The sequence below is a fragment of the Carassius auratus genome, chromosome 50 (genome assembly GCF_003368295.1).
Source record: "Carassius auratus strain Wakin chromosome 50, ASM336829v1, whole genome shotgun sequence".
NCBI classification, from domain to species: domain Eukaryota; kingdom Metazoa; phylum Chordata; class Actinopteri; order Cypriniformes; family Cyprinidae; genus Carassius; species Carassius auratus.
In genome coordinates, this window is record NC_039292.1 from 11,314,723 (window position 1) to 11,458,901 (window position 144,179).

General features: G+C 37.6%; 4 protein-coding genes and 1 pseudogene across 4 annotated transcripts; 4 read left to right on the forward strand and 1 right to left on the reverse strand.

The window, feature by feature from the left end:
• Positions 1-6,490: 6,490 nt before the first annotated feature.
• LOC113067014 (OTU domain-containing protein 7A) lies at positions 6,491-71,567 on the reverse strand. Its single transcript, XM_026239190.1, has 13 exons — positions 71,366-71,567; positions 42,485-42,620; positions 37,152-37,282; positions 28,796-28,978; positions 28,351-28,569; positions 27,148-27,249; positions 26,848-26,975; positions 24,065-24,177; positions 20,291-20,418; positions 19,961-20,110; positions 11,347-11,461; positions 10,543-10,627; positions 6,491-10,243 (listed from the first exon to the last, which is right to left on the reverse strand). The coding sequence occupies exons 3-13, from the start codon at positions 37,234-37,236 to the stop codon at positions 8,726-8,728; spliced, it is 2,826 nt and encodes a 941-aa protein (XP_026094975.1). The 5' UTR covers positions 37,237-37,282; positions 42,485-42,620; positions 71,366-71,567; the 3' UTR covers positions 6,491-8,725.
• Positions 71,568-72,596: 1,029 nt separating this feature from the next.
• LOC113067015 (proprotein convertase subtilisin/kexin type 5-like) lies at positions 72,597-98,271 on the forward strand. The gene is made up of 16 exons (XM_026239191.1): positions 72,597-72,898; positions 76,726-76,929; positions 78,036-78,104; positions 78,294-78,336; positions 82,388-82,533; positions 83,636-83,830; positions 84,089-84,175; positions 84,331-84,526; positions 87,040-87,263; positions 87,503-87,745; positions 88,988-89,233; positions 89,448-89,646; positions 89,972-90,177; positions 90,614-90,714; positions 90,901-91,072; positions 97,499-98,271. The coding sequence occupies exons 1-16, from the start codon at positions 72,724-72,726 to the stop codon at positions 97,897-97,899; spliced, it is 2,907 nt and encodes a 968-aa protein (XP_026094976.1). The 5' UTR covers positions 72,597-72,723; the 3' UTR covers positions 97,900-98,271.
• A 7,854-nt stretch (positions 98,272-106,125) lies between these two features.
• Positions 106,126-108,717, forward strand: LOC113066457 (beta-1,3-galactosyl-O-glycosyl-glycoprotein beta-1,6-N-acetylglucosaminyltransferase 3-like). The gene is made up of 2 exons (XM_026238343.1): positions 106,126-106,827; positions 107,094-108,717. Exon 2 carries the CDS (start codon positions 107,153-107,155, stop codon positions 108,443-108,445), a length of 1,293 nt encoding a protein of 430 aa, XP_026094128.1. The 5' UTR covers positions 106,126-106,827; positions 107,094-107,152; the 3' UTR covers positions 108,446-108,717.
• An 11,184-nt stretch (positions 108,718-119,901) lies between these two features.
• LOC113066458 (beta-1,3-galactosyl-O-glycosyl-glycoprotein beta-1,6-N-acetylglucosaminyltransferase 3-like) lies at positions 119,902-121,716 on the forward strand. Its single transcript, XM_026238344.1, has one exon. The coding sequence runs from the start codon at positions 120,221-120,223 to the stop codon at positions 121,523-121,525; it is 1,305 nt and encodes a 434-aa protein (XP_026094129.1). The 5' UTR covers positions 119,902-120,220; the 3' UTR covers positions 121,526-121,716.
• A 19,958-nt stretch (positions 121,717-141,674) lies between these two features.
• LOC113067017 (beta-1,3-galactosyl-O-glycosyl-glycoprotein beta-1,6-N-acetylglucosaminyltransferase 3-like) lies at positions 141,675-143,042 on the forward strand (annotated as a pseudogene).
• Positions 143,043-144,179: the final 1,137 nt, after the last annotated feature.

The following is a 144,179-nucleotide window of genomic DNA, read 5'->3' on the forward strand; positions in this document are numbered from 1 at the left end:
ATAATAACTGGGAACTGAAAGAACAGTATGGGGAGTATTTATACAAACTAGGTCGAACAGGGCAGACAGAAAACAGACAGACAAAGCATACATATCACACCTTGATGATGTGAGCCAAACTAAGTGGAGCAACTAATTTATATTTAATAATATTTTTTTTTTTTACATATTTGATTGCACATTTTTAAGAAGAAAAAAAAAGTATATATTATGGCATATATATGGTATATATATATATATGCAGGGGTCTTCAAACTCGGTCCTGGAGGGCCAGTATCCTGCAGAGTTTCACTTCAACTTGCCTCAACACACCTGCCTGGGAGTTTCCCCTGACTTTAAGCGGCTGTAAATCCCCTGACAGTCTTCATTTGTGTTCCAAAGATAAACAAAGGTCTTACGAGTTCGGAACAACGTGAGGGTGAAAGAGTTTCATTTTTGAGTGAACTATCCCTTTAAGTCTTTGAATGACACTCCCCCCCCCCCCCCCCCATTATGATATGAGTACAGTTATATCACCTTGACATTTCTGAAGTTTTTCACCACTTGTCCCTTGAATGTTCTGGGTCCAGTAGTCAATCATTCAGACAGACAGACAGACAGACAGACAGACAGACAGGTAAATGCATCTTTCATTTCTCTCCCCCTCAGTGAGAGATCATGCTGCAGTGGGAGCCAGTGAGTAAGAAAGAGACCATGTGAGCAGAGAACGAACTGTTCCTCTGTTGAATATGTGTGTGTGTGAGTGTGTGTGTGTGTGTACAATGACTGCTGGAGGGTGGAGGGCTAAGGGGAAAGATTAGAAAGACTTTCTTTCTCGCTTTCTCACTTTCTGTATCTGCTTTTGGCTTTCTCCAGCTGGGATGCTAAATAATAGCCAACGGTCAACTGATGTGAGGCCGGCAATCATCTGACAAGCATTTCATTCAGTTTTGTGGCATGGAGGCTTTAGAGCATCAGTGATACTTTTTAAATTGAAACAGGGTGTATAAACTGCAAAAAAAAAAAAAAAGAAAGAAGGTGTGTGTGGGAGAGAGAGAGCGAGAGAGAGTGTGTGAAGCTGTGTGGTTGTACTGGGTGATCAGGACTTGAGCTTCAGAAGCTCAGACTGTGAGTGGGCGTCTCTGTGGGGGCTGTCATAGTGTGAATGTCCTCTGTCCTTCACGTACTCCAGCATGGCAAGGGGGCGGGTGGCACTGGTGCGAACTCTGCGCCCGTCCAGGAAATATTACTTCAAGTGTGGGCCTGATCCTAATCCCATTCTTACCCACTTCCTGTCTGGACTATGATATGATGCTATAGTCTGTTCTACAGACAACAACGTTTCTGACACTGAAATATAACACTGCAGATTTCACAGAATATAATATATCTGCTTATTTGGAAACATTAAAACATAAAAAAGTCAAACACATGACAATGTCAGTAGTTTTACAATGTGCATTAGTGTTACTGACCATTGAAATAAAGCTCATATTTAATTAAGCGAAAATAAATATTAGATTTAACTTTCAAAAACTTCTAAAGAAATTAGAAGCGTTTCTTTTGCAAATAACTTTAACTTTTAACTTTAACTCTTGCAAATTAATAATTTGAAAAACGAATGCATGCATTTTATATACTAAATTGAATTAAAATTTAAACTTAAAAATAATGAAAGCTAATTTATAATATGAATAAATAGTACAAAAGTAAATAATATTAAAATAACACTAGTGCATTAGACTTTAATTTATTATTATTAGTTTTAGTATGTTAAAGAGAAACATATATCTCTCATTTTTTATTTTTCTTGTTATTTAAGACTTCTTTTCATAGAATATATCCTGAATAATTTTTCTTATACAAACCAAATTGACCGAAAGGCACGACTATCTTTCTGTCAACAGAAAACTTTTTGTCTCTTTGTAGGGCTGAGATTAAGCCTTCCTGGATGAGTTACAGTGAGCAGGGAACATCTTTCTCTGGGGACACATAGATCACAGACACACCTCATCTAGCATCTATAAGCTGAACAGGATTGTGTATAGTGTATGAGCCGACTGAACAGGTTTATGGGAGCAAAAAGTTCCATAAACGAAATAACACTTCAAACTTCTGAATCAAAGCAGATTTAAATGCAAAATAATTTAACTTAAGAAGTTGTAAACTATTTTTTATGCATTCAAATTCAATGCTTAATGTTAGCAAGGTGGCTAAATCCTGATGCACGGTGTCCTAAAATTACTATTTTATAATTTTGCCCAGCAAAAAAGACCAGAATTAAGTTCATTGAGTGTCATTATGACCAGAATCAAGTTCATTAAGTGTCATTATGAACAGGGTCATTGCTCTGCTTAAAAATCTTTCATCTCTTATCTACACGTAGATTTAAAATTGCCTAGACTTATCTGATTATTTTGTCTATTAAAAATCACACCTAATAAGTGAAAAACTGCAGCTTTGTTCAAGACCTTAAGGTACTGTAAAAGGATTGCTAGAACAGCAGCAATACAATTTCCATGCTGTTACAGTCAGTCCTCTTGTTTCAATTTGAATGCTCACTGATCTTGGCAGAAAATAAGCACGAATATTTATTAGAAGCTTCATTTCCTCTTGTTGGTCTCATTATGTCAGAGCCAAAACAGACACTGAAAGTAAAGATGATTACCAGCGTTTCTGATAAGGGTTTTGTTGGAAAATTGCTTACATACAAGTGGCAACACAGATCACAAGGTGTGTCTCCATCTTGGGGCTTCTCAGGTCTCTGCCAAAAGAGCAAAGCTGTTGATGGTTTCAGTAGCAACTATAAATCTGGTGGGCACAAAAAAAGGAAAAAGAAAATACACTTCTGGTTCTTTTTATTTGACGTGTTTCAGTGTCTCTTTCGGAAAAAAAAGAACCCTCCCACCAGTGAGTATTTTGGTTGTTTCCTTTCTTTGTTCATTTACAGTACATCGCCTCCACAGGGTGGGCTGGTTCACCTGTACAAAGACCTCTATGTTCTCCTTCACTCTTTCTAGCATTGTGATCTTTTATGTTTGATTAGCTACACATATAGACAACTAGTGTGCACAAAAGGATGGCAGTGCAGAAAGATACTAATAAGAATGTTATATCATCATGTAACAGGACTAGTGGAGTCATGCTAACCTGCTAATCCTTGTCCAGCAGAAAAAAAAAGAAAGAAAGAAAAAAGAAATAGCATGCGAACATGATTAGGACAAAAACAGGTTCACATGAAAGAGATTCATGTTAATACTAACAAGGCTAATGTAACCAGCTAACCTTATAATCTTTGTTTTATACAGCCTAGATAAGAAAAAATACAATAAAATGCTTAGGAGCATGGTTAGAACAAAATTATAAGGTTCGCATGAAAGAGATACTAACTGCTAACATGGCATGCTAACAGGGCTAATGCAGCCATGCTAACCTGATATACCTAGACCCCTTGCTGTAAATATCTTACCGAAAATAAAAACAAGAAAATGCTTGAACATGGTTAGAACAAAAGTAAATGTTTTCATGGAAGAGACAGGCCTACTTTAGGTTGTACCGAGCTAACTGCATAGGCTAATGTAGCAATGCTAACCTGATGAACCTTGATCTCCTGCTGCAAAAATATGCAAGAAAGTTCTTTGGTGAAAATGGTTAGGACTAAAAAAAAATAGGTTTCCATGGAATATATATTTCAGCTTTTAGTTCACTAACTAGGTTAATGTAGCTATGCTAACATGGTAAATCATGACCCCTTGCTGTAAAACGTTTAACTACAAAAACAAATCAAGCAAACAAACAAAAATGCTTGTGAAAATGGTTAATGCCTGAGAAAACCTCCGTGCACATAGAAATAGTGTGGCTTAATGCTTTAATAGCATGAAATATGTTTGTAGTATCAACAATCGGGAGAGTCAAGATGGTAAAGTGTGGACTGTGTACAATGGTACACTATCACTGCCTTGTGCTGTTATATACTGTAAGGCACAATAAAGCATTGACTGCTGTATCACAAGACCTCTTAACATTCAATCTTATAAATGCATGACAGCATGCCATGCCCCAGCTAAGCACAATGCACTTTCTCCGTCCTCTCCACCAATGCAGGAAAGACATGGATCACAAACAACACTGTAGCAAAGCACTGTGTGACCTTATACTGTCTCTCTCTCCGCTTTTATTTTTCTTCTCACATTTTTCACATTCTTTTCAGAAACTGTAAGCCGGCAAACAGAAAGTCGGATTATTGATGAGAGACTTCTGGGAAAAAATATGTGTGAAGTTTTGGAGAGGGCTGCACACAAACACAAACTAGGTCATGGGAGAGCCGTACAGGGGCCGCTCTGCTGATTGATAGATAGCAATGCGTCTTTCTCTCTCTGTGCATGCTGTCTTGAAAGGAGATGAGTTCACATGACTCTTGAAAAGAAAAACATCTTTCTCCTTCTACTTACCCCTCGAGAGGTCAAAGCACTACACGTATATCAGTAGTATGTTGGTTTTCACGTTCAGAACATAGAATTAGCAAAGTACTAGAAATCTCGATGTGTTCTCGAAAGTTTCAGAAGACATCTCAAATTATGCTTGGGTCTGCCAAGTTTCCATTCAGATGCCAGAGATTTTAATATGAGCTCAAATACTTCTCCTGGTTTTACGTGGCAAGTTCTAACAGCTGGGAGGTGGGGGCAAGTTCCAACGATCGGGTGGTTTTGATAATCATAACAGAAAGCAGTGCTACACTACACAACTGTATGACCTGGCGAATTCCGACAGCAATCCCTTGAACTGTAATGGTTGTCATGACAGGCCAGGAAAAACATTACAATTACTGAACAAAAGATCGAAAGCTCATGGATTGGTTTTCACTATCTTCAACAACTGACAGACTGGAAGTCATCCATTCGCAATGGAGGTACATGGACTTCCGATCATACTGTAAGCGTGAGTGGAAATTTCGGATCTGCTTTAGACGCATTGCAATGTTTTATATTTTCTGGCTTGACCATACGAGACTTCAAGACCGGCTGTGATTCCAGTTGTTGGAGATGGAGTGTAAATGCGGCTTTAGGGTATGCGATAGCAGTCAGTGTTGGTGTTGTATGCCAATGCTTCTGTATGATTAATGTAAAATAAGGGCAAAGAATCGCACTATTGAAACTTCCACAGTGCCAGTCCACCCTAAGACCACCATGCCTAAATAAAACATAAATTAGATCACCATTTTTACTTAAAGCTGCGGTAGGGAACTTTTGACGCTCTAGCGGTTAATAAACAGAACTGCTTGCGTCTTGCGGAAGAACATCGTAGCCGGAACTACTTCTCTCTGTTTATGTCTATGAAGAATCACAAAGGTACTGGGTTACTCCGCCGCGGTACCCCCGAAGCAATCTAAAATAGTCCGAATATAAACACTTATTATAGGTGCACCCTAGTGATTCAGGACAAGCTAAAAACATGGTTTGGAAAATGGATTCATGGTGTACTCGCTTATTATATAAATTTTTCTACATTTTGAACACAAAGTTACGGACCGCAGCTCTGATTGGTTATTTTTTACCGGGAGCGATGGAGTTTCTGCAAATGGCAATAGGACCACTGGGAGGAGCCAGAGGAGCTTGATTTTTTTCACAGATTATCTGTCTCATATTCTACTGTCAGGACATAATGACAGGTTTAAAAAAATGTAAAAAATATATTTTGACAAAAGTTACCTACTGCAGCTTTAATTTAAATAAGTGTAATACTTGATACAGTTAAGTATCTCTTTGCACTTATTATACTATAGTGAAGAGATCCTGTGATCCTTTTGCAAAATAATTGAGAGTATCCTGTTTCATCTCACACATGATGCAAATGACATTTGTCGAAAACGGATAAGCCACCGTCATGTTTTCCAATTCAATATATTTTGCAGTCTCAAAGGGAGAGGGTCTTAAAATATGCATGACTAAAATTTTAAGGGTGACCCAAATCATAATTATTTACCTCCCATTTTTTAAAGTGACCCGATTTGTGTTTTAACTCTCAGGCCTCTATAAAAATCTTTTGTGTGCAGTATGCAAAGAATGTCTGTCTTAAGTGAACATACTGTACAACACAACAGAGAGTTCATTGTTAGGACGAGACTTTTCTGGCAGATGTTAAGCAGGTGACCTGTGGGGCAGCTGTTTGGTGCTGTTTTTCATGCTAATGCCATGGTCCACGACTGACAGCGACTACTGCAGGGATATAGAAGCCGAAAAGCACTAGATGCAAAGTTATACACCTAAAACTACACCTAGATGCAAAGTTTTATGACTCTATTCCAATTTTGCGGGCTCAATCATATGAGAAGCCAGACATTCTAATGTGGGTGTTTTATACTGTAGACTGAAACAACAGCCTGGGGCCCTGCTCAAATTACAGAACTTTGAGGGAAAACACACACACACAGACACGCAAGTCTGCTACCACACAGGCACACACCTTTCTTCCGCAGAAACAATTTAAAGAACCACACAGACACCATAGTTAACAATAAACTAATCTTATTTTGTCTCTTTTTCTCCTGCTATTTACATTGGTAACTAATGTGAAAATTAATAATTTAAAGTAGTGTAAAACTCTCAAATGAATACAAAATCATATTTTACAATTCTAAAACGGTGAGAGTCCATGAGCTTGTCGAATATAAAGGAGGGCGAGGAAAAGCAGGAAGTTGGGAAGTGAGGCGTGGGAAGAGAACAAAGCAGTGGACATCCTTGGCCAGGAAAGACAAAACACTTATAGAGACACACAGTTTGTTACCTGGACACCACCACACAACAAAACACAACAAGCGCTGCTCTTATGGTAATTTTGTCCATGTAGAAGAAAAGCACTTGATTTGGCCTTTGCTTAGCAGAGGCACACAAAGTAGCTAACATGCTAGTCACACTAGTTGAATTGATTGGTGCAGTCATCTGTAACATTCAGATTTTCTAAGCACATAATGAGAATTAGCGCTTCAAACAGTTGAACAGGTGTATGTTTAACCAGTTAATCAGTTAGCAGATTAGCATGTTGTTGTCTGTGATGGTTTTTGCACTGCTGTGATCAATATATATATATAAAAAATATTAAATTAAAAAAACAAGTAGGGTTGTACCACAAAATGTCAATTTTTACATTTAGAGATTTGGTTTGGTAATGTGTCCTAACCAGTCATGAAACAAACTGACACAGAATAAATTAATGAGAGATTTGGTGCAAACTAAAAACTTTTGACATTTATGTCCATCGCTTGGTTTCACTGCATTGCTTCACCCACCGTACAATCTCACAGGTCTATTAAACATAAAATATTCTGATTGGCAGTGATTTTTTTGTCACCGAATTTTCGTTTTCATTATACACATGAACATTTCAGCTACTAACATTCCACATTGCATCTAGTTAGGACATTTTATTTGCACTGCTATGTAATCTATGAGTCAAAAACGTAAAATGCTTTCAAGAGGTAGATTTGTAGCTTTTAAATATCCAATTTTACATTTATAGATTTAGATGCTTCTACAGTATGTATATGATCATCACAAATGGGGGGTTAAGAGTAAAATTCCTGAGGACATACGAAATGGAGGTGAAGGACCATTTTTGGTACATTAGAGGCTAGCATGGCAGTGAGTGTTAAAGAATGTTGATGAGCAGTTGCCAATTTCTTATAGCCAAGCTGTGCCATCAGTGAAAGTATAAAACAGTTGACAAACACAGTTTCATAAGCTTTCCAACTTTAGTCCACCGCTGAAGCATATAAGGGTTTGCATTTCATACACACATCCTAAGGTAAGGTGGTTCTTGTATTTTAGCATTCGCTAGCATGACTGTGTTATATATTGCAAATACAGAAAGCAATGAATGGAAGTCAAATGCTTACTGTATCGGATGTCAAGTTTAAGTAGCACACAACAGTGAGGTTTCATTTGATATCATGATGAAATGCAAACCCTCCTATGAAGAGGCTTTATATTACAATATAGTACATGATAGAAAGTCAGTGTTTACACTGTATATACACACTCTGATATTCCACAAATTGAATACTTTCCACTATTATAATCCCTATACAGCAGACCTCTTACAATCTTATCTATATCCCGTAGAATCATATGGGGAAAAGTAGAATATGGCTGACGTCATGAATGCATAGATAAAAGGGGGAGGGTTGGTGGTTGTTACCAAACTTATTGCTTTCAAAAAAATAACAAATAAAATCAGAGTGCTGAACAGTGCATCTCCCTCCCATTTAAATTATTTGCAATGCACAGCAAAATCAATGTTATTGGATATTAAGATTCCAAAGAGCTATGCTGCGAAGTATTGCATTATAATGACCTCTAAACAGAGTTTTCTCTTACATGATTTGGGAAGCTTTTCATCTCTTTCTGCAGGTACAAGGAGCTTTACGACACAGACTGAGCAAAATGCACAGACAAGAGCTTTTACTCTAAAACAAGTAAAAGTATGAATTAAAGTGGACATAGGACAAACAATAACACAATCTCTGGCCAAAGCTGTAAACTGATTCTGGTTGCACTTCCTGTCATTGTCAAGCAGTGTTTGTTCACTATTAAGAGTAAAATAACAAGAATGCAAGGAGGCTGATCTTAAATATAGTAGGAAAATGTTATGCTAGTTCTTTGTATAGCTTGCGAAGTGCAAAAAGGTGGTGTTGTTGCTGTTGGTTTCACACACATTGGGGGTGGCTATATATGTGTGCGCATTTGCAGGTCTATCCTGGTCGGTGCACCTTTATCTCTCGTTCCCTGCGTTTCAGCTCCTCTCTATAACAGTATGAGCAAAAGTTCTCTGTCTCGGGTCGGCCATAGAAGGTGCAGTTGTCCCTCCTGCAACGTTTCTGCTGAAAACAGTACATTGGGCAAACACCACTTTGCCCTTTGGTTTTGTCCTGCCCCAGCCAGGCATGGGGTGCTGGGTCCTCATCTGCAAACTCCAGACAGTCCCGGATATCACCAGTGTTGAAGCCATTGGTATAAGTGTGGGACTTATGTTCCCCAGGCATGTTGTACGGGAGGCTGTCTATGGTATTAATTGTACGGATGCCAGACATGCGGGCTGGGCTGTAGCTCTGAGAGGACAATGAGCGGTTTTGCTGGGGGTAGGTAGCACAAGTTTTGAGAGTGCTGACCATTGGCTTGTAGGACTCCTCTTGGTAGCTGGATGACTGCACATTGACATCCCTGAGATGGATGACACTGTGCCTCTGGATAGGTGGCGTATGGCTATAGTGAGCTGAAACAGGGACTGGTCCAGGTTTCTTAGCACCGTTACTAGGGGAGGAGAAAGGGACAGGGGACATGGAGGATCCTGGGATGGAGGCTGGGATGGGTATCGGGATAGGGGAAGCAGCAATCTTTGGGCTTCCCCTTTCTTGGACCTTCACACCCTGGGAAGAGTTATGGCTAGTTTGCAATAGCGGTGAGCAGCTCTCGGGTGGAGAGCTATCTGAATGCTCCCTTTGGAAAGCACTCTCCTGTTCAGGCTTCTTTAGTGCCACCCCATTGGCCTGAGGCTTCTTCTCAGTCTCAGATTTTCTCTTCTGTTCCTGCTCAGAACTGAAGCGTTCTTGGGCACTGCTCAGGTAGAAGCTGATCATCTCTTCATGGAACTGGTGTCGGTGGCTGGTGAGCAGCAACCCAGCAAAGATGAATTTGCGCTCACCCTGCATGGCTGCCCGAAGTATGTTAAGGCTGAGTTTAACATCTGTGCTGTACTTCCAGTTGTCCAGTGTCCGATCACCCGAGTTTTTGCCTGATTCTGGCAGTCTCTCAACAGGTGAGCTACCAGAAGCACGGTCTGTAGGAGAGGGACTAGTTGTCTTTTCTGAGGATGATGTGCTGGCCGACTGGCCTGACTCCTCTTTGCTCCCTTTTCGTGTTTTTGAGTCCTTTTTCTTGGATTTCTGCTCTCCGTTCTCTACCGTTCTACCATTTGTTAAAGTGGACTTGCTGATCTTCCCATGAACAAGTCCTCCAAGGCCACCCATATTCTTCTTAAGTTTGATACCCAGAGTCTTGCTGAAGCTGCCCAGTTTGTTGGCTACTGAGTCTGCTCTTGTTTTGTCTTTGTCCTTTCGCTGCTTGTCCTTGTCCTTCTCTTTACTCGACTTGCTGTTATTGATGTTGGAGTTACTGCAAACAGACTCCCGGTCTGAATCCATGGATTCTGCCAGAGACTGTACATCCTCACCTGCAGAGGCAGTGGGCGACTCGGGCTGAGCCAAGGGAGCCTGTAATACAAAGATCAGCCATGAGGACTCAGAACTGTAGTCACCTTTAGCTAATGCTGTTCTCAAAAAACAAACAAAAGGGAAACAACCATGCTCCTGGAGGGCTACCATATTACAGAGTTTAGTGCCAACCTTAATTAAACAAACCTAAACCAGCTAGTTAATGTCTTCAGTATTACTTGATATAATACTTGACATAGCCAGGTGTGTTGGAACAGAGTTGGAAATTAAGTCTGCAGGAAAGACCCCAGGAGTAGGGTTTGCAACCCCTGTCAACCAATAAATGGACAACCACTTACCCTTGTTTCAGAAGGAATTCTAATCCATGTTACATTCATGTAGTTGTGCAGAAGGTTTAGTTTAGCTTCCAGTGATAAAATAAGACTAGTGAGAGAGGAGAATATAGTCAAAAATCTCTTCTAAAACCAAATTTGTAGCTCAAAAGGTTTATCAGCTCGAATGAGGCATTGAATATTCTTGTCCCGTCTTATGTGCCAGTGAAGGAATGGAAGAAATTACAAACCATTTGAAGCATGCAACTAGGAACTCAAATCAGTGCATAAATCTAGTCACCAGAGAATGACAGCTTGTAGTCATCAGTCCATAATGAAGCCAATGAACTGGGGGCCAAATCATTACTGTTACTTCAGTGCAGATGTTTGTTTTGGGTCTCTGTTCTTATTTATTTATATGCTTCAAATGCCTGACCTCTGCAAAGTTACTCAGATTTGAAAACGTTCTGCACAAGTCATCTTAACCATAAGACTAAATGCAAGAATATGCAACTGATAAAAGTTCAGAATATGTACAGGCTTTAATGACCGAATGAGTCTTAAAGATATGTCAGTCAAGAGCCGATCGACCTTTGTGAGGATAATGCAGCCTGGTGCCATGTGCTGAGTCCTTCTGGAAAGATTTAGCCCATCTAAATCCCTCATATGGTAAAGATAACTTATAGATAGAGGCTCTTGTTTGGCCTCAATTGACCTTTGTTTTAATTACCCCTCATTTAGACTAGTGCCTGCTTACATGTTATTAATTTAATTTAGCTAAGCTTGCTGTGGGGTAGATGGAGGATGAGAGAGAGACAAAAAAGGTCTTACTTTGCCAGCTTAGCATTGTCATTGTCATCCCTCCCCCACTCCCAGTCCCTCCCAGGGTCCACCGCGAAGTGCAGCGCTAGCAGCTTGTGCTCGGAGTCGGTCAGTGGGATGACGGCTGAAAGGGAGGGACAAAAAGACGAGAAGAATGATTTTGTGGATCTGTTCAAAACCAGGTTGCAACCAGTTTCCAAACAGATTGAAGCAAACAGTGGGTATAGTTTTAACTGGATACTAAGACTAGGTAAGAGGTGTTCTTGTTTAAATTAAAGTACTTTAATTATTAATTTAATTTAAATACTTTTAAAGGAATAGTATACCCAAAAATTAAGAGTATGACATTGTTTGATTTTACTCATTGGTCTATTTCTTTTAAAGTTTCTCTTTCACTACAAGGAATGACAAAACTGCAAAAATTAAGAGGAACATCAATTGTACTTCCATGATTCCAACACCCATTTGACAGGAAAAACATTTCAACATTAATCAAGTGGTATGTTAACCATAAGTTAAAAGGCCTGGTTTCCTAAAAAGAAAATATCACAGCTACTTCTCTTTTCCCATCACTGTACCTGTTTGTCATTGTACCTGATTAGACTTTTCAAAGTACAAGCACCGGACAGAATGGTAGGGAAAATAGAAAGTGGGCGATTCAGTTCTAGTGACTGTTGGAAAATATAGCATGTTTGAACAGAGGACTTTTCAATCCCTTCTGTCACAACCATACACTCATAAACCTGCACACACTGATAGAACAAACTGTCTTCTCTCCTCTCCTCATGAACAGCCTGCCATTTGCCAGGTGACTGCTGGGTAGAACTCACGGTGTACCAATGATGAACATACTGCTCTTCGATGACTCATTTAAATGACACTACACAGAGTAGGAGTGAGAGACATCGAGTCACAGTAATGAATAAATGTGTGTGTGAAAGAAAGAAAAGGTCAAGGGGAGATGAAGTGTTTGTAGTAGGGCTGATAAAAAGTAGACAGGGAAAATCTAATCATAATATGGTTATATAAGATTATTATACCACAAAATTTACAGATACAAATTTTTTTACATGATTAAATACTTTACACATTTTAAAAATGACATGATCACACACACACAAAAAGCAAATGATACCAGATATATGGATTGAGGAACATTTTTCAAACCTATTATTTACAAAGAAAATACATAGCAGTTCAAATCACAATATGTCAAAAATAATCACTTTTTTATTATTATGCAACCATAGTGTGTAGAAAAGTGTACCATTTAGCCATTTTCCACAGTAAGGCATGAGCATTCTTGAAGCATACTTCCTCCCTGTTGAATTTTCAATCAACACATGACTTTGCATCCCACCCGTGTCTTTTAATTCACAATTCTGGCAACAAGAAGCGTCAAAAATGTCCAGCTGCTCTACTGAACATTCATACAATCCAGTCCACGCTCTAAGATTTTCCAACTTTAATTAACTTCAAGCACATTTCGTCTTAAATACGTACCTTTCATTCAGTTTGTGAAAGTAAAAAAAAACAAAAAAAAAAAACCAAAGGAATTATCATCAACAATGGAACAACCAATTACAGCCATGGAATTACAATCTGTATTGTATCATGGTACCAGCACAGAACATTTCTGCAAGGATTTGGTGAGGATGACAATAGTCGACAACTACGAACAATGGGTCTCATTCACTAAATATGCGTAGGCACAGATTTTTGCATGAAATGTGTGTACAGACATTTTCACGAATAAATCATGATTCATCAAAAACTTTCGTACTAAAATATATTCTAAATGTATGAAAAGATTCAAGAACAACTTATACCACACGTACACAATAATCATGTACAAACGGGGGCCTTAAGCATGTGTTAAGAACCCTATATAATTAGATGTTATTAATAAATTATAATTACAGTTCCAATTATATATATATATATATATATATATAATATTAGAGTTCCAAACAATAATCACCTGATCTATCCTTATATAAACGGTGATTAATGTGTCTCATCTTGTGCTTAGAGGCATGGCACACTTGGTACTGCTTGAAGACATCGCGGCGCGTGCTCTAAGGAGAGAGCGTGTCTTTAGAGAGCGCACAGATATGTTCGCTGAGAGTGACGAATGGCTGTTCGGTAGCTTTAGGTTGCCCAGAGAAGTCCTCATTGATTTATGCAACTCACTGGAACCACACCTGAGCCACATCACTAACCGGTCTCGCCCTATACCACCTTATCTCCAAACCTGTGTAATAACCCATGCTTCTTTTTTACCTGTGTCCATTATGCCAGTGCATACACTTTTAAATAACAAATAATTTTTCCTGGCTTCCACCTCCGACAGCAAAACCTCACGTTCATTATCGTTAAAGTTATTTTTCTTTGTCTTTTGTTTCGGTGCCATAATTGTCTTTCTCTGTACAAGTGCCTCATTGTGGAAAGCCCTTATATGGAGCTGGTTTGGGCATGAATTATGCTAATTACTGACCTCGTGCACGCGGGCACTCATTTAGAAGACTCCAAATTCACTAACAGAAGAACGAGTTTAAGAACAAGCTCATGTGCGTACGCACGTGTTGTGAATTAGGCGGAAAGTTCTCGTGAGAAGTTCAAATGTGCATATAAATAAGAAAATTGTACGCAAAAATTTGTGAATGAGACCCAATTTCTCCAATAGAGCTCTGGGAGTCGAATCAACCAGCACAAGGATGAATCATCACAATTCAAACTTTGATTTGAAGAAACAAATTGAAAATGGTGAGGTACAAAAAGGACAAATGAAAGATTTCGATGTAACCTTCAAAGGCAGAATGCATTTACTGCAAACAAGGTTGTAACTGCTTTCAAATCAGAATGAAGCAAACAGATGCTTAGATCAGACAATTTTAGGCTTGGTACTAATGCTGTTTACACACCTGGCTCATTTGCCATATTTGTTTTGGAACCTGGCACGTTTTCTTCCTTAGTACAATTGCTTTAGGCATATATGAACATATATGAATATATGGCATATAGTCTGTCCTCAGGATTATGGGTAGTGTAGTTCTACAATAGGAATTTGGCAAATAAAAATAAAGCCAATATAACTCTAACCAAAAAAAATATATCATTGCTTTGCAATCTCAAATCTCAAATACACTATTTTTCTTTAATGGGAATTTTGTTCCAAGACCAACAAAAGTTGATCCAAGAAAACATCTAAGCTGCCAGAATCATTCACTCCAATCATGACGTTCTTTTCACTGTTACTGAAACATAAACTGCTGGCACAATTGAAGCTATGAGGGGTTTTTTTCCAGCATTTTGTGGGTCAAATTCTTGGGGAGTCACACCAGGACAAGAAAGAGCATCCAAAGTCCAAACTGAAAGAAATGAAGGTGGAATTCCCAAAGCAGAGCACATACTGTACTGTTCAGAATAACACACAAAATCGTACACGTGGGCATGCACTCATACATAAACTTAACCAACAAGTACCCCATTGTGTTCGCCATCACACACAGATACAGTTTCCCACCAGAGCGGGGTCAGACGGTGAACGCCGGAGCTATGTGGGGTTGTGTCCCAACTCCTACATGCAGCTGTCCTCCCTTCTTTGGCCCAGCATACACACTCACATGCTTCAGCTAGCACTGTTGTTTCTATTTGGGCCAGTTCCAGGTCCAAACACCACCACTGCCAGTTCTACCCCGAGGGTCTAAAGCATAACGTATTTTGTATCCCTTCTGGCAGGTGTGCAGATCTGTCCTTGACTGACCTGCCTCAACCACATATGTTCAAAACCGTGAAGTCGAGGCCCCTCTCTCAAGGAACAAGGGGTGTCGATTCCTAGAGTATTTGTTGGTATTTGGTACCCCTGCATTGTCTGTCTGTTGTTTTATCCGAAATACTTTGACTGGATAAACATGCAAGTGATAATGGAGGAGTAATCAGGAAATAACGAGACTGTAAATAAGGTCTTTCGCTGAGTGCTGCGGTGATAATTCAAACAGAAGTTGTTGACAGACAACATTGCTCATGGAGTCTGACATGCTACATTACAAGAGCATTACATGCAGAGCTTATTCCATTGGCATGAGGGGGAGGTTGATGTATGCCGAGTGGGTTCCTGCACGGCATGGCACCGCCTCAGGAAAGTTAGCCAATGAGCGGGAATAACTGTCATGTGAGGGATGTGTGATATAATCCTTTTGAGAGTGACTCCCAAGGCATTATTTCCCGGGATCGTTGTGGTTTTCTTGACTCTCCCCCCTCTGGTGGGTGATATCAATCACTGCAGTTGCGCCCACTGAGGAAAACAATTAGTCCGCTTTAGTCACGCAAACCGTGCTTGTGCTTGATGAGGTGTGAATTCAGGAGTTATCATTCCCAGTTGTGTTTTTTACAGCTACTGTGAACAATAATCACGCAGATAAACAAAGCTTCGTCGTGGATCTCCATAACATGCGTGGGAATGTGATTGCCTACACATTTTCCAGAGCCACATAAAACATGCAAACTGTATACGGAAAGATCCGTAGGCCTCCTGATGCTTACGGCTGATTACGATGCGAAGAATCTGGATGTTTTTAACCCAAGCTTGGCGTGAGAGTTGGTCATGGCGCAAGAAGGTTTTTCATGCTTTCAAAATGAAAATGTAAAAGCTGGCTGCTGAATGCCAAAGAAAACAGAAGTATTCGTAAAGCTGGGCAGGCGTGTCTTAAAATAGCAACACACGTTTCCTATTGGTTGACTGCTGTCATAATAAGTGAACCACAGAAAAATGAAGGTGCATTAAAGCAACACTAGAATGGCACGTCACAGGGAAACCATTCAGTATGTCTGCAATGTGCAGGAAAATCTTGTGGAAAAAAACTTCAAAAGGGCCTTAAATCACCAAAAGAGTTTAAAATCAGTGACATATTACAATTACCCTGTGGTTAAAGAAAGATTACAAGTGGAAAAAGAGAAAAGTTGATGAAAGATATTTGACCACATTTTGTTCTCCTTCACAAATACTTTTAGCTAATCTTAAAAAACAGGGAAAGGTTTTGCTATCTGTATAGTGACCAACTGATGATTTCATGAAAGGGGCTAAATGACATTTTATTTACAAAAAAGGCAAAAATGTTCCTGTAAGCTGTAGAGTCACAGTGTAGCAACTGCAATTAGCATAAAATCAATGTGAAGTCCCTACAATTATATAATACTAAATGTGTGTGCAAGCGTGAATAAAAGTCTGAAGATTCATTCTTTTTTTAAGAATGACAAGAATAATGAGAGCCCAACGTAATGTAAACTCATGTAAAGATACCATGAATTTTCTCCTGTGTTGGCACATTTCCTATTTTAACAGGAAGTTTGAGCTAGATATACTGAAAGGCTTGTCCCTTTTATTTTTATTTTTAAAAAGTTTGAATTCATGTCAAAGCTGTTACTGATACTATTTATTTATAAAATATTTATTGCTAGTCAGAAGAATGTGGTATTAAGGTGTGGGGCATTTTCATTCTAAAGGACGAGAAAAAAGAAAAAAAAAAAAGCAAAAGAAAAAAGAGACCCGCCCACAAGTGCAATATGAGTCACCAATATTTTTGGAGACAAAAGAGAATGTGCATATATGCTAAAAACAACTTATTTTAATAACTTTCCTAAATACACTAATATATAGATGTTTGCTTCAAAGCTAGCATACAACGAAAGCCACAAGAGAAACATTTCACAGGTCTTTTGACACGACTCTCTCTCTCCCAAACACACACACAAGAGTCTCAGTGTTCTCGGGAAACCGCTGACACCTGAACACACACTGGGCAGACGGGCACTCCCTGGCAGACCCCAGCGGAAGATCCGGGGAGGAGGGGTATCACCCACCAAGACAGCCACACAGAGACAGACTCTCCGTCGGGAAGTGGAAGAAGGGAGCTAAGGGTTTAGGAGGAGCAGATTAGGGTCTAAACCACATGTAGTGGGTGGCTTGGACTGATCTGCACTAAATGGCAGAGGCCAAGCGGTTCTTTAGGAATAGAGAGGGAGAGAAAGAGAGAGCGAGAGAGAGGGGGTAAGTATAGAATCAGGGGAAATGATTCAGACGGAGATGCCCTGTTGTGTGAGTGTGTGCATTTGTGTAAAGGAGTGGCACATGTGTATTTGAGGCCTCATGGCGCTAACCGTCTCCAGACACGCAGCTACAAATGACCTCATCTGGCTCTGAAGAAACTAAGGCAAGCGCTCCTTCATCTCAGTGTAGCATGAGCATTGAAACAGAAATATAGGTACTTTTGGAAGATTTAAATTTTGGGTCCTGACTTAATAAAAAAATGGACCTATACAACTTGTGTGTGATTTTCATACTTGTTAGACTTCAATGATAGTTTAATTTTACCATACAAAACTGCAATTACTTTTATAAATTAATTTGCCATTAGGTCATTCTAAAGGAAAGTTTCTAACCTGTCAAAACTTTATCAGACAAAGTAGCTCAGGTCGCCGGTTGGTGTCTTTAGTTTAAAATGTACTAAATGTAATTTACTTTTATGTCACTTTTATACTGTATTATATATAAATGACACACTTCAAAAAAAAAAGATTGTAATCGCCCAGTTTCCTGTATAGATAAATTACACACTTCACAAAAAGGTGGAGGTATTCCAGACGGGAGTGTGCAAGGTGTTTTTCTTTTATTTTCCGAGTAGCCAATCATTCATATCCTGGAGAAATATGACTACAGTCAAGGCCTCTAATCTGTCAACAACCCACTGCTTTAAACCGACCACATGCTTTTGGGGTCAATGGGTACGTGAGGGTATGCGAGGAGGAACCTGTGGCTAACAGAGGAACAGCGCGCCATCTAGCGGGATAAACACTCAACCAATGGTTCTCTATGTCACCCAGACATGTTATTTACATAAACTACAGACAATGCTGTCTATATTTATTTTATAGTACAAAATATGGCAGGTCGATTAAGTTCTTTAGGGGGTTATTTATTGTCAAACTACCATGCAACTGAGGCTAGTTGTCAAACTTGTTCCCTTTTTTCAAATGAATAAAAAAAAAAAAAAAAAAAAAAGAAAGAAATTAACATTTTCCACTGTTATTACAGAGCATGTTTTCATAATATATGCGGCAAGTTGTAATAATGGAACCTGCCAAAATAAAAAAATCACAACACTGCAAAAATATATATATGAAAAAAAAAAAAAAAAAAAATCAAATTATATCAATTTATATCAAATTACTCAATATGACAACTAGCCCCAGTGTCCCCTGCAATATTCATTTGATTTTTTGTGGTGTCTAAAGCCACAGACAAGGTTTTGCCCATCCTTGGCAGTTGGTGTGTGTTTGTTCCTGGCAAATGGCCTGACTGTGAGACAATTGAAGTGTGTGTGTGTGTGTGTGTGTGTGTGTGAAAAGAACAGCTTGTACTGTACTAACAGCTTCAGTGAGTCAGTGAACCGGGGCTTGGAGAGAGAAAGAGAGAGAAATACACATGCATGGATCTCTGCCTGCATTCCCATTCAGCCCTAGACAACATCAGCATGTTGTGTGTTGTTTTACGCTCAAACTGGCACCACTAAAGACTTCTAAGAGGGATAAGCACATTATAGTGCACATAACACTATACTGTACGGATTCACAAGATAGACCATAATGGACTAATTCAGACAGACAGCTAGTAATGTCCTTAACTGGGAGCCAGGCTCCCTGGGAGAGTCTGAAACAGTATATTAAACAGCATAATTGCTTATTTTTTTCTTCCTGTCTCAATCTCTGATCGACTGGAGTCTACGAAGTGTGCTTTTAATAATTGATCAAAGGTAATTAGATCAGATGCAGGTCTGCATTATTCATTTAGCACGAAATGTTTTCAAGTCCATTCTTTGCCTTAAATTTCTAGCTAATTTTAATGGAATGATTGAATCCGCAAACAAAATAATTACACTTCAGGGTTATACACTTAGCTTACATTCACAACTGCATACCAATATGATTTTCATACTAATTCTACAGTATACAAAATGTGCATATTATGCAAATTTTCAGCTTTTATGGATTTTAAGAGTGACGAATGAACCTGAAGTAATACTATGTGGGAATTTCAACATTACATTTTTTTAACAAAGACATTTTATTATTAAATGTAAAAAATTGTCACTTTAATCTAATCAAATATATTAAATGCTACAGATTATCACAACATTATAATGTACATTATAAAAATGGTTATTCTTTTTTTTTTTAAGTTTCTAAGGTTTACATTTAACAGTGTTATTATTCATGAGTATTAAAGGTAATCAAAATGTACAAATATGTGAAAATAAGCATGCACAATTAAATATCCATTATCAATACTGATACAGTTTCTCCAGATGTGTCCATTTTATTGCCTCAGACTTGACTAAGTGGCTTGTATTTACTTCTCAACAATATCTACAACAAATTTTAAATTAGTTATGTTCACTAAATGATTGACTGTAAAACAACATCTACTTAGTATTCCAGCCCTAAAGCATCCGACTGGAATTAGCTGTAAAACCATTCGAGTCTAGATTGGATTTTATATCAGTTAGACCCTGGCTGTATCATCTCATTATGTCATTGTTTGATTCAGTCTGCTGTGATTGTCTACCTTGCTCTCTCTGCTGGTCTCTCTGCTCCATGGACACCAGGGCGGAGAAGTGGGCCTGGTCATAGGCCAGGACCAGCGGTGAACAATGACAGCGGTTGGGAGGCACCTCCAACGGCAGGTACAGCCCTCCAAAGGGAATGGGTGCAAAAGCTGCAAGGTAAGCACAACAACAACAACAAAAAAGGTTAATTTGTCTGTACGACACTTCACTTTATCATTTTTAAATAGAAAACACTATAAGGCCCCCTAGTGGTATGGATAAAAACCTACACATATTCTAGCTGGAAAAGCTAATGTGGTTGAAGAGAGCTGTTGGATTGGGAGTCTTACCTTCGCCTCCAGAGTCTCTGAGCATGGTGTCAGCGATCACCACGATAGGTCTTCTCAGAACATGGGCCAGTACAAACACATGGAACTCCTCCAAGCTCTCGTAAACCGGGTCTTCTGAGTTATCCACACTACAGGAGACACATACACATGCAGTGACATATTTGACAAAAAACAATAGAATTCTTTGTTTATCGGTGCAAGTAAGAAAATTAAACCAAGGTACAGCAGCTTCCAATTCACCATAATTTTACCTCTAATGGTTCACAATGAATATAAGTAAGCTTTAGACTTCACCTAGCAGACTACATACAACTACATTAGATACTGAAGGCAAACATTTGGATAATCATATTTTCTAAATCCTTTATAATGAACTACGCCTGCATTCAGAATCGACTACAAACACAAGAATTTGAAAGAGAAATAAAAAAATATTTGAGCACTTATCAGTACTAACCTCCAAACCACACACACACACACGAAACAGCTATGCTGCTTTCAGAAAACAACCAACAAAGTCACACACACACACACACACACACACACACACACACACACACACGCACACACACACATATATATATAAAACAATATAAAATATTGCACCTAATTATGTCACGAAAACATTTTAAAAGTATCAAATTAAAATATATCAAATAAAGTATTGATATAAGTTAAAAAGAAAGCATCTGTTCTAAACATTCTTGTCATATTGTGAGAGTCCGACATAATAAAAACCTTTCTTTTTCTATTGTGCATTCCAAAGCTTTTAACAGGCAAATCTCTCCAACTAATATCCTTCATGCACAGTACCATCACTAACTGGATTATTTATCATCAAGAAGGGTTATTTATTAATGCATCCCTTAAGTTACACTGTCTTTTGAAACTGTACTAGACTTTAAAATACTGCATCAGACTTACTAAACATTGCATATTACATTTATTACCTGAATAAACTGACAGTTCAATCTTTCGGTTCTTTTACACAAGTCAAAAAGGAGCCAGTTCATATATAGCTCATTATTGTGAGAGCACACAAAACAGGAAGAAAAACAGGAAGCTATATTTTCCAGAAGACTCTGTCTGAGGCATGACCTGAGACCTGGCGGTTAATGCTTTCACTTCCAGTCAGTGTGACTTCAGAAGGCAGATTAAAGGTAAGGGGTAAGTTTCCTCCTGAAGCAAGATTTGGTCGAAACTCTTTCAACCGCAGTGCTTCAGTTGACACTAGTGAGAGGAGAAACCAAACCAAACTGCTGTCTGCCAGCGCAGAGTTTCCACTACGCTGATCTATGACCTGAGATAAACTGATACACGCTCAGTTAAAGATTAAATAACTTCTGCAGCACCAGCATCACCAAATGGAACTGCAAAAATATGGACTGTTTTCAAACAGGTTACCCGAACACTTGTGTTGTCTGCCATTGGTCGAGCAAACACTCCAAATGATTGCTATTGGCTGAGCCAGTGTTGCTATGCTGGGCTGGTCGGAATACTCAAACAACAAAGAAATGTTTTGAAAACATTTCCCTTTGAGAGGAATCAGCCTACAAGTGATTTATATACCGTATTTTCGGGACTATAAGTCGCACTTTTTTTCATAGTTTGGCTGGTCCTGCGACTTATAGTCAGGTGCAACTTATTTATCAAAATTAATTTGGCATGAACCGAGAGAAATGAACCAAGAGATATGAACCAATAGAAAACATTGCTGTGTCCAGCCGCGGGAGGGCGCTCTATACTGCTCAGTACTCCTGTAGTCTACACTGAAAACATAGAGCGCCCTCTCGCGGCTGTAGACTGTAATGTTTTCTCTTGGTTCTTGGTTCTAAATAAATGCGACTTATATATGTTTTTTTTCTTCATCATGACGTATCTTTGGACTGATGCGACTTATACTCAGGTGCGACTTATAGTCCGAAAAATACGGTATGTGTCTCTGCATGTAAAGTTGAGAAAGAAAAAAAAATTAACAGTGAAAAAATACACATTTCATATTTAAGGTGAGTGTTTCTAGTTCAATGGCTATAGAAATACAGGACAAAAAAACTTAAACAAAATGTGAATTGTATTCTCTAAATTCACTACAAATCTTACAGAATTAGTGCTGTTTAGAATGGAACTAGCATAATATTTCTACACTACATTACACAGTATATACTGGATATTACTTTAGAAATAAAAACATTATACAATAACAAGAAGGATAAATTCTTCAAACATTAGCATGCTACTTTGTTGTTATCATTTTGGAAAAGAAATGGATAGTTCCAAAATTTTCCTCACTCTCAAGTTGTTCAAAACCTCTATGAGTTTCTTTCTTCTGTTGAACACAAAGGAAGATATTCTGAAGAGTGTTGAGGTGCAAATACATTAGGGCAATGCTGCTATCATTGACTAAAACAAAATATGATTGTTAATTGAAGTAAAGCTAATGTTGGATTAAAAAATAAATAATAATAATAATAATAATAGAAATGTTGCCTGGAATAGGCTGAAGTACTTAAAAAAATAAAAAATAAAAAATAAAGCTCAAATAAAAATACAAAACAAAAACTAATAAAAATCACTATAGCATATAATATTTTTTTTAACATGAATTAAACCTCCTCGGTGTTACATATATATAAACTATAATAGTATATAGATAATATTAAAGCAGAATTGTGATGGACACAGATTTTCATTGTACCGGCAAAAAACATTTTTCTAAATATATTTGTTTGTTTGTGTTCTTTAAAGTCACACAGGTTTGGAAAGAAATGATGATAATAATAATAATAATAATATTATTACATTTTATTTTTATGTCTTTAATAATTTAGAATTTTAAACAATTATTATTAAAATAAATTCCCCCCCAAAATCCAAATAGTGTAAAATATTTTTTGCAGCCCGATTACAAAAATAAATTAATTAATTAATAATAATAATAATAATTACCCCACTGGAAATGGGAGGTCATGTCAAGCACATTGCATACAGTGTTTCACACAGTTGCTTCATAAAACACAATTTGGCCACTCGTTCGGACACAGAATTCAGAAATTGTGCATACTGTGCACAGTACACGTAGTACACAGTAGACTGCAGAAAGAGTAGCAGTGTGGCAGTTTGCTATTCTGAATAAAGACAAATATAAAGTAACACTAGGTGGCAGTGTCACACTTTTAAATGAACCCCAAGCGATTTTTCAACTATAAAATGAGCTCAACTTCACTGCATTCTTCTCCATGCATTATACAATTCCTGCGTATTAAAATGGGTTCTTGATGGGTTCTTTGTGTGTTAGTTAATGGCGTAGTGTCCATCTAAAGATCATGTGCTAAGTGAGGATACTGGATGGAGTTGATCTCTAGTAGACTCTAATGGCAGTCTGAATGCAGTGTGAGTGGGTCTTTGCTGGGAACAGCTGGGACATCCCATAGTTTGCTATTAATCTGATTGCATTTTTTTCTTTTCTTTTTTTTTTACTTTGAATTTGGAAGTGGAAATTATTTCACATCACCTATGACATACTGCCTTGCAAAATTTATATACATAGTAACGTGTATATGCGTGTGTTATGATGGGTTAACGTGCGTAGGAAGCTGATATGAAGAGTTTTTTATTATTCTGTAGCATAGCATTCGATGTATACATGCTTACACAATTTGCATAGGTTGAAGTGTTTGTTAAACGTCTATACAGTAGGTGGGAATGGAAAGATGTGACATAACAAGATGTAACTGTTTGTTTGTGAGTGTGTGTGTGTGTGTGGGTGAGCATTACCCTCCACTGGAGTTGCCGTTCTTGCTAAAGTGTGTGCGCGGCTCACTGGAGGCCAGCTTCAGCAATTCGTTCCACTCTCTCTCCCATTCCTCCTCAGTGTACACCAGCCCCGACTAAAGAGAGAGAGAGAAAATATCGCTGATTTACAGCGTTTCCCACAACATTACTTGCAACATTTTCACTTGATATTACACCACAGATGTCCTATTTTATATCCATCACACCCATCTAAAACCGCCAGAGCTCTTATTATAAATAAATACTTCTTGTTTATTGAAAACCCATTAAGCTCAAGAAATAACAAAAAATGAACAATAACAATAACAAATAATAATAATAATAATTGAATACAAATATAATTAATACACTTTTAATATTTTTTGTATGCATATTATATAGAGATATTTGTATTTATACTGTGTCTTAGATAGAAAGACAGATTACTGCTATGTATTAAACGTTCTTTTAAAAAAATAGGCAATTTATTTACAATTTTATAATTTTATAATCTTAATTAAATTGTGTACATATAAGTATTGTTTTATTTTAATATATAATTCATATTTATTTAGTAATTTAAATTATGGAAACTATTTTGAAAATATTTTTAAAACATATTGGGAATTTTAGATGTGATTTTTAAATTTAATATCCTATTTTACATAGTTTCTATTAGTAACACTAGACTAAATGACTACTTCATACAATAAATGTGTGATTAAATCAAATACAGGTATCGGTATTTGTTAGTAAATAGAAAAGCAGGAGGTTACATAAACGTAAGTGAAAACCTCTTAACGTATTGAACAAATTTACATTTTTTCCTCTACACAAGCTCTTTTTTTCAGTTGTATAGACGGTTTTATATCAATATGCACAAGTTCTTTAGGAAACATACCCACTCGCTCACTCTCCTCCACCTCTCACACAAACATTTCCACCACATCCACACCCACTTGGTTTATACGACTTTAAACATTGATACTTTGTTCAGCAGAAGCTGATTCAAGAGCTTCAGGCCTTCAGGACAATGAATACAGTGCAGCTAATAAAGAATTCAAGGATTTGCTATCGATCACAATGCTGATTTCCTGTCCTCCAATATGCTGTTACAGAAAAAAGCTCTTACGCTAAAAGCTGTGGAGGAAATACACAAGCTACAGTAATCTGCAGAGGTGTTTATGGGGAGAGCCATAATGAACCGCAGGTTAATGTTTACGGATTCTTACCAAACTGCTTAAAAGAAGTGCATGTATTGTGCTTGTAATATCTAAGTAGGCACCTAAAGAAAGAAATGGAGGACTTAAAAGAAATATGCCTTTGTAAACATGTGCCTACATGTTTACACAGGCAAATGTACAGTAGCAATACATTTTTGCATGGTTTATAAGGACAGTTTGCGATTTATTTACATATTTAATAAATCAAAACAGCATGTTTGAGAACCTGTGTAAAAGATGCTAACACGGTAGCAAAAAGTTAGCAGGCAAGTTACAAAATTGAAAAACAACAACAATAATAAAATAAAAAGTCGCTCAAACCTTATTAATTACGTTTAAGTGGGCAGCTAAGAAAACAAAACATTGACTAAACATGCATAAACGTGAACCAATAAATACAGTATTAGCATAACATGCATTGCTGCTATTCAGTACAGTGAGGAAATAGGCAGTTTATCTATGGAAAAAAAAACTTAGTGGTAAGTTTATGTTTTGAAGTTTAAATATATCATAACAGTATTTTTGGTCATGTTTGAGTAGTTGTGTAACAGATGCTAAAATACTGACCCCCGCACATGACATGCAAGAAAAAATAAATAAATTGTGTGCACGATTTACTAATTCGTTCCCTCAATGTACTAAAATGTGCACACGATTACTATATCGTTCCGTCGATTTGCTAAATTGTGTGCACAATCTACTAATTCATTGTCTCGATTTATAAATCGTGTGCATGATTTAGCAAATTGAGAGAACGAAATAGTAAATTGTACGCACAATTTATAAATCGAGGGAACGAAGTAATAAATCGTGCACACGATTTTGCCTCAAAAATTTTTCCTGCATGCCATGTGCGAGGCTCTGTACTAACATGCTAAAAAAACAGATGCTAAAACTTAGTAGGGTAGATACAAAATGTAAAAAATAAAATATGTCAGGGAAGTTGATTAAACTCTCATCTTCTGATCATAACAGAAATGTAAGCGATTTAGAACAGAAGAAAATTATAATAGTAATAGTAAAAAATGATTAGTATACGACATGGATTTTTACTATTTTTAAGTCCAAAGTGTATATTAGGTTCTATGTAAAGTGTGTGTGACATAAATGTAATCATCAGCATAGTTTATACGTACTGTACATGGCAACCCAGATTTTTCTCTCACATGCCACTTGATTTTTTTTTTCTCGCACCATAACCGTAGTTTGTCCACAAGGTGGCGACACTGAGTTGTTGTTTTACAAAAAAAATATAGAACGAATGAGACAAAGCAACAACAAACTACTTGAGAAGCAACAACAATTGACGCCAATGTTATGTACTTGCGTGAGTGGGTTAAGACATGCACACAACTCCAGTTCAATACAGTACAAAGATTCTTTTATCGCTCATAACTTCTGAAGAGAAATAGCTCAAACAGTGGACCAAGATCGAACATTTTAATGCACACGGATGTCATTGCACGCTATCAAGTGGAGTACACATTGAATGGTGAAGCATTTGGATACATTCAGTAGAAATTCACACCAAAACTGAGTATGATTTGCATGTTAGCTGCCAACCTCTTTGTTCTGTTGAGTCTGTTGCCACCTCCACCTCCTCTTCAGAGCTTCTCTCTCCGCTCCGCTCTTCATCATGGCATATAAACTCTTCCTCAGCACCAGATCCCGATCATGGAAGCCCCACATTCCTGGAAAACACGGATAGCAAGACACATGACACCATATTAGAGAGAAACAAACAACAGTGAAGTGATTCTATTTAAAGGAACATCACATGAAACCTGAGAATGAATGCTTCTCTCTTGTCCAGATATTGCAGGTGTTCGTGTAATACATGAAAGTGAATTCTGAAAGTCTCACCTAAAGAAGCTGCATGCAGAAGACAGTTGCCGTCTCCTGTTGTTGCTAACGGTAGTAGCTTCTTACAGCTGGTGCACATGGTGGACCACCAGTTTAATCGACCTACAGTTTAAACACACTGACATTACTCAGACATGGACTAATTAACTCCATCCAACATCCCATCGCACTCTTGAAAACTAAAATCAATCTTAAACCTTAAGATGTTTACTAGTCAAACTGTCAATTATCTTTATTTGATCGTCTCAGACACTGTTTGATGGTTTGTGATTGTCCTAGCATTGGTCAATTGTGATTATTCTGTTCATTTTGGGACCTGAATCCAAAATACGTATTTGTTTAGCTTAGTTATGATGCATAGCTCACTAAGCAAAGCTTTTTTCCTAGCATGCACTGGAAGAATAAGCAGTCCTCTGCAGCTCTCAGCCCTGAGGCAGTTTGAACTGGGCATTGACCATTCGCCCACTCTTTTCTCTGGAGCTGGCGAAGCTCATCCCGGGTGAACATCAGAGCCTCAACCCTCAGCCCCTCTTCCCTCTCTTGGGATAGGGTCTTCCTCCCACAATCCAAAAGCATTTCCAAATCCCTGAGGCCATGTCCAACCTGCTAGCATTTCGCTAAAGTATTTAGATTGCACAGACTGGAAATGTGTCCTTGCAATACTTGATCTTTTGATAATTATCAATCTAGTATAAATGTAGTTTAAACACATGTGCCAATGTCTTAGAAGCTTTGAATTCATGTTGGTTTCATGATTTTATATCACTTTCAGCAAACTAACCTAACCATAACGAACCTTTTCTAACCTATGACAGCCTTTGTGAATGGGGCTACATGGATATTTACTGTTTTTATTTATTTATCTTTTGATTGTACTCCACGACTTAAATTTGGAGGACAAAAAATATTTTATTATTACTTTATTATAATAAATATTTGACTAAATATTGATGAGCAATGATGGAGCATAACTGAATGAACAGATAGATCTGTTTTCGGTTCGCTTGGCTTTGCTGTTGATTCCAGATGAGGGATTAGTTTAATTCTGTTACTGCTGTATTGTGTTGACTCTAGCAATCGAGTTTTATGCAATCTAAGCTGACATTAGTACTGATCATAAATCTGTGTTTGCCATCACTGCAGTGAAGGGCTAGGCCTCGGATCCACTCCACCACTGATCTGAGAGCAGCGTTTGGCGCTCACCGGCCTGCTCCAGGGCCACCATGGTGGATTGTTCAATGAGGTCACGCTCAATGAAGCTGCGGAAGTCCTCGCTGTACACGCTCAGGTCGGGCAGCTGGAACGTGTAGATGGGCATCTCCAGGGGGAACTGCTCCCTGGCACAATCCCCTGTCACCTGCAGCCGCGCCAGAGACATGATGGCAGAGCTGGCATGGGAAATGCCCCGGGACAGACGCTTCTCTGGAAGAGAGAGAGAGAGAGAGAGAGAGAAGAAAAATCTAATTATTTATAAATATTCAACCATTTTTCCTTTCTTAATAAATGTTCCAGGTCTTGTTAATTATTTGTTAATCACTACTGCAGAAAATAGAAAAACAAGAAAATATAGGACATGAATTATGAGAAAATATTGTGAAAACACAACAATAAATCTCGACAGGAGGAGTTGTTAGAGAGCTTCGCTCACCCTGAGTGTTGTCCTCTTGTTTCTGGGGGCATTGCTCATGCTTGCTGATGTGCTGCGGGGTGCTGCTACGCTCCGGCTGCTTGTAGTAACGGCCCTCGTTGAAGACGTGGGGCAGGTTGGCAGTGTGAACCTGTCGGAGCTGCTCATAGTCATTGAGAGCGGCGCTCAGGTCCCAGTTTTTGCCTGGTCCACCAAAAACAACACAATTCAAGATACTTGGTGAGATTATGCTAATGCTTTAGCGTCAACTGTCATGGCAGAGGCGGAGAGAAAACAATCTTGCTGGAAAAGTTAAAGTGAATTAAACTGTCGGCATGTTTGTAACTATGTAACTTTACAACAGCACATGCTACAAACTCTATCACCCCCCTCAGGATCATAGTTTGTTAAAAATGATAAGGTATTCACACACATGCTCTCAAAACAATGATATGCACCAAATATACAATCCTTATTTCTTTGTTAACACTGATAACTTTTTAACCCTTTAACTGTCACCCTGTCCCGTATACAGGATGCCTATATTTACTTCACTATATTACAATTAAATCTAATCTTATCTTGACAAACTATTAGGGGTGTAACGATACGCGTATTCGTATTGAACTGTTCGGTACGCGGTACGCATTATGTATACTGAACGGTTCGTTGGACTAATTAATTATATAAAAAAAAAGAGTGAGAAATATAATTATATGCATTCAACAAGGTAGCCCAATAACCCAAACGACGTAACAGGCAACGCCCCTGATACTCCCGAAGAAGAAAAAAACACCAACTTATAGTTATATGTTTATGTTAGGCTACTCAGCAGGCGGTCGCTCACTCAGTACGCGCTGAAGGCTCGTTGCAAAATAGCCAATGCGTTTAACAGACCAGAAAAAGAAGATCCTCCAATAACCAACAGGTCTGGTGTTTGGGTGCACTTTGGATTCCCTTTAAGCTATAATGGTATAATATAATAAAGCTTACAGGGAATCCAAAGTGCACCCAAACACCAGACCTGTTGGTTATTGGAGGATCTTCTATTTCTGGTCTGTTAAATGCATTAGACATTTTGCAACGAGATTTCAGCGCGTGCTGAGTGAGCGAGCGCCTTAGGGGCCGTTTACATATCGTGCTTACAAACGCGTGGAAAACGCTAGTCGCGCCGCTTTCTCCTCCTTTCCAAAGCGCTCGGGCAGAAGCGCTCATGAGGCGTCTGTCTTTGCTAAGCAACAATGACGTGCTCTCTCCACGAGACGCGGAAATTTCAGCAAAGGATAAATGGATTTGCAGCTCTAAAAATCGCTTGCAGTAGCTCTGCTACTAAATTTATTTCAAAATTGCAATCCATATACAAATATGATCAGCTGTTCCTTCATCTTGGCTGAGCTTTCAACGTTGTTACGGGAAAGGATGAAGCTGATTGGTTAGTTCTTGTCACATGACCCGCGGTGCGCTTGCGGGATTCTGAAAAGTTGAGATGTTTTTACATTTTGCTGTATCTAAAACGTACCGAACCAAACCGTGACATCAGTGTATCGTATCGAACCGAACCGTGAATTTTGTGAACCTTTACACCCCTACAAACTATATATCGTTGGAAAGGTCTAAAACTCCCAAATATATATTTTACCAATGTTTTTTGTAAAAAAATATGTAGGAAAAGTAATAGATTATTTCATGACAAGAGTGCCCCCTCAAAAATCTACATTATAACAGGAGTTTTTAATCTTTGTTAAAAAAAAAACTTCTTCATTGCCTTTTTCTCAATCACATTTTAGAAATTATCAGAAATTATATATCAACTGAAAACATAAAATCTCAAAATTCTTCCTTTAAAACCCATTTTAGAATCAGACATTGCATTACCATGTAAATGGTACATAAATATCATGTTACAAAATGTTTTCATTCATGAATTATAAAAATGTAAGTTTGGAATCATGATCTATAAAGTCTATGTTCAAAACTGTGAGTGACAGTTTATGCAATTTTCAAGGAAACAGGATGCAAAATCAGACTATAATAATATAATACACAATATGTATCTTGCTTAGGCCAAAAATTAAGTTTAAACAATGTTTCCATGCCCACTAAATACGAGGTCATTGTTAGTGAACATATCCCGGGCATCCTCTTTCATTTCACCGAGCTACTCTTTGAGTGCACATGCCAACTCCCATAAGGCTTTTCAATCGAATCCCAACCACACCACCTGCCAACACGAGTGCCACAAAACACTAACAGTTCACATCAAACCCTAAACAATGGAATCCTACTTCACATCGAGCCCGATAGCAAAGAGGGACAAAGCGCTTGTGCTCTTTTGAGAATTTGATTAAAAAAACGAGGATTTGTTTTTGGCTCAGTTCATTCTGTCTACAGATAGAGAGAAAGTTCATACCAAGCAAAATGGGAGAAAATTCACAGGAACGACAAAGAAGCCAAACCCTCTAATGTGAAATGACAGTCACCTCAAGACTCGTACACACACACACACACAGCTGCTTCTATGTCCTCCAGCGACTGTCTTATCTCTGTAACCTAAAGGCCTTGCAGGGATCAAAGAAGCAGGTCTGTCTAATCATCTACAGAGAGTTGTGTGTGTGTGTGTTGCCTATGCCGTGGAAGACAAATGTCTCTGCAAGGATACAAGAACCTGAAATCATCAACATAATGTACAATTTATTTTAGAACATACTAAATAATGTACCATGTCCCTAGATTTTAATACCTAGAATTTAATGCCTGGAGATGCAATTTTTGGTAACACTTTAGAATAGCTACAACATTTCTCTCAATTAAATTAATTAGCTGCTTATTAATAGTTAGTAAGGCACAGGTATTGGTAATATAATTGGTTATATATTAGAGATGTAGAATAAGGCCAAGTAGAATAAAGCATTAATATGTTCTTAATTAGCACTAATACATGGCTAATATTCTAGTAGTGCGCATGCTAATAAGCAACTAATAGGTCTTACCTATTCTATAGTGTTACCCAACTTTAAAATAAATTTTTCATGTAATTTTTTTTTTAATACATCATATTTAAAGAATAAATCTGAACCAATTTTAAGGAATGTAGCATTACATCACTTTCTCAGCAAAGGATCCTCTGTAGTGAATGGGTGCCGTCAGAAAGAGAGTCCAAACAATGATTCTCTAATCATTTGAAATCTAGCATCCATTTTATTTCTAACAGTCTGGACGGAGTTATTACATTCTTCCTGTAGCCTATGTAGTACCAGAACCCACATCAATCAATACAAATCTCATTGTAGTCTATGGATTTGGCATCTTTTGACCAGTCAGAAATTTTAAAAGACATTTTAAAGCTTAATCGAATGACCGCTCAGCACCTCTGATACATGCGTTTCACAGATTGCTAAGCATTATGGGTCTCAATCAATGTGCTGAAGGCAGCTTCCTGTTGATGTCCCCTCCTCTGTCTGTCCTTTACATATACAATGGGATTTTGCAGACATTATCACATATTGTGGATACATTCAGACCACATAAATATAAAAAAGTTAAATCATTGCTGAAATTGAAATTCTTTTCATCTTAGGTCAGTGTTTTTAAATTCCAGACACCTAATTTAAAAACCTAATTTAATTAAACAAGTACCCATGGGAGTTTTGATGGCAAATGGTTAGCTGAAGAAAGAAAAAAAAATCAGCAATATTCCATAAAGACATCGAAACTGATTCCAGATATTCAGATATACTGAATTTATATTTTATTCATATTATACAAAGGTATTTATACTGTATACTTCATTTTTTTTTTATATATATTTGTACAATTTATCTCTAGTATATATATATATATATCATTATTATATTATATTATATTATATTATATTATATTATATTATATTATATTATATTATATTATATTATATTATATTATATTATATTATATTATATTATACTTATTCATTTATCATCTTTTTGGATAAAAGTTAGCCCACTGCAACAAATTTCTTGCATGTTGTTAAAATAACAAATTGAGCAGGGCGAAGAATGAAACTGGACAACTCCAATTTGGTGCTTTTCTATGTCTTTGCTAATGAACGGAGACATTCGCGGTTCTTCTGCAAGATGTTCTTTCAGTAATTAAACTTCTTTTCCCATTAATCAGCTGCTCTGCTTTATTTACGTTGAGAAGAGTGACATTGTATTCAATCAGCCCTGAGATGTGAAGGGACAACATGTTAAATATCTCACAGTGACAATAGCCATTTTTGTTTCTGAAATTAAAAGCTTACTTTAGGCTGACCACACACTGAATACTGTACACTATAGATTGTATTCCACTAGTACAGTATGTGAAACAACATATTATTCAACAACAAATGTATCGAACAGTAGAGTTTAGTTTTATCTTTTTGTAATGGGTTTTTAATCATAAAAGAGGAATCACCAGCATGACATGTCATCTCTCAATCACAACAGTGACTGAATAGAGCACAAGGCTCATACCACAATGTCTGCCTGTGTCAGCTGACTAATTTTTCCCAGAACACCTGGGAAACCACACAAAGCCTGTGCCTGATATGAAACGCTAAGGCCCTTTCCACTCGGCTTTCCACAACAGCTTCTGTGACGGTGGATCCACAGGGAGCCGATGGGGGCTTGAGACAGACAACAGCAAGGTGGGATGGCGTGTTAATGATGAGTGGCACTGACAACCGGGGACACATCCTTCCCCTGCCACCGTCTATCAGTCAATCAGACCTAAACACACAGCTGCAGATCATTTGAGTCTTGTGGCAGATCTTTGATCTGATCTGAGAGCAGTTTTGTGTGGTTTGGTGGGTGAAACGATCAGTGAGAAGCTTAGTTCTCAAAGAGCTCCAGCTGTTGGTCTTGTCAAAGTGAAAGAGTAAGATATTTGTTGTGAATTTATACTAGTTTTCTAGCATAAGACAAGCAACACACCTTTGAATCTCCTAGCATGCTAAAAACTCTTTGAAAACTGTAGCAACCGCATAGCAATGTTTTTGTCAACCATCCACACCAACAGGTGTCAGTACAAAATCCAAGACCGCTGTATTAATAAGTACACTTTTACAGTAGTTAAAGGGAAGCTTCACTCAAAAAATTTTTTATTTTGCCATCATTTACGCACCCTCAAGTTTTTCCAAACCTGTAGGAACACAAAGGAAACCAATAAGTTGCTGGTATCCATCGACTTTCATAATAAGGAATAAATACTGTGGATTTCAATGGGTTCCCGCAGCTGTTTGGTTACCAGCATTCTTAAAAATACCTTGTCATGTTTAGTTTAAAATAGTTAAAATAGTTAGTTTTTGGAATATGAGAGGGAGTAAATGATAAGAGAATTTCCAGTTTGGGTTGCCATGCTCTTATTTTGAAGTTTGGTAAGCTTGTAAACTGGAACTTTAAACCCTCACTTGGGCATAATAAATGTGACAGAAAATACACTTCTGATTGTTTTGGAGAAAAATCTGGCTTATTACTGGAAAAACCATGTTATTAAAAAAAAAAAAAAAAACTTCTTAAAAAATGTAGCTAGCATCACTGCTTTTATGCTAGTTACTCTCAGTCAGTAGTTCATAAAGCCGTTTTACCTAGAACTCTCCACAGGCATCATGAGGCATCTAACACCAGGATCTTATGTACACTACAGAGAAATACTCCAGCCATGGTAAATATGAGGCTAGATCAGCCTTTAATTTCTTCTGATGTACTGTACTGTATCATCTTACAGACTTCAGTCAGAGAGCCACCATTTTTAATATGACAAAATGAGTCTGTGAGGACCAGTAATACAGTCTTCAGTTCAAATGAAATGAAAGCTTGTCTCTCTTTTCTTTTTAAATCATTGATTTCAGCTAGAGTACTTTGTACATAATATCCCTTTCTCCAGTGAAAAAGGTGTCTCGGCCGAATCAGGAGAGAAATTAGCAGAGTTCAAGCACTGTTTACAAGCAAAAACAGTTCAAATTAGCTCTAAACAAATATGTTGGTGGATTCTGGTGAGAAGACGACATCAAGACAACCTCTGAATTGAGGTCGTACTTTTCCACTGGAGGAAGGGATATTATGAATTACGGACTTCACAAGACATTAACTTTTGGACTATTGAATTGTTCATAGCTTTTGAACATCTGATCACAAATGATTTGGAAATGCCCACAACCTATAGAGTGCAATAGCTGTGTTTATTTCCAGACCTAATAAACCATAAACATTTTTTTTTTTGATACAGAGTACTGTATGTTGTGCTGGACTGCAGCGGGGCCATTTATTTGGGATCTAGGGGGAGGCCTGAATGCACTTCATACCCTTTTCATTCATAACTACGGCTTGTTAGAGGCAGGGTTGTTTTCACTGGAGTGAAATGTCAGCAGTGGGGCCATTTAAAGAGCATTAACAAATTGCTAATTCTGAATAACAAGCTTCAGCGTTTTTACAACAGCCCCTCAGGGAATAGCAGCTAGTACTTATCTGAGAACAGCCTTGTGGGTTTTTTAGGACAGGCTGGGAGAGGGAGGTGTTGATCCTAAATCTTTTTCTGAGGAACATGCTTGCTAATAGAATTTAATAGATATATATATATATATATTAATGCAGAGTCCTCAGAGAAAGGTTTCAATGTAAAGTACATTAGCACAGAGATAGTAGGGCTGCTTATGAAACATGTAAAATAGCTGGTTCAGTACATTCACTCTAAAGCACGACATGATTTATGGAGAATAAATGCTGGATCAGACAAAACACTCAGCAAACTGCTTAACCTGTGGAAATATATATGAAGTACTTGTATCACATATGTGTGTGTGTGTGATACAACTATACAAATAATAGTATCATTTATTTATAAATAAGTAATATCATAGTACAACAATGTTATTAATAATAGTAAAATACAATTTAGGGTTAACATGAGAGGAGATGAAATTTTTCTTTGTACATACACATTCTTCTTTGTACATCTTTTCTCAAAAGGGTGCACCTCTTTTCTTCTGCTGGCTCTATTCTTCATGAGGGAATATTTCTGTCCCCTCGCCCTTGACTTTTTGTTTGTGGATATGTCTCTTTCTCTCTCTCTCTCTTTGGCCTGTCTCCTCAGGACAAACTGCACTTGTGGCCCTTTTCTCCTTCATGAGTTCCACTCAATGGGCACAAAGGCCTTCTGGGGGAGCCTGGTCGTAAAGCCATCAAATGGGCCCTAAATCCGCCCCACCGCCCAACATGCCATGCCCTTCCTGCTGCCAATCAGAGCAGGATGTAGACCAGCAAAAACCCTTACCACAGCAAAATCCAAATGCCTTAAGACCTTCAAGTGAGTCTGGAATGAGTCGTAAGTGCCATCAACAAGCCAAAAGGGACTATAGTTAAAGAACAGGTCTAAGCAAACTGCGCTCGGACAATAGACATCATGAATAGCTGTATATCGATTCTTTATACTAGAGAAAACGACCTATAGCTTGAATTAAATCTCAAGCACAGAGCCACTGTATATTTGACAGTGCATTTTGCACTTGACTGAACCATAAACCTGATGTAAGCACACATGGGACAAAAATCAAGCCTAGACACACAGACAAAGAAAAGCAGAGATGCACATCCCACACAACTGTCCCAGCAGCACCTTAAATCTAGAAAAGCTCAGCAGATTACCTTACTATAACACCAACAAAACTACTTTGGAAGCGGTCATATCATATGAAATCAAACTCAAATTACTCTTTTAATTTATATAGATTTCAAGTGTTTATATACCGTACTATTATAAATACTGTATATATCCATACATCATTTTAAGTTTGTACTTCGGGGTCAGTAATGTTTTATTTTTTTTCTCTATGCATCAAGGACGACATTTATAGACATTTATAATGTTGCAAATGATTTCTATTTCAAATAAATGCTATTCTTTTAACCACTGCATATAATATAGCTGACATACTATTACACATTTACTGCCGTTAATATAGCCGTATATAGTGTGTATACATGGCACATTGAGAATTACATTCTCAGGAAAACAAGATTATATACAGTATATACAACTTACAATTAAACAACTGCAGAAACATCTACAAATAACTAATAAAATAACATAGCATACTAAATATAGTTCAAACACATGACACAATAAACATACTGTTACAAAACAAAAGTATTTGGAGTGGCATTAGTGGATCATGTTCATAGAGACCGACACGAATACTTTAGGGGCCCTTAAATGAAGTATCCTCACCCTTAAATGCAACATTGGGTGTCTACAAGAAATGATAACCAGCAATACACAAAACCAGACATCTGAACAAAATTAACCTCCAGGGCACCTTATTAAAAAAGAGGGGGGGGGGAGTGCAGATCAGGTCTCATACCTTCCAGCAGGTCACGTGCCAGACCCGGTTCTGCCCCTGTGGACCGAACAAAGTCTGACAGGACTGCATCCATGTCCAGAGTCATGGGATCATGTGGCTGCGCTGCCTGCCCTGCAGCTTCACGCTCTCATCTACACAGAATAAAACACAGGAATTATCATGTAAATCAATGTAGGACATCAAAAATAGGAGATTGAGTACAAAATGCAGCATTACCAGTACATCTAACTATTATTTACAGTTTGATCATATTCAGATTAATCAGAGATGAATGCAGCCTGAGGAATGAGTGATATGATTGAGGAGTGACTGCACTGAAAAAAAAAAATGGTGTAGAATTTACCAACCCAATCTCACGGCAATTCGTATATAATTTACGAGGTGGCTAATTCGTATGACCACACTCGTACAAATTCATATGATTTTTGCCAAATAATACGTATTTTACGAGTCGCACAATTCGTATGAAATTGTTCGAATGACCTACACCTAACCCTGCCCCTTAACCTAATCGACACTGGTGTTTAGACAAATCTTATAAAATCGTACGAGCGAGGTCGCACAAATTCGTATGAATTAGCCACCTCGTAAAATACATACGAATTGGTCATGAGATATCGTTGGATTTACTTTGAAACAATTTAAACTCAGAAAATGATCGTAAATTGCATAAATAGTTGCAACGAAATAGCAACCTACTTAACAAAAAATATGTTTCTAAGAACGTTCACTTTAAGATATGAAAACATGATTTTTAAATGTTCTGCAAACTTTCAAAAAAAATTATAATTTGGTTATATGAACATTCCATTTTATAATTGTGAAAACATTACGGAAATGCCATTTGTTTGATGTTCTCAAACAAGTACACTGTAAAGAAGTAACTACATTATTTTCCAGTTTATAAAACCCTTTGAGTCTCAAATACTAATGTTTCACGCTAACATTTTGAGAACATTATTAAACTCCAGATAACTTTGAATTTACATTCTATTAACGTTACGTTTGTTCATAACTTTGCGAGAACAGTGCCACAACATTAGCCAAAGTTCTGAGAGCATTCCCTGTTCGCCTCGGAAGCAACTATAGTATATATCAAAAAAACAAACAAAAGACCAAAAGTATTTGGAGTGGTGGTCAATCTTTAAATTAGAGTGAATTAAAATGTATTTGTAAAACATACTGCAATAATCTCTGTTTAATTTACTTAATATATTTTTTCTTACTATTTTAATTTTTATTTTTTTGAGTGTGTGGAGACTGATCTCACAACAGCCGACAGTGAGACACCTGGATATGATTACACTGCTAGAAAAATACTGACAAACTCCGAAAGAGAACAGATAATGTAACGCCAGTGCTTTGCTGTGGGACACAGCTGTTTGGCATAATCTGCTTTAATTTGAGAAAATAAATTGATCAGATTTATCATATTGTACTTGGGACAGTTCACCTAAAAAATGAAAAAGTCTGTCATCATTTTATCACCTTCATGCTGTTTCTTTCTTCTTCTCAACACAAAAAAAGGAGATAGAGTTACCATTTTGGCTTCTGGACCCCGCTGACTTCCACAGTGTTTTTTTTTCTCTCTGTCTCCATGGAAGTCAATGGCTGCTGTCAACTATTTGTTTACCCAGATTCTTCAAAATACCTTTATTCTTCTACTGAACATGAAATTATTATTATTTTTTTTGTGTGAAAAACGTTCATAACCAAACAGTTTTTTCGGACCCCATTGACTCCCATAGTATTTTTTCCATACTATGGAAGTCAACGGCTACCAGCAACTGTTTGGTTACCAACACTATTCAGTGTATCTTCTTTTGTATTCAACAGAAGAAAGAAACTCAGGTTTGCCACAACATGAGGGTGAGTAAATAATGGCAGGATTTGGATTTTGGGTGAACTGTCCCTTTAAGTGGTGGTGTGTCAGTAACCTGTGGCTTGCATGTTTTTTGGGTGTGTTTTGTCACAGGGCCGTGTGAATGAGTCACTGCGCTGGACAGAGGACAGACTGGTGTGATGTTTCAACACTGTGCTGACAGTATGCGGGCTGCGTGTGGGGTTTTTCAGCTGGAACACATTGGCTGTGACATTCTGCTGAAGGCCTTTTTGTCATTGCCTTATGAAATGCGCTGTTGTTTGATTCTGGTGGTTCAGACTGAACCCAGCTATGCTGGCTGGAGGTAGGAACACCTACGGGTTAACAGCAATAACAGGACTGTTTATCCGTGCGTGTGTGCCGTGTGTCAGACAGCCCGACCGGCGGCCAGCAGCTTCCGCATCATTTACGAAGCGTGACACAAAAATGAGAGGAATGTGAAGCTGCCCACAGTGGAGAAAAAGTGTAACTGGCCACTACTGAGTGCAACTCACAGACCTGAAAACGATGCATTCTGAATATGGATGGGTCACGATTGTTAAATATAAGACAAAAATTTTATTATATGTGACCCTGGACCACACAACCAGCCTTAAGTGTCAATTTGAAATTGTGATGTATACAGAATCTAAAAGCTAAATGAATAAGCTTTCCATTCTTGCATGGTTTATTAGGATCAGACAGTATTTGGCCGAGAAACAACTATTTGAAAATCTGGAATCTGAGGGTGCAAAAAAATCGAAATACTGAGAAAATCAGCTTTGAAGTTGTCCAGATGAATTCTGAGCAATGCATATTACTACAATTAAATATATATATATATATATATATATATATATATATATATATATATATATACATATATATATATATATATATATATATATATACATATATATATATATATATATATATATATTTTTTTTTTTTTTTTTTTTTTTTTTTTAAGGTAGGAAATTTAGAAAATATCTTTATGGAACATGATCTCTACTTAATATCCTAATTGTTTTGGCATAAATTAAAAATCCATAATTTTGACCCATTCAATGTTTTTTTGGCTATTGCTACAAATATACCCCAACGACTTAAGACTGTATTTGTGCTACAGGGTCACAAATAAAGATTATATAAATTACTTAAGAAAAGAATATAAGAAAACTACTAATATACACGTGTATTATATTAAACTGTCAAAGAATGTAATACATCATATAATTAATAACTGTATTAGAGGTTTGGTAATGTTAATAATGCTTTAAGTTTTAGGTAGATTACTTTTTGTAGTCCGTTACTGATTACAATTTACATGATGGATGTTTTTGTCAGTAATCCTACTTTTGGATTACTTTTATATTACTTTTAAATGAATTTGCTTATAGATTGAAATGGGATTACTGTTATATAAAATCATGATATAAAATTTTATTAACACTAGGAATTACACTACAAAAAAAAAAAAAAAAAACTGGGGACAGGAATAGAATACACGCCGACATAAATGAGAAATGAAATGACAAACACTGAGGGAGAACAAATAATTATTACAAGCACAACACACACATATATATGTATAATTATACAGCCTCCTTAAAACGATTAATCAACTAGTAGTACAGGTTTTTACAACCAAAGCAACACAGCAGTGCACGTTAAATATGTTGAATGGGATTTCATGGTGATGATGCACTGCTCAAACATTTACGCCTGTGTTTACGTACTTGCTGAAGTATTTGTTCGCCCACTAATCTAAACCGAAGAGCCGGGAATGAGCTTCCAAACAATACAGAGTAATCCACTGCACTTTGAGTAAGATTACAAACCCTAGAATTACATTCTGCTATAGTCATTAGAGAAGCCTGACTAACCCGCAGAATTAAACATCAGATTAGACCATTCACTCTCTAAGAGACACAGCACATGAACAATACCAACTCTGTGCTTTTTGATAGGTCACCTTTGTGCTGTCATATGTTTTCAGGTTTAAATAGATGATAGAATGATATAATCCTAAAGTCTGATGACCTTAAAACAGCCTGTTATTAATATATAATGTGTAAAATTACAAATATATATATATAACATACAGTATATACATACAAATTAGTGTTATTTTAGTATCATTATTATTATAGTTTTTATTAATATTTAATTCAGTTTTTTAGTAATCTCCATATTGATTTTCATTTTAGTTAATGTTTTTGTAATTTTTCTCTCTCTTTTTAAAATGACTAAATGTTTATTATTATTATTATTATTATTATTATTGTTATTATTTTTCAGTTTATCTCAGAAGTTAAACTAAATTAAACTGAATGAACCCTGATACAAATATGTATTTTATTATAATGGTGCATTTGCAAAGTTTTTCTAATTTATAATAATATTGTATATAATTAATTATTAATAGTTTCATATATGATTGATGTTTATAATCATTAACATCATTAATACGCTAAATTTTAAAGTAAAAATAAAAATGTTATCATTATTTTATATGGCCTGTAATTTTTGATAAAATTTTACATTTTAAATAATTGCATATTAATATAATTTCAAATCAATATAATTATAAGTTACTTAATTAAATACTTAAATAAGAAACTTTGTAAATAACCATTTATATAAAAGTAAAAAAGTTACATTATTATTATTTATGTTATTATATGTAATGCATATATTTCATATTAATTAATCATAATATAATATAATATATTACTTTATATATAACAGTAAAAATGTAAATGTTATATTATTATTATTATCATCTCTATTTTATATTTCATAATAATTATAATGTTTTTGTTGTAACATAACGTATTCAAATATGACATGATCATTGAACACTGATTTTAAATAATTAATAATAAAATGTATAAATATCTGAGATAAAGAGCAATTACTAGCAGCTGAAATAAGTATATAAAAGGTATAGATGGTTTCAACGACAACAACGTAAACAAACCTAACTGCGCATGCATGCTTTTGTGGCCCAAACTTAACATCCGGTAAACTTCTGCAAAGAATCAATGACAACAGAGTCCTTCTAGAATGGATAATTTCTGATAACAAGCAAAATAAATAAGTAAATTACATTAGCTAGAAATAGCGATTTCAACGTCTGTACACAAAGCAGTACACAAACGCTGCTTTATACAGGCAAGACGAAATGAAAATGACTTCTACAATCTTCTGAAGACAGTTGATTTCCTTCAGAGACATAGTGATATAAAAACTTGATTTTGAAATGTGCAGTGCTCATGTTTATTCAACAAAGTCTTTTGGAAAATATATTTTTGACGGACAGTTTTGATATTGTGGAGTTTTGTTAAAGACGTTTGGTAAAACTACACGGAAATTTGTCAGATGTGACGACAGGTTCTGTGTGGGCTTTGTGAAGTTCCTGTGAAACCATCTGAATAAACGCTGATCGCATGAATAAAGGCATTCTTACTTTCTGTGTTCTCAATGGGAGTTGAGCAGCCACCTCACCACCATGCTTATGTCTGCGGTCACACACTCTCTAACACACACTCCTCTCGTCTAGTCCATGGCTGGCAGGTGCGGAAGACTCAGTCACAGATGCAAACCTAGAAACAGAGAGCAAGATAGAAAACGATTAGTTAAAAAAAAAAAAAATCTCACATAAACTCTAGTGCCTTATAAACCACAGTAATGCTGTCTGACTTTAGCCACATTATGCAAGCGTGACCCAAAATCCCAGTGACCCTCTTGAAACACCCCTACAATCTCTTTTTTTTAACTTAATGGTTATATACAAGTTTAATTATATATTATATTATATTATATTATATTATATTATATTATATTATATTATATTATATACACACATTGATTGTGTGTGTGTACTGTGAGCGATGAGGTCATTCTACAGACTGTGTGAATCTATGCGGCACAAAAAATAATATGCATACACAAAACAACGCTATATTTGATGCATCAGCAGGCCCAAAGTCTCCCACGGCAGCAGTTTTTACAGCAAGATCCCTTTGAGCTGCTGTTACAAGAAGCAAGAATCACAATACATAATTCACAGCTATGCATGCTGTACATTTCGCTCTCCTCCCCTCGGAACAGCGGCTCGCAGCTCTGACAGGCCATTAATAGACCGGCTGAGTCTCATTTCACAGCATTAGACTGGAGAAGAGTGACAGGCAAAGAGATGGACAACTACATTAGTGTAAGGGTCAAAGGTCAGGGCTTTTAGGGAAAGAGGTTGGTAAAAGAAGAAAGGGAACTTCTATTCAATTAAAATCTGACAAGACTATTTTATTCATTTTAAATTCATTTGAACATTTTAACCAGCTTTGCTGCTTCTTTCTTCTTATTGTTCGTTATTAAAATCTAATTTCAGACTTTTAAGACTCTTTCTGAGATCAAATCTATTAAATCTGTTAAATGATGTTCTTAGTCTTTCCTTCCTGTGACCGGCAGCCTAGAGAGAACCCGCTTAAGTTCATGATGAATTAAAAGCTAAATACAGTTTAATGTGTAGCCAAAATACAAATAATTAGCACAAAATATATATATATAATTATGCACAATAGTGTACATTTAAAACTAAACAAGCTGAAATACGACAGCACTGTTGTTCTGAAATGCCTTAGTACTATCAGCTACTTATTCAAAAGGATGAGACAAAACATGCACTCTTACAGCTGTCTATAACATAAAATTATTTCAATAATAAAAAAAAATACAATACAATAAACCATAATGTAAAAACTGTCATAATTCATCAACCGCAGAAGATTCACAATCACTTGGCATAAATGCACAGTAATCATCGATTGAAGTCAAACCATATCATGATCTGTATTTTTCCATTCCCAAATTTAAGACATCAAAAAATAATTTAATATTTTTTTTCTTATGGCTTCTTTAATCATATATATATATATACACACACACACATATATATATATATATATATATATATATATATATATGTATATATATATATATATATATATATATATATATATATATATATATATATATATATATATATATATAAATTGAGATAAATAATAATAAAAAAATTTAATAATCACATATATCTTTATCATGATTCATATTTTTTCTGCCCTCAGATTGCAGATATTAATATTATATTTTTTAAAGACTTTTGCAATGGCATTTAAGACATTTTAAGACTTTAAAAGGCAACTGGCCCTTTTAATTATTAAATAAAGAAAGCCTTTAAATGTCTAAATGAAGAAAATTAGGAAAAACTTGCGTAGCAGATCAGACTTCCGTCCTTCGGATGAGACGTTAAACCGAGGTCCTGACTCTCTGTGGTCATTAAAAATCCCTCGATGTCTTTCGAAAAGAGTAGAGGTGTGACCTCGGCATCCTGGCTCAATTCGCCCATTGGCCTCTGACCATCATGGCCTCCTAACAATCCCCAGATCTGCTGATTGGCTTCATCACTCTGTCTCCTCTCCACCAGTAAACTGGTGTGTGGTGAGTGTTCTGGCGCACTATGGCTGCCGTCGCATCATCCAGGTGGATGCTGCACACCGGTGGTGGATGAGGAGATACCCCCTGACTGTGTAAGCGCTTTGAGTGCCTAGAAAAGTGCTATATAAATGTATTGAATTATTATTATTATTATTATTATTATTATTATACTTTGTTTATCAAATATAATCTCGCACCACACGTGTATTCATAGAAGCATGCATATTCACCGAAAACAGGAAACAGTTTGTGTGCACATCACGCTCCGTTAACCTAACTGCACAAGGACCTGCAGACTTCTAGTTTTCATGAGCCCATGTCAACAAGCTCGAAAAACATCCACAGTGAAATAATGAGTGAGAAACAGAAAGACCCTCGCTCTCACCTCCACCTACGGTCTGAGCTGCTGTAAAACACTTTCCACAGCCTCACCTCTGCCACAGTGCTCACAGTCAACAGAGAAGCCCTTGTCACCGTCAACAACAGCCACGCACTCATTCATCACATCTCCCTGTTCTCCCGCTGATCATCAACGTTTCCACAGCTATATTTAACACTGTAACCTTCATAATTGTGCTCAGAGGCTGCAAGGTTTATTTTCGGAGCGTCAGACGTCTGGCAGTGGTGGAAAATGTGCCATCACACCCAACTGATATGCAAAGCAAGTGTAAGAATTATGGGAAGCAATTACTCAGAATTGCTCCACAATATGTACTAGGGGTGTGCAGCGAAGACCGTATTTGTATCTGTATCAATCACAAAATTATTCGCATCTGTATCTGTACTCGGATAAAACCGGAAGTAGGCGGAGCTTGAACCAGAACTTCGTACAGTATTTGATTTATGGTTTTACAGCCTATCTTTTTTTTCATCGTTATCACTGAACAAATATGCAGTGTTTAACTAAAATATTATTATTATTATTATTTTTTTTTTCGTGCTTCGAGATGTACTGCGGTTGTGGTTCGCGCAACGTGAGTTCGAGTCCCAGCTTGGGGACCTTTCGTGATCCTATAAATAGATATTTAAGTATCTAAATTAAAACAGTAAGGGTTCCTACGCAATTTAGAAATATGGAAATTGAATTAAGAAATTTCCAGGAAATGCATGGTAAAAAGGCAACTGCAACACTGCTATTTTATTTGAGCTTATTTCATTCATAAACTCATTTAGCTACTTTGCCCACTTGTTACTGCGTTGTAATTTTTGAGGATTATGTAAAACAACATGAATTCCTTTGGCTCACCAGTTCCTACAGAGTTAAAAAAGTATTTCACTTAAGTATTTTGCAGGTCTGGAAATACTATGAGGAAAATAAGAGAACACCGTGTGGAAAACTATTTTGACTATTTGCCCTATTCAGTTTTCTAAAATATAAAATTAAAAATGTTTAAAAATACATTTATCATACAAGTAGAAAGATTTAATGACTAACATTTAGTGAATCAATTAATTCAAGACTAACATTTCAATATGTATTATTCATTAACTATTTAAACGAGTCGTTTTTGAACTTCGCTAAACAAATGTGCATATGCCACACAAACCAGCAAAAGTTAAGGAAGCAAACATGTAGGCCTAGTAAAAAATGTATCTGTATTTAAGTTGATTATCAGCCTATACTCGTTTAGTTTTTGAGAGACAGAGACGCGCAGAGATGGCATCATACCATCATACTCAGGTATTATTTCGTGTATCAAACCGTAGCCTATAAGGTTTAAATAGTAGAACAAATAGTAGAACATGTATGATGTAATATTTTAGGTAATATCAGCCCTACTCTTGCCAAGCTCTGTTCTGAGAGATGTACGGCGTGGCAACAGCAATGCGGTGTTTGATTTGTTGAAAAACTAAAGTAAAATTTTACGTTTGGATCACGCACTTTCAAGTCTATGTTAAAACATGCAGAAACTAAGCATTTTTTTTTTATTTAGATATTTATTTTGTTAAGTAAAATGAATAGTCTGGTTTCTACAACTTTCACTTTGGAGCAAAAATCGGGCTTTAAACTTTAAAGAAATACAAATGTTGCATTTATCATGATAATTATCGATATACATCGATATATCGAATTATCGATATTTTTTTTCTTTTTTCTTTTTTTTTTTGGTCATATCGCCCAGCACTAACACTATATATACATTTACACAGTATGTAAAATATATAAAACCATGCAATGTAAAATGTACTCCTATATATATGTGTGTGTGTGTGTGTAAATTAATATGAATATTGTAGCATTATAATTGAATAATGAATATAACATTATTTAATATTAATAAAATTTTGATTACAGAAATTATGCTATTTCTCCAGTCCTAGCATATTATATTATATTATATTATATTATATTATATTATATTATATTATATTATATTATATTATATTATATTATATTATATTATATTATATTATATTTGATCTGAATATATGATTCTATTTTGTGTAGAGAACCAACACTGCTGTCTTGTCTATAAAACTTGATGAATGCACATACTCAAACGTATCCATTGCTGATCTATGAAGCTTTGCTAAAAACAGGTTAAAGAGGACTGCTGACACTCATGGACATAATGAGCCCCATCCATCACGCCTGCAGACACAGCATCTACACAACAACATCTGTGTGTGTGTGTGTGTGTGTGTGTGTGAGCTGCATTATGCAAGCGTTCCTCACCAGCGCTGCCACAGGTGCTCTTAAGGTACATACACATCTCTCTCTCTCTCTCACACACACACACACACACACACACACCTGGCTGTGTTCCCTCACACTGAGCCTTCAACATGCAGCCGATTACCTCATAGACCTGCAAAGCCAAAGACACACAGCTGCAGGTCTAGCAACCCCAAGGAATTCTGGGATACACGCCCAGTGATGAAAATGAGACTCAGGACGTGTCACGCAGTGCTCATTCATCCATGTGTGCTTTAACAAGGCCAGACTCGGGCTTTACAAAACTCTGCTTTCTATAAGAGCCTCTCTAAGAGTTGCACACTTACTGCAAACAAGGATGCTTTCAAACCTTCTCATGACTTACCATCTACTTCACTCAAAGTTGATTTTATCAAAGTTAATTTATTAAAGCTGCGGTAGTTAACTTTTGACGCTCTAGCGGTTAATAAACAGAACTGCTTGCGTCTTCCTAGTGATTCAGGAAAAGCTGAAAACACGGTTTGGAAAATGGATTCATGATGTACTCGCTTATTATATACATTTTTCTACATTTTGAACACAAACAAAGTTACGGACCGCAGCTCTGATTGGTTATTTTTTACCGGGAGCGATGTATTTCTGCAAATGGCAATAGGACCACTGGGAGGAGCCAGAGGAGCTTGATTTTTTCACAGATTATCTGTCTCATATTCTACTGTCAGGACACAATGACAGGTTTAACAAATATGTAAAAAATATATTTTTACAAAAGTTACCTACTGCAGCTTTAAATGAGTCCCAACTAATCATTAAAGGGATATTGCAAGTTCAAGTTAAGTTCTATTGACAGAATTTGTGGCATAATGTTGACTACCACAGAAAATTATTTGGATTTATCCCACATTTTTTATTTTAGTAAGAAATGTGTTCTTGTAACATTAGGCCATTTCCAACTATACTAGCAAAAGTATGAAAAAGAACCATGTTTTTTGGACATTTAATGAGTCACAGTTGTGTTTTTGGGCATGGACCTAATCCCATGAAATACAGTGGAGTAACGTAAAAAATAATTGGTTAAAAAAATATACCATGGAATTACCATGTGTTACCATTATAAGTTCTTAAAAATGTTTAACTTTTTAAATTAAAGTCAACATGAAACAAAATAAACATTTATTTATGCTTTATTCACGCTCAATTCAGTTAATTGTTCCTGGTATTACTGTGAATGATCCATCTGTATATATATATCTATATATATCTATATATATCTATATATATATATATATATATATATATATATATATATATATATATATATATATATATCACACACAAAAAAAATACAATTATATTTGGCTGTAATTTTTTTTTTTACATAAATTACAAATTATCTAATATTTTTCACCCCAATTGAAATGATGTCACCAATAACCAGTCATAAAGAGACAGAAACAGTAATAATAATAATAATAATAATATGATGTATAGTAATAATGATAATTAAAAAAATATATTTTACTTAAAAAATAATAATAATTAGCTAAGACTCTGAAATGGTCACTTTTTAAACCCTGTTTGCATTTGCTAAAATGAGTTAAGAAAAAAAAACACCATTAAAATCGAATGAAATACAGTACATTGGCAGTCGATCTACGACTATTCATGCGTATCATGTGCAGGGGAAATACATTATACTTCTCAATAAAGCTCTTCACACACTATTTCTTGACCAAAAGCAAATTGAAATTGGCACATTGTTCCCATGTGCCCTGTACACGATTGGACACACATAACACAACACTGAAAGAGCGACTCAAATAACAGATAGATTGTCAGGATGGGCACTTTTGATTTGGGCCAGTATGTAACCACTCAAAACATCCTAGCAAGACTTAGGCAATGTTCAATCAACATTTTACATTACAGCTATTCAGTCTCAGAAGGGTTGTATAACATTTTAATTGCTGCAGTTAGACATAACTGAAAACAAAGACAAAAAAAGAAAATAAATTTGTGACCACTGAGATCACAAAAAAAGATTTTTGCATTATTGACACACTGTTTTCCTAATGAATGTTGCTCAGTTGCTTTGACACAATGCATTTTGTTTAAAGCGCTAAATAAATAAAGATGACTTGCCTTGACTTGACAAAGCAATACTGACATATCATAATTATTTATTTACAATAATAATAGTAATGATAAACTATTATTATTATTATTATTATTATTAACACATACACTATTTAATTAGATTTTACTTCAAATTTTTAACACAATAATATTAAACAATTATTATTAATACTATTATTCCTACTAGTACTATTATTATAGAATATTAAAATTCCATTGTGTTAAAAAGCAGAAATAAAATAATTATAAATAACTAAACAATTGCAAAATATAGATTAAATATAATAATAATACTGTATTATTATTATTGTTGTTATAACTAATAATAATAGATTAATTTTAATTAAATAAATTGTGCTATACTAATAAATAATTTATTATTAAATATGATAAAATAAATGTATATATGAGGCAAATGTTTGTTTAATGTTGTGTGAAAAGTTTTATTGACAAGATTTTTTAGTATATTTCCTATATTTCCTATTATTATGTTGAAATTATTTAATTTCTATAGTGTTAAAAAGCAAAATAAACACCAGTAGCTAAAAATTACTCCGAAGACTAGCAACCATATAGCAACACCCCAGTAACCATCCAGAAAAACTCGAGCACAGGCATTTTGTCTCATTTTCTTTCGAAAACTTAAAAATCTTGACCTGTTGGAATGAAACTGTTGCTAATTGCAAGCCATTAATTGCAGCTAAACTGCAATTCTGAAGTTGAATCCCTGTTGACACGCGTATCGGCTGTTAGGTTCTGGCTGCACATTGTTTGCAGCAGTGCTGGGTTTGTTTGCACTGCTGATATGTGAGAATTTAACTGAGACTAGGCGCAAACACAGCACTATTTCCATCAAACATTATCCATTAGCACTGATTTCCCATCTGCTGCCTCCTATATATGAATATTCATGAAGTGGGCTTTGCCTGATAATGAACCTGGTCAGTTCTAGAATGTGTTTGAGGATAGAAGCTAATATCAATCAGCTGATGACTGATGATTAAAGTATGAAGTCATAATATACTAGAACAGATTCTCGCAGAGACACATGAAGGGGCACGGCCTGAAGTGTTACTCCGGAGGACAAGGAGACGTGTCAGCAAAAACTGTGCTAGTTATCCTCTGCTGCTGGTCAAAACAGATGGCTTTTAACTAATCCATTCAAATCAAAACATGGCATAGACCTAAATCTCAACATATCTAATCCAAAACTGCCACACTACGGTGTGGATAATTTGCTAATTCAGCCTCAGAATCTGTTGCTCGTCGTGTTAGCATGCTAACATCCAGAAGCCTGTTGCCATCACTGTTAGACTGCATCCCAAATGACAGCTAATTACAGGCACCTAATTTACCCATGTTCATTGAGACAAATCAGGAAACACTAAAGTGTAGAGGGATTTGAAAGAAGAATCAGCACCTTCCCGTGAAACTATGCCTCCTTTATATTTAGCAACAAGCCCGAAAAGATTCAGTCTCTCAGACCTAGTTAGAGAGAAACACTCCCCTGTTCAAAAGAATCTATCAGTGTATATCAATACATTATGTATTTATTTTTATATTAGATATACAGACAGATAGAAGTGTGTATCCATCCATCCATCTAGCTAGCTAGCTAGCTTTCATATAGTTAAATAATGTGGATAAGACATGCCAACACTGAAAAAACTGGCTAATAAAAAATCTGCTATGTTTGAGTTTGTACAGTTAATTTGAACTAGAGCTAAACTATAACTCCCATGCATATCTAACATGCAAACTGGTCTTAGCCACATGCACATTGTGTCTTGTTAAAGGATTAACAATCTTAAAGGGTTAACAATGCTTTAAAGCACAGCTTGTCTCAGATGTGAATGAGTTTCTATAGGCCGCACGGCCCCATGGGTTCACCTCGCCCCTGTGTGTTTTGTTTTGCTGACTAATATCGGTCGAAAACCCAGCTGCTTGACGCATCTCATTGTGTCTACTAGCCCAAAACAAGCACTACAGCACATACTCAGTATTTTCCTCACTATACAGATGGTCTTATATGATTCTGTAAGCAGTTTGTCCATTTCCAGTAAATGTTGAGAACAACACATTCTATTCCAATTGTCTGATTTGGACTCCGCACTGTTCTCCACCATCACACCGTCTCAACCTGTCAAGACATCAAAGCCTGAAACAACTTTAGGTCCTGCAGAAGCACGTGTTGTGTGTTTCTGTGAGTTGAGATAGGTGAGGCGGTGCAGTTTTACGGCCAGTGGCCCACCGGACGCCAGGCACACCAGATGGAGTCTCCACACCCCTCTTCTGGGCTCAGTTTGGTGCCAGCTTTTCAAATCGGACTCTAATGTGCAATCTAATAAGGGTGATGACATAATATTTTCATCAGTTTCCGCCACTCTCGGTTTCAGAAAACAAATTCAAAACAAGACAATTAAGTATGACATCATACTGTTCTCAGAGTTAGCACTAAAACATTTCCAAGTGTAACAAAACCAGAAACCACTTTGCTTTATAGGATTAAGATGGTAAAAAAAGTAATAATGTATATTTATATGAATTCTGGCTCTAATCTTCTTTATAGTTATATATGCATTATTAATGACAATACAATCTTACAGTTACATGTTCTGAGTTAGTATTGTGAATGAATGCATATATTCATTAATTCATTCATTCATTAATAAAGAACGCTTGTCAAGTCACGGTCTTCAACACCAAACTTTTCCAGGCAAATGAAATAAAACAAAATCTGTTTGTCACTGCAACAAAATCAAATGTGTCAGGAAATGAGAAGCCACGCAACATCGAACACAGTTATGAATAAGCCATGTTTTCTCCATGACAGTGTTTGGCGTGTCCTTGCATTTTCAGGAACAGATTCTTCACCGAGATCTTCACAGATATCAGACTTCTGTTCTTCTGTTTACACATCTGTCATGTGGTTTATCACATCATTGCATGTGTCATAAGAAAATAGGGAGCTATTTTCGTGGACTCAATTCGTCAATACAAATATAAACTATTGAAAGAACACTTGATTTCTAAGTTACAGTTTTGTGGCCTTAAGTTCATGTGCATTAGGTTTGAGGCTGACATATACACTGAAAGTGATTTCTGAATGATAATGTGACATGGATGTGACTTAAGACTGGAATAACAGCTGCTGAAACCAAAGGAATAAATTATTATTTTATTTTGGGCCACATTCATTCTGACAATTTTTTTTTATAAAAAATAAATTAACATTTTTAGAATAAAACAAAATCAATACAATACTATAGGCTACATAATTATTTAATGACATTGTAATATATATTAACTACAGTAGATCATTCAATATATACATTTTTTATTTATATATCTAATTATATATTTATATTTCCAGTTGCACTCTGGAAAAGTATTTTATAATTTACAATTATTCACTTTTTTTAAATAATATATTTAACAAATTTATTTATATTACGTTATGACAATATTATGATAATATAATCTAACAGTGCCATTTTCAGTTTGTATTGAAAATTGTAGCTGAAAAGAAATAACGTTTCTCAAGTATCAACATGGTAAACAAAAACAATGGTATTTACAAAAACAATCTGGATTGTAGAATTCAAATATTTATTAAAAAAAATACTATAGTTCAATAGTTAAATATAACAAAAGCTGTTTATTAAAATACAAAAGTTATTTTAAATTGTAATATTATTTCACAACATTACTGTTTTTACTGTATTTTTGATCAAATAAACGCAGCATTGGTGAGCATTATTACATTTTTAATTGTTACACACTTTTGTCTGGCAGTGTATATAATGCATGCTGACAAAATTAACTCTTACCAGATACATGCACAAATAAATAAATAAATAGAACTTATTTAAATTAAATCAGTTTAATTATTTGTCTTCCTGGGAAAAATGATAAATCTATTTATGAGTCAATCTTGCACTACACCAATTTTTATCCAATCAAATGCTTCCCAGAATGATAATGTCCCATCCCCTAAAACCTCCTGTGATTAGCCAGTTGTGTTTGTTTTTAAAGTTTCGACAGGAAATACCCCAACACGGGGAATCAAGTCATTTTAATGGGGTTTTTAAAATAAATAATTGCTAACACAACACACACGCTCCCTGTCTCGCACACACACAAAAAACAGTACTTTCAAGACATTACAATTTTGTACTAAGAAGAGCCACTACAGAGATTCAACCAAAACATGCTGGTAGCACAAGTTCTGGTTCTTAATGAAAGATGAATTCAACCATTATCTGTGTGTGGGCTGCGAATCAAGTCCTGGATAAACAGTGCATCAGATGTGACATTTTGTTCCAGCCTGATGTCATGATGTCTGGTCTTAACACTTGTTCTCTACACATGACTGATGAGGTATAAGAGGCTTATTCAGTACACTGAGTCTGCGGTACATTTGCCAAACCAGATATATTATGATAATTTGCTCAGCTGTAAACTGAAAACCTCTTTTGAATTTCCTTTACAAGATAATGTTGCCACACAAACTGTGAGTCTAAATGGCTGAAAGGTCAATGAAAGCCCCATCTCACAATAAAATAGATTTTAAAAAATGAATCACAGCCGTAAACACTCTCAGATCACTTAGACTGTGCTGATGGCTCAGCTGTGCATGAAAAATATTATTATAGTCTGTTATTATAGATATAATAATATCATCATTTTCATGGATATAATACTTGCAATATGAACATATGAAAGTATAGCATGCTAAACTATTCTAATAACTGTAGGCCACATGTTCTGAGTGGTATTCAGTTATCCTCTCAGAAATATGTGTATATTTTGTAGTTTTTGTATCATTTATGAGTAAATGTGTTATTATTATGAATAATAATAGTAATTTATTTAAAATATTTTAATTCATTTATTATATTTCAGATAACAGCAACTGAGCTGAGAACCAGAACGGTCTGATTTATGAATGAATCGTTCTGGTAGGCTTTGTAAACTGACTCAATTGATTAATTGAAAAGTTCTTTTTGACTGATTTTGTGAACTGGATCAACTGATTCGTTGAAATATTATGACTCAAAAGCTTAATTCATTTACAAATCGGACAACACAACTCCTCTAATAAACTCAATTTTCAAGATTTTCAGTGAATATATTCTGTTATATGTGTAAAATCGTATAAAATGCACTGTTTTCTGACTATACCGAACTGTTCAAGTATTAGTTCCCTAATTTCTGCGAAACTAAATTATTAAAGAGATGAAATGGATATAGACCACAAACACATCTTATTATTATAAGCATATGTTCCAGAATGTTATACACACCGTGGAGTTTGTAAAGGGATACGGTAACATTGGACACTGATCCGCAGTCACGGGACGCGCTTCTGCTGTCGGAACCCGCTCGAAAGCAGCAGATTCAATGACTGAATTTCAATGCAGGGTAGAAAAGGCTATTCAGCCTCTGAATCAATCACTCACTTCCCATCTCTCCTCCTCCAGCCACAATGCTAAGCTTGTATGTGTGTGTTGGTATGGATGCAAAAGCCGGACGTAAGTAAAAAGAATACATGCCGGATCTGCTGAAGGCTCAAACCTTTTTTTTCCTCTATGATTTGTTTATTAAAAGTTCATTATTTTAGTGTAATTATAATATACTTTAATAAAAAAAAATATATATATATATTTAATTTTATAATGTCAGTGTTCATTTCAATTTCATTTAAAATGTAGTTATTTAGTTATTATTTTAGTTACTTTAGTTTTTTTTATTAATTAAAATGTTATTCAGAACAAATGTATTTTTATTTTTACCTATTTACAATTCGGGGGTTGTGACAGCGTATAGATTTTGGTCTGTTTCTCACAGAAAGCTATCACATTATATCATATATCCCATCATGTCAAAAGATGTAGCATATTGTGCATAAGTAGTCAAATGGACTACTTTTACAGTATTTGTTTTTTTTTGTGTGTGTAATTTTCAAGCTTGACAGCTCTATCTTCATTCACTTCCATTATACTGAAAACAGAATATTCCTCAAAAAAATAATCTTTTGTGTTCCAGAAGAAATATCTGGAACAACGAGTACGATGACCGAATTGTATTTCATAGTTCTTTATTAAAGGGGAACTGAGCATTTTGGCTGACGATTCTGGCAGAATGATGAAGAGCTGCTCTGAAATGACTGATTAGCCTTTACTAGCTGAAAAAACATCTATCTGCATACTTGATTCATTTTCACAACTGTGGCATTTGAGGAAATGGTTTCATTAATTTTAAATGGGTTTATTAATCCAAGTTCATCCGACACATTAGCTTCAATGCACAAATATTCCCAAAGATCAATGAGGTCGGCTGCGGTGGATCCATCTCGTCTCTCGCGTGAGGCATTAGATGCCTGATTTTGGCGGGTTTAGAGTGGGGTTAAGTGTCATGAGGAAAAAAGTACTTTTCGTCACCCCCCTCCTTCCATTACCAACTCTGTCTCTGTCTCTGACTTGTGAGGCACGTGACGGCATCCCGGTATGTCTGCAGCCACCAGTCAGACCCTTCTGGGTGTGTAAGTGTTTATTCCACCAGCTGACAGAAAGCTCAAAAATACAGTTCTCACTGCAGCAGCAGATGCTGCAGCCAGCATCAGGCATCTCAACAAACCTGATGGAAAAAAAACTGACATTAAAGGTATAACCATGAATTTGGAGGCCAGCAAAGCGAGCTTAGTGTAATACAGCAACACTGGCTTACACTTCAGCTTGAGTAGACTTTACATTTATTCATTTAGCTGATGCTTTTATCCAAAGTGACTTACAATTGCTTCATGTCAGATGTCAGACTATATGTCAGAGGTCGCACACCTCTGGAGCAACTAGGGGTTAAGGGTCTTGCTCAGGGACACATTGGTGTCTCACAGTGGATTTAAATCCGGGTCTCTCACACCAAAGGCATGTGTCTTATCCACTGCACCAACACCACCCCACTTTAGCATGCCTATATTATTCACTTTTTAATTATTATGAAGTAGATGTTAAGAATAGTTTTCCACTGTAAAGAACCTCTTGTCCAGTGGAAAGATTCCATGCATAAAGTTCCTCCATGATCCCACTGATAATATATATATATATATATATATATATATATATATATATATATGTATATGTATATATATATATATGTATATATGTATATATATATATATATATATATATATATATATATATATATATATATATATATATATATATATATATAGTTTGATTTTAATGGGAAATTACATAAATATCAGCAAACATCAGCAAAGATAAACATAATTAGTATTACTATTAGCATCGACATATTAGCAAGGTGTTAGTAGGATTGTCTCATTCTAAATCGTTATCATGACATCAGTAATCTAAAAAATTGATTCAAAATCTTCTTCACCACATAAAGTCAGTTACAAGCAGTATTTTCAGATGAGCAACTGAACCATTCACTCTGATATTTCCTATTTTAATCATATTAGATAATTAGCGCAATTAGAATATTTACATTTATGCATTTAGCAGATGCTTTTATCCAAAGCGACTTAAAAAAAAAAAATGTGTATGCAGTAGGCTGGCGAATTTGAATTGTCCCAATACTTTCTTCATTTTACAATGACTTGGGCATATCAGGGATGTGAAAAGGAGATATACTCATAGGCGGAGGGTGCACCAACTCCAGGGTCAGGCTAAAAGCAGTCATAAACACGTAAACAAAATAGACACATTTTTTTAGGCAAGAACCAGACAGATTCCAATTTAATAATAACGTCAGAAATTTATATTTATATAATGTTTCCTTTCCAAAGTGAATATAATATTGCGAATTTTAGCACTCTCAAAAAAAAAAAAAAGAATTTATCATTATAATCACTGAAACTGAATAAATTGTTTAATTAATCTCTTACATTGTACATACATCTGCATTTTGTTTGGCGTTATTTTACTGACAAATGTCGAGAGCGAATTATTGTAGCGCGAAAGCACATTAATATAATGCTTGAATATGTTTGTCTTCAAAATACAAACATAAAAGAGATATAGTAAAACAAAGTAGTTACAATAACCAGTTTATGTTAAAACAAAAATGAAACAATAAAAAAAAAATCAAGGAAATGTCCAGCACAAATCTGTTTTGAGACTACTTTTTAAAAGTGCATAATGATAACCTTTGACAACGTTAACTTTTGGTGCAAAAATAATTATATCTATAGCGCATGAGCACAGAGAGATTTGTGAATGCACAGGAAACAGTTTGAGTGAGAGGAGACATACGTTTTAAGTGCGCACTCTCTCTCCGGGCGAGAGCAGCGTATATCTGAGAACGCGCGTCCAGTTTTGTGCGAGAGCAAAGCTAATATGCGCGCGAGCGGAGAGATTCGCGTTTGTGCATTGTATTAATGTGCTTTCACGCTACAATAATGTGCTCTCGACATTTGTCAGTAAAATTATGTCATACCTTTGTTGTTTATGATTCGCAAGAGTCCAGAATTAATTCAGCGAACGCGCATGCGTTCAACAAAACTGAGTTTCAAAGAGGACTCATCTGAAAGTTTCTGTTTTGTCATTGCATTCCTAAACTCAATTATCAAACAGAATTATGTGTGACTGGTTAAAATGCGCAACACTGTAAAAACACCTAAGATGAAATATGTGCAACATGAGTAGATTTTAATTTAATGCAGCAATCGACTGTCTATTCATGTTCACTTTGTTAGCAACAGACGTAATAGATTATATTTGTTTGTGCAAAGGCATTTTTGTCCAATTAAGTGTCATTCTTTCCCCATGTCCCCGTGGCCAGAGGAAGGCTAAGCCTACCCCAGCCTTACTCATGATCCGTCTATGGATATACTCATATACTTATGGTTCAGCTGGCTTTTAATGGATGATGTCATTCATTGTATCCACACATGAACTCTTGCTATTTCTTTTTGCTCTTTCCCTGGGAATATTATTTTGTTCATGTAGTTCAAATCAATTACCATGCATAACAGTTAACTCTAGGCAACTAAAAGTGTCCCAAATCGTTTCCAAATTAAATGCTCCAGTAAGCACAAAGATGCTGATTTGCATGAAAATTCAATGACCAATTATCACATTTGTCAAAAATCAGTAATTGAGCTCAGTTTGTTGTTTGGTTTGTAATGAATGGAAAAACACATCATCAATTCTGATTCATTCCAAAATAAAATCCCTAGCTAATGCCTGTAAATGGTGATATTTTCCCACATACTGTAAAACAATTACTGTCCAAAAAGATGTAAAGTAAGAAAATGGACATAGCATTTTAGTTTAAGCTTTTTCATATGCATGGCTACAATCCAATCCTGTTCTAGCAAGGATTCTGTGTTTGGGCCTGGACTCTCCACGGATTGGCAAGGGAACAGACAGAACCAACATGGCTTTGAACGCAGCGGTAGGGTGGGACGGCTGCGCCAGAACCAGGCCTCTTCTTTTCGTTCGTTGCATCTCTCTCTTGTTTCTGTCCTACTTTTCAGGAACAAGAGCTCATCTAATACAACATCATTTGACCCAAATCGAGGGGTCTATCAGGTCATATACATGTCATAGACAATTCCAAAGATTTCCCCAAGTGGAACGTAGTTTGTTATAGAGCGACATATGGAGCCAAGTGCAATTTCACAGCTGGATGTCAACACAGAGGTGTCAGAAGAGCAAGTGAGGTTTCAACAAAACATTTTACTCCAGCATGTAACAAGTTTAATGATTATGGTTAGAAATGGATGTTTTATATTTCTTATTTAGGGCCCTATGTTTTCCAGAAAATGCGGACAAAACTTTAGAATTCAGTCATAAAAATGCAATTTACAATTTAACACAGAATGCCACTAACTTTTGGATTATTAAATCAAAAGTAGGGCTGTACAATGTTATATGGACTAGTGTCTGTGAATATTAAAGTGCAAAAAGAGTGCTATTTAAATGTGAATCTCTTCTGCATGTATCTGTGAATGAGCTGAATCAAGCACAGATGACGCTCCTGAGAACACAAACACATGAACTTCAGTCACAGCTGCTCTGCGAGTCATTTCACCAGCGCCATTTCATTTGGTAACACTATTATATCATGTACACACAGAAGCTGTAAGGTCTTCATAACAACCTGTCAAAATAACCGTTTAACTTAAATCATGACAAAAAATATATAAAAAATAAGAAATATTTAAGAATATATTACTGTTGCATGGAGGAACATACTTCTCAAAAAAAAAAATAATAATAATAATAATGATGATGATGATTTTTTTAAGAAGTATAATTTTTCCAACAGAAAAGCCCTTTTGTGCCGCACTTTGTTTGTTTGGGCCCTATATACATACACACACACACACACACACACACACACACACACATACACACACACACACACACACACACATATATATATACACTGTGTATATATATATATATATATATATATATATATATATATATGTATATATATATATATATATATATATATATATATATATATATATATATATATAACAAATTATTAAAATGTTCAAGTTTTATTAGTTTAATTGATTAGACATGTTTTTCATTATTAAAATTCAGGGGAAATTATGATTTCTTAGGGCTCAAAAAATTTATTTTATCTTAAACATGAATAAATTGTTGTGAAATTGTAATCAATTAGCCATGCCTTTTTATTCCTTTTGAATCTAGAAAAATCACCAAAAAATAAATTAAATGGAAAGGATTTGGGAAGGAAAAAAGGATTTCTAAATAATAATACGCGTTTGAGGGATGACAAATCAATACTAGCTTGGTCGATATTGCTAATGTATGTTAGCAAATACACAAGCTAACATGATCTAAAGACATTAAAGACATTTAAAGAGATCTTACAGCATCTGACTGATGACATTACCCTGTGTTTACAGACAGTGTGGGTGAGGGTTTATCAGTTCTACACTTTGCTGGTTCTCCATTGCCTGAAGAGTCGACTTCAAAAAGATGTAGTTAGTTTTGGTGCACAACAACTCGCTGTTATCTCCTGAGAGAGTGCTGATGGAAAACAAAGGCTCAGTGGGACATTGGGTGGAGATGACGTGTCTGTTAAGCTCGCTTTGCCTGCTGCGTGTCAGTTAGTGTCTGGGCTGTCATTTTCTTGCACCCATCCCCCATGACAGAATAAAAACCACAGTACGAATGTCACCGCTGGCCACCAGCCCGTCGTGTGCGTGTGTTTATCCAACGAGGGTGTGCTTGTGCCAAAACTCCCTGCGTCCCCTTTTGATTTAATTTTCAGTGTCACTTTTGTGTCTCAGCGTGGCTTTCTTCCAGATACAATTGACATTGTCTCACTCTTCCTTTAGAGAAGAGCCCAAACATCCTTATCCTTCACCCATCCTTCATCCTCCTCTTTTTCGCCCTTCCGTTCTCTTATGCTATTGAGAGATGCTTTTAGTCTCATCGGATTGTTTTAAATCATGTCCTACTTCTGCCTAGTTGAAGAAATCCTCCAAATGTAGTGGAATGGCCTACTTCCAGTGAATATAATATAGAAAGAATATGAAGTTCACCCAACTGCTCCTCGCTCATTAGATCTGAATGCAGTTTTGCAGTAGGCTATATTGATCTGTACTCTAGGCTGGATTCATTGAGAAATAAAGCTTGTCACCCTTGTATAACTGCATTTTGAGGATATTCACAAAAATGCATTAATTTATAAAATAAATGCAACAAAAAATGCAATATATGATATATTGCACTACTGTTAAAAAGTTTATGTATCTTAAAAAAAAAAGAAAACAGTAATATTGTGCTTTTTTTTTTCATTACTCTTTATCAATTTCTTCTAGCCAATAACTCCAACCTTCAGTCTCACACAATCCTTCATAAATCATTCTAATATGCTAGGATGTGATGTAAGCCGGTCGACAGAGATATCATTTGTGCGCACCATTCAACAACGTTAACAAAGAAAATAATATTAACAACAGGAGCATGGAGGACGCTGTGATCGGAGCTGTGTTTTTGTTGTGTCTCGCGGGTTTCATAATAATGGACATGGAATGTCAACGTATACTTAAAGTGATTGAAAGAACATAAAAGGGGGACTAAGAATCTACAATGACAACTGGTAAAAGTGTGCAGAGCGAGCTGTCGCCATCTTGGCTGCGAGTCATTGCGCGACTCTCCCGGACATAGACAGTAAAAGAAATGGACACAGCGACCCCATTGGAACTCAATTGAGACGAATGAAGCCCAGTTTTAGCGTTTTTTAGCACTTCCGTTTCTGACGCGCAGACTCAAACGAAGCTTGACGACGTCAGCAACCTGTCTGACAGATGTAAATCTTCTAGTGGCTGTGCGTGCAAACTGCCATCGTTAATCTTGCAGAGACGGCGAGCTTGAGCGGGGAGTTCTTTGTCGTGAGTGAGCAGGAGTAAAGTATTCTGATTAATTATTTTGTATAGTATTTTAAAATGTAACGCCAGTACGCCATATTAAGTTAATTGCCTGCGAGCTTCTCCTCCTGTCTGTACGGTAATGCGACAGAGAGCCGAGTGGTTATGACGCAATCGTTAGCCTATTTTTTACAAAAACTGTTTATACGGGGCCATAATGTAACATAGAAGGTAATGGAGCCCTTTATATATTGTCGTGTATCTTTAGAAATAAATAATGGACAAACAGAGTCTTTAAACGCCTCAGATGTAAAGTTATTCGCTGTCAAAGTGACGCCAAAATGAATGGGAGTCAATGGGAATGCTAACGCAAGTGAAGTTCTGCTAAAAGATGGCAGCCCCCTCCCGACTTCAACTTCCGGTCGAGTTCCTTGCCCCTTGCTCCCGGACAATCGAAAATGGGCAAAAATGTGGGTGCTGGTTGCTGAAGCCACACCCACCTAGCTCGACGGCATGTCGCCGCAGGTGTGCATACACTCGTAGAAAGCAATGTGTATGAATTTTAAAGACGTAGTGCTGTGCTTCTCGTCCGGTGTGCGACCCACTTAAAATAGATATGAATCCAGCTTTCAGGTTGGCTGTCAGTTGTCCGTCCTCATTCGATGGGGCCAATGTGTCGTCTTTAATGAGACGCAGCACAGGGAGAAGAGATGATGCAGTTGTGCTGATCTGTGATGTGACTCTTGTCATGCAGCACTGTAGCTGCATTTAGTTTTTAATTATTGTGTATGCTCTCTTTTAAACTAAATTATTTATAATTATTATTTTTACTTCATTCAAATAAATATTTTAAGAAAAAGACGAATACTTAAAAAAATCTAAATGACGGTGAAGACGGTGTCACAGTGGGAAAGTGATGTAACCGGTGTTGCGGCTTTAAACCGGTAACACCATCAACACCGTCTATCGCGGCAAGCCTACTCCGGAGTAGGAGCTAATTTGGTTCTCGAAAAAGGCAGTCCGGTACTAAAATCGCACCTAGTTACTGCGGTTCGAACACGCCCAGAAGTGGGTAGTTCCACAATTAGTTCTGGTACTATGAAAACGTTCCTGCAGTGCAAAAGGCCATAATGTATTAAAGCTATGGAGCCTCAGCCTTTGTTGTCTAAACTTTGCCATATGGACTGTTGGGTAATAGTACACAAGCATTCCAAAAAGACAAAATATGCATTGTCCAACTAGGGGGTGCTGTTGAGCTGATCAGGCACAGAACTGCAGGATTACATCAAAAGATGTCCTATGACAAATTGATATGTTAACATTTATGAGTATTGCTAAGCACTTCAAAACTGAATGAAAATTTAAAAATCACACATTCCATCCAACATGGCTGACTTCCTGTTGGGCGGAGTCAGATAAAACCTAATGAATTTTTCCTACATGAGGTCACCAATACCAATACTAAATTTTGTCTGCATCGGAGAAACTTCATCCCAACCACAGCCTGCATTTGGTGGCTCTATAGAGCCCCTTGACCAAGCCCAAGCATAAGCACTACATAATTTTCACATTTTTCACAGATCTGATGTGTCAGTTTCATGAGTTTTCAAGTATGACAAAGGCCTCAAAAATGGGTGAAAATGAGAAAGATAATAAAGAGAATAATAATAATAGTGAAAAAAACATGCCAAAAGAATTGGGCTTTAGTAGAGGCCTGCACTGAAGCATTGAGTGTGCATTGAGCAAGCATAGTATGCATAGATGCCATAAAGGGGTCACTCATGAGAATCCTTCTGCAACAGAAAATGACAAATAGGACACGCCATGGTCTTCTGAAAGCCTTTAGATAGCCATTAGCTAGTAAAAGTCAAGATAAATGATGTTCACAACTCATTTCCTTTCCAAAAATGTAGGAAAATGGCCATTACAAACTAGGATAGAGGTAAAATAAGGTGACCTCAACTGAAAGGGAAAGAGTTATTACATTTTGCTGGAATTTACATTGCAATAACTTGCAACAATGACTCTTTCCCAAAATTACACATTCATTTACCACAAAGGGCACATTTTAGCTGTCCTTTCAAAGCTAATCTCACACCACCCCTTCGCAAACTTCAGCTATTATTCATAAAACAGATGAGCTGATGTCATAAAGACAAAAGTAAAAAACAGCCTCTTACAAAGTGCCTTTACTCCTCCACAATTAGGAGACACACATAGAGTTGTTGATAATATAAGCACTGTTAATGCTAGCATGTGTGGCCATCACTTAAAGCAAATGGAATCGTAGCGCAAGATGCTTACTACATCGTAAAGTCAACTAAAGCTGGAGACAACAATCTAATATGAATGACTAGTAGCAAAATGGATGAAATTGAAGGTTCAACTTCTCAATTTTACGTTGGTAACTCTCAAACAGCTAACACAACCCACTATTAGCATGCTAACCGTAAGTGTATTTTATCGTTGAGACAAAGCAGCATGAAGACTAACTAACAAATACTAAACCTCTTTGGCAACATAACAAAGAATTATTTAGTTCTGAAATCATTGGGAGTGAATGAAATAGCCTACTCCTTAACATTCATGCTGATGTGATGACATATGCTAACAACATTAATATTGCAACATCATGTAAAACACAGGGTCCACTTGTGACATCAAGTATTCAAAGTGCATTAATGGTAAGTTAAAAATCATTAAAGCCCCATTCATATTTTACTCCTGCAGCTCTTCCTGAAGTACAATGAAATCAATGCTAATTTCGTTTCCACATCCTACACAAATGAAAACATCTTGTAGATTCCTGTAAATGCTTCAGTGTTTGAGTCACATGAGTCAAATGAGAGTAACCTGTTGAACTGCAAAACCATCAGCAAGTTCATTTTCCAGACCCACACAGAATGTAACATTTTCACATTTTCTGGGGAAAAATCTGTTAATTAGATTTACAAAAAAAAATCATAAATTCTAAGAATTGCATTGTGCATTGTGTTACATTTAATTAAAATTAAAAAAATATATATTATAAAATATATTCAAACCATTATTTAAAACCATTTACCAAAACCCTTTCAAAATGCAATTATATGGAGGAAACGCACACACAAATTATAAATGATGTTTAATTCTGTGTAAATTTTCATACCTTTGCATTTTTTTTCTTCTTTTTTTTTTACAAATCTAAATATTTTAATATATCAAAATATTATTTAAAGGGCATGTGAAAATTAACCCTTTCTAAATGGAATTATAATGAGGAAGTACACAATATAAATTGTAAATGAGAATTCAATTCTGATATTAAATTCTCAATTTCTTCATTTAATTTTAGGTCAATCACATTAAATGTATGAAGGCTTTACGTGGGATAAAAAAATAATAAAATCTAACAATCCAAACCTTTTTACTCACAATTTCTGAGTTTAAAAAAGGTAATAGCTACTTTTTTATCTCACAATTCTGAGTTTATATCTCGCAATTCTGACTTCAGAATTTGCGAGATATAAACTCAGAATTGTGAGATAAAAAAGTAGCAATTACCTTTTTTAAAGGTAATTTACCTTTAGTTCCTCAAAATAAACCAAAACAAAAGTCAGAACTGCAAGATTGAATAAATTCTGCAAGAACGTTAGAAATAAGCGAAGAATTGTGAGAAAAAAAAAGTCAGTTTATATCTTGTTATTTTACTTTTTTTTTCTCAGAATTGGTTAGTTAAAAGGTTATATCAATTCATTTTTTTTCTCTCAGAATTGTGAAATTGTGAATTGTGAAAAATTTTACAGCAGAAACTGGCTTCCATAAAAATGAGTGCCAATTTTTTAGATCCATCAAAAAGCATCTACATCATCACAAGACACCAAACAAATTCATAACCTCAACCTTCAAAGGTCAAAGCACAGATCTGGTCTCAGAACCGTGACCTTCAGTAACCCTGTCCTCATACCTCCATCATAAGAACTTCTCACCCTGTCCATCTCCAGCATGTTCTTCAGCCTCACGCCAGCCCGTCCTGACCTGACCCAGCTTCTTTAGGACTGAGGGGCATATTTAACTTGTCAGGTTCTCCATCTGATAGCTGCTGTTCCTGGTCCAGTCTCTGAGCTGTCAGCCAGATTCCTCACCACACTTTGAGCTGCTCCACAGACTGTCACATCTGAAGGTTGACTCTCCCTTCGGCTTATGAGAACAAGCTGATCTTTCTTAAGGACATCTATAATTGTATATATAATTTGTTTTTAGATTCTATTTTTTTCATAGTGCATTACTTGCATTTTACTTTTGAATCATTGTCTGTGAATATTAGAAAGATATGCAAGTATTTCCATTTTGCACAAAGGCTTTTCCTAATCACAAATGAGTCTTAGTTATACTTCACCGACTCTTTTTATCGTATTAGTGTTTTTTTTTTTTTTTTTTTTTTTTTTTTTTTTAATAGAAATAGGATAATTTCTAAAGAATATGTTCACCAGTCTTTTTGATACAGTGAAAGTGAATGAGGACTGGGGTCATCAAGCTCCAAAATGACATGCAATTTTCATTTTTGGTTGAACAATTCCTTTCACGAGATTTGCGTGTACTTGCTGATTTCCCCTGGGATGACGTGGGATTAAAAACACTGATGGAGCCCCTGCTTAGTGACCTCACAGAGCCTCTCCATTTCAGAGATCCCCCCGTGACAGTTCAAATCCCACATCCTCACGCAACCCCCTCTCAGAATTACCTCATTCAGGACATCCCATCGAAAGCTTTAGCTTCAGTAACAAATACATACACAAACAGATCAGTCTCAGATAAGTTAGACTCTAAATTGTTGCCTCCGATTATTTCCATAAATAGGAGTGAAAAACAAGAATTTCTCGCAATTAAGAACTATATAATCATAATTCAAGGTCCAATATTAACACTAAGCAGGTCCCAAATGAGTGTAAAATAAGCTTTATGATGAAGTTTCTGTGTTGCTTGTGGCCATTAAAATTACACTGGCACGCATTTTCTCGATTTGTCTGGAGTATCTGCATGGCCTGACTATCAGAATGAACGTTAACACCCGAGATTAGAGTCAGAGGATGTGAACGAGACAGATCCCAGGAAATTAAAGTCATCGCAGACTGACCCGTCCCATCTAGAAAAGCACTCTCTGACCTGCATAACCTTTTCTGATGTTCTCCCTCCTCCCGCTGTCTTTTCAATCCCTTCATTCCCTACTGGACCACAATCCCTTTCGCCCTCTGGGTGACCTCTTCTCTGCCTGTGGACAGACCCCTTAACATCGCTTCCCCACCTGTGGAGCGGCAGAGGGAGCGGGGAACACTTCAAAGCACCGTTCAGTGATAGAGCACTGATTGCTATGGGCCACTCATTTCATCTCATCTCAAGGACTAAAACTTCTGGAGAATGAATGAGATGGAATGCTGTGTAAAAACAGGCAGCTTCTACCTTTGATGGGATGAGCTTCCTTTGTAAGCCTATTTGAGCAACGCTGAAATGGTCGTCCTGACAACATTTACATATGCCGTGTTTCCACCACAGGAACTTTACCCAGGAACTAGGGACTTTGGCCTGGTACTTGGTGTGTTTCCACCGCAGGAACTAAATAAAGTTCCGGTTAAAAAACTGCCCCTCAAAAATTCCCTTCCGGCGAGGTGGTACTTTTTCAAAGTTCCGCAACTTTCGGGGGTGGGGCTTGGGTGCTAAACATCATGATTGGTTGAGTTCACGCAGCATTGGTTGAACCACCATTTATTCTGATCATTTTCCAAATATTACTGTTATTGTGTCATGAAATGTAATTCTAAAAGTATTTCAGGTGAGAATGTAGTTGTTTAAAATTCAAATATGTGGTTTATTTATAAAGACAGTGCCTATTTAAATATGTGTTTCGCCGATCTCGGAGATGGTGGCCTCCACGCAATCAGCGAGAGCTCAGTCCTCATCTATCCGCCGAGAGCAGCCTCACCTCGGCTAAACTATCTGATATGTGCCGCTGGCTCTGATGTCTCTTTAGTGGTTAAACTAAATATAATTCGTTCTGGGTAAATCTAACAGGTTATCTGTGGTCTGTATTAAATTTATCTATATGTTAAAATGAAAATAAAAAATGTAAATTTATATAATATTTTGTTTCATTGTAATGGCTCTATATATACACATATCCCTGAACTAACATTCCTGCAGCTGTTATTATGCTTAAATGAAATGAAAGGAGGCAGTGGTATCTGATATCCTTTTTCATTTTATTGTAAATATACAGAGAGGAAAATTGCAGTAGCCATGGTCAGCTGACTGATCTTATCGAATACGCTGCTATTTGCAGATTTACCGGACTTGCGTCGTCGAGGACATCACACTCCCGAGTCGAATGCACAAAGTCTGAACTACTGAGGATGCACGTCCAAAATCAGCGTAGTTTGTATTGAGAAACGCGCGCAGATCTACGTCACCAGTCTATTTGCCTAATCTTCCCAGTACTTTACACCGCGGTGGAAACGCAGAAAGCAACAGGTCTGGGGGGAAAAAAAAGTTCCTGGGGAAAAAAATTCCTAGTACAAATGTTCCGGGTCATTTCGGTGGAAACGCGGCAATAGCCAAACAATCAAAGAAAGAGGACAATATTTTGCAGGGCCTTTTCTACTAAAGTGCACAATCTGTTTATGCCAATTAGTGGTTCACCGAAAATGAAATTTGTCTTGATTCGCCAAGTTTGACTATTTAAATGCAGGGAGAAATTATGGAAAATTTATCCACCAGACCAGTTTAAATGAAATCAAACCCCTCAGAAGACTTATGAGAGGTTATAGAATATAGCAGACAAATATGTATGGACCAACGGTACACTTATGGTTCCTTTTGGGACATAAAATCGACTACTATATGTTCAGTGTATGGAAAAGTGCAGCTGGAACAGTCTTCAAAACATCTCCAGTAATGAGTTCTACCAAAATATCAAAGTATATATCAGTTTTTACATTTTTACATTACATTGGGGTGTGTGTATACAGCGCACAATGTACATTTCAGCATAATATGCGTGTACTATACATGTGTCACCCAGTTTTTCTAACCACACTTAAGGCATGTTCACACCAAGGATGATAAATATAACAATAAATATGTAATCTTAAAAAAAATTTCTACACATTAAAGAGTCCACTCCACAACTATAACAATAACGAACAACACAGAGGAACAATATCATTGGAACTACTTTCAAAATTTCTGTTTTTCCAGCTAAAAGTCGTGGCCTAATGGTTAGAGAGTCGGACTCCCAATCGAAAGGTTGTGAGTTCTAGTCTCGGGCCGGCAGGAATTGTGGGAGGGGGGAGTGCATGTACAGTTCTCTCTCCACCTTCAATACCATGACTTAGATCCCTTTGAGCAAGGCATTGAACCCCCAACTGCTCCCCGGGCGCTGCAGCGCTGCACCACTGCTCCGGGTGTGTGTTCACAGTGTGTGTGTGTTCACTGCTCTGTGTGTGTGCATTTCGGATGGTTTAAATACTCACAAATGGGTTAAATACTCACAAATTCTGAGTATGGGTCACCATACTTGGCTGAATGTCACGTCACTTAACGAAAAGATAAAAAAAATAACAGCAAGAAAATAACAGCCAATCAGAACTCCCTGGACTCTAAATTCACACTAAAGAAAATCGGTTCTTTTAAGAACTGATCACTGAAAGATTCATTGTCCTTTCAAGACATGTTTGCTAAAAGGTTCACCTCTGTCCACGTCCCACTAGATGTGACCCACCAGCCTTAAAAACTTCAAAAATCATACAAAATTGTATCCAAGTCTGTGATCTCTTTTAAAATAATACTGAATTTTATCTCAGATCTCAGCAACCTCAGCTCTGCTCATAAAAGTGCTTACAACATGGTCAGAATTCCATGTAGCAACCGATCATCACCACTGATAAGCTATTTCTAAGTATTGCAGAAACTTAATTTTCTGTAAAGTTGCTTTGCAATGATTTGTATCGTAAAAAGCGCTATACAAATAAACTTATTTATCGGTTGCAAAATGTTGTCCCCTGATGCCCCGTCGCACATAGGCCCTCAATGGCTTCACCGGCCCGAGGTCTCTGCTTTGTTGCCTTGCCCTGATCATCCTAACCCATCTGTCTTTAAATCATCCACCTTTTTTCTTGCAGACTGAGTCAATAGGTGCATGTAACATTGTATGACAGCAGCTGAAGCTATCAAGTCAAGGTCATACGTGTTCTTGTGTAACATTTAATAAGATGAAACGACCAAAAAGAGAGGCAGTCTGCCTGAAAGAGTTTGACTTTGTATTATGTGAATGTGGAAAGCTGTCGCATTTCTTGTGTTTCGGAGGGACCTGTTTGGCCTTTTCATAAATTTCTCCTCAGGGATCAATAAAATATCTCTCTGTCTATTAGCTATTTGAGTTACTCATGCTTTGAGTTTAACCTTAAGTACCTAGTGGGATTTATCTTGTGGGTGCCGTTTGATGCTAAAACAACTGGACAAGTGATAGCCTCAACTGACTGATGACCACAAGCACAAAGTATAAGTTACACAAATCAGGTGTCAAATGTCAAAAATCAAAGATACACTGATCAGATTTTACAAACATGATCTTTTAGCCTACTACAGACATGACCAAGCCATAATATCCCATAAGTGGCTTATTGTTATTAGTATTATAAGTAGTAGTAGTAGTATAGCCCTGGTTATGTGATCTCAAATGGCCCGCACTGTGTTGATAAAATCAAGAGTTTTACTTGGAAATGGATCTAAATAGAGCGGTGTTTCTCATCCTTAAACGATTAAACAATATTTTAAACAATTCAGAAATAGTTATACACACAGCCTATATTTCCTATCTCAGGAATGAAAACAAAGTAGATCGGTTTAAATTTTAGGAGTACAATTCTGGAATTACATTGTGAAAGCGAAATGATCTCTCTGAGATAATAAAAAATGAAAAAAAAAAATGAAAAAAAAAAAAAAATCCCTGAATATTTATTTATTTGGTAAATACTAAATAGCCACTATGTGACCTGAAACTAACTAAACATACATTATTCTTTATCTACCTTAATTTACTTTAAATCATGTCTATAAAGTAGGCTACATATTAAAAGCATCTATAGACTGATTACCCAAAGAGCATCTCTGACACACATACAGTAAACCAAGGCATGCTGATTTCTGCTGGGGACTTGTGCATATAGAGGCAATGAACACGAAAGCATCCACCATCATCCTTCTCTCACATCAAATATTACATATTTGAACATTATTTTGTAATCCATAAACGGATTTTTCTGTTCAGCCTGTTACGCAACAGTGCCAGCCCATACTGATTTATAGGCATATAATGTGTCTACAGACAAAGAAAAATTAAATCCTCAATCATATCGCAATGCATTGGATGGTTATGCGCCGACAAGACGCCCTTACCTCAAATCCACCAAAAGAATCGGCCATTTATTATCCCACCCAAGATCCTTTGTTCAAACTGGACTCGACTGGGAAAATAAATATATAAATAAAAACACTGTATACCCGCAAGATGCGTCTTATAGCGGTCCGGACACGTACAGAAGACAGGTGCACCTGCCCCGGGTGCGCAGCTATTCCTACAGCTTCTTATTGCACACTGATGCTCCTTATGCAAGCAGGCTATCATTCAAGATGCGTCTTACCGTTTCTCAGTCAGCCCTTAGTGTATTCCTCATCGTCCATATAGCAGTCCGTTCGAGAATGGCTTTAAAATCATATGCCCAGCCCGCTGTGTTCTTTCACATCCTCATGTCATTCACTGATGCAGCAGTGACAGCGAAGACACGCCCACCTCATATCTTACCCCCTCATGAATGACGTAAAGGAGCAACAGACTCCGCCCACAGCCCGCTCTCACGCCTACTGAATGACGTTATAAATGAGCTACAGACTCCGCCCACGGTTGGAAATCAGACAGTCTGTTGGTGTCACACACTTTTTTTTGTTTTGTTTTATATGCATGTCTATTATACGACATTGTTTTAGATGAAAACAAAAGGCTATCATAACATACTGTTATTAATATTTGTTACCTAACATAAATAATATCGATAAACTGTTTTTTATAAATGATTTTTATTTATTTATTTATTGAATGTCAATCAACAGATTAGCATAGATTGGTTAATCATTTACATTGCTATAAGTCAGTTGTGTCATTCTGATTAAAAATGTTCAATAATAAGTACCTGGTGGATAGTTTTATTATTATTATTATTATTATTATTATTATTATATGTTTTATTGTATCATTACATGTATTACTTAAATAGCCTATTATTATAATTATTATTATTAGACATTCAGACTATAGTAAGTCATTTAAAAAAAAAAAACAATATGGAATTTTTTCATTATGCCACGACGCTCTAACCGGAACATACGGTATTTTTCCGAAGAACAGAAAATGTTATTTCTTCTAAAACAACGGAGAGCCTGTTGTTCGGACTGATATATAAGCAATAGCGCACACTCTGCCTCCCTCTGCTGCTCATTTTGTCTTCAAAGGTTTGCACAGAGCTCGCGAGAGACTGTCAATAGGGATCCTTCAAAACATAGTTTTCTGTGAAATCCAGAGAATTGTTGTTATTATTAACAACAACACCATAATAATATCATAATTATATTTTACAACTGTATATTACGATGCACACATTATGAAATACTTTGTATTGATTATTGCTGTTCTCTGATAAATTATAGATATGCTTGATCAAAATGTTAGGAGGTAGAATACATCACCAGATAACTTTTTAGCGTTTGTGCATAACAGTATCCTTCTCTTTTGTATCACAAAGGAGCAGAGCAATAGGTGGACCCCGAGGGCCTGTTGACCAATCCCCTTATTGAAAGCAACTTGTTGGGCAAGTTTTGTTCTTTAGACGCTCGTTATCATTGGCAGCGCAGGACTGACCCACACTGAATGAACTGTATGTGTGTGAGAGTGTGAGTGTGTGCATGCATTGCGAATAGATGCACTGGATCTACAACATCGCGAACGATGTACTCTTTATTTGATTTGATTTTTATTGTCGGTGTTATTCAAGCCGGATCGCCGGTGGTGTCCTCCTGTCCCAGCGGACAGTTCTTACTAAAAAATCAGTGCGTTTCCTGTCATCCCACCTGCACGGAGTGTAGGGGTCACGAGCTATTCGAGTGCACCGCTTGTGGTTTAGGTGAGTGGTAGTTCATTATCATAAACTGTAGTTTAACACTTTAAGTATCTATTGGATCAAACAGGTGCCTCCATTGGAACAAATCTTATCCCGCTGTCAGTGCGCATGCGCAGTAGAACAACTTTATAGCGATGTGATGTTCTCAGAAGGTTACGGAAATTATGAAATTCAAACTATAGCATGGTATATATCAATAAAAAAAATAAGCTCATGTGTGGAGTTGTTTGTAAGTCTGCATTGACGCTAAGAATGCTGTGAGTAAACAGGGACACTGCAAAAGAACCATTCAATCAGCTATGAGTTATTACGGCCTGGAATTTCAATATTTAATTAAAAGTTAAAATACATCAAGCGTTTTCGCCTGTTTTGGTCATTGGATGGTACGATTCTGTAGCAGCATTGTGCAGGATCACAAAGGGGTTTTCCGAGAGACAATTGGGAAGGCAAACCTCCCAGTCCTCCGTGCACAGCTGCCGCGGTGAAACAATGAAGCCGCTCACCCTATTCATCAACGTGACAAAGAGTGCTTCACCTCGAAAGAGAGTTTGTTTAGTGACCTCAAACATGAAAGTGTCTTGCGCACTTTTAATTAGAGGAAGAGTTGAAATTAAGGTCCACTCCATAAATGAATCTGTTATGATTTTGAACAGTAATCGATGTCACTGAAGAAGTTGTAACAGTAGGCTAGACTTTGCCAAACATGCCAGTGGGAAAAGGTGAGACCACATTTAGAGACGGTTATTAAAGACGACATTTAGAAATAACGTTTTTAAACCTTAATGGGAACGTTAGCAAAACGTTCTTAGAACATCTTTTCTGTTGCTAACAAAAATATGTTCTAAGAACGTTTTGCTAACGTTCCCATTAAGGTTTAAAAACGTTATTTCTAAATGTCGTCTTTAAGTGCTTTTCTAGGCTATTTCGAATTTTTGAGAATTTGACATTATGGGAGAGCTCCATTTGATCGTTTTGCTAACTTTATGGAAATGTTACTTTTAAAAGTTTTCTGAAAGTTCTAAAACAAGTAGCCTCTGCAAGCATCTGCTGTGTACAAACATCTGATAAACGTCTGCATTTACAGGTACATCTGCAAGACATATTTTTTTAGAGTGTTATCTGCAATAGTCTATAGGATGATTCCTATCAGATGTCAAAGAAACGTCTAAATAAACTATCAAAGAAAAAGTGCTAAATGAATGAAGTTTAGATTTTTTGAGAACATTAAAGACTTGACAACTTCCCACAAATTCTCTATTAAGGTTACGTGAAGAACAATTGTTTATTACTAAACCTTTTCAAACTTTGAAAGAACATCAGCCAAACATGTTATAAGGTCATTTTTTGTCATACAGCATCGCAGTCCGATAACTTCTCCCCTTAACACTTGATGGTAGCCATTGACTTCCATAGTATGAAAAAATACTATGGAAGTCAATGGCTACCGCCAACTGTTTGTTTACCAACATTCTTTTAAATATATATATATATTTTTGTGTGTGTGTCGAAACAGATTTAGAACAACTTGAGTGTGAGTAAGTGATGACAACATTTTGGGGATGAACTGTCCCTTTAAAGCCGTGACCGTGAAGTGCAGGAAGTTTTCCTTCTTTGTTCCATCAGATAAATCAGTGCATCATCAGAGGATTTGAAAAGCACTTCCTATTATTGGAATTTGTTTAGTGTGAATCACACTCCTACTTTTACACACTGCTACTTTATACTACAAAATGATATAGGAAAGTGAAAAAAAAAAAGTGAATTGGGATACATCTTGTCTGTATTTTTATTTTATTTTTTGTGGAATTCTGGGAAGTTAAAGGGACAGTTCAACCAGAAATTAAAATCCTTTTCATACAATGATGGTTCCAATTAACCTCATCTGTCAAGCTTCAAAGTACAATGAATGAAACACTATAAAAATATCATTACAAGGCTTTGGAACAGATCGTAATTTTAATTATTCACCAAACTAACATTCCACTGTCGCATATAAATAACAGCGTGCAGGTTTGGACTGGCATCAGAACCATTACTTCAGTAGAACAGAATAAGCAAACTCTGGTCTTCAGCAAACCAAGCCACTCTTTTGAATTCTGTTTAGTAGGCGTGTGTGGTTGCCATCCCTCCTTTTCAACCATCTCAAAGAAGAGAGCTGTAAATCTTAATCTCTCTCTCCGCGGCCCGAGGTGGTTGAACGGAGAGGCCTTGCATCCACCAGTGTGCGACAACTACAACACTGCCAAAAGTGCCTCTTCACTCTACTTAGCCCTTGTTTATGGGTCCCAGTCTTGGCAAAACCTGTCAGCCAGATCCCTGTTACTGTTTCTATTTAAAGAAGATCTCATGATAGACACAAGCAGATGTTGATACCCAAGTTTCAGATTTAGTGATTGTTTGCGGAAAGAGTAATGTGGCTTCTAGTCTTTCAGTGCATTCAGCAAAACTCGCCAAGAGCAAGTCCTGGTTTTATTTCATGCCAAAATCATTTTCTTCAGTCAGAGCTTGTTTGGCTGCTGCAATGAAAAAGTAGTTTGGATTTATTTATTTATTTATTTAAAGAAAATGTCTTATGTTCACAGAGGCTGCATTAATTTGATCTAAAAATACACTATAACTGCAATATTGTGAAAAAGTATTACAATTTAAAGTAAAAGTTTATATATATATATATATATATATATATATATATATATATATATATATATATATATATATATATATATTACAATGCAGTTTCTTCCTGTGACGCATAGGTAAATTTTCAACAGCTATTCTCCAGTCTTCAGTGTCACATGATCCTTCAGAAATCATTCTTAAATGCTGATTCTGCTGAAGAAACATTTGTTATTAATGCATTATTTATTATTAATCATTTATTAAATCAGTACTGAAAAAGTTGTGGTGCTTAATATTTTTTTTTTTCAGGATTCTTTGATGATAGAAAAGGCAATAGCAATTTCCAAAAGAACAGAATTTATTTGAAACATTTATTTATCAAACTGTAATGCCCCGTTGGTGAATGAAAACATTAATTTCATAAAATAAACAAATAAATAAATGATTTATAAATACAGTATAGGTATGTGACCCTGGACCACAAGTTTTTGGAAATTGACAATATTTGGCAATATGACAATATTTGGCCGAGATGCAACTATTTGAATATCTGGAATCTGGTGGTGCAAAAAAGTCTAAATATTGAGAAAATCACCTCTAAAATTGTCTAAATGAAGTTCTTAGCAATGCATATTACTAATCAAAATTATGTTTTAATATATTTACAGTATTACTAAATATCTTCATGGATAAAGATCTTTATCCTAATGATTTTTGGCATAAAACAAAAAATCTATAATTTTGACCCATACAATGTATTTTTTGGCTATTGCTGTGACTTAAGATTGGTTTTGTGATCCAGTGTTACACACACACACAAACACACACACACATATATGTATATTACAGTAGTGACAACTGGAATTTATTGTCATGAAAATAATTTCTAAATAAACATGCTTATGCTTTCATGACATTCTCCCTTGGTTGCTATTGATGGAATAACTCCAATGTCATAATATTACCTGCTTTGAAAACATGCTGTGATTTATTAAAAGAAAGCGAGTGATACATATAACCTGCAAGTTACAAAAGACATATAAATAAATTCCTCACAAACTGAACATTTTAGTACTCCTGGTTTGGTTTCTATATGTAGAAGTGATCTCCTCTGTATATATGTATCTCCTCTGATCAGTGGAAAATTATTGAAATAAAGGTGATTTGGATCGTGAGTCCCCATGCTAAATGTATTTTGTGTGTGATTTCAGATGAGGAGGGGAAGGAGCGTTTCCTGTATCAGGGTCACTGCAGACTACACTGCCCTCGAGAGTTTTACGCGGACCGAGAGCAATACACCTGCGTCCCATGTTTGCCTAACTGTGAGATCTGTGCTGATGCCAAAGTTTGTGCCAAGTGCAGAGAAGGCTACAATCTTCTGAGCGGCGTCTGTCTGACAGCCTTGTGTGGCCTTGGTGAGTTTATCTTTCTATAAATTGATCGACAGGCTGGTTTATCTTAAAGAATAAAGCGCTGCAGTGATGCCATTTTTGTAGGCCGACCTGCTGCTGTCATCACCCTGGTTCCCTTTTAACAGGATTTTTCCATAACCTGTGAAACATGAACTCTTCCACCCACAAAAGTTTATGATTCTTATAGATTTCAGTCATAAATGAACACATCTTTTCTGAACGTTGAAGCACTAAAAAAGGATATAAATGAACTTCATCAAGGTCGCATAACTTTAACATCTCTACCTTTAAGCCTCCATCAATGCTTTCAGTCTCTTTTAATAAATAAATGAATTAATAAGTCCCAAATACTTTTTCTGAGAGTTTCTTGGTTTCGGCCTGTAAAAATATATGATCCCTGCACCACTCCATGCATGTATCTATTTGAAAGAGCAGTCCGTGTTTTTAAGATGCAATTTAATGACGTGGTAGTCTGTCTCTTCTACTCACTCAAAACTATTTACTCCTTCTTCACAAAAAAAAGGACATACTTTTAGGGGTTAGTATAATAGGCGAATTGAGATGCATCACAAGTGCAAGATGTAAAATTAAACTACCATGATTACAGTTAAATTAAATAAAAGACACATTTAATATAACCAAATTCTTTGTGTATCTACATATACATTAATGCAATGCACTGCAAAACCATTGTTTTTTTCATGAACTATTCAGTCTTGAGATTTTGAGCTATTTGTACTTGTAGAGTAGTGAAAAAAAAACCATCCAAAATATACATTTAAGTGTTCATATTAACATCAAACTTGATTTGAGTATGTAAGTTTAATTAATGGACATTTTCGCAAAAGAAATAAAAAATCTCCACTTAGATTTAAAACTCCACTTTTAGATTTAGCGCTTACATATACTGTACCAAACGTTCCAGTTTTTTCCTGTGTATATTTCAAACATTTTTATATTGTTGTTTGCTCACCAATCATTTGCCTTATTCATGCAACACATTTATTAATAAATAAAAATATGGTAGTTATGAATGTATGTGTGTAACTATTGTATAACACACACACACACACTCATATGATACTCACAGACATTTTCTTGAACCACAGGTCAGGTTCAGGATCTGGATACGCGAGAATGTATAGACTGCGGTGTTGGCTGTAAAACATGCTCTGCAGGTAAATAACAGATTCTATGTTTCATTATTTTAGCAGTGCCATTTATTTATGTAATATTATGGTTGTTCTTTACTGTTTATTAATACTTGCAGTCAATTTTTTTCCAGCTGTTTGTTATGTACTTGTTTTATGCTTAGCAGTGACAAAAAAATGTTTTTATAGTCATTACCTGGTTTGTGTCCTCGACAGATGATCCAGAGGTTTGCCACAGCTGCACAGACGGCTACTTCTTGTAAGTCTTTACTGTATTTGAGAAATCTGTTCATTCCGATTGCTATAAAATTTAATTTGCTGAAAATGTACTCACTCTCAGGCCATCCAAGACCAAGAGGAGTTTCTTCATAGGAACAGATTGGAATAAATGTAGCATTACATCACTTGTTCACCAATGGATCCTCTTCAGTGAATGGGTGCCGTCAGAATAAGAGTCCAAACAGCTGCTAAAAACACTGGGGAAAGCAATATTATGAACAGATGACTTGTATTTCAAGTTAAAAACTTCAGTGATGAATACAGCTTTTCAATTCACAAGATGTTAATTGATGGAGTGGATTATTGTGATGTTTTTATCAGCTGACTGGACTCTCATTTTGACGGCACCCATCCACCCCAGAGGATCCTTTGGTGAGCAAGTGATGTAATGCTAAATTCTTCCAAATCTGTTCCTATGAAGAAACAAACTCATCTACATATTGGATGGCCTGAATGGGAGTACATTTTCAGCAAACTTTCATTTTTAGCTGAACTATTCCTTTAAGGCTGTCTTTTGGCGCATATTGCAGAGATACTATGAAGAGAACAGAGGTTTGATTGTGTGTTGTGGCCTCCAGCTATTGTGTGCATCAGATTTCACTTTTAGTTAAGTCTCACAGCCGGTTACCTGAGATCCAAGCTGCTCTACATAGAGGCACCTCTTATGAGTTTTTCCCTCAACTCACTCAATCTGTCTTCTTGCTCTCTCTCCTCACTAATTTGAGCCTATCTCCTCTTCGCTCGGTTGAAACTGAAGGACTTTCTTTGCTCAGAGGGTTGGAGTGTCTTGTACGAGAGTCCTGACTAATGAAAGTCCACTCAGAGAGGAAAAGAGCAATGTTAATCCCCCCAAACATTCCTCATGCTTTCATTGTGCCTGCGCTATTGCCATGGCAGCTGTTGTCCTCCGTCTCACTCAAACATCTTGCTTAAGTGTTGAGTTCCAAAGTGAGGCACCTCTGTGTCTCAGACGGAGCACTTGATCAGCCATGCTTATCCACTGCTTAACTACAACAAGATATGTGTTGACCATAGTGAAAACCTGTGATTTATGTAGTTTTATTCAATTTATCTTCACATTAAAATTGATTTATTTAGATTGTATTTATTATGACTTACGTTAAGATTGATTAACACCTGCAGTACTAGGTTAGACATTTCAAGACACCTAGTTACTATTTTGATACTATTTTCCACATTTTAGCATCATAATAAAGTCATCAAAACTATGAAATACAAAAAAAAAAAAAAAAAAAAATCCTATCTCAAAATCTGTGCTAGTTGTCCAGATTACAACTCAGCACATTCATCCTAAAAAAAAAAAAAAAAAAAAAAAAAAAAAATATCTAAATAAAGTTAAAATACATTACAATTTCAGTTTTGTACAGAAATTAATTCATAAGTTTTACTAATTTCAATGAGCAAAGTTTTATTTTAATGAGTTTTTTTTTTTATTACAAGGCTAGAGTGTAAAAGGTGACATTGAAATTATTTGAAAAATAATATATGCGCTACCAGTCAAATGTTTTGGGGTAAGAATTTTTTTTTAAATGGTTTTAAAAGAACTCACAAAATGTATTGTTTATGTTATTTATTTATTTTACACATTCATTTAACAAAAACATTTTTCATAAAAAAAAAAGTTACATTGTAAAATATTGTTAAGATTTAACATAACTGTTTCTTTACACACACACACATATATATATATTTAATTCCGTAATTTTCAGCATCATTACTCCAGTCTTCAGTGACACGTGATTTTTCATAAATCATTATAATATGCTGATTTGATCAAGAATCATTTTATATATATATATATATATATATATATATATATATATATATATATATATATATATATATATATATATATATATATATATATATATTTTTTTTAAATAGATGTTTTGTAACATTATAAATGTCTTTACTGTCATTTTAGATCCAATTGATGTGTGCTTGCTGAGTAAAAGTCTTAAAAATCTTATTCTAATACACAGTATTTACTAAAAGTTTTTTTTGTATTAAATGTAAACAGACTTGGCAGTGAGTTAATTAATTTTGGCCTAAATACAGGACCAAACACTTTAGTCCAGTCTGAGTTTCTAACTATTTTTGATGGAAGGGAAAAATAAAGAAAATATTTGTCCATATTATGCCAGAAATATCAGTTCGTCAGTTTTTATAACTTCTTCTCAAGCAGCTTTGATAGTGTTCTAATGCTTATGCTGTCATTCCTGCAGTTGTTTAGCAACACAGCAGGAGTTTCTTCTTTTTAATAAGGAGAGACCATCGTCCAATTATATTATCTCTACAATTGTTCCTCATTTTCTCTCTTCCTTTAATATAAAAGCTCTCTTAAAACTTTACTGTATAACTGTTAGTCAGTCCTCATAAACACTGCAGTCAATCAGAAATCAGAAGACTGCTTATTCCCAAAAGGTCTAAACAACATTAAAAGAATCGTGATAGAATTATGACAACAGACTGTAAACTGTTGTCTTCCGATCTCATGCTTTCACATACTGAATGCTGCAGGCAGGTGCGCTGTGGTTTCGGAACGGGTTTTGATTCCTCTGGTGTGGTTTGGCTTCTCTGGTTACTCTTCACTCAGACTCTCTCTGTCAAAGCACTCAAACCAATTGCCCCGGGCTCACAGAATCTCAGCCGGCATTATATTCCTCACCTTGAAGCGGGAGCTTGTGATTCAGAGCGTATTTGATACAAAAGTAAGTCTACAAAGACATTGTTGGTCTGAAGCTGCTCCAAAGTCTTCGTAAGCAAGTTTTCAAACAGCTCCAAGTGATAGGAAGGATATTGATATTGCTCCAACCAAGTGATAGTGAGGCAACTAAAGAGTTTTGAACAAACTCCTTTACGGTTCAACCAGCTGCTACATTTTCTGACTTTTTGTTGAATTTAAAGTAATTCATTAGCTTTCAGTTAATACATCATCATTGCATTGTTTCCAAAGTTGAAATTTTCTGTGAAAAATATTATATGGTTGCAAAATTATTTAGCAAATTAAAAACTGTCCACTGCATATGTTAATGAGAATGAAACTGGCAGAGAAACTGGCACAAATCAAAATAAAAAAATTGAGAGAATTGTGGCACTTTTAATAAATGTAATATACATGTATTGTATTACCTGTGATTTAGAGCATGAATTAGAGCAGAAAAAATTATAAGATGTTTTATTTCTTTCTGTGAGCAGATTATTCAGTCACCTAAAATTACTTGATTTTTAATCTAGAAATGCATGCAACTTTTGTGGATTTCTTCTTGCCAAACAAACATCAACTTTAAGTGAACGTATAAGATTTTTGTTTTATTACATTTACATTTTTCCAATCATGTATTTTATGCGATTTTTTGAAGCACCAACTATTGTCATTATTTTCATTGCAAACCTGTGTTATTTTTTAATAATTAAAACAATATTTTATTTTTAGTTTTAGTTTTTTTGTGGATATTTGAATTAATTATATATTTATTATAATTATAGTTCAAATGTAAACTAAATGAAAATGAGAAATGTTCCCTTTGCAGCTCAGCAATTTTTTTCTTTTTTTTTTCAGTGAACATTTATTTAATTTCAAGTAGCATTTTTATTTATAGTTATAGTTTTAGTTACCAATAAAAAATAAAAATAAACCCACCAATTTTCTATGTAAGGTAGACAAGTGATGTGACTATTAATGCTTATGCAAAAGAAGGCAAACAGTTTATAAAAAAAAAAGTAAAAAAAAAAAAGGCTGCCAATGGTCCTGGCTGTACAATCTCAGCAAAGTACTTAGGATTTCAGTCGCCTTATGCTTTCTCCACGACCACACTCACAACTGACCTGCAAGACTGCATAAAGGCATCTGTTTGCCACATTACTTGACTTGCATAATTCTTTTAGTGAACACAGAAAAAAGCTCAAATAGCTTCAAAGTTCTGTAATGACTCATCCAAGCATGTAAAACAGCCCTCAGTTTAGCCTCAATATGTGACAAGCCTATTGTTTGTTATCTCTGTGTGAAGATACAGACAGCAGTGTCGCCAGCACTGTCCCCAGAGGACCTACGAGGACCGCGGGAGAGGACTGTGTATCAGCTGCCCAGAGCCGTGTGTGGACTGCTGGAGCGATAGCCTGTGTCTCACATGCCAGTCCGGATACTTCCTGAACAGTGCGTACACTACTTCCTCTGAACACCTCGCTAAAGTTCACTCTCATTTTCCTGATAGCCATAGCGGTTTCAGTCTCATTACTTTGGTTTGTTAAGTCTAGGCTAAACCTACAATTTAAAATGAATACTACTTTTTCGTAGAGAGCTTGTGAAAAAAACCCACAAAACTCTAATGGGTCACTTATAATGAAACTTAAATGTTTTGTTGTCATGTATTTATTAACCTATAAGTATTAGCAATTTTGAATATAATGGTTATAGGTGAAGTACTTTCCGTAACACCAAACAGAAAAAAAATTGCTAGTTTCAGAATTCTAAGAATTGCTCTGAATGACTTTCATCTCTGAATAGTGAATTTAAACTCAGAATTGCAAGATAAATTCTGAATTGTGAGATGACAATCATTTATTTATAAAGCACAATTAAAAACAACTAAAAGCACACACATCAAAATAAAAACAATGAGACACAAACAATTAAAATTGTAGTCGAGTACCATGAAAGAAAGTGCTTCAGTATAACAAAAACAGTACTGTACAATGGAAAATGCTTCAAGAATTAAATTCTTTATCAAACAGAATTTCTTTTAAAACTTGGATTTACATAGATAAGGTCAAAATCAATTTATTTTTTATTTTAAATATCCATGAATTTACTGAAACCTTTAAATAAATATGTATATATCCCAGAAAGGATGTTGTGCAGAGAAGCACTGTTTCCCTCAATCGTTTTTAATGGGAAATAGAAATGCAAATATAGTTAATGCAAAACCTTACACAGGTTAGCACTGTGATTCTGATCTGAGATCAGGTTCATTCATGCAAATTAATGTTCATGTTTTTGATTTATACACACCTACTTATTCCTACTAAATTAATATACTATGAAAAATAACAACTGTTTTATCACCTGTTAACAGCGAACGTTTGGGCTTGATATGATTTTTGCATCTTCTCTCATGCTTAACAAGGCTGCATTTATTTGATCAAAAATAAGAGTAAAAACAGTAATATTGTGAAATAATATTTCAACTAAAAATAATTTGATGTAAATCACAACACTAAAGATAAGAGGATAAACACTTCTTTTTTGCATGAAAAAGATGGCACCTGCGTGAAGGAGTGCCCAGCAGACACATTTAAAGACTCCAGAGGGTGGCGCTGTCAGCCCTGTCACAGCTCCTGCCTGACCTGCCACGGCCCTGGACTGAGGGACTGTGACAGATGCAGTGGCTGGAGCCGGCCGGTTTACGGGAAGTGCCCGGTGATCAGCTGCCCGGAAGGCCAATATGTTGATGGTGAGAATGCCTGCCGTTTAATATAAGAACAATAAAAAAGATAAGTCTACCTTCTGTTGCAAACTTGCTGTTTAGGATTTGCTTAGGTCTGTTATAGTTTGTGCAATACTGTCCTCTGGTGAATATGTGGTAGTAATACACACTTTTGACCTGCAGTTGTGTGACTGTTTCAATCTCTCTAAAACTGCTTTGGAACTCTAAATGAAAAGTTTAGATAAAATAATCATGTCTTTTATTTATTTATTTGTATTTTATTAGTGGAAAGCCGCACTTGCCGTTACTGTGATCGATCCTGCCTGACATGTTATGGTCCAGAGGCTCAGAACTGCATCACATGTGCTACTGGTAACGTATAGGTTAGCTTTCCTTTCCCTCCCACCTGATAAACAGACTGTCAAATTCCCCTTTTAATGAGTTCCTGCTTCAAAAGAACTTGCTGAATAAATAAGATATTAATCTCCTTAATAGGTTCCTCGCACCTCTGTTTGCTGTCTCAACAGGATACATGTTGGAGCAGGAGGCTGTGTGTGTAGAGCGCTGTCCTCTGGGATTCTTTGGGAACAGCTCCAGTCTGCTGTGTGAGAGGTGTTCTGCTCACTGCGAGGCCTGTGAGAGCAGAGACGAGTGTGTGAGCTGTAAGACGGACACTTACCAGCTCTATCTGTTCCAGGGCAGCTGCTGGTCAGAGTGTCCAGAGTGAGTCGCTATGGCTGGAACTCCAAAAACATGCTTTACGGAGGACCCAAAAATATTTGGACATCTAAAATATATTTATAACATAATTTAATTGACGGTATATACACTACTGGTCAAAAGATTGGGGGTCAGATTTCAATTTGTCAAAGAATTCTGAAAAAAAAAAAATGGTTTCCACAAAAATATTAAGCAGTACAACGTTTTCATCATGGCTAATAGAAATAAATGTTACTTTATTTACATGATCTGAAAGATCATGTCACACTGAAGGCTGAAGTATGATGCCGAAAACTAAGCTTCGACAGCACAGAAATAAATTACATTTTATATATATTAAAATATAATTGTATTTTGATAAAATGAATGCAGCATTGGTGAGCATAAGGGACTTCAAAAAGAAAGAAAGAAAGAAACAACCCCAATGATATATAAAATACTATATACAGTATTGTTCAAAATAATAGCAGTACAATGTGACTAACCAGAATAATCAAGGTTTTTAGTATATTTTTTATTGCTACGTGGCAAACAAGTTACCAGACGGTTCAGTAGATTGTCAGAAAACAAACAAGACCCAGCATTCATGATATGCACGCTCTTAAGGCTGTGCAATTGGGCAATTAGTTGAAAGGGGTGTGTTCAAAAAAATAGCAGTGTCTACCTTTGACTGTACAAACTCAAAACTATTTTGTACAAACATTTTTTTTTTCTGGGATTTAGCAATCCTGTGAATCACTAAACTAATATTTAGTTGTATGACCACAGTTTTTTAAAACTGCTTGACATCTGTGTGGCATGGAGTCAACCAACTTGTGGCACCTCTCAGCTGTTATTCCACTCCATGATTCTTTATCAACATTCCACAATTCATTCACATTTCTTGGTTTTGCTTCAGAAACAGCATTTTTGATATCACCCCACAAGTTCTCAATTGAATTAAGGTCTGGAGATTGGGCTGGCCACTCCATAACATTAATTTTGTTGGTTTGGAACCAAGACTTTGCCCGTTTACTAGTGTGTTTTGGGTCATTGTCTTGTTGAAACAACCATTTCAAGGGCATGTCCTCTTCAGCATAGGGCAACATGACCTCTTCAAGTATTTTAACATATGCAAACTGATCCATGATCCCTGGTATGTGATAAATAGGCCCAACACCATAGTAGGAGAAACATGCCCATATCATGATGCTTGCACCTCCATGCTTCACTGTCTTCACTGTGTACTGTGGCTTGAATTCAGAGTTTGGGGGTCGTCTCACAAACTGCCTGTGGCCCTTGGACCCAAAAAGAACAATTTTACTCTCATCAGTCCACAAAATGTTCCTCCATTTCTCTTTAGGCCAGTTGATGTGTTCTTTGGCAAATTGTAACCTCTTCTGCACATGCCTTTTTTTAACAGAGGGACTTTGCGGGGGATTCTTGAAAATAGATTAGCTTCACACAGACGTCTTCTAACGGTCACAGTACTTACAGGTAACTCCAGACTGTCTTTGATCATCCTGGAGGTGATCATTGGCTGAGCCTTTGCCATTCTGGTTATTCTTCTATCCATTTTGATGGTTGTCTTCCGTTTTCTTCCACGTCTCTCTGGTTTTGCTCTCCATTTTAAGGCATTGGAGATCATTTTAGCTGAACAGCCTATCATTTTTTGCACCTCTTTATAGGTTTTCCCCTCTCTAATCAACTTTTTAATCAAAGTACGCTGTTCTTCTGAACAATGTCTTGAACGACCCATTTTCCTCAGCTTTCAAATGCATGTTCAACAAGTGTTGGCTTCATCCTTAAATAGGGGCCACCTGATTCACACCTGTTTCTTCACAAAATTGATGACCTCAGTGATTGAATGCCAACTGCTATTTTTTTGAACACACCCCTTTCAACTAATTCAACTAATTGCCCAATTGCACAGCCTTAAGAGCGTGCATATCATGAATGCTGGGTCTCATTTGTTTTCTGAGAATCTACTGAACCTACTGGTAACTTGTTTGCCACGTAGCAATAAAAAAATATACGAAAAACCTTGATTATTCTGGTTAGTCACATTGTACTGCTATTATTTTGAACAATACTGTATATATAATCAAATTAATATACATTAATACCTAGAAATACACCTAGAGATTTCAGTTAGAATTTTTATATTAATAAATATTTATATTTTATGGATGCTAAATATTGCACCGATTTGAGATTTGACTTTGAAGCCTTTAATATTGTTGAAATATCTACTATGCAAGAAATGAAAAAGTCTTGAATATGTGTAGATAAATAAGACAGAGGTAAATATCGATGACGTCAATGATTATCTCTACTATCGATACGTTTATACATTTTTTGTTTAGTGTTTTCGAAACACGGAAAGACCATTTGAAAATGCATCACTAAAAATGACTGTAAACTGACGCTGAACTGAAAGCCGAATGACTTTCAGAGGTTTTTAGTACTAGCATTCATGAGGATATGTTAATGAACACAAGAGGGAAACAAACGTGTTTTTCTTGGGTTTCTTGCAGAGGGTATTTTGAGACAGAGCTGGGGACATGCGAACCCTGCGATGAACTCTGTTTGACCTGTGATGGCATAAGCACACAGTGCCTTTCGTGTCGAGAAGGCCTTCATCTGGCCAATGGCCAGTGCAGGCAGAACTGCACCCCCATGAGCTACGTGGCAGAAGATGGCACATGCAGACGCTGTGCTCCTCACTGTGACGTGTGCATCGATTTGTCCACCTGTACAAGTGAGTTATTGTTACTGCTGGCATTGTTTAACTAGTAACAGATACAGCTAAAGGGCACTGAAAAGTGATACTAACAAGGAAAATATTGAATTTCTTTTCCCTGTTATATTATCTTGTGTATAATCTATTAATAAGGAAGTATGCACAGGCCGGTTAGAACACATTCAATAGTATATCAGTGGATAATTAATTACAGTGAATTTGTAATCTAATAACATTGTGTAACTATGGTGTTTCAGGATGCAGTTTTCTCTATTTGCTTTTAAACGGGGCATGCAAGGCTGTCTGTCCGAAGGGCTACTTTGAAGACTTAGATCAGGGGGTCTGTGTGAGCTGCCATCGCACCTGTGCCACCTGCTCAGGACCCCTCTCTGATGACTGCGAGACCTGCTCTGCCCTCAACCCAAAACTCTACGAGGGCACGTGCTTGGAAGAGTGCCCAGCGGGAACATATTACCAGACCTCTGAAAAGGAATGCCAGGGTGAAGTATTAACCACTAACAAACAAAACCAGTATAATCCTGGAAAGTATGGCCTGGGTTCACAAATGGGGCTTAGATTAAGCATATCATTACAGGTGTGCATCTTGACACAGAACTACATCACTGACATATTTTAAGATATTTCGGAGCAAGATATTTTCAGTTGAGACGGCTCAAACATGCATTTCAATCTGAGACTAGTTTAAGACTTATCTGTGAAGCCGGCGGTATAAGTTCCACCTTCCAGTTTTACAAATAGACTATGGTTTGCGCATAGTGTGTGCTATTAGTGTTCCTGTAGCTCAATTGGTAGAGCACTGTGCTATCAAGCGCAATGTTGGGGGTTCGATTCCCCGGGAACACACCATATGTAAAAATTTGTAGCCAGAATGCACTGGATAAAAGAGTCTGCTAAATAAATGCATAAATAAAATTTTTTTAATTGTAAATTTAATTTAAATTTCACAGTATGTGCATAGCCCAATGTTTCTAATCATGCATACTTTGTACCAGGGATTCCCCTAGGGGGCGCCAGCACCCATTAAGAAGGCATGTGAGCATCTCTTTTTTTAGAATTGTACACTTGAGTGAAACATCTGTGAATCTTTAGTAAAGAAGAGGCAATATGACTAGTCTCCCAGCTAATCAGGTGACCCACACAGATCCTCAGTGACTATGGTTAAGGCAGACTTTAGTGAGATTGAGTTAGAGCAAAAACAGCTAAAAACTAAATGAGTGGGTAATGGGATAATTTCCAGATTACCAGTGATTTGGAAAATGGTAGATAAACATAGTGGGGTACATATCCTACAGCAGGGGTGTCAAAAACCAGAGTCCTGCAGAGTTTAGATTAAGCACACCTGATTCAACTAATCAAGTCCTTCTTCAGACTTATTTGAAAACTACATGTGACTAATTGAGTTTGACACCCCATCCTACAAGGTTGAAAACGCTCAGCACTCAGCATTTTAAAAGACACTTCATGCATAACTTCTAAAGATCACTCATAACTTCTGGAGACTGCAGAGAGTGGACCAGGATCACACTTTTTTAAAACACCATTGCACCATTTCATTTACTTTAAAAAGTTAAAAGTTAAAAGAGTCTGCATCAAAAGTATACTTGTTATTTGATTATTTATTTGGTTATCTTATCACAATAACTGAGTGATCATTGTGACTGAAGAGTGAATAAATATAAATGTATTATGTGTCATTAATATGTCCCATATCGGCTCTGTAGAATGTCACCAGACCTGTGCATACTGTGAGGGTCCAGATCCCACCCAGTGTCTGCAGTGTGAAAAGGGTCTGGTTCTGGATCCCAACACCATGATGTGTGGGGTTACTGGGGATTCGGACTGCCCACCCAGAACATTCCTCCAAAACAACCAGTTTACTTGCCAAGCATGTCATCGGCTCTGCCAGTCCTGCGAAGGGCCGGGACCCTTTGACTGCCAGACCTGCGCCCTGCCCAACTACCTCCACAGTACGAAATGATCTGAACTCACATCAGTGCATTTCTTTTGTATACTTCTACTGTTAAGGAAACAATGAAATTGATTGTGAGGTCTGTCATTATTAATACTGATTTAAAGTGTTCATCTGTTGTGGGTTGTCTTTTAAATCCCTCTCTTGGATCTAGAGCATTGTTGAAAGGGAAAACATTTAACTGGTTTAATGGGAACCTGTTTGTATTCCAGACGGTTCGTGCGTAAGCAAATGTCCTGCGGGAACTTACAGTGCCCATGAGGAGGCTGATGGGGTAGAGCTGGGTTTCTGTATGCCCTGCGATCATGTGTGTGCCACTTGTGCCGGGGCATCTCCCAGAGACTGTCTGAGCTGTGCACCAGGCTACCTTCATCTGCTCTCTCATCTGTGCGTTAGCCACTGTCCCACAGGGTAAGATCTTCCTACACACACACACACACACACACACACACACACACACACACACACACACACATTATCCATTGGTAATCAAGAGCTTAGGTAATAGAAAAGCACTAGTGTTTGATAAAACTGTAGCTTTCCAAACTTCTCTTAAAATAGTCAAAGACCCGAGTATATTTAACAAGGGTCAATTTTTAATGTCCAGATGAAATGGCAAGGCCTGTGGGGCGCGGTCAGCAGAAGTAATAACTACAGATCCATTACCAGTAATTTACTGTCTTCTCTTCAGTGTCTGTAATAACAAGACGTGCATTTATTTCACTTGATGTGCCAGGTACTACAGCACAGGGGAGCGCTGCGAGAAGTGTGACCGCTCCTGTGAGCAGTGCTCAGGTCCAGGGCCGGACACCTGCAGGGTGTGCACACCTCCTCTGCTAGACCTGCAGGGTACCAGGCAGTGTGTGGATCAATGTCCACAGCGCTTTTATGAGAGCGGGCACAGCTGCAGACAGTGCCACACCAGCTGCAAGTCCTGCACAGGTGCTATGGTTATCTTTTTTTTTTCACATTTTATAAGCTTCCATAATATTGTTGTATCATCATTCTAGTCATTATAGGCCTCGTTTTATCATGAAATGTTATTGCAGACAAATTATATTTGGTTCTGTTTACTGACTGTTCAATAAAATCCATGGCATAAAATAGCAATGAAATAAGATCTGTTGACTTGGCAGCCAAGAAGGTATATAATAAATCTCTAAGAAAGTTGTCTGGCTGACACAGGATTTCCGGGGAAACACATTTTTAAATCTAGTATTAAGTAGGCCCCTAATGTTAATTTAATTCCAATCCAAAAGGAATATTCTGGGTTCAATTCAAATAAAGATTAAACAGAAAAGGCAAAACGTTGATCTCTTTGAAAGAAACAGTTGGTGCCTCACCCTTTCTCATCTAAAGGTTTCTGTGTTTTTTGCAGATAACACTCCCCAGGGCTGTGTGACGTGTGACTGGGGCAGTGTCCTGCAGGATGGGGTGTGTTACCCTCGCTGTGAAGAGAGCCGATATTACTCACAGGGTGTAAGTGCTGATGACAGTGTGTGTGTGGAAGTTTGTGCTGTTATTTATAGCAGCACCTGATCAGTTACTGCTATTTTTGTCAAAAGATGAAAACTATTAATATTATTAATATTTCAGTCCAAATGTTCATTCAGCAGTGTAAACAACAAGATTTCACTTTGCATGTGTCTTTGTCAATGGCATTAGGGAGTTTGTGAACCCTGTGACGAGTCCTGTAAACATTGTTCTGGTGCCGGACCCCAGAGCTGTCTCACCTGTCACCCAGGTTTTGCCCTACATGCCCCTGAGAGTCAGTGCTTGCCCTGCTGCCAGTCTGGGGAGAGGAACAGGAAGTGTTGTCTTTGTGATTCCGCTTCAGGTAGTTTTTACTTTAAGCCTTCAAATGGGTTCTATACATTCAATGAGACATACATTAAATATTTTTGAAGGATAGCTTACCCCAAAATTTAAATTTGCTGAAAATATGCATTACTTCAGGCCAACCACATGTAGATGAGTTTGTTTCTTCATCAGAGCAGATTTGGAGAAATGTAACATCACATCACTTGCTCACCAATGGACTCCCCCTAGTGAATGGGTGCCATCGGAATGAGAGACTAAACAACTGATAAAAACATCACAATAATCAACACGACTCCAGTCCTTCCATTAACTCTAAATCTTATGAAGTTAAAAGCTGCTTGTTTGGATTACTTGTGGATTATTGTGATGTTTTTATCAGCTGTTTGGACTCTCATTCTGACGGAACCCATTCACTGCACTGGATTAACTGGTGATCAAGTGATATAAATCTAAATTTCTCCAAATCAGTTCTGATGAACAAACAAACTCATCTACAGTAAATCTTGTGAACAAGTGAGAGAACTTCAGAAACTGCAGCCGTTACCATGAAAACCCCATAAAAAAAGCAGCTGCTGCTAAAACGTATTTAAATCATTTAAATAGTCGTTCAGATTTGTGGATTTGCTGTGGTGTTCATCACAGCGCCAACTACTTAAATATTAAGACTTAATAGGCTATTTATTTTCAAACGTTTTTTAAATTTTTAATCTGGACTACAACATGACTTAGATATTGTTTGAAAGTGTTTTGATTCTTTATTTTTCGTTCACACTTTACATTAGCGCTCCATTAGTTAACATTAGTTAATTCATTATAATATAAATTGCCAATGAAAAAGTCTTCTGAACATTCATAAATCTTAGGTATTCCAATATTTAATAACATGTTATTAAAATTGAAAGTTGCCACTGTGTTATTTAATGAGCTAACATGAAAGTCTTGGTTACGTACGTAACCCTCGTTCCCTGATGGAGGGAACGGAGACGTTATGTCGAATGACATATGGGGTCTCACTTGGGAGGCCAATCATCTCTGAGTTTAAGAGAAAACGTCAATGAAAAGTGGCTAGTGGATTTAACATACCTGAGCCACTCCCTGTGCCAACGTGTATAAACAGGGGGACAGGTGCATCCACTCATTAGGTTTTACGCTGAGGAGCCGAGAACGTGTCCCGGCAACAGCGACCGGTTCAAGGTTTTGGCATGGGAACACAACGTCTCCGTTCCCTCCATCAGGGAACGAGGGTTACATACGTAACCGAGACGTTCCCTATCTGTCTGTCACTATGAGTTATGTCGAATGACATATGGGGTCCTATGGAAAACGCCACAACCTGAACACCGTCACAACCCTGTGGCGCTGCAATTGTCGGCAAGATGTGGCATGCCACAAAAGCTACGCTTAAGGTCGTAATCTTCCCAAAGCCCCAGCACAAATTCACTGACCTTGGTACCGAAGGGGCCAGAGGGTGAGTACATTGCTGCTGGAGAAGACCACGCTGCTGTTCCGCCCACATAAAGTTAATGGAAGGGATTTCAACCTTCAGAGAAAGATTGCTTCAAATCTTCCCTATTTGTTCTATCAGCTTGGCAAGACAATGGGGAAGTGAACCTTAGGAAAAGGTCGCTACGGAGACCACATCCTACCCGTAGGGAGATGACGTGGAGATACTGATATGGACTGACCCAGGGGGCAGTACTACATATGGAAGGGGTCTCTGAGGCAGGTCCTACCTTAGAGTAGGGATGGAACGGCAGCCAGAAGAGACTGACAGAACGTGTCTGTCAAGGGAAGACACGGGTTTGCCAAGAGGGAAACCTTACTGTGGAAAAATACACATATGGGATTACCTGTAGGGAATCAAGCCATATGGACACCTAGCCCAGTACAGGGGCTGACCGGAGCTCTGGGCATGTTAACACCAGTACTGGGCCTGGCGACAGACTGCTCCGACCTGTCTGACTGCCGAGGGTGCTGGAGGATGCTCAACCAGGGTGCGCTAACCGGGGAACTCTACTGGGAGAAGAAAGGCGCTCGCATCCCTGTGTTAGGGGGAATGGCGCAGCAAGCGTGACACCCAGCCAGCCCTTCCTGCTAATTTACCTGTTACCCAATACACGGGAAGAAACTGGCTCTACACTAAGGTTGCAAAACCTTGCCAAGGTGTTAGGTGTCGCCCAGCCAGCAGCTCGACAAATGCCTGCCAGAGAGGTGCCGTGCGCCAATGCATAGGAGGAGGCCACACTCCATGTAACGTGGGCCTTCACCCCCAGGGGGCACGGCTCGCCTTGGAAATGCTACGCCAAGGTGATGGCATCCACTATCCAGTGGGCCAACCTCTGCTTGGAAACAGCCTTCCCCTTCTGCTGACCTCCAAAGCAGACCAGTAGCTGCTCAGAGCTTCTGAAGCTCTGGGTGCGGTCCACATATATGCGAAGCGCTCTTACGGGACACAGCAACGCCAAGGCTGGATCTGCCTCCTCCAGGGGCAGTGCTTGCAGGTTCACCACCTGGTCTCGGAAGGGAGTGGTGGGAACCTTGGGCTCATCTCCCGGCCGGGGTCTCAGGACAACGTGAGAAGAACACCAATTCGTGAACAGACTCCACTTCAGAGCATAGGCCTGCCTCGTAGAGGGGGATCACTTAGGTCTGTTACGTCCCGTCCAGAAGCCACACGTGGAGGTTCCAAAGATCTGGACTCGGGTGCCAAATGGTGCCAATCCCCTGAGAGAGAAGGTCCCTCCTCAGGGGGATGCGCCAGGGAGGGGCTGTCACGAGGAGCATGAGTTCCAAAAACCAGGTCTGGGTGGGCCAGTAAGGCGCAACCAATAGGACCTCTTCCTTGTCCTCCCTGACCTTGCACAGCATCTGTGTGAGCAGGCTCACTGGGGGAAATGCATACTTGTGTAGAGCCCAAGGGCAGCTGTGTGCCAGTGCATCTGTGCCCAGGGAGGCCTAGGACAGGGAATAGTGGAGCTGGCAGTGGGAGGTTATGTGGGAAGCAAACAGGTCTACCTGGGCTTCCCCAAATCGACTCCAGATCAGCTGGACCATCTGCGGATGGATTCGTAATTCCCCGGGAAAGGTGAGCTGTCGTGAGAGCGCGTCGGCTGCACGATTGAGCTCCCCCGGGATGTGGATAGCGCGCAGCGACTTGAGCCGCGTCTGACTCCAGATGGAGGAGGAGATGCCGGGCGAGTTGAGACATGCGATGTGAATGTAGACCGCCCTGTCGGTTGATGTACGAAACAGCCGCAGTGTTGTCCGTGCGGACCAACACGTGCCTGTCTAGCAACACAGGCCGAAACCGCCGTAATTCTAGATACACTGCCAGCAACTCCACACAGTTGATGTGCCAAAGCAGTCGAGGTCCTGTCCAGGACCCTGAAGCTGCCTGCCCATTGCATGTCACGCCCCAGCCCGTGTTGGAGGCATCTGTTGTGACAACAGAACACTTCTAAGGGCATGCCGGCCCGTAGAAAGACAAGGTCTGACCAGTGCCCGATTCAAGACTCGCAGATCCAGGATAGGCCGAAGGCCACCGCTTTTCCTGGATATGATGAAGTTAGGGCTGTAAAACCCCGTCCTCATCTCGGCTGGAGGGACCGGCTCAATTGCATCCTTCGCCAGCAGGACAGCAATCTCCTCGCACAAGACAGAGGCGTCCCGGACTGCCACCGAAGTCTCGAGGATGCCATTGAACTCGGGAGGTGGCCGGGTGAACTGAATCGCATAACCGAGTCGAACCATCTGAATGAGCCAGCGTGATGGGTTGGGCAGCGCAAGCCACGCTCCCAAACTCCGCACAAGTGGCACCAAAGGGACAGTCGACATACCCGCAGTGGTGCAGCGATGGGGAGTTGTGTCGGATGACCCAGAAGGCATCGCATTCCAAGTCATCACAGCCACACTCCTCGTGTTCCTGGAAGAACTTGCCAGAGACGCGTGGAGAGGCGTTGTGTCTCCGAACTGTGACCTCTTGACCGCTGGCAAAAGGGGGCATCGTGGGTGAGAATGAGGAGGCAGTGCGTCGCTCATCGTCAACCCGCGAGCCTTGCACCTCGGAGGAGAGGGAAATTGCTCTTCTATGAAAAAGTGGGTGCCACCGGTCATTAGACCATCGGGCAGAACAGAAAGAAACAAAAACTAAGGATTCTACACCCGGCCCTGCTCTGGGGGAAGGAGTGGCTCTGTCTCCGCCAGCTCCTGAAGAGCAGTCTCCCACATCTCCGAGTTGCCTGTGTGAGAAGCTCTCACTGTCACCTTCAAATGTCCCAGAGTACTAGTCGGCGGTCCTCTGCTCGTGGCAGAGAAACCGGAACGGTAGTGACAGAGGGGTCTGCTCTTTTCCCTTTAAGAAAGGGAAGACGCGATCACAGCGTTGCCATGGTCACACATGCAGTGCGTGCATGAACCATCCATGAATGAGCATTCAGCGTGCTGAATGCCCAGACACCGAAGACAACGATCGCGGCCGTTGTCAGAGAACAGGAAACGACCGCATCCAGAAGGACGCGGACGAAACGGCGTCTTTAAAAAGATGCAAATTTTCCGTGATTTGCTCTTTTAGGAAATCTGCTCTCCTAGTTGAAGCGCCCAGGGGAATCGCTGAAAGGGACACCACTGTTTTTGCCCTAGCGAAAACTGTCACTGTTTTTTTTCCCTACCAGAACAGCTACCCGACACAGCAGATGAATGGCTTTGTGGAGTATAACAGCTTTCATACAACCACTCGGCTCTGAAGCAAAAATCTAATGAGTGGATGCACCTGTCGCCCTATTTATACCCGTTGGCACGGGGAGTGGCTAAGGTATGTTAAATCCACTAGCCAATTTTCATTGGCGTTTTCTCTTAAACTCAGAGATGATTGGCCTCCCGAGTGAGACCCCATATGTCGTTCGACATAACTCTTAGTGACCGACAGATTGGTAACTAAGACTTACAAAGACTAACAAAGATTAATAACTTAGGTAGCAAATGTAGCTATTGCTCATTGTGAATGATAATGCATTAATTAAGGTTAACTAATGAGATCTTATTGTAAAGTGATACCTATTGGTCTTTACAGTTCTTTTGCACTTTAAGCTGTGTAAAATGTTTAACTTTATATATTTTCTTCTGTATTGATTTATTGTATTTAAATATTAAATAATAGTAATTGTTGTTATAAGGTAAAACTTATTAAACCTGTTATATTGTTTTAGATCACTTTTTTAAACAAAATTTCAATATTGTGATTATACCGTGATAAAATCATTAGCAATTAATCGCAACATGAAAATTTGATACCAGCATATCCCTAGATGCACATGCTCTAATGCTGTAGTGACTTCTAACAACTTTTTAAGTAGTTTGTGCAAGCATCGCAATTATTTAGCATTTAATTAAAACTGTCTTTCCCAACTCAGTTTTTTGTGTCTGTCTTGTGTGCGATAGGCTTGCCACAATAGACAGTGTTGACTGTGATACCGGTGTTAAGCTGCAAGTCATTTAGATTTTTATAGTAATAAAAATTATTATGTTCAGTAAATGAACAGACACTACAATTAAAAAATGAACGCAGCTTCTTAATGCAGTGTGCCGGACAACAGTCGCATCACAGATCAGATTTCATTTCTCCAGTGAGGAGAGTGAGTCAAGCTGAATGGCAAGAAGAGTGAGGTGAGACAGACAAGACGAAGGCAGATGATTTTTGTTTTGAAACTAAATGCAAAAGTGCCTGTTTGCCAATATTTTGGATTTTGAAAAGCCTGTTGACTTTTGCTGTTTATCTAAGGTGTTTTTGGGTGTTTTTTTTAAACATTAGTTTCTTATTTAATTGGTTCCATGGTATTTGCAGTTTCTTTTTTTTATTTAAACTTTGTGTCATTTATTTATTTTATTTGACATCAAGGTATACGCCATCCCTCCAAGCTATTTTACTCGTTTTGCTAATAAACATTCTAGGTTTCTTATTTATTTTGTTATACATTATATGTTTACTTAGGTATACAAAATGGAAATAGGCTATGTAAGTTATTTGTTATTTTATATTAGGCATAGCCTGCCCTATAGCATGGTGTATTTTATTTGTTTTGTTAATAAAACTACTGTTTTATATATAGGCTAAAGTAAGTTTGACATTGTATTTTGTTGTTGAATGCAATCAATTGACAATGAATTGCCCCTATTTGAAAATGAAAGTTCAATGTGCACGCTGCTTTTACAAGCTATTTTAAAGCGAAGGAAAGTGAGAAAAGCCTCACTGTCACAACCCTAGTGCGAGACATATTACATGTATTTCTTCTGCACGGTTGTGATGTAAGAAATGCAAGGTAGCACATGCAAGCAGCTTAGAGGGAACACTGCTTTGCCAAAAATTGTATAGGTTTTTACAATGATAAAGTCACTTTAATGTAACTTTTGTGTGTGTGTGTGTGTGTGTGTGTGTTTTTTTTTACAGCATTGTGTCTTGAGGCGCCTGTACCAAGTATAAGTGAGGACGATGTTATTCTGAGATCCCAAGTGGTACAGCATGCATCTGCAGCTTTGCCTGCCGCTTTGTTGCTAGCTGTAGTGTTAGCACTAGTTATATTTGCTCTGGTACAGGCGAGGGCCAAAAAGAGGCTATGCTGGAAACGGAGCTATGAACGACTGAGCGGGGTGGCTAGAGAACAGCCCAGCCCTCGGCCCATGCCACACGGAGTACCAGAACCAGAGGACAGTGGAGACGAGGTGGACGTGGTCTACACCAGTCGAGATGGATCTGTGTATCGCCGCTGCGGCTTCATCCATGAGCCAGACACAGAGGAGGAGCAGGACGAGGAGGACGCTAACGAGAACACGCGCCTCAGTAGAGCCTAAAATATGGTCACTAATGAGTCAAATTCTACTAATTCTTTATATGCACACTTTTGTTGTCAGAACTCACTGGATTGAAAAAATGGTAATGATTAATGTAAATCAATATATGATAGCATCTTTATATGTGCTTACTTGATACATTTATGCTTATATATTGTATATATTTCAGAATATTGCTGCCATTGTCTATGTAGATTACTGTTATTTTTTTGTAATATAACCCTTTTTATAATTTAATGTAATGTTTGTTAATGTTATTAATGACAGTTACTATAAAGTGGTATTAAACATTTTTGGGGGGTGATTAAAAGGTGACAGATAGTGTATTCATATTTTCTTAATAAAGAATATTCAATAAATGTTTGAAAAGCCCTTTCCTGTCTCTTTATTAGATGTTTTGCTGATTAATGTCATAAACATATAAAAGAAATAAAAATCATTTATTTGTCCATATAAGAAAAAATAATTTATTGGAGAATGGTGAGCTGAAAGAAGCTTATTTCTACTACAGTATATTTGGAGTTCTACAACTGTCTGCCACAAGGAAACAAAAATGTCTCTTAAAAAAAAAGAAAAAAAAAAGGAATTCTCTTTAGGTAATAGTAGTTTTAACTGAGCAACGACACGGTCTAAATTGTTGCAACGTTTTCCAAGATGCTTGGAAAAAACAATGTTACATAATATTAGAAATAATGTTAACCATCTTCACACACCCATCAATAATAGCGATCCTCGTTTGAAAATATCAATGTTGCTTTGTAAATCTCAATATTGATCTTTTGGTATGCTTTTTTCAGTTGATGCAAGTAAAAGTTTCACTTTCAGAGTAAACGTTCTATTACCTTTGGTAAAATATTGTCTTAGCTTTCAGACTGTCATTAAATGATGAAAGTCAGTTTGATGCCAAAATGTGGTGTGATTGGCTTAGTACACACACAGACAGGGCTGGGTAGTAACTGATTACATATAATCTGTATTAAAAAAGTAGAGTATATTACATTTTAAAATACTCAGAATCAGATTACACTTACTTTTTAAAGGAATACACGATAACAGATTATTCACACAGTTCCAGTCAATTAGTAATCATTTAGTAGTTATATTTTAAATTATAATATAAATTATATATAATAATTTAATAGTCATTTAATAATTCTCCCTAATTCTTTTTCTTTCTTTCTCTTTTACATTTTCTTTAAAAAAAAAAAAAAAAAAAAAAAAAAAACGTACTGTGTGCTATAGCATTTAGCTTTCACAATATTCATACTATAGAATGGCCAAGTAAGTTTATCAACACTGGTGATGTACAGTGCAACTCTGAAACATGCTGTCAAGATATCCATAATTAAATTAGATTTAAGTTGGAATTTTGAGTTTGCCACATCAAATATTTTCCACTGTTACCAGAGGAAAAAAATCAGTTGAACTGTATTGAACATTAATCACAATAATTGTGACTTGTCAGTTAAAATAATGTTTAATAAAACAGCAACTTTACAGCTACAACGGTTAAATTTAAATCTAAAAATGACATGAAAAAAATTAAGAGAAACTTTTCTAATAAGTGAAGGTGGTCTGTACATGAAATCAAAATGGGCAACATTCACTTGTTAGCACATTACTAGTCTTGTGGTGAATCAACAGCAAAAAAAAAAAAAAAAAAAAAAATCTAATTTGCTAACCTGAGTCAAGGACAAGTTTTATTTATGAAGAGCATTTTAAAAGAACAGATGTTATAACAAAGGGTTATACTGTACAATAAGGGAAATTGTAACTAACAAGACACCGCAATTACATATATGATATGTGTAATAGTACACTATATATAAGGGGTGATTGTGGACACTGCTTGAGTTTGACTCCTGTCTGATTCACCCAAAAATGAAAATTCTACCATCATTTACGGTGTACTGTGTTCAAATGGACCGGAAGTCTCCTGAAATCGTAAAACAAACAGTAAGAGCCATTGTGTCCTGCTTGACTAACGTGTTTGTGGCCAGCAAACTGGAGAGTGTGATTTACACCTCCTGGTCTCGAGTTCAAGCGGACATCAACTGCATGCAAGATCTGATCAAGTCACCTGTCCAGTGGAAGTATCTGCTCAACACTTGTGGTGCAGAAATGTTTCACTGTCAAAAAATTTGTTTGTGGAACACATCTTCAAAAGCAAAGAGATTGAAAACTTCATGGAATAGGAGAAAGACACATACAGTCCAGACAGTCCAACGTTACAGCGGATGCCTTCAGTACCAGGATCCAATCCTCCAAACATCAAGTACCAACAATCAGACATGAAATCCTTGAACTTTCCAGAAGTTTACCAGTTTAAAATGACCTCCTGGGTAGTGTGCTTTCTGGTGTCATTTCTAATCACCCAGGCAATGACACTTTAACTCGGTACCGAGTTAAAGTGTCATGTCAGAACTCACTTCAAGTACTGACTAAAATTGAGTCTTTTCACATGAAAAAGATGGCCCTTGCATGAATGAGTAATATAGAAGGGATCTTCGAAATGTTTTCCACTGAATATCTGAAAAACAACTGGTAACACTTTCTATAAAGCCCTTATGTATAATACATTATAAGAGCATTATAACGAATGCATAATGTATTATAAAAATGTTGTATCATTTATTACGATGATTTATAATAAACAATGAACACAATGCATCCAGTTAATTTACAATGGGTTATATTTCCTATAAATGTAAGGTATTATAAATCTCATATCTTGCCATTGTTAACTTGTGACTTTATTTAAAGCAGACAAAGCCCACTTATAAATAACAACAACAATAATAATAATGAATATATATATATTCAGCACACAGGGCTGTGTGCTGAGCCCATTCCTTTACTCCCTTTACACCCATGACTGCAAGCCTGTGCATGGATCCAACTCCATCATTAAGTTTGCAGACGACACCACGGTGATTGGCCCTTATCACAGACAACGATGAGACTGCCTACAGGGAAGAGATACAGCACCTGGCCACATGGTGCGCTGACAATAACCTGCTCCTTAACACCAATAAGACCAAGGAGCTCATTGTGGACTTCAGGAAGAAGAAAGGAAGCAAGCATGACCCCATCCACATTAACGGGATGGTTGTTGAACGTGTCTCCAGCTTCAAGTTCCTGGGAACCACCATCTCGGAGGAACTGTCCTGGGCCACAAACACCTCCAGCCTGGTCAAGAAGGCTCACCAGCGCCTTTTCTTCCTCAGGACACTGAAGAAGAACCAGCTGTCTTCATCCATCCTGGTGAACTTTTACCGGTGTGCGATCGAGAGCATCCTGACCAGTTGCATCACAGTCTGATATGGGAACTGTTCAGGGGCTGACCACAAGGCACTGCATAGGGTGGTAAAAACTGCCCAACGCAATAACGCAATGCATTTTTCCCTAAAGCTGTCTCCTTGCTTAACTCTGCCCTCTGACACCCCTCAACACCCCCCACACCACACACATAGACTCCTCCCCCTCTTCAACACTCTGACTGATTTATTTATTTATTTACATCAAGCAAAAAAAAAAAAAGAAAAAAAAAGGCAACTTGTTATTACTTGCACTACTGCCTGTTCATCCAGGAACACTGTATAATCCATTTGCACACTGTAATACTTTCGATGCACTTTACTGTCCATTGCAATACTGTAAATTATGTTCATGATTCTGCCTATAGTGTACATACACTTTTACATAGCCCATCTGTATAGTATGTTCATAGTACACCTATCTGTATATCGTGCTTATAGTATTTAATATTTTTAAATTATGTCCATAATACTTACCTGTATAGTTATTGTACATATTATAGACCTTTATTCTGTACTTACTGCTTATTGCACTTCTGGTTAGATGCTAACTGCATTTCGTTGCCTTGTACCTACATGTGCAGTGACAATAAAATCTAATCTAATCTAATCTAATCTAATCTAATCTCATATCTAATCTCATTTCATATATATATATTTCATGAGAGCCACACATTCCAAAAAAAGTTGTGACAGGTAGCAATAAGAGGCCGGAAAAGTTAAATGTACATATAAGGAACAGCTGGAGGACCAATTTGCAACTTATTTGGTCAATTGGCAACATGATTGGCTATAAAAAGAGCCTCTCAGCGACACATCACATTATCATTATTTTTTTATTTTTTTTATTTTTTTTTTAGCATGCATTATGCATTTATTATAATACCTTAAGAATACTCTTATAATGTGTTAGAAAAATGGGCTTCATAGAAAGTGTTACCAAAATAATTAAACAAAATAATTTTGGTGGCCTGCAAAGTTAACATTTTTTCTTAATATATGAATTTCAACAATGCTCCCAAAATGTCCCAAAAATATCAATACCCATTTTCAACCTAAAATGAAGTTATGGCATTTTGCCTTTGAGCAGCAGCTTGGGTACACGTGGACTAGCTGAAGGTCATGCTATATTGTAATTATCGTAATTAGAAGATTCCAACTTGTAAAAGCATACACGTCCACGTGGAACTTGTAATTACAACTTTTTCTGAGAGCAAGAACTTGTACCACTACCACATGCCCACCTCAAATTCATCAGGCTCTATAGAGTATTTAGGCATTTCGTGCAATAGTTCCGAGTCTAAGGATGTAAAGAGCTCCAAGTAGAACGTCCTGTGCTGTCATCTCAAAGTCACAATAATTACGACATGGTGTGAATGCAATGTTACTCTAGGCTTCATTTGTGGAATAATTCATGACCACATAAAATAACTTTGGGTTGTCCTTTGTCTAAAAAAGCAATAATCTAGGTTAACGTAAAGCCTCAATACTCATTGTTTCAATAGTGTAGCCATAAGACATAAACAATATTCATATTTTTTTAGTGTGAAATATAAGTTATATCCATTTTGTTGCCATGACAAAAGCATGCAGCCTAAACCAAAAACAACTGAAAATTTGAAAAGCTTTACAGCTTGTGAATCCTTTGACAAGCCGTGTAAACATTGTTCCTGTGTCAGAATCCTCCAACTGTATTACCCAAGAAGGTCTGGCTGCATACTTGCACTTGCACTCTCAGACTTGCATTCTCAGACTTGCACTCTCAGACACTTGCACTTCCACTAGTGACATCACTTGCAGTCTTTATTTTTTATTTTGTTGTTGTTTGAATTTTTTATTACATTTTACTTGAATTTCCCAACATTTTATAACAGTAGCCAGGTGGCGAAGACAAGAAAAAATAAACTAAATTACAATGTCACTTGCAATTGCCACTTGCACTCTCCGCTACCTGTGACGTCACTTGCAATCAACACAAATCGTGTGTGTTGCCAATGGAGACAAGAATCTGTGGTGGTGATTAAATGATAAAAAAAACTATAACGTACAGGGTTCTGTAAGAAAAAGACAAGACCGGCAAATCCGTGGCCAGAACACCAGAATATGAACACTTGCGCAAAGTCTCTCGCTAAGCGTTTTCCTCCTGTAATAAAAACATAAACACTTAACATGGCTTAATGTATTAAGAAGCTATTAAAATATCAAATTAAACATACAGTTCATTATTTAAATGAATATTTATATAGTATTTTCCTCACATACCGCAAAATGTGGCATAATGGACTAAGATGATAAAGGCAGAACTCAATATGCTTCTCTACATTATTAAAATACATAACTAATATGTAGAGACAAGCAGGTGAGCCCAGAATAAACGCAACACGCAAAGTTTCGCGTTAAGCATTTTTCCATATAGAATAAACTGTCTACGACATGTTAATATCACTGTCTTTGTCCATTAAGCTACATAATGTGTTTTATTTATAAAAATTAAAATATATAAATACATATATTTTATTTTTATAGTGTTCCCGTAGCTCAATTGGTAGAGCATTGCACTATCAAGCGCAAAGTTGGGGGTTTGATTCCCCGGGAACACATGATAGCTAAAAATTGATAGCCTGAATGCAATGTAAGTTGCTTTGGATAAAAGCGTCTGCCAAATGCATAAATTTTTTTTAATAAATTTTTTTTATTTAATTTATAATGATTTTCTATAGGAAGGAAACATTTAATGTACAATTTAACGCACTGTGTTCTGTACTCGTCTGCTTGCCTGAACGGCTTTTCATAATGCACGTTCATATTTGCTGGTCTGTATATAAGTTGAGTCAACAACAAGAAATATAGGCTAGGTCTACTGAATTGTCTTTATCATCTTAGTCTTTTATTAGGCCACATTAAGCGATTTGTTGTATGGGAGGACAAAGTTTGCGCATTGTGTTCATAGTCATCTGCTTGCCTTGTAATACATTAAATAATAACTATATATCGAATTTGGTCTTTTAATTGAACTTAATGTATCTTTATATATTATGCCATATTAAGTGTTTGTTTTGTTTTTTGTTTTTACAGGAAGAAAATGATTAACGAAAGACTTTGTGTATTGCGTTCATATTCTGCTGTTCTGTGGCCACGGTCCGGGCTTGTCTTCTTCTTGCAGGACCCTGTACGTTATAGTACTAAATTAGGTTTAATCGTTTAATCACCATCACAGCGTCCTGTCTCCATTGGCAACACGCATGATTTGTGTTGATTGCAAGTGTTGCAGGTAGCGGAGAGTGCAAGTGGCGATTACAAGTGACATTGTAATTTAGTTTCTTTTTTTCTTGTCTTCACCACCTGGCTACTGTTGTTAAATGTTGAGAGATTCCAAACAAAAAGTTATCAATAAATAGAACAAAATGAAAATAAATTAAGACTGCAAGTGACGTCGCTAGCGGAAGCACAAGTGTCTGAGAGTGCAAGTCTGAGAGTGCAAGTGCAAGTCTGCAGCCAGACCCTTCTCGTATTACCTGTCACCCAGGTTTCACCTACATTCCCCTGAGAGTCAGTTCTTGGCTTCCTGCCAGTCTAGAATGGTGCATATTTAAAGCTGGAGTCACAGTCAAGCATTTCCTGTATTAATGCATTACCAAACAATGTGAATTAGTAAGTACAAAGTTAAGATAGTTCACCAATAAAAATTAATTATTAGCACTTTACAATGAGGACCTATTATAGGCACAGCTTGACATTTAAATGGTAAATGGACTGCATTTATATAGCGCTTTTACCAGACCACATGGCCATCCAAAGCGCTTTACAATTTGCCTCACTTTGACCCATTCACACACACACCGACTGCGGTGTCAGCCATTCAAGGCGCCATTCAGCTCATCGGGAGCAGCTGGGGTTAGGTGTCTTGCTCAAGGACACCTCAACACTTGGTCAGGTGGAGCCGGGGATTGAACAACCAACCTTCCAGTTTGTAGACAACCTACATGAACCACTGAGCCACTGCCGCCCAATATATAGATGCTGGCATAGATACTAATCAAATCTGCATGTACACATGTTAGAGAAGAATTATCATGATTTGAAGATATAGCATCACTCGATCTCAGATGTATGCAACATAGATGAAAAAAAAAGGCCTGTTAGGATTTGAGGGGGAGGCAAAATGACACAGAAGCTGCTTGGAGTCAGGTGAAGGGTGCTTTATTGGCACACGTGCACACACACGTGGTAACGAACCCCAACACACGGTGTTAAAGTAACAGAATAATCAAAAAGATAATGAAACTGTACGAAATATACACTATATACAAAGTATGTACAAGCTAGTTCAGCTAAATCAATTGATCTGAACCCCATAAGCAAGAAAAGAGCTATTTACTCTGTATACAGACTACAATCACAAATTCCTACAACAACCCACACTGAATGACTGTGTGGGAACCACTTTATACTCTTATTGTAGCTCCACCCCAGGACGGAACCATTCTGAAATTGGTTGGGGGTTTTCTCCTCTGGTTATCGAAACAATAATACAATTACTTGGCAACAAAATATACATTAATTAAAATAAATAAGTACAAACACACAATTCAAGACACATATCAAAAAGCCATTAAGACTTAAACACCAGAAACAATACATTCCTTACACATCGATTTTTAGATTTTTTTCAATCGCTATCTTCGTTAGAAAATCTTAGTATTGATTTGTGAAGTGCAAAATGTAAATGTATTAAAGGAATTGTCCAACCAAAAATGAATTCTATATTTGCATGAACACTCCTTCTTTGTCTGGTACATGTGACAGTGACGAGGATAAATTAACAGCTGCAAACACAATCCATTCATCTCTGACTGCCCAAAAAACTGCTTCACTATAATGACTGTGTTTCTGTGAGCTATCTTTTTAACCTGTAACTATTCATTATTAGTTTCGTGAATAGTTTTCATAAAGCAGGGGTGTATACAACTGAAAACTAATTCAGACTTAGAAGTTCTTGCTTTGCTGTTTTTTGGTGGGAAAACAATATTAAATATGACAGAACAAGTATAGTTTCACAAGGAACATTTTAGCTTTGTTATACTTTTACAATTCTTTGCCTTTGATAAGAGGTAGCAAAATGTAAACATGACACTTTAATAAGCACCAGAACTTTCTTCAGTTTACATTTACCTGAGGCTTTTATCCAAAGTGACTTACAATTGCTATATATGTCAGAGGTCGCACGTTACTCTGGAGAAACTAGGGTTAATTGTCTTGCTCAGGGACACATTGGTGTCTCACAGTGGATTCAAACCCGGATCTCTCACACCAAAGGCATGTGTCTTATCCACCACCCCCACCATGGCCACCATGTCTGACCAATTCCTTTAGGCTCCACCTACAGCTTGTTAAATGTTAAACCACTGCCTTTAACAGCTTAACTATTCCCATGATTTGTCATTATGATTGGTATTATGACCGCTCAGATTGCCTGTCATTCAAACTCCTGGCCAAGGGTCATTTGTTCAGAGTCTGTAGATTATTAGATCTATGGATAAAATAGAATTGTAATAGGCTGTTGGAGTTAAAGAATATTAGACCCATGTCAGACTACAGATCTGGTAACCAGGTAAGACAGCTTCTTCAAAGTGACCATATTTTTAAAACAAAGTTTTTTTTTTTTTGAGTCCAAATTTTGTTTTTTACTTTATAGAAATTATATGATTTATTTACTGTAATATTGGATAACCACAAGCTTCAGGTAAGTGATATAAACAACGCCACAGTGCAATGATGATTAATCACTCATTAACCAAACAGCTCTGCCACTTAAATTTGTACAAGATTTACATCTTGCCGCATGAAAGACTGATTTATTCCTCACTGGCACCACAGGTTTACCCTCTTGCTAGCTGTTTCTGGAAAGTTATAAACTTACCTGAAAAGACCTGAAAATGAGGCTTAAAAATCAGAGGATTCTGAAAATGATCTCTATCCTGTCAGTGTCCCTCTTATTGCTGAATTGTCTAGGACGAAGGACAAACTGTCCTCGTAAGGAAAAGCTGGTCTTCAATAGCTTACTAAAGCAAGATGCTGGAGAACTACAAGCTTGTTCTGCTATTTTCCAAGGAGACATGGATGGAGTGGACAAGGAGGCTTTCAGGAAACTCCTGGCCTCTAAAAAAAGAAAAACCCAGCTATCAGAGTCATTCTATCTCGATGCAACCAAGGATTGTCCATCCTACATCAGAGACAGAGGATTTCTGACTGTTTCTCTCAGTAAAGAGGAGAAAGATTTCCCCATTGCTTACTCCATGGTGATCCATGAGAAGATTGAGATGTTTGAAAGGCTCCTGAGAGCCATTTACACTCCTCACAATGTGTACTGTGTTCACGTGGACCAGAAGTCTCCTGAGATCTTTAAACAAGCAGTAAGAGCCATTGCATCCTGCCTGACCAATGTATTTGTGGCCAGCAAACTGGAGAGTGTGATTTATGCCTCCTGGTCTCGAGTTCAAGCGGACATCAACTGCATGCAAGATCTGCTCAAGTCACCTGTCCAGTGGAAGTATCTGCTCAACACCTGTGGTACGGATTTCCCCATTAAAACCAATGCAGAAATGGTCCAGTCTCTAAAACACCTGAATGGAAAGAACAGTTTGGAGTCCGAGGTCGTAAAGGGGAAACAGTTGCGCTGGCAGTATCATCACAATGTTACGAACATTGTGACTCGGACAGATGTCAAAAAGTCGCCTCCACCAATAAAGACCCCCATGTTCTCAGGAAACGCTTACTTAGTGGTTTCAAGAGAGTTTGTGGAGTACATCTTCAAAAGCAAAAAGATTAAAAACTTCATGGAATGGGAGAAAGACACATACAGTCCAGATGAGCACATGTGGGCAACGTTACAGCGGATGCCTTCAGTACCAGGATCCAATCCTCCAAACATCAAGTACCAACAATCGGACATGAACGCGATTGCTCGTCTGGTGAAGTGGAGCTACCTTGAAGGAGATCTAGACAGTGGAGCTCCCTACCCACCATGCACTGGGATACATAGACGGGCAGTTTGTGTCTATGGAGCTGGAGACTTGAAATGGATTGTGCAGCAACACCATCTTTTGGCAAACAAATTTGATCCAGTAGTAGATGATGTAGCAATCAAATGTATAGAGGCATTTTTAAGGTACAAAGCTATTTATGGTCAATCATTACTAACAGTTAAAAAATCAGACATTATTTTATGATGTTTTTAATAATGGCTTACAATATTATGGAGCCCCCCACATGGCATGCAGCAAAAAAAGTAGGCTAAATCATGCGCACAATTTACTATTCGTTCCCTCTATTTTTTAATTGTCCACACAATATACTAATTCATTCCCTCTATTTTCTAAATTGTGTACACGATTTATAAACTGAGACAATGAATTAGTAAATTGTGCGGACAATTTAGCATATTGAGGGAATTAAATAGTTATCGTGTTCACATTTTAGTACATTGAGGGAAAGAATTAGTAAATCGTGTGCAGACAATATCTATTTGTACATTTTAATAAATATTGTAGGAAACCTTTTGGGATTTTTTTAATAACGTAAATGTAATATATATATATATATATATATATATATATATATATATATATATATATATACTCTGAATTGGTCGTAATATTAATAGTATGGTGCAAATACTTTAAAACTTTTTTATGTCATTCAATTAAAAAAACTTTTTGTACACTTCAGAGAAGCTCTTTCCATGTTTCTTGTTACATATTTTTAAGATTTTCCAGACCCTAGTCACCATCAAATTTAAATTCCACCTGTTAACATATGTTACATTGTTATATTGTGATGATGTATACTATTATGTTGCCAAATTATTGCAATTTTTTTTTACCCAGGAAAGGTCAAATACAATTCATTAACTGCAATTCTACAATACAGGATTGTGCTTGATATGCTTCGGCACTTTCATTGACTGCATACATTTAAAATATTTTACAATATATTTTATTGCAGCATTTACTATTCAGTATAAAAACCTTTGTTATACTATACATTTATAGTATGGTCCCTTCAAGTCCTCACTCATAAAGATATAAGCCTTTATACTCTTCTTTATAACAATCAATAAAACTTTATTTTGAGCAAAGGTCAGGGGCACAATAGATGAATAATGTATGTTTAAATGTATGTTGACCATGACTTGTGTCATTGAAATTACTGTTTATTTTCTGTATTTATTCAAAAGTAATTTTTGTTCTAACATCATCCACTTTTTTTTTATATAATTTATTATTATATTTTAGGTATACAAGTAATCATTATACACTACTGTTCAAATGTTTGTGGTTGGTGTTTTTTACACACACACACACGCATGCACGCACGCACGCACACACACACACACACACACACACACACACATATATATATATATATATATATATATATATTTTTTTTTTTCAGCTGTGATAATAAAAGGAAAGGTTTCCTAAGTACTACGGATTTAAATAATATAAAAATCAAATATGGCCAAATTTCGTGGTACACGTGATCACGAATTAGTGTACAGTTTATGGAGCTAATCACAAAATTTGTATATAATATAGCCCTGCTGAAGTTGGCCTAGCGACACCCATGATTCACAGAGCAACTTTCTGATCAATGTTGCCACGCAACTTTGGGCAATGTTGCCCCAATGGGCAACCAGATGAGACACAGGGCCCATGACCATTCTACAGTATCCATATAGACATTTACTATCCATTCTCAATGTGAAAGTGCCCAAGAAACATTGCTAAAAAATATTTAAGTTGCCCGGCAAAATTACTCAAAAAGTTTCCCTCTGTATCCTTCTGCCTAAGAAAAGATAGGTGTTGAGATTTAAATGATGATATAGTGAAGGTGTTGCAAAGAGTTGAAGAGTGGAATAAAAAGTCCCTTTAAGACAATCATGTCACTCGGCGGCCATCTTTAAAACCCCCTAAGGGGCATGCAATTGCAACTCTCTTGGAATCGGGAAACAAATTCTACAAAACTGTTCACTATGCTTGTGGTTAAATTTCATATTTGAAATAGCTTATTATTCAGGCTAGATCAGCCTGTTTTCCTGTCTCAGTCAGAACGCTAGCTTCTTCTATAGCAACCAGACTTCTAATGGCAGCTGCAGTCATAGCACTGAAAGATCTACCACCCACAGATGTGAGACAAAAATGAGGTAGCCTACATATTATGGATTCATTTGTAAGTCTGTAAAGTTACTCATACGCAAGTTATTTAATGTTTTAGGTGTCATCAATATTTTATTATAGTGTGTTTAAATGCTTTAAATTTGTCAGTATTGTACGTTTTAGTGTATATATAAAATGTATGTAAATATGTTTTGTAGAACCACATTTTACATAAAATACATGTATATTCTCATGAGATCACGTTGATACTACAGTGTGTGTGTTTGCGTGCATTTCAGTACATTTACATGGCACCTTGTAAAGCTTGACTTGCAGGTATAAAAATTTACAAGGAAGATGTTTTAAGCTGAAATTGTGTACTTTGTGTTACCCACTAGAATATAACTATACAAATATAGTGGGTTATGTTTAATTTCCTCTTTGTGTAATTTAGTATCTCATTCAGAACTGACATTTTTATGGAAACTAACACTTCATATTCAAAGTCACAAAATATGTGCATTTGTGTCTTTAAGAATGCTGTTATTAATATTAAAGTTTTTTTTTTTGGGGTGCACAGGTGAAAAGAAAAACGTGCTTTTGCTCTGCGAGTAAGGTTGATCTTTATTTTCATTGGTTTCACCTGCTAGACTGTGACTGGGCAAGAGATGGCAGAAGAAAGTGAGGAGACAGGAAGTGAGATGGAATTTGAAGAAGGTGGGAGTTATAGAGTGTTTGGAATGTAATGCGATCAAGAAAACAGGAAATAAAAGGAAAAAGTAACATCTAATATAGATGTAACAGTTAGTGAACCAAGTATGACAACAGCAACTAAACAACAAGTAGAATATAAAGTGATCATAAAACTATCTCAGGAGGGGTTGTGATTTGGTTAGTGGAATCCGTTTCAATTAACAAAGTCGATAAACAAATTGTTAGGCAAAGTCAAAAATGCGAGCACTGCTGATTTTTTTTTTTTTGTAGGAATAAAACACAATAAGAGAAAACCATAGAACTGAATAGAATAGATGACAAGAGAATAAAGTGCGTCTTGACTGGAAACAAGGCATTGATTCGAGGAGTTATAACAGAAATACTGGTAAATGTCACAGACGATCAAATAAGAGACAATGTAACAGGGTAAAAGTGCTGGAGGTAAATCGCCTTAGAACAACCACAAACGATGAAGCAAGACTTTCAAGTAAGTTACAGTATACATAGGTTACATGAGTTATGAGGTCAGGCCATACTTCCCTCTCCCAGTAAAATGTTTTAAATGCCAAATATATGGCTATGTAGAAGTAGTTTGTAAGGGTAAACAAAGATGTAGTAGGTGTTCAGGCGAACATGAGTATGGGGAATGTGGAGAAGAGTGAAGCTGAAACGCTGTAACTGTGGAGGGGAGTACAGTTCAGCCTACAGTGGATGTGAAGTTAGCAAGAGGGCAATGAAGGTGCAGGAAATAACATATGCAGAAGCTGTAAAGAAAGTGTCTAAGGAAAAGGAACCCTATAAACCAGAACTCCAAGAAAATAAAAGTAGGTTTTGTGGGAAGTGTGAGAAAAATGAACCAAAGAAGGATATGTTAGTTATGGGCAAAAATTAATTTGTGTTGTTTATGGTTGAGTTGATAAACTGCTTGGCACAGACATAAAGGAAGACAGAAAATATCAAAATAATAGTTAAATCAGCAAAAACATATATGGTAATAAAAGGTCTTAGCTGGGAAGCAGTGGAAGAAATGAGAGTGGCAGGAAGCACAAGCTTGTGGAATGGGTTGGAGGCTCTTTATGATATTAGCTATATTGCAATGGAAATCCAGGAGCCTTATAGTAAATGGACAGGAATTCAAGAGTTTTGGTCACAGATTTAGCAGATAGACCTCATGTAATTTGTGTGCAAGAAACATGGCCAAAAACAACTGTTAGACTTTGTATTGTATGGATATACTTAAATTAGGAAATAATACATAAGCATATTAGTAAAGGGAAAGAACATGAATATGTTGTATTTGAAGTATGGTCAGGAGATAAGAATAGCCAATTTTTACAACACTTGCAATAGATTAAGTACTGATATGTTGGAATTAGTTTGCAGATCAATGCAGGGCAAAATAGTGTTATGTGGGGATTTGTCATGGTGTCTGGTCTGTGGTCTGGGTCTCCACTAGTGGTTTAACTTCCCCATAGGCACCCCACTGCAGGCACTACATTTCCCACAAAGCCTTGTCCCTTCATCACGGCCAATTGCACACCTGTTAATTGCACTAAGCTGTCTTCACTTTCATCGTCATCACTTGTCCATATATACCGGTCTGTTTTCATTCTATTTGATGAAGTCCTTGTTTTCCGTCACCTGGTATTCTCGTGTTCCCTTGTGTTTTCTTGTTTCCTGTTTTTCTTGTTCTGGACTGATTTCATGGATATGACCTCTTGCCTGTTTTCATATTGATTTTTTGGATTACCCATTAAAACACACTGCTATTGGATCTCTCGTTTCCTGTGAACTATCGTTACAGGATTTTAATGCACACAGTACATTATGGGGAAGTACTAAAACAGATATAAATGGAATAGTAATGAAGAAATGTATAGATAAGGAGTTGGTGTGTATTAATGAAGGAAAGGGCACATGGTATAATAGTTAAAATAATAAAGAAAGTGCTATTGATCTACAGTGGGTAGTGATCACTATCCAATAATAACAAGAATTGTCATAGAGGCCCACCACCGGTCTCGAGTCCCACGTAGGAGATGGAAGGATATAAAACTGGAGCGACTATAGTGAAGGACGAGAGAGGACCAGGCCTGGGCGTTCAGTTGTGTTTTGGTTTTTATTTGAGCGCACCAGTCGTCCGTGAGGGGCTGGTGCACCGTTTTATGTTTTTATATTAAAATTATGTTTGATTGTGCGCCGGTTCCTGCCTCCTTATTACCGATGATTATGGAGTTTTAATATTATTACACAGACATTTCAAGAAATTAGTGTCTGTCTAGTTGTTGTTCCTATTCTCGTCCAGTTGGTATTTTCACGGTTATTTGGTATGTGCTGGGTTACTGCAGTTACTGCAGCTTGAGCGTTCTGGACATTATTCATCTGGAGTTTATGCCATCGTCTTCCTACATTTTTACAGATATATGCAAAAAATTTTTTGCCCTTGCACTTGGATCTCAAGACTCGATCATTGTGACAATACTAGTGCAGTAGTTGTAACCATTATACAGGCAGCAGAAGAAGAAATCCTAAAAGTACAATAAATAAATGGGGATAAAGCATGATGTGGTGGGATGAGAGCTGTAGAATAGCAGTTTAAAGAAGAAATAAAACATAACTTAAAGGTCATCACACACTAGAAACTGTAACTACAAAAGGGCACAAGCAATAGTTGGGAAAACGATTAGGTCAGTCAAACGCATGTATTGGAGACAGTAATGCAATAAAACTAGAATTGAAACTCAGTTGTCACAATGAGTGGATTAGGTAGAAAGGTGGAAATGCCAGTGTTATGTAGCAATAATAAGACTCCAATTAGTAATGCAGAAAAAGCAGAGCTTTTGGTAGAAACCTTTGTGAAAATCCACAGTTCTAGAAATGTATCCACAATAGATAAGCAGCATAGGATTCAGACACTGTTGTAAAACCGTAAATTTGGGTATTTTGACCTTTTACTGTGTTTTAAAAGGGCAATTGCACAACAAACACTAGGAATATATGCTATATGCTACATTCATAATAAGGGAATGGCAGTCTCCTTCCTTTGGGCTCCTGCCCATATAGGGGTGGAAGGAAATTAAGTTGTGGATATGCTAGCAAAAAACTCTCCAAGGCATGAAACAGTAGATGTACAAGTACCAATATGTAGAGCAGAGGTCAAAACCATCATAAAGCAACATTCACTTAAAATATGACAGGAATATTGGAACACAGCGGATAAAGGACGTCAATATACAGTATACAAAATCAAGCAGTCACTAACATGTTGGAGGGTAGGAGTCCACGAGAGGAGATTTTAGTCTCACGTCTCAGAATGGGTCATGTTGGTTTAAATACAGCATTGAACAGAATAGGAAAGCATCCCTCTTGATTATGTACTTATTGTAAAGTACAAGAGACAGTGAAACATATACTGTTAGACTGCAAAAAATACGAAGAAAATCAGGCAGAATTAAAGGCACAAATGGATGAACAAAACATGACACTTGAGCATTTATAAAAAAATAAAAAAATAATAATAATTTATTAGGGAAACATCTGGGAGAAATGAAAAACACTTTTTTTTGAAAAACACTGGTTTAAGGGAAAAAAAAATTAATAGGAAATTTTATTTTAAAAATTATCTCCACCTCTCTCCTTTGATGTCATTCTAATACCTAACAGATGACAGATTGCAGAAAATAAAGAATATTAATCAACAGATGATCGTGTTAATACTTTGAAGAGTATATAGTTCATGCGTTTACATGTTTGGTTGAGTTAATTCAGTTTTTTATATTTGATTTCTGTTTGTAAGTTTTGCCGTTGTTGTGGTTACGTCATTCATTAGTAAACAATGCTGAGACAGATTGCTTTAAGGTATCGTCAATAATAACTTTCAAAAAAGAAAAAAAGGACTGAAATCTTTGTAAGATACCAGGCCAATAATCGATCCGAGGGATACCAGATAGCACCCCAGACCTCGCGCTCCCTCTCGTGAAGCCAATAAGGAAGTGACTAAAACTGCAATTCATCGCCGCTTGAGGCTGGCTGCAGAAGAGAGTCAGTCCCATAGACTCCCCATGTTAAAATGCCTAACTTTACAGCAGAAAAAAACATGTTTACAGCCTGGTACAAAAAATTATTTTGGTCTATATTGATAATTTTGCCCTTCATGACAACTGTGAGGGGGGTGTATTTTTTTTTATAACTCATCCGTTTAAATTATATTAAACCTTAAAGTTCTGCATAATTAAGGGCGTGGCCACTTGAGTGACAGGTGGATTGCCGCTGCTGACAATGCCGTCGCGCTAGGTGGGCATGGCTTCAGTAATCAGCTCCCGCCTTTTTGCCCATTTTCGATTATCCGGGAGAGTCGCGTGGTGTCGCGCTGCCAAGATGGCGACGGCCCGCTCTGCAAACTTTAGGCTTCAAAACCGCTATTGAAAGAGTCTATGGGTGACGTCACGGACACTACGTCCATGGGCAAACAGTGAGAAACGTCCCAGGTTACGTACGTAACCATGGTTCCCCGAAGGGAACGAGACGCTGCGTCCGAAAATGCTATGGGAATGCCCTTCAGTGTGACCACCTCTGAATAATAGGTCAAATCAGTCTCATGAATGAGCGTGACGTCAAGGCGGGTGACGTAGTGACCAGGAAGCTATAAAAGCACATGAAGAGGAACGAGCGTCAGCTTCTAGGAATGAAGCGAACTCTGGCAGGGATGCCAGAAGTATGGCTTTGAGACGCAGCGTCTCGTTTCCTTCGGGGGAACAATTGTTACATACGTAACCTGAGACGTTTCTCACGGTTTGCCAATAATAACCATCTGTGTCCAGATAAGTGGTTCTCTGTACTGGAGAAAGCACACCTTTCTTGGCATTAAGTCTTAACCCCAGGTCTTCCGTGTAAGTGAGAACGACATCTTGATGTCGAAACGCCATCCAGTCTGATTGAGCTATTATCAACAAATCATTGCACCATGTGCTTAAATCGTGAAAGTGCGGGGTGAGAATCCAAGGCCAAAGGAAGAACCTTTATTACTAGGCTTTTGCCCCCAAAAACAATTTCAGGAACTTCCTATGATGGGGAAGGATAGAGATTGCATCTTTCTAGATCGATCGTGACACCAGTCCTCAGACTTGATTGTCTGCTTTTAGTGCAAGTGTGTTGAACTTCAGTTCATTACTGAGCGGTTCAAAAGATGCAGATCTAAAATAGGACGCAGCCCTTTATCCTTCCTTGGAATGGTGGAGTACTGGCTGTATGACCCAGACACCACTATGCGAGGAGGGACCACCTCGATGGCCTCTGTCCCCAGAGGGTGTCTACTTCTGTTCCATTACCAGAGCCATTAGAAAAAGCCACGTTGAATTGAGGCAGAGGAGAACCAAACTGGATTCTGTGGCCTCTCACTACAGTGTGCATGACCCATTGAGACATGTTTGGCAGTAGTTTCCACTCTGCTATAGTATATTTTAAGGGAAGCAGTCTCTCGAGACTGACCTCTGGTGTAATCAGAGCTGCTGGGTCGGTGCCCTGAAGCGGCAAACCAGCAGGGGAGAGCTGAACTAGCTGCTTAAGGGACCTCTGTGGAGGTCACGAGCCTCTAAGCACCGCTACGTTTCTGGGCAGTAACAGAGACGTGCTCGTCGAAGACCGCTGCGCCCTGGAACACGGGCAGGGTGGCAGATCGATCTCCTGAGGGCACTGAGGAGAGACAGGGACCGGTTAATGCAGTGTACCAGTGTAAGGGCAACACACACAGACTGTTCATTTTGGGTCTTTACACATCAGTGCATTGTCACGAGCCACAGGGATTAATTTGTTTTTTTTTTGTGTATGGGTTTTTTAATTAATTTATTCATTTTTTATTTTATGTTTTAGCCATGATTCACATCCACTTACATTATAAAGCTGATAGACTGCAACGGTTTGAGTTAAACATTTTGGTTTGTGTTCTACTGAAGAAAAAAAAATCCTATATCCCGAAATGCCCTGGGGGTAGCAGATCAACATAAACTTTTTGGGTTAACTATTCCTTTAATACAACATCCCTTATGCACTAGTTTATTGAACCTGGTGCTGCTCCATACTAAACCTTTACAAAAGAAGGTATAGGGGGCCCTACATGTGTACCAAAGCTTGTCAATTGAACAAATATAGCATCAATGCACTGGAACCGTCAAAAAGGATTAATACATATAATCCAACACGTCTCTTTCAGTGGTGTTGGTGTATTTGTGAACCCTATGACAAGCCCTGTAAACATTGTTCAAGGGCCAGGGCCCAGACCTGTCTCACCTGTCATGCGAGTGAGACAGGAATACATGTCACGGACATTTACTGGTTCTTCTGCAGAGATACATATTTCCTGCATTACTTTGTCATCTTAATTTGTGCTAGAACAGTATGTACAGACTAATCGTTAAATTTACATATTTAGGCTACCTACAGTTTTAATCATCATTAAGTTATTATCATCATGTCATTCCAACCCAGTACAAATGTTTAGCTGAAAGTCACAAAATGAGAAAACAGAACCAAAAAATTCATTTAGTTTTTTTTTTTTTTTTTTAGGAATATATGGATTGGGAAAAAATAACTCACAACTTGGGAAAATAACAATAATAATAATAATAATAATAATAATAATAATAACTGTTTAATTATATCTATCAGTATGAGACGAAGACATTGCTTTATATTCTCTGTGTCTTAAACTAAATAAGTTCATAAATTGATTGAAAACTATGTAGTCACTGTCTGTTTTTTTTAACAAACAAATGTGAAATGGCTCAAATGAAATATATAACTCTCTGTAAGTCACTGTTTGTTTATGTTTATTCTGTATTTATCCATGAGTGGCTGCCATTCACTTTTTTTTGTTTGTTTGTTTATTTTGTACTTAAAATTGGTTCAATGTTTGCTTGCTCATTCTTCCCTTGAGACTGAACAATGTTACAGTCACAAAACACACAATTATATTTTGTGCACTAATTTACTGAATTGTAATTTATGAATTGAGGTAACAAAATAGTAAATCATGCACACGATTTAGCCTACTTTTTTCCGTACTATGGCTATGCTTACACTGTCAAAATTAAATAGATTAAACAAATTTACTCACATGTGACAGATCGGATATTGTAACACACATGTAAACAAAAATGTTCCATGTCTGTTCTGAGCCACTTCCAAATGTGGTCTTAAATCCGATATATATATATAAAATCTCAACACCTGTCTACATCTGAACTAGGCTAGCTGCCGTAGGCCAACTCTGTGTTACCGATACAGCTGAGAGAGCAGAGGATCCATGAGTCATCGAGAGCCAATGTAGTTTTAAATTTATTTTGTTTTCATTTGGAGAAGCCTGACAAACTTTGCTATATACCTGACATTACACAAGACATTGGAAGACATTTTGTTTTTTTATGTATTTGGTTCTATAGAGTTTGATAAACATTGTAAACAAAATATGTATAAATATTTTAGTTTTTTGCTAGTTTGTCATTGTACGGTTTTATTGTTGTCATTTTTGTTAAGAATAATAAAGAATACTTCTGTAAAGCATTCATTTCAGTTTTAGTGAAAGGTGTAAAGATGTAAGCACAACAGACAATTGTTTTTTTCTTGCGTGACACCAGGATTCTGAATTCTAAAAAGAAAGCATTTAAATCCCTAGTCCTGGTGTTGCTGGAAATACTGGTTTTGTTGCTAAATTAAATACCGGTGTGCGAAAAATTCACTGTGACATCCCAGTGTTTCCCATACATTGATTTATTTGTGGCTTTAACTTTGTTGAATAAACATGAACACTTAACGATTCAAATGCAAAACGTGGCACAGGTTTTTTATATGAATGTATCTTTGAATACAACTGACTGTCTTCAGAAAAGTTTTGATGTTATGCAAAAAAAATTTGTTCTGCACTGCAACATCCCACTTATTAGGAGATGGGAGATGATGCACCTCCATTTCGTCTGCATCCATTATGGAAGCCTCATCACATTCGTAGGTACCCAATAGTTTAGTTATGTCTGGACACACTAATCTGTTTTGCTCATTTGCTTCTGAACAACAGTAATACAACGATTACCATGGTTACCCATGTAAACAAAGCAGTGCTGTGAATATAAACACTATTTTATTAGTTATAAAGGGAAAATTTGAAAAAATGTTTACGAAGCCTTACTGAAGAAAGACAGTTACTGTTCATCCATTATGTTTCCCAGTTTAAAGTGTAAAATACACTCCCACTCCTTGTTCTTCTTTCAAGCGGAAATTTCTCTGAGTCAGCAGTGAGTGACACAAACAGAACAAAAAGATTCAAAATCTGACAGAATGAAATTCATTTGTTTGAAGGACATAGGAGACTCTTGTTGGTTTACAAATGTACACACAATCTTTCTCACTCATCTTGTTTTGTGAGCTCCACATTGTTCCTTTTTAACCTGTCTGATGTATTCATTTCTAGTTTTGCGGTTTAAAGCAAGGCTGTAAATCACTGAAAGCTTAAGCTGGGCAGTATGTACAACAAAAGTATGACACAGAACAACACAATTGCTAACTTAAGTTAGACAGCAAGTTTATTATGCATCACTTCATTAAATTAGCTAATTTAACTAAAGTTTATGCAGAAATGCTAAATTGCAACAGAGTGACATAAAAGAGTGGCAAGAGGTTCTAACCTTCAATACAAAGTCAACACATACTTTAAAGGGATAGTTTAGTCCATAAGTATTTTATTTATCCCTTTAAATTAAACTCTTGTGCAAAAAGCCACAGAAATGTTAACCAAAAGATGAGACAATTGCTCAAAGAGGCCATCCTTAGTTTGTAAATCCATGAAAATGTAATTCCTGTTTTAACAGGATTTAAAAAAAATGTTTTTAAACTTCTTTGGTATACAAAGATACAGAGACAATCAAACCCTCTAGAAAGAAAGAAGTCACACCTCTACTGTATAATAATTATTATGCATTTTGGCAGAGGTCAGCCCTTCCCCTCTATACATGACTCACTCTCTTTCAGTTTGTGCCACATTCTTCTGGTATTTTACGAAGAGAGGCTGTTTCATACCTTACTAACACAGGTTTCCTCTCTAGGTACTTGTTTTTGGCAGTCTATAATCTTAAAGAACTAAACATGGGACTTAACAATCAGAGGTTTATGAAAATAATCTCCATCCTTTCTGTGAGTATAACCATGTCTGTAATCATGCTGAACTATCAAGGACAAAGGACAAATTGCTCTCGTAAGGAAGAGCCAGTCTTCAATAACTTACCAAAGCAAGATGTTGGAGAACTACAAGCTTGTTCTGCTTTTTTCCAAGGAGACATGGATGGAGTGGACAAGGAGGCTTTCAGGAAACTCCTGGCCTCTAAAAAAAGAAAAACCCAGCTATCAGAGTCATTCTATCTCGATGCAACCAAGGATTGTCCATCCTACATCAGAGACAGAGGGTTTCTGACTGTTTCTCTCAGTAAAGAGGAGAAAGATTTCCCCATTGCTTACTCCATGGTGATCCATGAGAAGATTGAGATGTTTGAAAGGCTCCTGAGAGCCATTTACACTCCTCACAATGTGTACTGTGTTCACGTGGACCAGAAGTCTCCTGAGATCTTTAAACAAGCAGTAAGAGCCATTGCATCCTGCCTGAACAATGTATTTGTGGCCAGCAAACTGGAGAGTGTGATTTACGCCTCCTGGTCTCGAGTTCAAGCGGACATCAACTGCATGCAAGATCTGCTCAAGTCACCTGTCCAGTGGAAGTATCTGCTCAACACCTGTGGTACGGATTTCCCCATTAAAACCAATACAGAAATGGTCCAGTCTCTAAAACACCTGAATGGAAAGAATAGTTTGGAGTCCGAGGATGTAAAGGGCAAACATTGGCGCTGGCAGTATCATCACAATGTTACGAACGTTGTGACTAGGACAGATGTCAAAAAGTCACCTCCACCAATAAAGAGCCCCATGTTCTCAGGAAATGCTTACTTTGTGGTTTCAAGAGAGTTTGTGGAGCACATCTTCATAAGCAAAAAGATTAAAAACTTCATGGAATGGGAGAAAGACACATATAGTCCAGATGAGCACATGTGGGCAACGTTACAGCGGATTCCTTCAGTGCCAGGATCCAATCCTCCAAACATCAAGTACCAACAATCGGACATGAACGCGATTGCTCGTCTGGTGAAGTGGAGTTACCATGAAGGAGATCTAAACAGTGGAGCTCCCTACCCACCATGCACTGGGATACATAGACGGGCAGTTTGTGTCTATGGAGCTGGAGACTTGAAATGGATTGTGCAGCAACACCATCTTTTGGCAAACAAGTTTGATCCAGAAGTAGATGATATAGCAATCAAATGTATGGAGGCATTTTTAAGGTACAAAGCTATTTATGGTCGATCATTACTAACAGTTAAAAAATCTGACATTATTCTATGATGTTTTTATGCATATGTTTTTTTCTTTATATAATATAATAACTTTTCTATGCAGGTCAATGTTTAATGTTAATATAATGTATGTTCTATGCAGGTCATATTGTTTTTAGGATGTTGCAAGTTGTTAAATAAAATTAATGAACTATTTGTACCCTTCAGAAAAGCTCTCTTTTTGTTATGCATACTATTTCATATAAACCAACCAATTTGCTAATAACTTGAAAGTAAAAAAAAATTGTTGTAGTGTGGCCTATGAAAAAGGAGGTTTTTAAAAACAATGACTAACAATGAATGTGACACATAATGTACCAAAAGATCTATGTTTATAACAGTATGTGCCTGCAGTATGTGCTAATCACTTTTACAAGTGTTGCTGAAGAGAAGTTGCATTTGTACAGCCTTTATACAACAAAGATGACAACATTTACTCGGTTGCTGTTCTGCATCAAAATATAAAGGGCAATTGTGTTTTACACCATACAAGGAATGAATGACAATTACTCTACTCCCGAACTACAATTTGCAGTTTTTTTTAGCGGAAGGTCAGACAGGCAGAAATCAAACAACAGCGTCGAGTATGTAACAGGATATCCAGAATCAGAAACAATACTGGCAGAGGTCGGGGCAGGCGGCAGACGAAGAATCAGGAGTCAATAACAGGCTAAGGTCAGACACCAGGAATTCAAAAAGATAGATAAATGCTTGGAAATGTTAGCTGAGACAAGTCTTTGCAATGTGCAAGAGTCTGGAAGCAGTTTATATAGAGGGGTAAAGTGTATCAATACTCAGGTGACGGTGTCCTTTGGTGATCGGAGAGAGCCACAGAGGCACGATCAGAGATGTATGGTTACGAAGTAGAACTACTTCACTACTGTACTTAAGTACTGAAAAGCGGTATCTGTACTTTACTAGAGTATTATTTTTTTCTCCTACTTCCACTTTTACTTCAGTACATATTTTCTCTGAGTTTAATACTTTTACTCCGATATTTTTTTATGTGCTGCATCGTTACGCGTTACAATTATAAAAATGTCATGAATCATTCCATTACAAACCCACATTACCACTGCCAGAACTGTAGATGGCAGGTTTGATGAAGCTGGCACATCATTGAGCGAATCAAGCGAGACTGCGCGTGCTGACTGAACTGCTGTGAAGAGAGAGATGAACTCTGAGCCGAGCCAGATAATGACTCGTTCACGAGTCAAGAACCGGTTGCATTGGTTTTCGGATCACCAGTAGTTCTTTCTGACAGTTCGATTTAATAAACCAGTTGAAGAAAACAGTTGTCGTCATTGGCGTTGACTGCAAGTCTTCGGTTTACCTGGGCTCATAACATTAGCACAGAATCAGTTCAGAATCAATCACCAAAAGAACCAGTTTGGTTCAGACGCTCTGTGAGTGTCAGTTTGCTTCAAGCTGAATCACACATGCGCAATATCATCAGCTCCTCGGTTCACGGGTTAAGTGTACTGTTTGAGTAAATGAATTACTCCGGGATATTGGTTTGTTTTAACTCAGAAGGAGTGTCAGACACATTAAACAAGTTAACAGATTAAGTCATTTGTGGATTAATGCGTATTGGAGACGCGAACCGCTTAAAACGATTCAGTTCGATTTGGTGAACTGTTTCAAAAAGATCCGGTTACATCGAATGATTCGTTTGCGAACCAGATATCACAAACTGCTTTGTTTTTAACTGTCAACAGAAACAGAAGAGAACACAAGGCTGAATAAAGTCTTAGTTTTTGCTATTTTTGGACCAAAATGTATTTTCAATGCTTCAAAAAATTCTAACTGCCCCTCTGATGTCACACTACTTTGATGATGTTTTTCTTACCTTTCTGGACATGGACAGTATACCGTACACACAGCTTCAGTGGAGGGACTGAGAGCTCCCGGACTAAATCTAAAATATCTTAAACCGTGTTCCAAAAATAAACTGAGGTCTTACGGGTTTGAAACAACATGAGGGTAAGTTATTAAAGACATAATTTTGCAAATTGGGCGAACTAACCCTGTAACCGTTTTTTGTTTACAAAAAGTTAGTCAACGGAATTGTGATTGTCCTTTAGGTTTATCATTTGAAATAGTAAAAACAATATGTTCAAACTTTTGACTACTTTCTTTCATAACTACATAACACAATACTTTTACTTTCAGTACTTGAGTAGTAAATTTTAAAATAGACTACTTGCAATACTTAAGTACAAATAATGTTGAATACTTTAGTACTTCTACTTAAGTGTGGTGCTTAAAGAGCACTTCAACTTCTACTCAAGTCACTTTTTTGATAGAGCACTTGTACTTTTACTCAAGTCTGGGTCTCTAGTACTTTATACATCTCTGGGCACGATCTATGACAGCATTGGTTTCATATGGATTATTTTATCAGATTTTTTTTTTTTTCATTTAATAATAGACACTTCGAGCTTTCTTTAGATACAATGTATTTTTCAGGTCATTTTCATTTATTTTAGTGACTTGTTTCAGGAAGATATTCACAGAAACTGAATGCAGAAAATGCACCCTATTTCTACAAATAAAAATGTTTTGTACATATTGGGAGTGTATAGGCTATAAAAATAATAGGCTACTTGTGTATTTTTACAGTCATTATTAAATTAATTAAATAAATACGAGTTACTCTTTGTAGTGTATTTTCTAGGCTTCAAATCACATCGCGTCTGCTCTATAAGTGAGCTGCATGCTGGACAGTTGACACAGGAATTGTCACTTGCAATATTGAGACAGTGTCACATCGTCACAAAATTTTATAAATTGCATTTTTTCTTTTTAGTTCTTGCCAGTGTTTAAACTATTTAAAACTATTTAACTATTCAAGCTCTCCTGACTCTTTGAGTCTATTACATTATTATAAAATAACAGCTCATTTTTTGCAGTAAATATGAACATGCATTGACACAAAAATGTAGTAATTGTCACGGTTGGTGGATTTGCTGTCTCTTTTCTCATTTCATGTTGTGAATGTCTTGTGGTCGTGGTCACTGTTCACGGCTGCTGATCTGCTTTCCAGCTGACTTCGATCAGTGCGCCAGCTGCAACGGATCAGCGAACCCTATCTTAGTCTCTCTGTTGTTACTTGTCTTTGTCAGATAACTGTGGATTTTTCCTCTTGTGTGTCACCTTCAGTCTCCTGTGATCTCCACCTTTCCAGCACGCTTGAGTCATCACAGCACCATCTTCCAGATCTCCGTTTCCTGCATCATCTTCCTTGCCTCACCTCCAGACGGATCGGGTTGTCCTCAGCGGTCCTGTGCTGCCAAGGGCTCACACCAGCTTCCTACATCTGATCTTCTCTCAATAAAGACGTTAGCACACCACCTGTTCCCCCCACACCTATTACATCCGGCCACCAACCTGAACCACGATTACCTACTCCCGAATTATATTCCGGTGAGCCAAGCTATTGTAGGGCATTTCTGACGAAATGCTCAATGTTTTTTTCTCTTCAACCACAGACTTTACGCATGGAGGAATCTAAGGTGGCCTTCGTACTGACCCTGCTTTCAGGACGAGCGGCTTTGTGGGGAACGGCGGTATAGGAGAACCAACATCAGTACTGTTCCTCGTTCCAGGCGCTGTTTGACGAAATGAAATGAGTATTGGATCAAGCAGTGGCAGGATGGGAGGCAGCCCGTCAACTCACTGACCTTCGCCAAGGAACTTGGTCTGTATCTGTGTTTCACACAGCCTTGCATCTATTTGTGGCAGCATATATATGCAAATTCATTCTCTGCAGCAGGAGGCACTTAGAGCATGAGACAGAGAGGTTTCCCCGGTAACGGCTGTAATAAAATAAGCGATGAGCCTGCGATCACAAACGCTGCTCAGGCGTTACAGGCAAGATGAAATGAAAATGACAGCCATAATTAAGACAGCCATAATTAAGACAGTCGGATTCCTCATGGTACCGTAACGTTAAACATTTTTTTAGTACCTACTTGGTACTGAAGAACCGGGTCTTTTGACAACACTAGGTGGCGGCAATGCACTTATAAGTCTCAGATCCACCATAAAGCAAGAAGAAGACGCCTCACGCAACTGCTTGAGAACGCACTGAGGAGAGTTCTAACAGTTCGTACATTGCGTGAATCAGAGGTAAAAAATGACATAAATACGGTTCAGTTTCTTGCACAGACCGATCGTTTTGTGTCTACGCATTAATGTATAGACACAAGCTGTAGGGTTAATTCTGGTTTTGTTTGTGGAAGTTCGTTTTTTTTCTTTTTTATGTTTTAGCCGAGCCCCCTGTCAGAGAGATCTTCAACTCCCACCTCCGGCAAAGCTTCGACCGGATCCTGAGGGAGTCTGGAGATATTGAGTCCGAGTGGACCATGTTCTCCACCTCCATTGTCGCTGCGGCTGCTCGGAGCTGTGGCCGTAAGGTCTCCGGTGCCTGTCGAGGCGGCAATCCCAGAACCCGGTGGTGGACACCGGAAGTAAGGGATGCTGTCAAGCTGAAGAAGGAGTCCTATCGGGCCTGGATGGCTTGTGGGACTCCGGAGGCAGCTGACAGGTACCGGCAGGCCAAGCGGACTGCAGCCCGGGTAGTCGTGGAGGCAAAAACTCGGGCCTGGGCGAAGTTCGGTGAGGCCATGGAGAAGGACTATCGGTTGGCCTCGAAGAGATTCTGGCAAACTGTTCGACGCCTCAGGAGGGGGAAGCAGTGCCCTACCAACACTGTTTACAGTAGAGATGGGCACCTGTTGACCTCAACTGGGGATATCGTCGGGCGGTGGAAGGAATACTTCGAGGATCTTCTCAATCCCACCGACTTGTGTTCCGTTGAGGAAGCAGTGGCTGGGGACTCGGAGGAGCACTCGTCCATCACCCGGGCTGAAGTCATCGAGGTAGTTAAAAAGCTCCTCGGTGGCAAGGCACCGGGGGTGGACGAGATCCGCCCCGAGTACCTCAAGTCTCCGGATGTTGTGGGGCTGTCTTGGCTGGCAAGCCTCTGCAACATCGCATGGTGGATGGGGACAGTACCTCTGGACTGGCAGACCGGGGTGGTGGTCCCTCTTTTCAAGAAGGGGGACCGGAGAGTGTGTTCCAACTATAGGGGGATCACACTTCTCAGCCTCCCTGGGAAAGTCTATGCCAGGGTACTGGAGAGGAGAATTCGGCGGCTCCCTACTTAGGGCTGTTCGGTCCCTGTACGACCGGAGCAAGAGCTTGGTTCGCATTGCCGGCAGTAAGTCAGACCTGTTCCCGGTGCATGTTGGACTCCGGCAGGGCTGCCCTTTGTCACCGGTTCTGTTCATAATTTTTATGGACAGAATTTCTAGGCGCAGCCAAGGGCCGGAGAGTGTCCGGTTTGGGGACCATACGATTTCGTCGCTGCTTTTTGCGGATGATGTTGTCGTGTTGGCATCCTCAGACCAGGACCTTCAGTGTGCATTGGGACGGTTTGCAGCCGAGTGTGAATCGGCTGGGATGAGAATCAGCACCTCCAAGTCCGAGGCCATGGTTCTCAGTAGGAAAAGGGTGGATTGCCCACTTCAGGTTGGTGGAGAGTTCCTGCCTCAAGTGGAGGAGTTCAGGTATCTTGGAGTCTTGTTCACGAGTGAGGGAAGGATGGAACGTGAGATTGACAGACGGATCGGTGCAGCTTCTGCAGTAATGCGGTCGCTGTACCGGTCTGTCGTGGTGAAGAAGGAGCTGAGCTGTAAGGCAAAGCTCTCGATTTACCGGTCAATCTATGTTCCTACTCTCACCTATGGTCATGAGCTGTGGGTAATGACCGAAAGGACAAAATCTCGGATACAGGCGGCCGAAATGAGCTTTCTCCGTCGGGTGGCTGGGCGCTCCCTTAGAGATAGGGTGAGAAGCTCGGTCACTCGGGAGGAGCTCAGAGTAGAGCCGTTGCTCCTCCACATCGAGAGGAGCCAGCTGAGGTAGCTCGGGCATCTATTTCGGATGCCTCCTGGACGCCTTCCCAGGGAGGTGTTCCAGGCACGTCTCACCGGGAGGAGGCCCCGGGGAAGACCTAGGACACGCTGGAGGGACTATGTCTCCCGGCTGGCCTGGGAACGCCTCGGGGTCCCCCCGGAAGAGCTGGAAGAAGTGGCTAGGGAGAGGGAAGTCTGGGCGTCTCTGCTTAGACTGTTGCCCCCGCGACCCGGCCCCGGATAAGCGGAAGATGATGGATGGATGGATGGATGGATGTTTTAGCTGTGATTCCCATCCACTTACATTATAAAAGTGATAGACTGCAATGGTTTGAGCTAAAAATCTTGGTTTGTGTTCTACTGAAGAAAAAAAAAATCCTATATCTTGAAATTCCCTGGGGTAAGCAGATAAACATCTAATTTTCATTTTGGGGTGAAATATCCCTTTAATACAACATCCCTTATGCATTAGTTTATTGAACCTTGTGCTGCTCCATACTAAACCTTTACAAAAGAAGGTATAGGGGCACTACATGTGCACACAAAGCCTTTCAATTGAACAAATATAGCAACAATGCACTGGAACTGTCAAAAATGATAAATACATGTAATCCAACATGTTTCTTTCAGTGGTGTTGGTGTATTTGTGAATCCTATGAAAAGCCCTGTAAACATTGTTCAAGGGCCAGGGCCCAGACCTGTCTCACCTGTCATGCAAGTTTCACCAAAAATGTCACAGAGAGTTATGGGTTCTTTTGCAGAGATACACATTTCCTGCATTACTTTGTCATCTTAATTTGTACTAGTACAGTATGTACAGAATAATAATTAAATTTACATATTTAGGCTGCCTACAGTTTTAATCATCATTAAAGGGGGGGTGAAATGCTCGTTTTCACTCAATATCCTGTTAATCTTGAGTACCTATAGAGTAGTACTGCATCCTTCATAACTCCAAAAAGTCTTTAGTTTTATTATATTTATAAGAGAAAGATAGTCTGTACCATTTTTTCCCGGAAAAACATGAGCACCTGGAGGCGTGACGTGTGGGTGGAGCTAAAGAATCACGAGCGCGAGTAAGCTTTTGCGATGAGAGCGTTTGGAAGCGTTTGGAAGGTGTACATGTGGAAAGTGCAGTTTGATGACAACATTGCATGTTGTTTACTTGATGTGCTTACGCGCTGATAGCTAAGTTAACAACACAGAGATATTTGAAGCAGTTTTACTCACCGCATGCGGTTCCAACACACGATCGTGACACTTTTTTCATTGGGACTGCATTATCTTTAAGAAATAAACAATATGCAAATCCGGCGTCAAACTGGGCCTTGTTTGTAAAACAAGCATCTTCGAAATGCAGGGAACAAACACCCCCTTTAAGTTATTATCATCATGTCATTCCAACCCAGTACAAATTACTTCCTTTCTTGAAGACGTTTAGCTGAATGTCACAAAATGAGAAAACAGAACCATAAAAGTAGTTTAGTTTTTTTGTGAAGAATAGATGGATTGGGGTGAAATGGGAAACAAATAACTCAAAACTTGGAAAAATAACTTAAAAACAAAAAAAAGGAAACCAACGGTTTAATTATACCTGTCAGTCTGAGACATCATTTCCATTTCTTTACTATAGATTGTGTGTGTCTTAAATTAGCTCAAATTTCATTGGACAATGTAAAGACTTGTATTCCAAGTCTGATTCATAAATTGACTGAAAACTACGTAGCCACTATCTGTTAAAAACACTCATCCACATCCATACAGGATCTTTTTTTCTCATCTGTTCTGAGCCACTTCCAAATGTGGTTTCAAATCAGATAAATATCTGATATCTCGACACCTGGCTACGTCTGAACTAGGTTTGCTGCAGGAGGCCAACTCTGTATTACCGATACAGGTGACACAATGGCAGAGGATCCATGAGAAATGCTTGCACTGTCACCGTTAACCAATGTAGTTTTACATTTATTTTGTTTTCATTTTGAGAAGCCTGTTGACTTTTGCTGTTTACCTGACATTAGTGGAAGACATTTTGTTTTTTATTTATTTGGTTCCATAGAGTTTGCTAAACATTATAAACAAAATCTTTATAAATATTTTTGTTAATAAAAATAAGCTACCCACATGGAAAGAACCCATATGTGGATATATGCGCATGTATGAAACCTATACGGCACCTCAGCCAGGGCGGCAAGAGGGAGAGAGAAAGACATTGTTTTACATTAGGTTACAATTATCGCACTTATATCAACAGCATTCCCCCCACTCCATTAGTATAAATTTAAATTAACTTAAAATTTGAATAAAAACCCCTGCCCAGCCGCGCCCTATTAGTAGCTATATATGCATCCAAAATATTATAACGTATATTCCAAAAAATGTAAAAACTAATAAAATTATATGGCCATGAGTACAAAAGACGACGGCTTTTTAATGACCAAGCACTGGAGAAACAAAGAGTCTCCTTTTTGAAATGCTTCGCCTCCGTTCCGTGGAAGAGCGCTTTTCGCTGATGGGTGCGTATTTGGATTTTTATATGGCATCGCATCTCTTGAAAAGGAGAATACAATATTTCTTCAGGATTGCTTAAGACTGGAAAAGGCCCTGACTCATGGAGACTCGCGGGATGTTGATGGGCATGAATTGTTTGAAGAGCTGACTGTTTTGTGCAGACGCCTGGTTAGAGCTGAAGATCGACGGGTTCGGGCTAAATTTACATCATCTTACGCGGGCTCGGGACAGGGTCGGGCTTTTGCTCCGGTTTGCGAGGTAAACGAGCAGTCATGTGATGTGTTTCGATTGAGAAAGATGCGAAAATGGATGCTGAGTAGGTAAAACGGAAGCTTGCCTCTAGCGATTACGTTTTGGTTGCACCAGCAACTAATGCAAAGTCTGAGGTGTGGAAAAGTTTTGACCATGTTTATGAGAATAATGAGTGAATAATGATGCACCATCAGTGAGCGCAGGAACGCGCTGAAGACATCTACAGTGGATTCAATCATTTTCCTCCACAAAAACATGTAGGCTTAGCCTAATCTCTGTGAGTTATGGTTTTTCAAATGATAACTAAATATTAATCGAGTCTTAAATGCATAATGTGGACAGAGTATTTACACGCTAATGTTGGCATTATTCGTTTATTAAATATCATCTGCTAGTGCGAAGCAAATCCGGCGGAGCCTTTATCTTAATTTCGTTATTGTCAAATACCCATCTTAATTAAAAAATTTTCTTAATTTAATTTGTTAAAAATGACTCGTTTTTATTGGTGCGTTGGTCTATTTATAAGCTAAATGTCTAGAATGCTGAGACATCACAGATGATTCATTTTATTTATTTATTCCAACTTCCAAGTGGTCTAGTCTACGTTAGCAGGGCCGTTTGAAGGAATTTGGGGGCCCCAAGCAAAATGGACATAGAGGCCCCCCGACCCCCGCACGCAAAGCCTACAGGAACCACAGCATACACTCTAAAAACTGCTGGGTTGAAAACAACCCAATTTGGGTTATTTTGACAACCCAGCGCTGGGTCAAAAAGGGACGAACCCAGCGCTGGGTTGTTTTAACCCAACCAGTTGGGTTATCATATTTAACCCAGCCTGCTGGGTTGCCTTTTTTATAGTTTAAAATGACTATATTGCAGGGTTTAAAAAAACAGAGTGGGTGTTTTTTTATCAGTGTATTTCAGAAGGAAAACTACTGTATTTAGAAAATGTTCGATATCATTTCGCATGTGCTTGATAAGGCAGCGTTTGTGAGCTCAGTACCGCTCTGCAGCCGTTACCGGAGAAACCTACCTCTCCCGCTCTTAGCGCCTCCTGCTGGCAGAAAATAAACTCGCAGAGTGCAGCCATGTGGGGAAACAATGCATTTCTACGTTAAAATTAACCCAAATTGAGCTAGGCATTAAACCTACAAATGTTGTTCATTTTAAATATCACTTTTACACACAAATAATAATAACCAAAAGGAAAATATTTATTAAAAACAAGAGAAAAGTCAAAAAGTAACATGTTAGAAGAAATGCAGAAAAGGATGGCATTAACAGCTACAGAATTCATAAAGCATTGAACATTTGATGAATATAACTTAAGATCAAATTGGACTTTGTTCAATTGTATATATTGTATTAAAATATACGAAAACACATACAATAAATTTACAATTAGTTAGGTTTTTTTCCAACTATTCTGGCATGACAGTACACAAATAAATCACAACATTAACTTTGATATTATAACATTTAACAGACGCATGTGTGTGTGTGTGTGTGTGTGTGTGTGAAAGAATGTGAGCAGGTGTATGAATGACAGAGTGTAAACTAAACAACACAGAAAAAGCATTTAACTTTTTTTTTTTAAAACAAATTATGCACTTACAGTTTGTTTCATAGTCCATGAATACAGATCATGCATCACAGTCAATTTTCATGATCTCTTTAGCATAACTGATGTAATCATGAAGAAACCCCATCAGCACAGCATGTGACATCTTCTACATCATCCAGGGCAGCGTCCTCCTTTAAAACCACCGCTGTTTAGGGGAAAGTTTCTCCTCTCTGACCAGCATTCATCCCAGTCACCGCCTGTTCTTCATCAGTTGCCTAAGAGAAACACATTTGAAAAAATTAAACATTAAACTATCCATTTTCAGGTAGAGGTGTATTCACATCCGTAAGGATAGGTAAATAATCGGTTTTAAAGTTTCAACACTTTGTGCGGTTGTTTAATGTCTCAGTCCACCACAGCGCTTCAGAATGCTATAATGGCAGCACTAGTGTGAGGACATGCGATATTGTTTGAATAAATATTGCTTTCAGAAAGCTTCTTTACTGAAACATTAAAACAGACATGACATTCACATACCTCACAATATTCACGTACATGGAGGGCTGCTCTTCAAACCGTTAGTTCACCAAATAATTAAAATGTTTATAATTTACTCTCCCCATGTTTTTCCAGACTCATACAAAATCTGCTCATTTTTTGGAAAACATATGAATATATTTAATATTCTCTTTTTGTGTCCTCCATTGCTGGTCTGGGAGACCAGTATTTTATTTTGAACATACATGTTTGCTATCATATAATTTAAGATGTATTCATATATAAATATCAGAATTTACTTCTACAATAACTCTATATTTATGAAGCTTGAAAATACTGATTATCTAAACTATAAATGGATTAACAAATATTATGAGAAAACTAAAAATATATTAATTTATGTTGTAAAGACAGACAAAAGTCTTATAGGTTTGGAATGACTTGAGGGCAAGTAAATGATTTTTTGTGTGAACTTTACCTCTAAGAGCGAAGACCAAGAATAATGACTCTCCAAATCAGACAACTCCAAAGTTGGTTTGAGTTCTGCAATAAAAAACACAGACATCAATGGTCTTAATGAAATGAGCACGTAATCACACTGTTGTTGCATCAAAATGTGAAGTAAACTGGCAGGAGACAACAGAAAAATTTATTTTCTAAAAATAACTTACATAAAATCTCAAAGGAATGATGCTCTCCCATGTCTCTTGCTTTTAACATCTACAAAAACAAAAAACAAACATTATCTTACTCTTAGTAAAACACAACAACAACTGATAACATGAAATTATGAAGTTTACTTACCTTATATGATCTTTCCCTCTCTTCAGAAGAAGCTGAGAAAACCACCTCCTCACACAAGCAGACTTGTGTGTCCTTAACTCCAGTTAGTTTGAGTTCTGCAAAGAGGTTTCAATAAAATATTAACATATACATACATACATATATAAAATCACACTGTTTTTGCATCAAAATGTGAAGTTAACAGACAGGACACAACAGAAACATTAATTTTCAAAAAAAAAAAAAAGTAATAATAATTTAACTTACATCAGTCTCAAAAGAATGAAGTTATCTTGTCTCTGGATTTCAACATCTAAACACCTCCTCCTCATCCTCACACAGGTCTGTGACTCCTCACACAAACAGCTTCTGTGTCTTTAACTCTCAGCGCGAGGACAATGAAAACAGGAGCTGGACAAGTCTGAAATATTACATGTAAAACATACTTTTAACAGTTACCACTTCAACAGCCTCTAAATAATTATGCTAGTCTTCACTACACAATGCCGTTTCCTTTAGGAGACAAACATACATTCAGTTTAACCGCGACAAATTCACATGAGCGTAACCGTGACCATAACCGTCTGTTAACGCCTCAAAAAGTACAGATAATGTTAAATCTTATGTAAATATGACAAAATACATTCACAGACGTTATATTAAAAGTACATCCTCCGTTCAGTAACGTTATATGAGGCAGTTAAGACCTCCGTGTCTGAGGCGAAAACCGCGTCCGTTTTTTTTTTTTAAATATATATATAACGTTAAGCTCCTTTGTTTCCGCCTTTCATAAAACCTTCCGCCTTTCATACAACCGGGTAAACAATAAAAGATAACTTTACATTTTGAATATTTACTTACCATAGTCTTTCACTCGCTTCTCGCTTCTATCACGCTGAGAAAATGGCGGCTGCTCGCACTGGAGACGTACGATTTTGACGTGACGTGCGTGCTCTCCTTCACATCCGCGTCCTCAACCCAGCCCGCTGGGTTAAAAAAGATAGTTATTTTCAACCCAAACTTGGGTTAAAACATCCCAAAGTCCTATCCAACGGCCTCAACCCAGCAGTTGGGTTGAAAAAACAACCCAGCGTTTTTTAGAGTGTAGCCATACAGTTTAAGTTCACCCACACTTTATATAAATAAATAAGGTTTACAGTGAAAATACTGCTTGAAAAAATAGTTTGGTGGAAATTCAATAGTGATCTGCACTATTTTTTTTTCTAATAATATGACAGCACACACTTATCAGTTTAAACTCTGGGCTGTGCAGGATATCAGCTATAATTATAGAGCTTGTGGTACATTGTGCTATACAGAGGAAACATCAGCACTGAGAAGTGATGCATCTGTTGATGTTGAGCATGAAGTTGATGGTTTAGCTGGGAAAATAATTGAAAAAAAAAAAAAATCTGAAATTACCTTTTAAGTAGGCTATGTTTTACCATTTCACTGTTAGCATATTGAAAGAGGTCACTATTAACAGCTCAGGGGTGCGTTTCCAAAAACCATAGCTGCTAACTAAGTTAGATGGTGGACACTTTATAATAACAATCATTAATAGATGGTAAACTGATAGTTAATTAACATTTAGTTAAATTGTCATTTAATTGTTAGCAAACAGTATTTTTACTTATTATAAAGTTTACTGAAAACTTAAAGATATGTTAGCATTTCCATATTTTGATATTAGAAGGGAAGGGATGCAGGAAGCTGCTTTCACTACCAATGCTTAAAAACATCCCAAGATAATGTTTGATGCACGGAATTTATTGTGGAATAGCCACTTTCATCTAGGGCTGTAGCTATCGAATATTTTTGTAATCGAGTATTCTACCAAAAATTCCATTGATTAATCAATTAATTGGATAAAATGTGTTTTTGCTCAGTTAAAGTGCAATATTAATTATGCAAGAGAAAATAAGACTTCTGGGTCTCTTAAAATGAGCAACTAGTTTCCTTTTTTAGATTTTTTTTTTAATGCATAGAATGCAATGGATACATCAAAAATAAACATTGAATTATTATCCATTGTTTCTCTGTCTGTACTCGTACTGTGAACAATGACAATAAAGTTGAAAGATGAATTAAGTGCATTTAAGTGCCATTCAGTTGGGTTTTTAAATAAAGCATTTTCTGAGATGCACATTAAGCATTAAACACCAAACATTAATTTATCTTTTAATTATTGAAAATTAAGCAAAGTTTTTGGTAAACAAAGGGGATTTAATATTAAAAATAAAACATGGAATAAATTTTGTGTGATTAAACCAAACAAAATAACGTTTGATTTTTTTTTTAGTAGTAGGCTATGTACATTCTGCAGAACAATAGTAATACATCTCTGGCAAATACTTGTCCAAAACAGGACTTTTATTTTGACGGGTTGACGTACTTTTACAGCTCTGTGTATCGGTCAAATTCTCATGAAGTGACTGTCAGAGCAGTTCTGGAGATGTTGTTCATGTGTTCTCCTCTTATTTAGTGAGACCGCAGATGCTGAAAATACCGTGAGCGTCACGCGCGCTTTAGTGTCTGTAATAAAGGAAGACGCGCTTCTGCTCCCATTAGACACGCAGAACATGCAGGATTCATATTTAAACAGACTGTTCCGGCTTAATATTTACAGATATTAGTCCATATCGTGATTTGATGTAAGTGCAATGACATATTTTTAATAAATTAATTCAAAATTTGGCAAATAACGTGTCATTCTGCGTTAAACTGTAAATTCTGTTTTTATGACTGGATTCTGCGATTCCATCCGCGTTTTCTTCATCGAGGAAATCATAGGGCCCTAGTTGTGGTATAGTTACCAGCTTTATCTTGCAATGGACAAACGCCACGACGTTCTCTATGTTCCTCAAATCAAAACACTGCTGACTCCTTGCAGCATGCGATTTCTGTTCTGTGTCTTCTTTATCCCGTAAAAAAAAAAAAAAAACATGTTTACAGTAACCATATTCCTTCCGTTCGAAAAAAAAGTTGCACTAACTGTTTGTTACAAGCAGCATTTGCCATCAGGCAGGTAAATAACATAAACATATTTTTGCTAGCCTGAGTTACCTGCTGCAAAATTACACCATTTGTAAAAGACTGAAAAGTAGATCTATTTTATCCAGTGTAATTTATCACTTACCACTATCTTGTTTTTTTTCTTATCCTCCTCTTCCTTTCTCTTCTTTCTATTCTGGCTTCCTAAAGCATAATTCCGCTTCATGACTGCCGAGGAAGTTTTGTATTTTGCCGGTAGCAGAGATCACGTGGTTGGCTGGCTGCTTGTCAGTGACTACTGAGAGGGGCCCCCTTGAGGGGGATCGGGATAACACTGTCATTACACGTTACTGCATTGACGATCCAAGGAGCGCTCACACAGTGTCGTTGCATTTTAATCTTAACCAGTCATTGTCTTGGGGCCCGAGACCAGCTCGGGGCCCCAAGCAATTGCTTGGTTTGCCTGCCTTGTTGCGATGGGCCTGTACGTTAGTTATGAATAAATTATGTTAACCGTTTCGGGCTTTAAAAAAAAGCTGTCAATCAAAATGTACTTGTCGGGCTCGGGTCCTGTCGGGCCTAAGCCCGATTACAGCTTTACACCTGGTTGTTGGAGCTAAACCACTGGATGTGCTTAAATTCATCTGTGAAAAAGGGATGGAATTAATTTTTCCAAATGTTTTTGTAGCATTGAAAGTGCTTTTCACTCTCCACATCACTGTGAGCTCTGGAGAACGCAGTTTCTTAAAGCTTATACTGATTAATAATTATCTCCGAAATACAAGTTAAACTCGAGGACGCAATCAAAGCGTTTGCCGCTGCAAAAGCCCAACGCGCACGCTTCTGAAATGTAGGCTATTAGTTGTGTGAATGTGTGTTTGTGTGTATCAGTCAAGAAAAGATACCTCCAGTACTTAAGAGCTAAAAAGTTGTCTGCATATGTTTAGTTTTATTCTGTATACACTATCTATTATAAAGCTGAAATTATATGCAGCTGCTGCATTGTGTACTTTTTTCACGCTGCAGTATAAAAACAACCTTCTGAAAAAAAGTGTAATTTTATAGAATTGCTTTTAAAAATTTGTTTACATGCATCTTAAGTAGTGTGAGGTGGGGGCGGCACGATGGTGCTCTGCCTAGAGCAGCATTTGAGCTTGCACCGGCCCTGATGACGCCATATCTTCCGAAAATGTATGGATTCGACGTCGAGACAAAACGCAAAGGCGGCGTTTTCAAATATATCCACTCTGGGACCCGGTTTCAAAACATTGGTTTTACTCTTCCAAAACGCCAGATCTGTGTGGACGAAAACGCCTATCCGCTAAAAAGATTGTGTGCCGAAAAAAAAAAAAAGAGGAAAAGATAAAAATCTCGGACACCCTATCAAACGTCATTGGATAGTGCAGGAAGGAAGAGGAAGAGGAAGAGGAGGAGGAGGAGGCGGCGGAGGAGGAGGATGATGAGGCGCGTTATGACAGACCTTCAAAGAACAATAAAGATATGTATTTTTTTCTGTTCAGTTTTTTGTCTTATTTTTGTTCTTGTACTATTTGATTGTTCTTGTAAATACATAATGTACATTTCTATATTTTGGACTTTTATTTATGTTGCCTAGCAGGTTTTATGTCTTATTTTTCTTCTTGTACTATATTTTTTGTATTGTACTATTTGATTGATCTTGAGTAAATAAATAATGTACATTTCTACATTTTGGACTTTTATTTATGTTGCCCAGCAGCTATGGATTTTAATTTTACTATTTTAGGTGAACATATAGGTATATATACGTGCATATATGTGTACATATATGTGTAAATATATGTGTGCATATATGTGCATATATGTACATATAATATAGGAAAACGACCAATTTTATATATGTCACATATATTAAAAACCTATATCAAAACCTATATTGAAACATATATGTTTATATAGGTTCTTTCCATGTGGGTAGTTTGTCATTGTACTGTTTTATTGTTGTTGTTCTCTTTGCCAAAATAAAAAAGAATCCATCTGTAAAGCATTCATTTCAATTTTAGTGAAAGGTTTAAATATGTAAACACAACAAGACAATGATCTTTTCTTGCGTGACACCAGGATTGTGAATTCTAAAGAAAAAACTTTTAAATCCTCAGTCCTGGTGTTACTGGTAAAACTGGTTCCCCTTCAAGGGAACATCGAACTGCGTCGAAGGACACTTTGGGGGAAGCCCCTCAGCGTAGCGCCACTGAAGTATGAATGAAAATAAGCCAATCTTGATTGGTGTTGCGTCATGACGTAATGTGTGACGGCATATGCGGAAGCTATAAACAGGACGCCGGCACACAACAGAGACAGCTTTCTGTTCTTCAGCAAGGGCTCTCTGTCTTGTTTGTCTTATTTGGTGTTGTATTGTCTAATAGTCACAAGCATTATTATGGCGAGAACAAGCAGTTTCACGAGGTGTGTGCATCCCTGCCCACGTTATATAACGGGTGGGGACACACACCGTATGTGTGTGCATTGTTTGGGAGTGCAGCATGCATGGGCAGCTCTCGAGGAGGATGGTTGCGAGGATTGTGAGAGATTGCCAATCCGTGTGCTGCGCTCCCGCCTGGCCGTTTGCAGGATGGGCCACCCCTCACACTTTTATTAGATTTCACAGCCTGGACATTCCATTGACACCTGGCACCCTTGTGCTTTCGTCCTAAGTGTGCCTGTGCGCAGCTTCACACTAGGACAGGCAGGGCTCGTTGTGGCATAGTGGGTACTCGTTCCCCCAAAGTGTCGTTCGACGCAGTTCGATGTTCCCTTGAAGGGGAACATCTCGGGTTATGACTGTAACCCTTGTTCCCAGAGACGTTTTGTTGCAAGATTAAATACCAATGTGGGACTTCTTCACAGTGACATTTCGATCCCTAGTCTAAACACATAAATCTAATTGCCATTGGATTTCCAAGTTGTCACAAGTCAAGGGAGACACATTTGCCCAGAGATAACTTTTCTTGATATCAGATTATGGAGCAGATCTTGCCTGTATGTGTTCACACAAAAAGTCGACTTCTTTTATTGAGGTGGGGAGGTGGTTTGAAAAGTGATTTTAATCTGATTTTTACAGACGCATATCAGTTTGCATGCTCTGGCTGCTCAAATGGGATTTCAAATGGTCTTCATCATTCTTAACAATATTTTGAAAAAAAATAATAGTGATGCATGGCAAAGTCAGCCATGACTTCATGGAAAATCACAATATCTACCAGAGTTCTGAACCACGACTCAACATCCCACTTGAAAGTAGGGAGATGATGCCCCTACATTTTGTCTGCATCTGTTATGGAAGCCTCATCACATTGGTAGGTACCCAATAGTTTAGTTATGTCTGGACACACTAATCTGTTTTGCTCATTTGCTTCTAAACAACAGAAATACAATGGTTACCATGGGTACCCATATACGCAAAGCAGCTCTGTGAATATAAACACTATTTTATTAGTTATAAAGGGAAAATGTGATTTTTTTTTTACAAAACCTTACTGAAGAAAGACAGTTACTGTTCATCCATTATGCTTCCCAGTCTTAAGTTTAAATACACTCCCACTCCTTGCTCTTCTTTCAAGCGGACATTTTTCAGAGTCAGCAGTGAGTGACACAAAGAGAACAAAAGCATTCAAGATCTGACAGAATTAAATGAATTTGTTTTCCTAGAAGGACAAAGAAGACACTGGGTGGTTACCAAATGTACACACAATCTTTCTCACTCATCTCATTTTGTGAGCTTGACATTGTTCCTTTTGAATGTGCCTGATGTATTTATTTCTAGTTTTGCGGTTTAAAACAAGGTTGAAAGCTTAACTTGGGCAGCATCTTTGTACAACAAAGTAGGACACAGAACAACACAATTGCAAACTCAAGTTAGACAGCAAGTTTATAATGCATCACAAAAGTAAATTCGCTAATTTAATTAAAGTTCCTCTTCAGGAACTCGAGCTGCGTCAACTGCGCTTTGGGGAACGCGCTTAGCGTGGTCGACTCTGAATATTGTGGTAATCAGTCCCATGGAAGAGCGTGACGTCAACAAGCGCTCTGTGTGTGAATGTCACTTGTTTGTCTTGTGAGTCTTATTTACTGTTGCCTGTCCAGTTAGAGCTCCTAGACATGCCGAAGAGCAAGGCGAAATCAAAGCATAGTGAAAGCGATTACAAATCACGTTATAGGTTGTGTGTTCCTCCCTGCCCGCGATATATAATGGGTGGGGATACACACAGCTTATGCGTCGTTTGCCTGGGAGTGAAGGGGGCCGACTGTCCACACTGTGAGCGAATGTCGGTGCGGCTGCTTTGTTCCCGGAGGGCCCTCTTCGAGGAGGGGGCCTTTGCCAGTATTCCCCACGGTGCTGGTCCCGCTTCTGCCGAGGCAGAACGGCGGCTGCACTCGTGGGGTTCACAAGTGGATTTGGTGGAGGGAATGGAGACGGGCCAGTCCCTATCTCCTTCCACTTCCGCCAGATCTGGCGCCCAATCCCTGGAGTCGGAAGCACGCTCTGCGATTCCGTCCACCCAGGGAGAGGGATCTACGCTCCGCCTGTCTTCCTTCGAGGAGGTTGATGTGGAGTCGGTCAACAGGGATTTGCCACCCCATTCGCCGCAATATGAGGAGCTCTTGGAGGTGGTAACTCGCGCCGTGGACAAATTAAGTATTGAATGGCCTGCCAAAAAAAAACAACTGAACTGCAGCGAAGCAATCTTGATGAACGCTTCCTGCGCGAGTCAGCCACCTCCCAGCCGGGGCCTTCCATTCTTTCCCGACCTGCATGATGAGATTGCCAGGTCGTGGAAATGCCCATTTTCGGCCCACCTCTACATCCCCTTGTCTGATTACTATTGAAATGTGGTGGGGATGGGAGAGTACGGCTATAGAGCGATGCCCCGGGTGGAACAGATGCTCGTGAGCTATCTGTCCCCCGGTGCGGCATCGTCTCTGAAGGCCCTGACACTGCCCTCAAAGTCCCTCAGAACAACATCGGCTTTGGTGGGCAAAGGGTATGCGGCTGCAGGTCAGGCTAGTGCGTGTCTGCACACCATGGCGGTGTTACAGGCGTACCAAGCCAACATACTTAAGGAGCTAGACGAGGGAGAGGAGATCAAGTCACACGATATATCTGAGTTAAGAAGGACCGCTGATCTCTCCCTCCGCGCCACCAAGGAGACTGCCTGATGGATTGGGCGGTCCATGGCAGCTATGGTGGCTGCGGAGAGGCACTTATGGTTGACCCTGTCTGATATGAAAGAGCGGGACAGGGTCTGCCTACAGCCTACTGACCTGTTTGGCGACGAGGTCAATTCTGTCGTCGACAGGTTTCAGGAGGCCCATAAACAAGCGACGACATTGCCCCAGCCGCACCCTAGCTCCTCGTATCGCGAGGCACAGAAACAGGGCGTCGTCTTTCGTGCTCCTCCAAACCCTCTAGAAAGAAATAAGCCACACCTCTACTGTGTATAATTATTATGCATTTTGGCAGAGGTCAGCTCTTCCTTTCTTTACATGACTCTCTCTCTCTTTCAGTTCCTGCCACAGTCTTCTGGTATTTTAACAAGAGAGGCTGTTTCATACCTAACTGACACAGGTTTCCTCTCTAGGTACTTAAAGAACTCAACATGGGACTTAACAATCAGAGGATTATGAAAATAATCTCCATCCTCTCTCTGAGTATAACCATGTTTGTCTTCATGCTGAACTATCAAGGACAAGGGACAAATTGCCCTCATAAGGAAGAGCCAGTCTTCAATAACTTACTAAAGCAAGATGCTGGAGAAATACAAGCTTGTTCTGCTATTATCCAAGGAGACATGAATGGAGTGGACAAGGAGGCTTTCGAGAAAATCCAAGCAACCAGAGTCATTCTATCTCAACGCAACCAAGGATTGTCCATCCTACATCAGAGACAGAGGATTTCTGACTGTTTCTATCAGAAAGAGGAGAAATATTTCCCCATTACTTACTCCACGGTGATCCATGAGAAGATTGAGATGTTTGAAAGGCTCCTGAGAGCCATTTACACTCCTCACAATGTGTACTGTGTTCACGTGGACCAGAAGTCTCCTGAGATCTTTAAACAAGCAGTAGGAGCCATTGCATCCTGCCTGACCAATGTATTTGTGGCCAGCAAACTGGGGAGTGTGATTTATGCCTCCTGGTCTCGAGTTCAAGCGTACATCATCTGCATGCAAGATCTGCTCAAGTCACCTGTCCAGTGGAAGTATCTGCTCAACACCTGTGGTACTAATTTCCCCATTAAAACCAATGCCAATGGTCCACCCTCTAAAACACCTGAATGGAAAGAACAGTTTGGAGTCCGAGGATGCAAAGGGCAACAATTGGCGCTGGCAGTATCATCACAATGTTATGCACGTTGTGACTCAGACAGATGTCAAAAAGTCACCTTCACCAATAAAGAGCCCCGTGTTCTCAGGAAATGCTTACTTTGTGGTTTCAAGAGAGTTTGTGGAGCACATCTTCAAAAGCAAAATTATTCAAAACTTAATAGAATGGGAGAAAGACACATACAGTCCAGATGAGCACATGTGGGCAACGTTACAGCGGATGCCTTCAGTACCAGGATCCAATCCTCCAAACATCAAGTACCAACAATCAGACATGAACACGATTGCTCGTTTGGTGAAGTGGAGCTACCTTGAAGGAGATCTAAACAGTGGAGCTCCCTACCCACCATGCATTGGGACACACAGACGGGCAGTTTGTGTCTATGGAGCTGGAGATTTGAAATGGATTGTGCAGCAACACCATCTTTTGGCAAAAGAGTTTGACCAAGAAGTAGATGATATAGCAATCAAATGTATGGAGGCATTTTTAAGGTACAAAGCTATTTATGGTCGAACATTACTGATAAAAATCTGACATTATTTTATTATGTTTTTATGCATATGTTTTTTGTTTCTATAATATAATAACTTATCTATGCAGATCAATGTTTGATGTTTCTATAATATAATATATGTTCTATGGTCATATTGTTATAAGGATGTTGCAAATTGTTAAATAAAATGAAATAACTATTTGTACCCTTCAGAAAAGCTCTCTTTTTGCTATGCATACCATTTCATATAAACCAACCAATTTGCTAATAACTTGAAAGTTTGAAAATTGTTTTAGTATGGCCTATGAAAAAGGAGTTTTTAAAAACAACAACTAAGAATGAATGTGACACATAATGTAAAAAAAAGATCTATGTTTATACCAGTATTTGCCTGCAGTATGTGCTATTCACTTTTACAAGTGTTTTTGAAGAGAAGTTACATTTGTACAGCCTTCATACAACATTGCAAAGATGACAAAATTTACTCAGTAGCTGTTCTGCAGCAAAATATAAAGGGCAATTGTGTTTTACACCATACAAGGAATGAATGACAATTACTCTACTCTCTGCATTGACAAAGCTCGAATAGTGCATTGTTTGTTTGTTTGAGCAATGGTTGTGATGGGTTCTTGGACTGGAATTGAGATCTGCTTCAATGCTTGAGGAGTTTGTAGGCTGCTCTCTGCATACATTCTCAATACGGCAGCAATCAGAGTGGGCATAATGTGTTACAAAGATACTGTATAACACAGTTACACAACACGTTACTTTAACGTGTTGTGTGTAGCTGTCATGAAATCCAAAATGAGCCAATATTTTACATGACATTTCAAAATGCCTCACTTTCAACATTTGATATGTTATCTATATTCTATTGTGAATAAAATATAAGTTTATGAGATTCTTTTTTACTCACAATTTGTACAGTGTCCCAACTTTTTTGGAATCAGGTTTGTAGTTCATGGAATTCAATACTCAGGTGACGGTGTCATTTGGTGATCGAAGAGAGCCACAGATGAGTGATCTATGACAGCATCGGTTGCATATGGATTATTTTATCAGAGAATATTTGTTTTCGACATGACTTACTTCATTTAATAATTGACACTTCAAGCTTTCTTTAGATACACTGTATTTCTCAGGACATTTTCATTCATTTTAGTTACTCATTTCAGGAAGATATTCACAGAGACTGAATGCAGAAAGTGCACCCTATTTCTACAACAAAATTTTTTTTTGAAGATATTAGGAGTGTAGGCTATAAAAATAATAGGCTACTTTATGT

Coding starts and splice junctions, on each gene's coding strand:
- LOC113066458 (XM_026238344.1), top strand. CDS start 120,221: ATGGGACTTAACAATCAGAGGTTTATGAAAATAATCTCCATCCTTTCT.
- LOC113066457 (XM_026238343.1), top strand. CDS start 107,153: ATGAGGCTTAAAAATCAGAGGATTCTGAAAATGATCTCTATCCTGTCA.
- LOC113067014 (XM_026239190.1), bottom strand. CDS start 37,236: ATGACTCTGGACATGGATGCAGTCCTGTCAGACTTTGTTCGGTCCACA. Junction 28,979..37,151: donor GGCACGTGACCTGCTGGAAG/GTATGAGACCTG, acceptor TTGGTGGACCAG/GCAAAAACTGGGACCTGAGC. Junction 10,628..11,346: donor GACAATGCTAAGCTGGCAAA/GTAAGACCTTTT, acceptor CTCTCTCACTAG/TCTTATTTTATCACTGGAAG.
- LOC113067015 (XM_026239191.1), top strand. CDS start 72,724: ATGTACTCTTTATTTGATTTGATTTTTATTGTCGGTGTTATTCAAGCC. Junction 82,534..83,635: donor GTCCGGATACTTCCTGAACA/GTGCGTACACTA, acceptor TGCATGAAAAAG/ATGGCACCTGCGTGAAGGAG. Junction 89,234..89,447: donor CCTGCCCAACTACCTCCACA/GTACGAAATGAT, acceptor TTTGTATTCCAG/ACGGTTCGTGCGTAAGCAAA.